At 32.9% G+C, this 142,030-nt stretch overlaps 16 protein-coding genes, 5 long non-coding RNA genes and 1 pseudogene across 41 annotated transcripts in view; 7 read left to right on the top strand and 15 right to left on the bottom strand.

Moving 5' to 3' along the window:
- LOC105204525 (receptor-type tyrosine-protein phosphatase alpha-like) overlaps positions 1 to 3,950 on the top strand; it is a 10,564-nt gene extending 6,614 nt beyond the window's left edge. For 8 of the 9 annotated variants that reach the window (XM_039454051.1, XM_039454055.1, XM_039454052.1 and 5 more), the window contains 8 exons: positions 1 to 158; positions 284 to 477; positions 566 to 633; positions 847 to 1,061; positions 1,761 to 1,889; positions 1,967 to 2,121; positions 2,877 to 3,012; positions 3,319 to 3,950. The exon at positions 1 to 158 is cut by the window's left edge and continues 37 nt beyond it. In XM_039454051.1, the coding sequence (XP_039309985.1) occupies positions 1 to 158; positions 284 to 477; positions 566 to 633; positions 847 to 1,061; positions 1,761 to 1,889; positions 1,967 to 2,121; positions 2,877 to 3,012; positions 3,319 to 3,363 (1,100 nt within the window). In that variant the 3' untranslated portion in view covers positions 3,364 to 3,950. The remainder of the gene's footprint in view (positions 159 to 283; positions 478 to 565; positions 634 to 846; positions 1,062 to 1,760; positions 1,890 to 1,966; positions 2,122 to 2,876; positions 3,013 to 3,318) is intronic. The other variant, XM_039454054.1, reaches the window with a different exon arrangement.
- A 14,298-nt stretch (positions 3,951 to 18,248) lies between these two features.
- Positions 18,249 to 19,015, bottom strand: LOC120358779. The gene is made up of 2 exons (XM_039454049.1): positions 18,965 to 19,015; positions 18,249 to 18,883 (listed from the first exon to the last, which is right to left on the bottom strand). The coding sequence occupies exons 1-2, from the start codon at positions 19,000 to 19,002 to the stop codon at positions 18,301 to 18,303; spliced, it is 621 nt and encodes a 206-aa protein (XP_039309983.1). The 5' UTR covers positions 19,003 to 19,015; the 3' UTR covers positions 18,249 to 18,300.
- A 12,338-nt stretch (positions 19,016 to 31,353) lies between these two features.
- LOC120358778 lies at positions 31,354 to 32,144 on the top strand. The gene is made up of 2 exons (XM_039454048.1): positions 31,354 to 31,428; positions 31,510 to 32,144. The coding sequence occupies exons 1-2, from the start codon at positions 31,391 to 31,393 to the stop codon at positions 32,090 to 32,092; spliced, it is 621 nt and encodes a 206-aa protein (XP_039309982.1). The 5' UTR covers positions 31,354 to 31,390; the 3' UTR covers positions 32,093 to 32,144.
- Positions 32,145 to 37,401: 5,257 nt separating this feature from the next.
- On the bottom strand, positions 37,402 to 38,637 carry LOC105204352 (protein ALP1-like). The gene is made up of 2 exons (XM_039454047.1): positions 38,628 to 38,637; positions 37,402 to 38,260 (listed from the first exon to the last, which is right to left on the bottom strand). Exon 2 carries the CDS (start codon positions 38,236 to 38,238, stop codon positions 37,486 to 37,488), a length of 753 nt encoding a protein of 250 aa, XP_039309981.1. The 5' UTR covers positions 38,239 to 38,260; positions 38,628 to 38,637; the 3' UTR covers positions 37,402 to 37,485.
- A 2,273-nt stretch (positions 38,638 to 40,910) lies between these two features.
- Positions 40,911 to 44,054, bottom strand: LOC105205071. The gene is made up of 2 exons (XM_011174368.3): positions 41,438 to 44,054; positions 40,911 to 41,071 (listed from the first exon to the last, which is right to left on the bottom strand). Exon 1 carries the CDS (start codon positions 43,162 to 43,164, stop codon positions 41,440 to 41,442), a length of 1,725 nt encoding a protein of 574 aa, XP_011172670.2. The 5' UTR covers positions 43,165 to 44,054; the 3' UTR covers positions 40,911 to 41,071; positions 41,438 to 41,439.
- A 3,193-nt stretch (positions 44,055 to 47,247) lies between these two features.
- On the bottom strand, positions 47,248 to 49,986 carry LOC113002952. Of its 2 annotated transcripts, none has more exons than XM_039454045.1 (3): positions 48,886 to 49,981; positions 48,023 to 48,158; positions 47,248 to 47,714 (listed from the first exon to the last, which is right to left on the bottom strand). In XM_039454045.1, exons 1-3 carry the CDS (start codon positions 48,993 to 48,995, stop codon positions 47,670 to 47,672), a joined length of 291 nt encoding a protein of 96 aa, XP_039309979.1. In that variant the 5' UTR covers positions 48,996 to 49,981; the 3' UTR covers positions 47,248 to 47,669. The 2 variants fall into 2 exon arrangements, with proteins under 2 accessions (XP_039309979.1, XP_039309978.1); XM_039454044.1 differs by lacking the exon at positions 47,248 to 47,714 and adding an exon at positions 47,721 to 47,892 and having other exon boundaries at positions 48,886 to 49,986.
- A 58-nt stretch (positions 49,987 to 50,044) lies between these two features.
- On the bottom strand, positions 50,045 to 51,609 carry LOC105201561. Its single transcript, XM_039454046.1, has 6 exons — positions 51,574 to 51,609; positions 51,319 to 51,453; positions 50,847 to 51,246; positions 50,525 to 50,718; positions 50,396 to 50,436; positions 50,045 to 50,154 (listed from the first exon to the last, which is right to left on the bottom strand). Exons 4-6 carry the CDS (start codon positions 50,665 to 50,667, stop codon positions 50,060 to 50,062), a joined length of 279 nt encoding a protein of 92 aa, XP_039309980.1. The 5' UTR covers positions 50,668 to 50,718; positions 50,847 to 51,246; positions 51,319 to 51,453; positions 51,574 to 51,609; the 3' UTR covers positions 50,045 to 50,059.
- A 2,052-nt stretch (positions 51,610 to 53,661) lies between these two features.
- Positions 53,662 to 58,422, top strand: LOC120356853. The gene is made up of 6 exons (XM_039454043.1): positions 53,662 to 53,848; positions 55,464 to 55,688; positions 56,385 to 57,089; positions 57,188 to 57,420; positions 57,840 to 58,011; positions 58,092 to 58,422. The coding sequence occupies exons 3-6, from the start codon at positions 56,795 to 56,797 to the stop codon at positions 58,241 to 58,243; spliced, it is 852 nt and encodes a 283-aa protein (XP_039309977.1). The 5' UTR covers positions 53,662 to 53,848; positions 55,464 to 55,688; positions 56,385 to 56,794; the 3' UTR covers positions 58,244 to 58,422.
- Positions 58,423 to 69,282: 10,860 nt separating this feature from the next.
- LOC120358764 lies at positions 69,283 to 72,310 on the top strand (annotated as a pseudogene).
- A 7,199-nt stretch (positions 72,311 to 79,509) lies between these two features.
- On the bottom strand, positions 79,510 to 79,783 carry LOC120358777. Its single transcript, XR_005575635.1, has 2 exons — positions 79,725 to 79,783; positions 79,510 to 79,650 (listed from the first exon to the last, which is right to left on the bottom strand). It is a non-coding gene; the product is annotated as an uncharacterized LOC120358777 (long non-coding RNA).
- An 873-nt stretch (positions 79,784 to 80,656) lies between these two features.
- On the bottom strand, positions 80,657 to 82,834 carry LOC120358774 (juvenile hormone acid O-methyltransferase-like). Its single transcript, XM_039454041.1, has 5 exons — positions 82,606 to 82,834; positions 82,167 to 82,338; positions 81,741 to 81,873; positions 81,434 to 81,581; positions 80,657 to 81,295 (listed from the first exon to the last, which is right to left on the bottom strand). Exons 1-5 carry the CDS (start codon positions 82,790 to 82,792, stop codon positions 81,114 to 81,116), a joined length of 822 nt encoding a protein of 273 aa, XP_039309975.1. The 5' UTR covers positions 82,793 to 82,834; the 3' UTR covers positions 80,657 to 81,113.
- A 1,708-nt stretch (positions 82,835 to 84,542) lies between these two features.
- On the bottom strand, positions 84,543 to 84,926 carry LOC120358776. The gene is made up of 2 exons (XR_005575634.1): positions 84,758 to 84,926; positions 84,543 to 84,683 (listed from the first exon to the last, which is right to left on the bottom strand). It is a non-coding gene; the product is annotated as an uncharacterized LOC120358776 (long non-coding RNA).
- Positions 84,927 to 85,689: 763 nt separating this feature from the next.
- Positions 85,690 to 87,868, bottom strand: LOC120358775 (juvenile hormone acid O-methyltransferase-like). The gene is made up of 5 exons (XM_039454042.1): positions 87,639 to 87,868; positions 87,200 to 87,371; positions 86,774 to 86,906; positions 86,467 to 86,614; positions 85,690 to 86,328 (listed from the first exon to the last, which is right to left on the bottom strand). Exons 1-5 carry the CDS (start codon positions 87,823 to 87,825, stop codon positions 86,147 to 86,149), a joined length of 822 nt encoding a protein of 273 aa, XP_039309976.1. The 5' UTR covers positions 87,826 to 87,868; the 3' UTR covers positions 85,690 to 86,146.
- A 1,707-nt stretch (positions 87,869 to 89,575) lies between these two features.
- LOC120358773 lies at positions 89,576 to 89,849 on the bottom strand. The gene is made up of 2 exons (XR_005575633.1): positions 89,791 to 89,849; positions 89,576 to 89,716 (listed from the first exon to the last, which is right to left on the bottom strand). It is a non-coding gene; the product is annotated as an uncharacterized LOC120358773 (long non-coding RNA).
- Positions 89,850 to 90,722: 873 nt separating this feature from the next.
- LOC105205338 (juvenile hormone acid O-methyltransferase) lies at positions 90,723 to 92,901 on the bottom strand. The gene is made up of 5 exons (XM_011174691.3): positions 92,672 to 92,901; positions 92,233 to 92,404; positions 91,807 to 91,939; positions 91,500 to 91,647; positions 90,723 to 91,361 (listed from the first exon to the last, which is right to left on the bottom strand). Exons 1-5 carry the CDS (start codon positions 92,856 to 92,858, stop codon positions 91,180 to 91,182), a joined length of 822 nt encoding a protein of 273 aa, XP_011172993.2. The 5' UTR covers positions 92,859 to 92,901; the 3' UTR covers positions 90,723 to 91,179.
- Positions 92,902 to 94,608: 1,707 nt separating this feature from the next.
- Positions 94,609 to 94,882, bottom strand: LOC120358772. Its single transcript, XR_005575632.1, has 2 exons — positions 94,824 to 94,882; positions 94,609 to 94,749 (listed from the first exon to the last, which is right to left on the bottom strand). It is a non-coding gene; the product is annotated as an uncharacterized LOC120358772 (long non-coding RNA).
- Positions 94,883 to 95,755: 873 nt separating this feature from the next.
- LOC120358771 (juvenile hormone acid O-methyltransferase-like) lies at positions 95,756 to 97,956 on the bottom strand. The gene is made up of 5 exons (XM_039454040.1): positions 97,708 to 97,956; positions 97,269 to 97,440; positions 96,842 to 96,974; positions 96,535 to 96,682; positions 95,756 to 96,396 (listed from the first exon to the last, which is right to left on the bottom strand). Exons 1-5 carry the CDS (start codon positions 97,892 to 97,894, stop codon positions 96,215 to 96,217), a joined length of 822 nt encoding a protein of 273 aa, XP_039309974.1. The 5' UTR covers positions 97,895 to 97,956; the 3' UTR covers positions 95,756 to 96,214.
- Positions 97,957 to 108,861: 10,905 nt separating this feature from the next.
- On the top strand, positions 108,862 to 110,109 carry LOC105207000. The gene is made up of 2 exons (XR_005575631.1): positions 108,862 to 109,106; positions 109,950 to 110,109. It is a non-coding gene; the product is annotated as an uncharacterized LOC105207000 (long non-coding RNA).
- A 149-nt stretch (positions 110,110 to 110,258) lies between these two features.
- LOC113006114 lies at positions 110,259 to 113,894 on the top strand. Its single transcript, XM_039454021.1, has 5 exons — positions 110,259 to 110,338; positions 111,319 to 111,648; positions 112,821 to 112,962; positions 113,029 to 113,204; positions 113,286 to 113,894. The coding sequence occupies exons 1-5, from the start codon at positions 110,259 to 110,261 to the stop codon at positions 113,617 to 113,619; spliced, it is 1,062 nt and encodes a 353-aa protein (XP_039309955.1). The 3' UTR covers positions 113,620 to 113,894.
- A 7,472-nt stretch (positions 113,895 to 121,366) lies between these two features.
- On the bottom strand, positions 121,367 to 128,825 carry LOC105197351 (3-hydroxy-3-methylglutaryl-coenzyme A reductase). The gene is made up of 5 exons (XM_039454190.1): positions 128,409 to 128,825; positions 124,510 to 124,594; positions 124,125 to 124,422; positions 123,480 to 123,628; positions 121,367 to 122,832 (listed from the first exon to the last, which is right to left on the bottom strand). Exons 1-5 carry the CDS (start codon positions 128,458 to 128,460, stop codon positions 121,521 to 121,523), a joined length of 1,896 nt encoding a protein of 631 aa, XP_039310124.1. The 5' UTR covers positions 128,461 to 128,825; the 3' UTR covers positions 121,367 to 121,520.
- An 874-nt stretch (positions 128,826 to 129,699) lies between these two features.
- On the bottom strand, positions 129,700 to 133,096 carry LOC120358797. Of its 2 annotated transcripts, XM_039454192.1 has the most exons (3): positions 132,598 to 133,096; positions 131,645 to 132,509; positions 129,700 to 129,830 (listed from the first exon to the last, which is right to left on the bottom strand). In XM_039454192.1, the coding sequence occupies exons 1-2, from the start codon at positions 132,887 to 132,889 to the stop codon at positions 131,656 to 131,658; spliced, it is 1,146 nt and encodes a 381-aa protein (XP_039310126.1). In that variant the 5' UTR covers positions 132,890 to 133,096; the 3' UTR covers positions 129,700 to 129,830; positions 131,645 to 131,655. The 2 variants fall into 2 exon arrangements, with proteins under 2 accessions (XP_039310126.1, XP_039310125.1); XM_039454191.1 differs by lacking the exon at positions 129,700 to 129,830 and having other exon boundaries at positions 131,602 to 132,509; positions 132,598 to 133,095.
- Positions 133,097 to 133,823: 727 nt separating this feature from the next.
- Positions 133,824 to 141,559, top strand: LOC105207131. Of its 11 annotated transcripts, none has more exons than XM_039454189.1 (12): positions 133,846 to 134,059; positions 134,140 to 134,446; positions 134,638 to 134,924; positions 135,008 to 135,174; positions 135,265 to 135,658; positions 135,731 to 135,929; positions 139,620 to 140,204; positions 140,306 to 140,443; positions 140,660 to 140,752; positions 140,825 to 140,999; positions 141,073 to 141,238; positions 141,317 to 141,559. In XM_039454189.1, the coding sequence occupies exons 7-12, from the start codon at positions 139,663 to 139,665 to the stop codon at positions 141,517 to 141,519; spliced, it is 1,317 nt and encodes a 438-aa protein (XP_039310123.1). In that variant the 5' UTR covers positions 133,846 to 134,059; positions 134,140 to 134,446; positions 134,638 to 134,924; positions 135,008 to 135,174; positions 135,265 to 135,658; positions 135,731 to 135,929; positions 139,620 to 139,662; the 3' UTR covers positions 141,520 to 141,559. The 11 variants fall into 11 exon arrangements, with proteins under 11 accessions (XP_039310121.1, XP_039310116.1, XP_039310113.1 ...); XM_039454188.1 differs by having other exon boundaries at positions 133,847 to 134,059; positions 135,731 to 135,916; XM_039454184.1 differs by lacking the exons at positions 139,620 to 140,204; positions 140,306 to 140,443; positions 140,660 to 140,752; ... (1 more) ...; positions 141,073 to 141,238; positions 141,317 to 141,559 and having other exon boundaries at positions 133,826 to 134,059; positions 134,140 to 134,216; positions 134,331 to 134,446; positions 135,731 to 139,613.
- Positions 141,560 to 142,030: the final 471 nt, after the last annotated feature.

Below are 142,030 nucleotides of genomic sequence, written 5' to 3'. Positions count from 1 at the left end.
ACGTGCCATTAAATACACATTCAGTTGTCACATATTTCAAGAAATTGTTAGCGTTATCACCAAGAGATGGATCCGTGGTAGTTCATTGTAGTGGCGTTGAAAAAACGGGGATTATTATTTTGTGCGACATTTGTCTCCGTCGAGCAAAGGCCGAAGAGGTAATAATGAAATTTCGTTTAATAATTTTTGTAGTAACGCTATTTCGATATAAACAAATCAAATATTCACTTTAATATACGGATTGTATTAATAGTCATAATTAAATTGCAAATAAAATTGTCAGGTAGTCGATGTTCTCGAAGTAACGGAATCCATTAGAAGCGAACGAGATAACATGATTAATATGCAGCAATATCTCTTTGCGCATGTGGTGTTAGTAGAATGTTTGTTTTCCACTTTAACTACAGTTCCTTGTAATGAGATGTTAATTACGCGAATCAAGGAATTGAAAGAACAATCGCCGGCTCTTCAGCAAAGGTATAGTTCATAAGTTCCATTTTAATCGTTATCTTCGAGCTGATAAGGCTAATGTTAAAAAAGGTGTTTATCATTCCATAATCTTTAGATTACACGACACTGCATGGCAAGATATAATACTGCGACAAGGTACGTATCCCTTATTCTTGTCGGAAGGTAATTGAGCCAAAAACAAGTTTTCAGATTTGATTTCAAGTTTGTCTGCGTACATTGAATTCTAATTTATAAACCTTTAAAATACTAAGTTTGACTATTTCTGTGATGTGCAGATCATAAAATTAAACTAGTATTTTGTGTAGTGATCAATCTTAGAGATAATATTGTAGAAACTTTGAACGTATTTCGAATGAATGAATCATCTTTTTACAGATAAAATCAGTACAGTATATTTGAAGAAATACCCGGCATCGGACAAGGACAGCGATTATCTATACATTGTTTATGTAGACGGAGTAAAACTTCAGAATCAGTACCTAGCTACACAACTTCCCATACAATCGACGATTAAAACATTCTGGCGAATGATTGCCGAATACAAAGTTGAACTTATTCTCATGCTACAACCGCCAGATTGGCAGGATCCTGTACGTGCATTTTCTACATATTAATAAAAAACAAGAAAAACAGACTACATTTGCAGAATGTACTCTCTAAATGTAAATCAATGAAATTTACTCTATTGCAGTGCTAAAATTATCATCAGTAACTAATTATAATAGTCATTTAGCGATTTCAATTAAGAACGGAGGGTTTTCACTAAATTATAGTGTTTTGTCACCAAAAGACGGTGCATATACCATTGATTGATGTAGTTATGAGTTTAAAAATCTATTCACTGTCTTTCAGTAGGTAATACACTGGTTCCGATTTAGAGAGTAAATTATATACTTATAACGAATATTATGGTCATTTTTTAATATTTTTGAATTTATGCGCATATTTAGATAAAAGAAATCAACTAGAAAATTTATGGAATATATCAAAGTCAAATACGTCAAAGTTATCATAAAAGAAAATTAATCAACGTAAATATTTTCATACGGACTGTCTAAATCGGAATGTATTATTCACTGAAAAACAGTCTAATTTTAATGCTATATTTATAACTATAACTATATCAGTCATAGATATATGCATTTCACGGATTTTGGTCAGTGAAAATATCCTCTTCTTAATCAGAATCATTGTAGTCACTTGCAGTTAGAAATACTGCAAATCAGTAAGATTTTACTGTTTTATATTTAGAGAGTAAATATAATTATTTATCTTTAAACTCTTTTTAGGCTTGCTGTGAAATCGCTCCTACAAGTGATGAGTTTAAACTAATCCCACATTTGCATATTACAGCGAAAGAAGTCGTGAAAGAAAAATATTATACATCACAAAAATTATTGCTCGTTGATAATTCCGAGGTACATCAAATCAATACCATAACTTTACAGTTTCTATTTACCATTACCTACTCTACGTGATGATTCTTTTGTCGCAGGAACCTCCAAGAAAACAATATGTGACTATAATGTGTTTAACGGAATGGAAACCCGGAAAAGATCAACCACTGCCCCCAGTTGGGTCGATGATAACGTTTTGGCAAGCAGCTGAAAATATCACGAGAGTTAGAGGACCCACTGTTACTCTTTGCCAGTAAATAATAACATATTATTTTATGTATATAATGTAGATGTAGATGCAAATTCAATTTGATATGAATAAAAATCAAAGTTTGTTCGGTTCAATTTCGTTTTCCGATTCGAATAAATCGATAATCTCGAATCGTCAACGAATCGATTTTAAATCTTTCTGTTTTTAAATGTTTAACATATTAGTTTATAAAATCTGCATTTTATATTCTGTGTCTGGTGTTTATTAATAGTTTATTAATTCATAAATTTTTTTTTTATTATATAGCATCCTTGTGTAACACAATTTCCTTGGTGAAACATTTTGTTAAAGTAATAATTTTCTCATTAAAGAAAAAGATTTGCAACAGTATTTATAACATATTATTATATTCAAAACAACACGTAATGTAAATTTGGGAAAATGTGACTTAAATTCGATTCACATTCAAATTTGAGAGATTATCAAGAGATTCATATATGGTTCAATATAAAAATTTCAATTCATTTCAAGCATATTATAAGAGATTTGATTCGATTCGATCACGAAGATGTTTGGTTGGCACATTATTAGTATAAAATTATTTAAATTTTGGGAAATTATTACACTTCATGTTTGCTTTAAGTAATATAAATTGTTTTATATTTTACTTGAATTTTAATTCTTTTATTTTTAAATAATCAATTCAGAAGTAAATTATTGTAACAATTTTTCCAATTACCTATTTGATTCGTGTTTTCAAATCAACGTTACTCAAAACTTTCAAAACGATCTTTCAGTGACGGAATAACTGGATGTGGTCTCTATCTAGCATTGAGTTTCTTGTTGGAACGAATGGTTGTCGAAAAAGAATGCGATGTTTATTTAGCGGTGCAATCTATCAAACGTTCAAGAATAGATTTTGTTTCTTCTCTGGTAATGTATCAATTTCATAACAGCAAACGGAAATATTGATAAGAACCTCATCGATACAAAATTGTAATCGATTCTCCTGATACAACAGATTATAGAGTTGGTATTTATAGTCAATTCTTATATTTAAGGCTGACCTAAAAACTAATATCTTAACATGTCATCAACCAATCACGGAGACAAACTATTATCTTCAGACATTACTTGAGGATTTTCAAAGAAAGTTTGATTATGAATACTACTCTATTAGGAAACATCAGAAACACATAAATGGTTAAAAATTATTTATAAATTTTATTTAATATTTAGGAACATCTGGAATATCTATATGATGCTGTGGAGGCTGTGTTTTAGGAGTTTTTCATAGGCTATGCAAATTTTTTGTAAAGCAAGAATAATCAAGCTATATTCTCGCATACACATACAGCAATGCTTCGACATAGCATCATGCACAAATCATGTGAATATTCATAATGAAATCTCTTGCACTACGAAGAGGGTGAAACAAAGATTGTCGAAGACTTTCTTCAATAACTACAAAGATGTAATCATACTACCGCGACATTGAAGATCATAGTGAAGAATCTTCCTGAGAAAAAAGTCCACCGTAAAAGAAAATAACAATGTTTTAGCTATATTTGAATTATTTTTTAAAGTTTAGCATTCTTTTTTCATTATATAATCATAATCATTTATTGATATCATCTATACTGATTGTATAATTTACTGAAATTAAGGAAAAGCAATTACATTTCTTAATATAATGTTTCACATAAGAATTGTTTGTGAAATTCTTAAACTTGGAGCAAAAATTTAATAAATAATTTATAGTTTTTACTAATCTTAAAAAATAATTTTAAGTCCATAAAAAAGTTATAAACGAACGAGACAAATATTGTATTTCACAAAAGCATATATGTATAAAGTGTATGTAAATTTTACAAACTCTTTTTATAAGCAAGCTTAATTGTCGATGCAATTTTGGCATCATTGGAAGGTCTGTGTTTGATACTTTTCCTCATGCCGAGAATGTTTTTGATTAATCAACTCTAGAACATTTTCGATTATTGCATTTCTCAATAGTATGCGACAAAATGAACGATCAATATTTGAATAACATCTAAACTATAAGAAGACTAGTCTTTATTAAAACCGCCACAAATTTTATAAAATTATAAAATCCCCACAAATTTTCCTTAAAATCGTCCTGCAATGAAAGGAATGACAGAGAATAATGACAGAAAAAATGACTCGCGTTAAATCTTGTTCAATCCAAAGGTAGTTGCAATCCTGGTTATGGGAGATAATTGAATAGAGTTAGATAGATAAAATAAGATGAAAAAAAATAATATTAATTATTTTTCTAACAATACAATTTTCTCGTTACATTATTAAGATTATATATGTGTCATATTTTAAAACTTTATTTTAAAAATTTAAGAATAAATGTGGATTTGGATATTGCCATCTTTAAAATAATAAATAATGTAGGATAATAAGGTTTTAAGAAGGATAAGATGGAAATAAATATAATGATTAAAGATAGTTGTTGTTTATAATGTCGCAATTTAATTAAGTACGCGATTTAAATACTTACATATAGAGCGAATCTTGTCGCTTCAGTCGAAATAATAATATCAATCTTTTATTGAAAAAGTTCACGTAAAAGGAAATAAACGAACTCGTGGCTAACTCTGAATTTCCGCACTCTGTCTCTGTTTATCTCTTACTCTGTTTTTATACACTCTGTCTCTGACACGGAGCACTGTCTTGGCTCGCGACTCACAGCGGACTCCCGCTCGCTCGCGCTCTCCCAAATTCCGACAACATATAAGGTCGTTACGATTGTCGACCGATAACAATCGATCTTCGATCTCTCGATCCTTGTCCGATATCTATTCTCCTACAGTAATGAATAAAAGGACCCCGCCCGGTTCTTCTGGAAAATGGGGTCCCGGTCAAATTGGCCCAACTTTTGATATGATGTAGATTTTGACTCACTGATTAAAAGTCTCAATGGTCATCAGGCCAAATAATGAATAGTTTTGGAGTTACAGCGGCTTTAATATCCAAAATTGACGCCGGACGACATCCGTCATCCGGCGGTATAACGCGATGGTAGGCACTTGATATTTCGTGTGTTTCATCCTTCTCAGAGTCTTCATTCATACTTATGTGTTGCACACTTACACACCTATATACACGAATATACATACACGCGCATACACACACACGCGCGCGCGCGCACTGTTTGGGTATTTTCATAATAGAGACAAGATTAGAGGACGACCCGGCCAATGAAGGCGAGATCGGAGGACGACCCGACCAATGAAGGCGAGATCGGAGAACGACTCGACCAATGAAGGCGAGATCGTGTATATGTGTAAATGTGCAACATATAAAAATATAAATGAAGACTCTGAGAAGGATGAAACACACGAAATATCAAGTGCCTACCATCGCGTTATACCGCCGGTATACGGATGTCGTCCGGCGTCAATTTTGGATATTAAAGCCGCTGTAACTCCAAAACTATTCATTATTTGGCCTGATGACCATTGAGACTTTTAATCAGTGAGTCAAAATCTACATCATATGAAAAGTTGGGCCAATTTGACCGGGACCCCATTTTCCAGAAGAACCGGGCGGGGTCCTTTAAGCAAAAAATTATAATTTGCTGTTTAAAGATATTTTTTAATAACATTAATGAAGATTGATTGTGAAAAACATGACAAAAGATTGTTAATAATGAGTTAAAAATGTAATAACAGTCGTTGTTGATGCATTTTCATTAGAATTGCGTTATATGTAGGTATGTATATTATGTCTCAAAACATTACCAAGAATACAAAAATTTCACAATGTTTTACAGTTATGCTAGAATATATTTGTAAAATTTGAGTATTATTTTCTTATTGTTTAAAAATTATTTAATTTTTTATTTAATCTTGACTCTTATGTAAAATCGCATTTTGTAGTATTTAATACAAAGATATGGAAATATCATTGCAAATTAAATCCAAATTTTTATATACTAATAAAACTGTAATAAATAAGTATTTCTGCAAACATTTATTTAGATCTATTTAAAAACTACTTTACTTGTTTAAAAATTATTTAAACCTATATAAAAATATGATCATTTTTATTACAAATATTGTTATAATCAAACTTAATTGTTTCTTATTTTCTTCTTTGCAGTTGGTTTAAGAACCAAAATTTCGGCACTTGCGACCAATTTTTTTATCGCTGATTAGGAAAAAAGAAATAATAAACATAAAAAGCTTTTAATTTTTAAATTTTGATAACTTTAACTCATATTGCATGTCCAAAATAATCTTAAATGTTTTAATAAGAAAACAAACGTATTAATACATTATTATAGATAAATTCTAGGTATTTAACTTTTTTATTCCACGAATTTTTCAGAATAATCGAAAGACACAGTCGCGCCAAATGATGCACAGGAAAGAGAGACCGCGTCTCTTTATCCGAGTCAGCGACTTCTGAGCAGCCGATAATTAGTTGACTTTATTTACTTTTCAAAAACATGTTTCACTCATTATGAAAGTCCCGTTATAATTATAGATTACTCTTTCAGAAATATAGCAAACGTATATCAGAATCTTCGCGCATAAGTTAAATTTTATTGCTAGCTGCAGAAAGAAATTGGTTCAGTGCATGACTTTTTCATTGGATCATTTGTAAATTGTTACGACAGTTGATACCCATACGTGAAACAAAAAAAAAAAAAACAATGAAGCAGTTTTTGATCATTGCTACTCGCAAACTATTTTAGAAGAAATATGAAAATGTAATTAGAAATGTTACAAGGTTATTGTGTTGGGTGTCCAATATTTATTGGCAAAACAAATAAGGAGGAATGCACCTCATAATTCTGATACACGCATTCAAGACGCAGCGCATTAGAACCATAGAGATATTACAAAAATATTTCTATGATTAGAACGCATGCTGCCGCTATGATACCTTCTTCCCTCTTGCACAGCCTCGCGCGATAGTCTTTTTCGAACTCAATCTCGATACAATCGATACGATCGATACATCGAGATCGCACACGTGACTTAAAGAATTTATACTATATTTTAAGAATCGTATCCTACAAAAAGATAATTCATTCAATGACAGATATTACTTTTTACCTACAAATATTTTTTTATGATCGAATGAAAAATTATGTAGAAGAATACAGTATAAATTTTAATAAGACGGGAAATCGTAATACAAATTAAAATAATGAATATGGCATTACTGGTCAAAAGCAGTTCTGAGTGCTCAATCCTGTCTATATAAATTTATAAAAATTTACAAAATTTTCTCAAACTGCACGCCATATTGCTAAATTTAAAACACAGTACCAAAGATATAGGCACCAAAAATAGTTCTATATTTTGAATGTTTTTCTCCAAACGTATTAAAGGTAGCAGAAGGGTTTGTACTAATGTTTTACACATAATTTTGTTAATAAAATGTAATCATTAAAAAATGTAAAAAAAAATTAGGAGATATCGCCTTTGGCATTAGGCATATTACAGCTGCTGTAATTGTTCGCGGTACCAGCTGTAGAATCAATGGTTCGAAAAACTATATTTTATTTTAAAAGTATTGATATAAAATAAGTTACATAATACTAACAAGGAAATATAATACTAACAAGGAAACACAGGGAAGTGTCCGCCTCAGATTAAAACGAGTTTTTAATATGTTGTAGTACAGATAAAAATAAGAGACACGTATTTTTTTATACGTGCCCATACGCACTTTAAGGGGGTGAAACACCCCTTTGAAGAAAATCGGTTTTTTTCTATCGAAGCGTATGCCGTCGAAACTATAAGAGATAGAAAAAAATGTTTTAAATAAAATTTGAATGGCTCGAAGAGTAATTTATAACAGCGAAAAAAAAATTTTTTTTTTAAATCCTTTTTAATACTTTCCCCCACCACTTACCTATTTCTTTCAAAATTTTTATTTTTTTTATAAGCAAAATAAAGCTTATTTTATTACGAATTCAACGGTATATGATAAAGTTACGATACAACATTCCCATTTTCCAAAAATAATTAAAAATCTCTTTATACACACGGTACGCGCACCCGTCCGCGCGTTCGTGCGCTACGGAAGTGACTCCCTTCGATTTCGACGTGCCTTTAATATGTTGTACAGATTAAAATAAGGGACACGTATTTTTTACACGTGTTCTAATACACTTTTAAGGGTAAAACACCTCTTTGAAGAAAATCGGGTTTTTTCTTTCGAAGCGTGTATCGTCGAAACTATAAGAGATAAAGAAAAATGTTCTCAATGAAAGTTGAATGCATGTTTTTCTCGCATAAGATGACAAAAACATTTCGAGGACAGTCTGTGTCTAACATGAAAACGCAGACATTGAGAAAAACATTTACTACAAAATAAAACGACACTACACTAAAGAATTACGGTGTTGTAAGACATTAATTTCTTGTTTAGAAAATAATATGTAATTAATATAAGTTAAACATTTATTTACTGGTCTACATGATTCAACTAGAATATTTGTTCTCTTCAACATTTTATAAATAAGGAGACTTGGATTACAAAAAATTATTACTCACACATTCCATACCTTCACTATCTAACGCCAGCTCATCAACTAACAACAAGAGAACTAAATGTTCAACAAGAGAACAAAATTTCCTATCTTGAAATAGAATGTTTACGTCTCGGCAGTATTGACATGTATAGATTCAAGAGTTACGTATGTAAGGAAATGACCCAAAGTGCACGCGCCAGTAGCATGGTTATGCATATTTCTACACTAATCGAATTTAATAAATACATTAATTGAATTGTATAAATGCAGTATAAAAAATGAAATTTCTAACTAATTTTTTAATTAGTTTTATGTTAGTTCTCTTGTTGTTAGTTGATGAGCTGGCGTTAGATAGTGAAGATATGGAATGTGTGAGTAATAATTTTTTGTAATCCAAGTCTCCTTATTTATAAAATGTTGAAGAGAACAAATATTCTAGTTGAATCATGTAGATCAGTAAATAAATGTTTAACTTATATTAATTACATATTATTTTCTAAACAAGAAATTAATGTCTTACAACACCGTAATTCTTTAGTGTAGTGTCGTTTTATTTTGTAGTAAATGTTTTTTTCAATGTCTGCGTTTTCATGTTAGACACAGACTGTCCTCTAAATGTTTTTGTCATCTTATGCGAAAAAAACATGCATTCAACTTTCATTGAGAACATTTTTCTTTATCTCTTATAGTTTCGACGATACACGCTTCAAAAGAAAAAACCCGATTTTCTTCAAAGGGGTGTTTCACCTTTAAAAGTGTATTAAACGGCTAAAAAAACGGCTTTAACAATTGAAGCATATATCGTTGAAATTATAAGAGATAGAAAAAATGTTCTAATTAAAAGTTAAATGGCTCGAGGAGTACTTTATAAAAATAATAAATATTTTTTTTAATTTTTTATACTTTTCCCCACCACTTACTTGTTTTATTCAAAATTTTTATTTCTCTTTATTAGTAAAATAAAGCTTATTTTATTACAAATTCAACGATGTATGGATAAAGTTCTGTTCCGACATTTTCCCAAAATAATTAAAAAACGTCTCTACAAGCTGATATGCGCACCCGTCCATGCGTTACGGAAGTATCCCTCTCCGATTTTGACAAGCATTTAATAAGTTATAGTACAGATCAAAATAAGGGATATATGTATTTTTTTTTATACGTGCCCAATCTCAATTTTAGGGGGTGTAACATCCTTTTGAAGAAAATCAGTTTTCTTTATTTAAAGAATATAGCGTCAAAACTTTAAAAAAAAGAAAAAAATGTTTTAACTAAAAAAGTTTGCTTATTAAAAAAAAAAATAAATAAAAATTTTGAAAAAAAGATAAGTAATGGAAAAAACATTAAAAAATTTTTTTTAAATGTTTTATCATTATTATAAAATATTCATCAAGACATTTAACTTTTAATCAGAACATTTTTTTCTGCCTCCTATAGTTTTGACAATATACTTCAAAAGAAAAAAACCGATTTTCTTCAAAGAGACGTTTCACCTCCTAAAAGTAAGATTGGGCACGTATAAAAAAAAAATACATGTCCTTTATTTTGATCTGTACTACAACGTATTAAACGCAAAATCGAAGGGGGACACTTCCATAGTACACGGACGGGTGCGCATAGCATGCGTTATGGAGTGGTTTTAAATTATTTTTGAAAAATGGAAATGTCGCAACATTATCATATTATGTTGCGACATTTCCATTTTCTTTATCATATATCATCGAATTCGTAATAAAATTAGCTTTATTTTGCTTATAAAAAAAAATAAAAATTTAAAAAAAATAGATATGTAGTAAGGGAAAGTATTTAAAAAAAATTTTTTTTAATTTTTTCATCACTGTTATAAAGTACTCTTGCAGCCATTCAACTTTCATTCAAAACATTTTTCTCTATCTCTTATAGTTTCGACGATATACGCTTCAAAACAAAAAAACCGATTTTCTTCAAAGGGAAGTTTCATCCTTAAAAGTGCATTAGGGCACGTATAAAGAAATACGTGTCCTTTATTTTGATCTGTACAACATATTAAAGGCACGTCGAAATCAGAGGGAGTCACTTCCGTAGCGCACGAATGCGCGGACGGGTGCGCGTATTATAGAGATTTTTAATTATTTTTGGAACATGGAAATGTCGGAACATAACTTCATCTTATATCATTAAATTTGTAATAAAATAAGCTTTATTTTTCGTATAAAAAGAAATAAAAATTTTGAAGAAAATAGGTAAGTGGTGGGGAAAAGTATAATCAGTACAAAATTACCTTTTCAAAAAAAGGTAAAAAAAGGTGCCAATTTATGTGTGTGCGCGCGCACCTTATCTATAATTTTTTTTTTTAAACTCAAGTGGTACTATTTTTTAATTCAACCTAAATGTATTTTTTCCAAAAAATGTATGAAATCTTTAAATTGCGCCAATTATAAAGAGAATATATTGTTGTTTGAAATAACTGTTGTACTACTTTTAACGAATAAAATGCAAGTGATAGTATATTTATTTTTTAAGTAAAACCCAAGTAGCGGTATCTTTAATTCTTTTTTAAATAAAATTCAAGTGATACTGTATCTGTGTATTTTTATTGCAACATTTTTCTGTTCTAACCTAAGTGGATGTACTTAATTTAAAAAAGTTTCAATGAAATATGTAACATTTAATCTCAAAGAATTAAACAGAAATGAGAATGTTTTATTAAAATAAAAAATTTTTAAACTACAAAAGTTGGCGCTGCTGTTTTACAACATTTTATTTAGATTATAGTTAGACATTTAGCAGCGCCAATTTTTTGTAGTTTAAAAATTTTTTATTTTAATAAAACATTCTCATTTATGTTTAATTCTTTGAGATTAAATGTTACATAATTCATTGAAACTTTTTTAAATTAAGTACATCCACTTAGGTTAGAACAGAAAAATGTTGCAATAAAAATACACAGACACAGTATCACTTGAATTTTATTTAAAAAAGAATTAAAGATACCGCTATTTGGGTTTTACTTAAAAAATAAATATACTATCATTTGCATTTTATTCGTTAAAAGTAGTACAACAGTTATTTCAAACAGCAATATATTCTTTTTATAATTGGCGCAATTTAAAGATTTCATACATTTTTTGGAAAAAATACATTTAGGTTGAATTAAAAAATAGTACTACTTGAGTTTTAAAAAAAAAATTATAGATAAGGTGCGCGCGCACACACATAAATTGGCACCTTTTTTTTACCTTTTTTTGAAAAGGTAATTTTGTACTGATTTCACGAGTTTTTGTAGTGTTAAGCAATATATTTATTTTTTGTGATGCCATGATTTCAACTTACAAGTAAGATTATAATGTGTGTGTGTGTGTGTGTGTGTGTGTACACACACACGCGCGCGCGCGCGCACGCACGCACGCACGCAATATACATATATATATATATATATATATATATATACTATATATATATATATATATATATATATATATATATATATATATATATATACCAAGCAAATCAAAAACTGCTTACGTGAATATAATTAACCTCAACTCCCATCCACAATAAATAATATATCTCTTGTATAGACAAGATTATATTTTATACACTTTTTTCAGCCGAATTTGTTTGTCTCGTACGAAAACGTGTTGAATAAGTGTAGTATTAATAAATATATGCAGTTAAAAATATATATTTTGCATTAACTAGAGTCAATATTATATTATACTCCTACGAATGCTACGTATCAAATTTTTCAAGTGTCATAAGATATGATTGACAAAGTGCATATGAATATGATAATGAAACATAGCTAATTAGATTGCATGAGCCTTATTAAATTTATTTTTATCTTTCTATCTTTCTCCAATGCATATTTTTTTCAGCAAAAATGTGGTTTGCTTTTTCTCAGGTCTACCTCTAAGTCATACTTTTTTAACTCTAGCATAATGTAAATGTATATTTTGAATGAATTAACGTTTGAAACAAGTGTCAAATGATTGAATAAAGATATAAAAATATGTGTAATTTTACAAGTTGACCTCTCAAAGGTCTCAACGCTGCGTATTCTCTCTGGTTTTAGAAATTTGTAACTAGATTAATTAATAAGTATGGTAAGTACATTTTGAATCCTGTTTATTAAAGTTAACAAAGTTAAGTGTAGCTCTTACAATATATATATAAATATATATATATATATATATATATATATACAGGGTGTCCGTCCATAAATGTCCGAGCAAATATCTCGTAACTGGTTGAAGTTAGAAGAAAGTTTAATAAGGAAAATTTACATGGTTTTTAGTCGGCTACAAAATGCACGTAAAGAAATTTTTTTTACTCGTCACCTTTTTGAGTTATGAAGGTCAATGTAGGTTTTTTAAATGGGTACCTATAATTTTTTTTGCATATTTACATAGTAGAGGTAATTTTCAATCAAAATTATATTAGGAAAAAAATTGCTACGACGCATTGTTTACGAGATAATCGGCATGCAAAGTATTAAAGTAATAATTTGGATCGAGTATTGTTGAACAAATTTGGAATATCAAATAGGTTGAGAAAGTAAACATTGTTTTTTCATGAAATATTTATTAACAAATTAATTAAGAAATGGTTCGAAATTGTTACCATCATGATCGATACAGCATTCAACGCGTTTTATAATGTTTCTTATTGTTAACTGCAGCATTTCTGTTGTAATACTTTCAACAGCTCTAGTGATTTTATGTCGTAAATCTTCTTCATTTTCAGGAATAGTTGCATAAACAATATCCTTAATATACCCCCAACTTCTGTTGTAATACCACATCTCGAGCATATCACACTTTTCCGTAATTGTAAACATTGTTCTCACGCGCTCGTATGAAGTCTGTTATATCGAACAGGATCGCTAACCTTCAACTTTTCAAAATACACGACTGTTTGATTTGTAAATAAAGTATTTGTATAGCACGTAATATGAATTACAGGGTAGTATGAGTCTGTTAGTCAATCGTCTACATACGAGCGCGTGAGAACAATGTTTACAATTACGGAAAAGTGTGATATGCTCGAGATCTGGTATTTAAGTATGCGTAATAAAAATGAAGCACGATTACTTTATCAACAAAAATATCCAGAACGAAGAATACCAAATAATCGTACATTTCGACGAATTGAAGATCAATTGCGTCAAACAGGATCGCTAACAAGACAACGACGTACAATCAAAACAGATGAAGAAAAAGAGACAAGTGTGCTATTAAGTTTTATTGAAAACAGACGTACATCCATAAGAAGAGTAGCACGTAATTTAGAATTATCGAAAAGTTACGTACACGCTGTACTAAAAAAATTCAAATTCAAACCGTTTCGTGATAATTTAGTACAAGCTTTACATGAAGGAGATGCAGATCGCCGATTAATGTTCTGCCACTGGCTTCGAGTTAATTATCGCACTGACTTTGGTTTTCTTAATAAAATATTATGGTCTGATGAATCTTGTTTTTCCAATTGTGGTATGGAAAATCGACATAACGTGCATACTTGGTCCGATGTGAATCCACATGCGAAAAGAGATAAAGGTTTCCAACGCAGATTTTCGGTGAACGTATGGTGCGGAATCATCGGAACAAAAATTATTGGACCTTTCTTTTTCCATGGTCATCTTAATGGTGACAAATACTTGGAATTCTTGCAAACAACTTTCTCAGATTATTTACGCGATCTTCCATTATCAGTTTTTCGAAATATTATTTTTCAACAAGATGGTGCTCCAGCACACAATACACGTGCTGTAATTAACTTTTTAAATAATAGATTTCCTAATTGTTGGATGGGTTCTAATGGTCCTGTACGATGGCCACCGAGATCTCCGGACTTGACACCTTGCGATTTTTTCTTTTGGGGGTATATTAAGGATATTGTTTATGCAACTATTCCTGAAAATGAAGAAGATTTACGACATAAAATCACTAGAGCTGTTGAAAGTATTACAACAGAAATGCTGCAGTTAACAATAAGAAACATTATAAAACGCGTTGAATGCTGTATCGATCATGATGGTAACAATTTCGAACCATTTCTTAATTAATTTCTTAATAAATATTTCATGAAAAAACAATGTTTACTTTCTCAACCTATTTGATATTCCAAATTTGTTCAACAATACTCGATCCAAATTATTACTTTAATACTTTGCATGCCGATTATCTCGTAAACGATGCGTCGTAGCAATTTTTTTCCTAATATAATTTTGATTGAAAATTACCTCTACTATGTAAATATGCAAAAAAAATTATAGGTACCCATTTAAAAAACCTACATTGACCTTCATAACTCAAAAAGGTGACGAGTAAAAAAAATTTCTTTACGTGCATTTTGTAACCGACTAAAAACCATGTAAATTTTCCTTATTAAACTTTTTTCTAACTTCAACCAGTTACGAGATATTTGCTCGGACATTTATGGACGGACACCCTGTATATCATATTTTATGAGAATTTTACGAATAAGATTGCGTATCCTATAATAAATGTTTAAACAAAATTTTATGCAATGCTATCCAAAATTTCTTTTGTTTTTAATATGGTCATTAATTGAATGAAAAATTGTATATTATTCTATCAAGTTCTATCTGCTCGTCCAATATACCTATCGTTTTCTATACAAACTTTCTTATTTTTTTCAATATAATCTTGTTCTGAATAAAAAAGAGTAAGCGATCCTATCATATGTTTATCGTATTCTATCTGTCCGTTCAAAATGTATACCTATTGTTTTCTATCCAAAATTTCTAATTTTTTCAATGTAAACCTTTTTTAACTGAAAAAGAGTAAACGCTCCTATTATATTTCATCGTATTCTATCTGTCCGTCCAAAATACGCAGCTATCGTTTTCTATCCGAATTTTATTTTTTCAATGTAAGATTCTTTTCTGAATGAAAAACAGCAAGCGATCTTATCATGTGCTTACCATATTCTATCTGTCTGTCTAAAATGGACCCCTATCGTTTTCTATCCAAAACTTCTAATTTTTTCAACGTAATCCTTTTCTAAGTGAAAAAGGGTTAGCGATCCTACCATGTGTCTATCATTTTCTATCTGTCCGTCCAAAATGTACCCTTATCGTTTTCTATCCATAAATATTTATTTTTTCAATGTAAACCTTTTCTGAATAAGAAAGAGTAAATAATCCTATGATATTCCATCGTATTCTATCTGTCCATCCAAAATGTACACCTATCGTTTTCTATTAAATTTTGTTCTTTTTTCAATGTAATCCTTTTCTGAACGACAAAAAGTTAGCGATCCTACCATATGTCTATCATATTTGATCCGAAATTTCGTTATTTTCCAGTATTGTTGCTGATCTATAAAGATCCATAGTAATTATTATATATAATTATATACAATTATGTATGGTTGTATAAAATTAAATATATTTATATATAGAAATCATGCAAAATAAAAACCTTTTTTTTAAAAAAAAAATATAGTAAAAAAAGTAAAAATCCAGATCTATTTTATTATTTTTCCAAATAATTTAAAATTTCATAAAATAAACTTAAAATGACTAAAATGACCGAGATCATATTATTTGATAAAATGTATAAGACATAATATTTAAAACAATCCGGTAATTTTAGACACTTCAAGATTATTTTATGAAGTTTAATTATTTGAAAAGATACAATTACGTAATTGGCATCTAAGATAACCTAATGATTAATTTACATCGTAACTCTTTTTATAGGAGCAATCAAGGAAGTTTTAAGGATAGTATCGAGTTAAAATTGATTACAACAGTAAAAAATAGACTTTATTTTTTACATGAAACAGTATCACAAAATATATTAATATATTTTCTTAATTTAATATTATACATGTTAGTATACAGAAAGTACTTACGTAATATGGACATTTTAAATGGAAAATACTACTTTTATATGACACAGCGGAAATAGCCTATACATAACGGACCACTCATCTGAATACTGAATTGCATGTAATAATCAATGTCATCAATGAATACTGAAAGTCATGGTTTTACAAAATAAAATGTCAGTATCTCAAACAAAACATCTTAAGCTAATTTTACTGTGTTTTAAATCCTAACAGACATTGCGAAAAGAAGAATAAATACTTAATGCTAAAGTATAAATAAAGTTAACACATTATCATTAAAAACGCTTGAGATGTGGCGTATTATCACAATCATGAATATGTTATTAGTAAGACTATGCCGATTCAAAGCCATGGGGCAATGAGGGGGGGTGAGGGGCGAGGGGGAATGTAGGCGCGGGGGTACCTGCGGTACGTACCGCGGAGTGGGTGATGATCCGCGAGGTCTGACATGGGAGGTGGGTGGTGACCCGCGAGACCTAACTTGGGAGGTGGGGGTCAGCCCGCTGAACTGACCCGCGCGTGGGAGTCAGCCCGCGGTCCTACCCAGGTGGGAGGGAATGATACAGGGAGTGGGTGGTGATCCTCGAGATGCAGTGGGTGGTGTCACCCACTGATCTAGAGGTGGGATTGAAAGGTGGGGGTAAGTCGCGCGGCAGAGCGGTATGTACCGCCGAGGATGATGTTGGGGAGAGAGGAATCCCATGGCTTCGAACCGGCGTGTATTTTTTAAAAAAATACCACGGCGGTTCTCCGCGGCGATATCCGCGGCGATTTCCGCGGCGTATTTTGCGGCGGTTTTCCGCGGCGATTTCCGCGGGGCCCGCCGCAGCCCGCGCGCAATTTCCGCGGGTCCCGCCGCCGCCCGCGGGCAATTTTCGCGAGGCCCGCCGCCGCCGCCGCCGTCGCCCGCGCCCGCCGCCCGCGCCCGCTGCCGCTAGCGCGCGAATTCGGCGGACAGAGAAAAAATAAAAATTTCTTTAAAAAGAAACTTACCGCTGCAGCCGCCGCCGCTGCCACCGTCGCCGCCGCTGCCACCGTCGCCGCCGCCACCGCCACCGCCACCGCCACCACCACCACCACCACCACCACCACCACCACCACCACCGCCACACTGTTAGTGTATTTGTTCAATATTCGTTCGGTACTATGCGTACCGAACGATGCCCCGTTGTGGTGTCCACCACAACAATGTAGTTTCTGTAAAAAACTACACGTTGTCCGCTTGTGGTGTCCACCACAACGATAAGCGGGACGAATTCCCGCTCTTCCTCCGCGCGACGATCCATTTTTTTTTTTTCGCGACACGACTGCGCGACGGTATAATTGCGACTGACGAAGGGCTCGCTCAGCGAGAGCATCCTCCGTCGCATCGCGTATTTTGACGGCGGCTAATCACAAAGGTATACGATTACATCGAAGACAAACGATATATGATTACATTGTAGGTGAAGCAAACGCCGCTACTCTATGCTTGCAATTATATTATATTAATTGTTTTATTTTTTTCTACCTAATTTTCGTTATTCTTCCTGCATCCACTTGGAAGACAGTATTCCACTACGTATAACTGTTCAAGTCTCGTAATTTTCTAGCCTTCCGTTCGAGAGATACAGAATATTCTTTATGCAAGTTATATTTGCCGATGCCCGATTCTTCCCCTGTGGAATGTTATCGTTCGCGTGATGCAATCAGTGTCAAGGTTATTCTATAAGAGACTAAACGCAACTTGTAACACTAATATACGTTATAACATGGGAAAGGTTTATGACGAGACAAACTCTGTTTTATACATTTCACATTTTTTTATTTGAGTATGTAATACAATGTGTACAATCATTCTATTAAGTAGTTAATGCGTCGTATATAATAGTATCAATAGCGTAGGCTATTAATTCGCACTCAATTTGCGAACTCTTATCGTAAGATTTGCGCAATAATTCTGTCGCGTCTGGTTTGTTCATGGCAAAGTTTTGACGCAAGAACGTTACAAAATATTTAAATTTCTCAGTCGCAGTTGCAATGCTCTGATGCAGCGTATAATATACATGCTCCACACAGTGCTCTAGTTCAAACATGAAGAGCATGGTTGTAGGCTTGAGGTAAATACATGCATCGAGTAAAGATAACTTAACAATACTTTCATCATGCAATTTCACGAGTTGTACGGTAAGGTCATGAATCGGTAACGATGGTGCTTCGGTTGACTGGACGAATCGCTCGAAATCCGCACGTTTATCTAACAGAGCTCTCCACGTTCTGTATGGTAGGACAATCCGGTTGCCACGTGTATCGCCGAGCGATATCTCCACGGAGCAGGAAACAGATCCCACGTTGATCGCTACATCAATCCATTTGTAGGAAGTTGATGTTAGCGCAAACCTTCTGCCCAGTATACGTGGCGTATATCGTATATTCGAAGACGCTCTGAAAAAAAGAAACGGATACGAGTGAAATAAATGAATAAAATGTCAAAGTCTTTATATCGTATAACAAAAGAATACTTACTTTTCACGCGCCTCGGTTGGAACGTAATAGTTTGCCATTGTATGTATTTCAAGAGCGATGTCAAAAACTGTTCAAACGAGCGACTGATGCAATACTGATCGCCAAATAGTGATGTTTGCAGTTATTAATGTTGTATTGGAAACGTATAGATGGAGAGGGGATAGTTTCCCCCACTCCAACAATTTCATCGGTAGCCTTGAACATGTCTCGACACGTTTATTCTTCTGAATCTTTTGTATAGGAGAGGGGATAGTTTCCCCACTCTTTCCAATAATTACATCATCATCGTCGGTATCACGTTTTCGCGACAACGTTGTACAAGAACAAAAATGTTATACATAACGTGCATGGTGTACGTGAAACGCTAAATGAAACATGAAAAAAAACGTTGAAGAAACGTCGATGTAATAGAGAAAAACGTCGATGTAATGGAGGGGAAAGGAATAAAAAAACGTATATTACATATGTTTATTCATGTAATTGTGTCCACCAATTGAATAGTTTGAATACATTTTGTAAAGCACAATGTCTATTCGTACGGTGTTGTCCACATTGAAAAGTATTAACATCATCTAGATTATTTAAATTATCCACGTCTTCGTAATCCACATCCAGGCTCTCGATGTATGCGTATTCTCGTCGACTGTCCAGAAGTAATTCTCCCAGCCATTCTCGTTTCTCGTGCCCTTTGACGTACACAATCTCCTTGTCGTCAGGATTTTCAGCACCCAGTACTGCAGTCGTAATCACTTGTCTCGCTTTCCGGTACGGAACCACTCCGTCGGTGCCCCATCTTAGTCCATGATGACAGGCAGTGAGCCAGGAAGCACAGGATCTTTCGGATTTCATCAACCAATCCCATGGCTGGGGACTGTCAAAGATATAATGCGCGAGAACGTTTCCCCCTCTTAACACCGCAAATTCTTTTACGATGAAACCCCTTAATCGTCCAAGGGGGAAACCTTGCAGATCCACGAACGTTGGCACGGACATGTCGCGGTCGAAAAGAAGACTGTGGTTCATGTCGATGTATCGTATAATATATATATGCGCAGAATTAGGTGATTTTGCGCACAATGTTTGTCAACGGGTTATATTGAATCACGCGATCGTGTATTATGAGTGCATACGCGCCGGTGTTCTCCGGTACGTTATCTTTAGTTTCGAATTCTATTCGCACGTCAACGGTTGCGCTCTTAATCGATTCAACTTGCCGACTGCAATCAATTATTACGAACGGACCTCTGTTTAGAAAGTTGGTGACGGTGAGATTCGGCTCGAGATACTCGTATCCGAGGTAGGTTTTGCAGAAACGCGCGTACATCTCGTATAGAATAGCCCATTTGTTTTTGGCAAAATCAAGATCCATTTCGATGTAGGGATAAGATTCAGAATTCAGATAAAGTTTCACGTTGGTCAAATTGCAATGGTCGAATCGGCTCGTGTCCTCAGACATGTTATTTTTTCGGCCGGTTTGCATAGCGAAAATGACGTATCGCGGCTTCTCGAGCTGAGTAGCGGTCTTGATAGCCCACGAATGCTTGGTGGTGCGTTGCAATAGTGGATACTCATAAAGATCCCACGAGCGAAAAGCCATGCTGAGATATCGTCCGCTCTCCAAAGTGCGCAGCATCGAAAGTTTATTTATATCACTCAAGAGCACATGCGGCATTCGCCACTGAATTTTAAACAACTCGAGAACGGGCTCCAACGCCGAATTACCCTTCAGACAATTGTTATCGTTGCGCGCTCGTATCAAGATCAACTCGTGACGAGCATTGATCACTATGCGTTTATAATCTTCGCAGAATCCTAACAGCACGTAGAGCGGGACACAGAAATTGAAATACCCGTCAGCGGTAGTCATCTGCGTTTCCCAGCCGGCATTTCGCAGAATCACGCTTTTGTCGGATGACAGCGTTACATAGTTTTTCAGCGTGCTGGTTATGCCCACGTTTCTATTACGATCAATTTCAACGCCGTTCAACTCGTATCTTATCTCGTCGAACATAAAAGCCACGCAATTGTTTCCCAATACCACGTCGCCGCTAACCCCTTCAGGTCTATTCTGTTTCGTAATTCTCCCCTCGACGTATAGGAAACTCTCGTACGGCAATGTATACAAATCTTGTTGTTGTATGGGTATTCTTATCTCATCGCTGTGCCCGTACGTTGTGTTTGCATACGGCGAATAAGCGTGGGTTTCAATCTTGACGATGCGATCGTCAAAGATCGGCTCGTCTCTGACGTTTAGAATATCAGTCATTTTTTAAGATTTTCGTACCGCGAATCCTAGTGATTGTAAAAATTTAACATTTGATGCGCTGAGCTTTTTCTTCTCAACTAATCTATTATTGACCGATAAAGTCGATTGCCCGGTAAATGATGCTCTCTGCGCTCGCTCGGCTCCGTTTATTACCAGCATCACACACGCCTTCGAACATGCAGCCTAACTGTGATTTCCTCCCCGCGAAAGTCCAGTAATCGTCCGTTTTGATCGACAACGCGTACGGTGATGTCACTAACGCTCCGTATGAGCACTGGCAAGTAAATGACTTGAGAAGGTCTTTCACTGACTTTATATCCCGGCGCGACGCTCGGTGAAAATTCGTGGATCGTGTGCACTCGCGCATCATTGCTGTAAGCTCCCGCGGTCAAGTTGCATTCTATGCGTATAATGTTCACATTCATGATGTTTATCGACACGTCCGATTCGTGCCATCTTCGCGGTCGCAGTATACGCATCGATGAGAATCCCAGCAGCGATCCAATGTTATTTGGTTTGCTGAAGTTTATTCTGTAGGCACATTTAATCTCGCACCGCATCGTGTTATGGTTTGCGCGAATCACTATCGGGAACGCTGCTTCCTCGTCCACATCGTCGTTGTTGCCGCGGACAGTGGCATCGGCAATCGTGCCATCCGCATTGGGTGCATCGCGTCGTGGACGTCTCTGCGAAATTGCACGTTTCAAATATTCGTTTATGGCCGGTATTTCATACGATCCTTCGGGTATCGTTAGTTCCGTGTCGTCCTTGCCGAAATAGAACTTATTGTTGGAGGCGTTCACGTTGGGTATCGTGTGATAAGTCTCGAAGAGCGTCAGACCGAGCTCATAGTCTCCATCGGTCAAATCTATTGGCGGTGAATAATTTGCAGCGAGAACGCTGCTCGTTCCGCTGAGCGTTAGTGTCAACGACATGACGGAGAAAGCGCTCGACTTACACTGAGAGTCTGCGGCACCACGTCGATCTTTTTAAAATTTTACTGTTTGAAGAAAACGCAAGCACATTTGCCCACAGAAGTTCTGAGCGTATGTCTGATAGGGCGTTCGGTTGTACTCAATCGTAACATTGTTTACGAAATAACGCACGAGATCTCGAGGTGGTCGCAGATTGCCAAAACTATCGAAATATTTGACGCGGTTGCTCCTCTTTGCAAACGCTACCCAATGAGTACCAGGCCCCGTGGTATTGTCTAGATTAACGATGGCGCTCTCGTTTAAACGCACGCCATTCGACGGTAAAGCATCGAGCATGAAAACACCTCTAAAATACGGTATGCGCATACGTCTCGCCAATTGTTTCAACTGCACGTCAGTAGTCACGCCTGTGGGCATTCTTATCGTCTTTTCGGCGTTTTTTTTTTCTTCTTCGCTGATAAACCTCGTCCACCGTTATATGGGCCCAGGTACAATCCTCGTCCGTCTTTATATGGAGCTAAATGTAGACCGCGACCCTGTTCCATCGCGCGATTGTGGCGTTGCAGCTCCTCGAGCTGGCGTCGCACGGCTTTGTTGGCGTTTATCGCTTTCGCTACACCGGCTGCTCCTCCGACTAATGATCCAATCGCGCCCAAGATTGGCAGGATCGGTAACATACCACCTCGCTTCGCCGACGGAAGTATTCGTTTTTTCTTTGTCGTTGTTTTCCTCTTTTTCGCCTTCATACCCATGCCGATCTTGGTCTTGGCCTTCATCGCTGTCCAAACGGCTGCAGCGGCGGCTTTTTCGCCGATAGTCGAATCTCCTGCGATGACGCGTCCCAGCGCTTTATCGGCGAGCACCTTATCCGCCGCGTGTCTATCGACGAGTTCGTTGCTAAGAGAGTATGCAATATCGTGTTCGCGGCACGCTGCGTCCAATGGATTTACGCCTCTGTCGCCTCTAGCTAATCGTTTCTTCAACCGAGTGCCCGGACCGCAAAACTGATAGCCGGGAATATGTAATTCGAAAGGAAGCGCGTTTATCGCTCGATTCAGCAGACCTCCGACGCAGCCTTTGCTCGACGCTGACATTCCTCGCAGTCCTTAATTCTCGGCGCGGGACCGTCAATGTGCGTCCGCTGCCACGGCTGATTGTGATGCTCGTTGCAGCGACGATACGTTCCAACCTCAGGGTCCGTCTGTATATGTTTCGGAAGTCTTGGCCAAAGATGATCGATGTAGTTGCCGCACACGCGTAAAAGTACAATCTTCGGTATATACTCCAACTGCTCAGTGCTTAGATCAAGAACATGGCAGGGAGATGACAACGCGAGAAACATTTTTTCGCTAATGAACGCTTCAAGGTTTCGCGCGTCTATATATAGGTGCTCGAGGTATCACGCGAGTTTAGTTGTAAACATGATATTCGTGCGGCAATCGCGTACGATACGCGTCACAAACTGTGACGAAAAATTGCGAATAATGGGGGAGAGCGCGCAGTTGCGGAAACATGGCGAAATGCTGCCGAGTACCATCCGCGCCATAATTGCGGGCCCATCTTCGTGCGGCAAGACTAACGTTCTTATAAGTCTGCTCGAGAGTCCGCACGGTGTACGTTTCGAGAATGTTTACGTATATTCAAAGTCGCTACAGCAGCCAAAATATCGATATCTCGAAAATCTGTTGACATCGATCGACGAAATTGGATACTTTACGTTCTCAAATAATAGCGATGTCGTTCCGCCAATCGAGGCTCGTCCGAACTCGATCTTCGTCTTCGACGACGTTGCGTGCGATAAGCAAGATGCGATCAGAGAATACTTTTCAATGGGTCGCCACTCTTCAGTCGACTGCTTTTACCTTTGTCAAACGTACGCGAGGATACCGAAACATCTGATTCGCGATAATGCCAATCTCCTAATCCTGTTTAAACAGGATGGTACCAACTTGAGACACGTTTACAATGACCACGTGAACACCGACATGTCGTACGACGAATTTTGCGCATTGTGCCGTGATTGTTGGCAGCGCGAATACGGATTTCTAGTGATAGACAAGGATAGCTCGCTCACTAATGGACGATACAGAAGAGGATTTAACGAGTTTGCGGTACCGCGAAACGATTAGTTGTTCTCGATACCTTGAACAGAGACGTTCATCATGGCTAATATACGTAATCGCGAGAAACTCGCGAAAGAAATTGAAAAGACGAGCCAGGCTATCCGCAAGAAGCATCGCGCACTAAAAACCGGTAAAATCGAGGAGGATATCGCGATGGAGAGACGTTTCAAGCCTATCGTCGAACCTCTGAAACAGATTGTCGAGGAATCCCAGCCGATTAAGAGAGAGGTTAAGGATATCAAGGAGGAAAAGTCGAAATATACTAAGAAAAAACACAGGGATAGCGACGAAGACGACGACGATGATGGAGCATCTCACAAATATTCAAAATTACCATCGGGAGAACGGAAACGTTCTAACGTCGCGTTGGATTCACCTGTGCTTCATTCTACAATGATAGAATCGCCAGGACCGTCGACGAAAACACCTACGATTGGAGCGGCAAAATCAACGAATAAGGTTCTCGAGGACGTCTTCGAAACCACAGACGATTCATTCGGAACAACTATTCACCATCAAATGCAAACGTTGGAAGGTCAAAAAACGTTGTCGCAACATTTGGGTCCGCTTGGTCAAAAGTACATCGGCGAGTTCCTCAGCGGTGGTGGATCCGAGAAAAGTATAGACACCATATATGGCGTTCGTCTCGACAGGGACGAAATGATGCTTGGTAATAAAAAGTTTGACGTAGACATCAATGATAACATTATTATCGATGGCGTGCGATACGTTGGCAGCCACCCGCTCTATATGAAGCTTCGAGTAATCGTAATCGATCCACTAGCTCGTTGGGATCGTCCCAGTGTACGTAATCGATCTTGTTATCGTTTAGTATCATAGCGCGAGGTATTCCCTTTCCGGATTTATTCTTTCTCTTTGGTGTAGATTCACTTGACATCAATGGCGCAATCACGTATTTATACTTGTATCCTCTGTTGCCCCGTATTCGACTCTGCGCGGTGAAATTTTTTCTATGTACGTTTGTAGCCAACAATATGCTCTTGTACTTTTGCAAATCGTCCTCCTTATAGAGAACATCATCGGGCAATCTCTTAAAAATCAACTCATAAAGACCGGGTGTGCCAACGTATCGCACGCCATCGATAATAATGTTATCATTGATGTCTACGTCAAACTTTTTATTACCAAGCATCATTTCGTCCCTGTCGAGACGAACGCCATATATGGTGTCTATACTTTTCTCGGATCCACCACCGCTGAGGAACTCGCCGATGTACTTTTGACCAAGCGGACCCAAATGTTGCGACAACGTTTTTTGACCTTCCAACGTTTGCATTTGATGGTGAATAGTTGTTCCGAATGAATCGTCTGTGGTTTCGAAGACGTCCTCGAGAACCTTATTCGTTGATTTTGCCGCTCCAATCGTAGGTGTTTTCGTCGACGGTCCTGGCGATTCTATCATTGTAGAATGAAGCACAGGTGAATCCAACGCGACGTTAGAACGTTTCCGTTCTCCCGATGGTAATTTTGAATATTTGTGAGATGCTCCATCATCGTCGTCGTCTTCGTCGCTATCCCTGTGTTTTTTCTTAGTATATTTCGACTTTTCCTCCTTGATATCCTTAACCTCTCTCTTAATCGGCTGGGATTCCTCGACAATCTGTTTCAGAGGTTCGACGATAGGCTTGAAACGTCTCTCCATCGCGATATCCTCCTCGATTTTACCGGTTTTTAGTGCGCGATGCTTCTTGCGGATAGCCTGGCTCGTCTTTTCAATTTCTTTCGCGAGTTTCTCGCGATTACGTATATTAGCCATGATGAACGTCTCTGTTCAAGGTATCGAGAACAACTAATCGTTTCGCGGTACCGCAAACTCGTTAAATCCTCTTCTGTATCGTCCATTAGTGAGCGAGCTATCCTTGTCTATCACTAGAAATCCGTATTCGCGCTGCCAACAATCACGGCACAATGCGCAAAATTCGTCGTACGACATGTCGGTGTTCACGTGGTCATTGTAAACGTGTCTCAAGTTGGTACCATCCTGTTTAAACAGGATTAGGAGATTGGCATTATCGCGAATCAGATGTTTCGGTATCCTCGCGTACGTTTGACAAAGGTAAAAGCAGTCGACTGAAGAGTGGCGACCCATTGAAAAGTATTCTCTGATCGCATCTTGCTTATCGCACGCAACGTCGTCGAAGACGAAGATCGAGTTCGGACGAGCCTCGATTGGCGGAACGACATCGCTATTATTTGAGAACGTAAAGTATCCAATTTCGTCGATCGATGTCAACAGATTTTCGAGATATCGATATTTTGGCTGCTGTAGCGACTTTGAATATACGTAAACATTCTCGAAACGTACACCGTGCGGACTCTCGAGCAGACTTATAAGAACGTTAGTCTTGCCGCACGAAGATGGGCCCGCAATTATGGCGCGGATGGTACTCGGCAGCATTTCGCCATGTTTCCGCAACTGCGCGCTCTCCCCCATTATTCGCAATTTTTCGTCACAGTTTGTGACGCGTATCGTACGCGATTGCCGCACGAATATCATGTTTACAACTAAACTCGCGTGATACCTCGAGCACCTATATATAGACGCGCGAAACCTTGAAGCGTTCATTAGCGAAAAAATGTTTCTCGCGTTGTCATCTCCCTGCCATGTTCTTGATCTAAGCACTGAGCAGTTGGAGTATATACCGAAGATTGTACTTTTACGCGTGTGCGGCAACTACATCGATCATCTTTGGCCAAGACTTCCGAAACATATACAGACGGACCCTGAGGTTGGAACGTATCGTCGCTGCAACGAGCATCACAATCAGCCGTGGCAGCGGACGCACATTGACGGTCCCGCGCCGAGAATTAAGGACTGCGAGGAATGTCAGCGTCGAGCAAAGGCTGCGTCGGAGGTCTGCTGAATCGAGCGATAAACGCGCTTCCTTTCGAATTACATATTCCCGGCTATCAGTTTTGCGGTCCGGGCACTCGGTTGAAGAAACGATTAGCTAGAGGCGACAGAGGCGTAAATCCATTGGACGCAGCGTGCCGCGAACACGATATTGCATACTCTCTTAGCAACGAACTCGTCGATAGACACGCGGCGGATAAGGTGCTCGCCGATAAAGCGCTGGGACGCGTCATCGCAGGAGATTCGACTATCGGCGAAAAAGCCGCCGCTGCAGCCGTTTGGACAGCGATGAAGGCCAAGACCAAGATCGGCATGGGTATGAAGGCGAAAAAGAGGAAAACAACGACAAAGAAAAAACGAATACTTCCGTCGGCGAAGCGAGGTGGTATGTTACCGATCCTGCCAATCTTGGGCGCGATTGGATCATTAGTCGGAGGAGCAGCCGGTGTAGCGAAAGCGATAAACGCCAACAAAGCCGTGCGACGCCAGCTCGAGGAGCTGCAACGCCACAATCGCGCGATGGAACAGGGTCGCGGTCTACATTTAGCTCCATATAAAGACGGACGAGGATTGTACCTGGGCCCATATAACGGTGGACGAGGTTTATCAGCGAAGAAGAAAAAAAAAACGCCGAAAAGACGATAAGAATGCCCACAGGCGTGACTACTGACGTGCAGTTGAAACAATTGGCGAGACGTATGCGCATACCGTATTTTAGAGGTGTTTTCATGCTCGATGCTTTACCGTCGAATGGCGTGCGTTTAAACGAGAGCGCCATCGTTAATCTAGACAATACCACGGGGCCTGGTACTCATTGGGTAGCGTTTGCAAAGAGGAGCAACCGCGTCAAATATTTCGATAGTTTTGGCAATCTGCGACCACCTCGAGATCTCGTGCGTTATTTCGTAAACAATGTTACGATTGAGTACAACCGAACGCCCTATCAGACATACGCTCAGAACTTCTGTGGGCAAATGTGCTTGCGTTTTCTTCAAACAGTAAAATTTTAAAAAGATCGACGTGGTGCCGCAGACTCTCAGTGTAAGTCGAGCGCTTTCTCCGTCATGTCGTTGACACTAACGCTCAGCGGAACGAGCAGCGTTCTCGCTGCAAATTATTCACCGCCAATAGATTTGACCGATGGAGACTATGAGCTCGGTCTGACGCTCTTCGAGACTTATCACACGATACCCAACGTGAACGCCTCCAACAATAAGTTCTATTTCGGCAAGGACGACACGGAACTAACGATACCCGAAGGATCGTATGAAATACCGGCCATAAACGAATATTTGAAACGTGCAATTTCGCAGAGACGTCCACGACGCGATGCACCCAATGCGGATGGCACGATTGCCGATGCCACTGTCCGCGGCAACAACGACGATGTGGACGAGGAAGCAGCGTTCCCGATAGTGATTCGCGCAAACCATAACACGATGCGGTGCGAGATTAAATGTGCCTACAGAATAAACTTCAGCAAACCAAATAACATTGGATCGCTGCTGGGATTCTCATCGATGCGTATACTGCGACCGCGAAGATGGCACGAATCGGACGTGTCGATAAACATCATGAATGTGAACATTATACGCATAGAATGCAACTTGACCGCGGGAGCTTACAGCAATGATGCGCGAGTGCACACGATCCACGAATTTTCACCGAGCGTCGCGCCGGGATATAAAGTCAGTGAAAGACCTTCTCAAGTCATTTACTTGCCAGTGCTCATACGGAGCGTTAGTGACATCACCGTACGCGTTGTCGATCAAAACGGACGATTACTGGACTTTCGCGGGGAGGAAATCACAGTTAGGCTGCATGTTCGAAGGCGTGTGTGATGCTGGTAATAAACGGAGCCGAGCGAGCGCAGAGAGCATCATTTACCGGGCAATCGACTTTATCGGTCAATAATAGATTAGTTGAGAAGAAAAAGCTCAGCGCATCAAATGTTAAATTTTTACAATCACTAGGATTCGCGGTACGAAAATCTTAAAAAATGACTGATATTCTAAACGTCAGAGACGAGCCGATCTTTGACGATCGCATCGTCAAGATTGAAACCCACGCTTATTCGCCGTATGCAAACACAACGTACGGGCACAGCGATGAGATAAGAATACCCATACAACAACAAGATTTGTATACATTGCCGTACGAGAGTTTCCTATACGTCGAGGGGAGAATTACGAAACAGAATAGACCTGAAGGGGTCAGCGGCGACGTGGTATTGGGAAACAATTGCGTGGCTTTTATGTTCGACGAGATAAGATACGAGTTGAACGGCGTTGAAATTGATCGTAATAGAAACGTGGGCATAACCAGCACGCTGAAAAACTATGTAACGCTGTCATCCGACAAAAGCGTGATTCTGCGAAATGCCGGCTGGGAAACGCAGATGACTACCGCTGACGGGTATTTCAATTTCTGTGTCCCGCTCTACGTGCTGTTAGGATTCTGCGAAGATTATAAACGCATAGTGATCAATGCTCGTCACGAGTTGATCTTGATACGAGCGCGCAACGATAACAATTGTCTGAAGGGTAATTCGGCGTTGGAGCCCGTTCTCGAGTTGTTTAAAATTCAGTGGCGAATGCCGCATGTGCTCTTGAGTGATATAAATAAACTTTCGATGCTGCGCACTTTGGAGAGCGGACGATATCTCAGCATGGCTTTTCGCTCGTGGGATCTTTATGAGTATCCACTATTGCAACGCACCACCAAGCATTCGTGGGCTATCAAGACCGCTACTCAGCTCGAGAAGCCGCGATACGTCATTTTCGCTATGCAAACCGGCCGAAAAAATAACATGTCTGAGGACACGAGCCGATTCGACCATTGCAATTTGACCAACGTGAAACTTTATCTGAATTCTGAATCTTATCCCTACATCGAAATGGATCTTGATTTTGCCAAAAACAAATGGGCTATTCTATACGAGATGTACGCGCGTTTCTGCAAAACCTACCTCGGATACGAGTATCTCGAGCCGAATCTCACCGTCACCAACTTTCTAAACAGAGGTCCGTTCGTAATAATTGATTGCAGTCGGCAAGTTGAATCGATTAAGAGCGCAACCGTTGACGTGCGAATAGAATTCGAAACTAAAGATAACGTACCGGAGAACACCGGCGCGTATGCACTCATAATACACGATCGCGTGATTCAATATAACCCGTTGACAAACATTGTGCGCAAAATCACCTAATTCTGCGCATATATATATTATACGATACATCGACATGAACCACAGTCTTCTTTTCGACCGCGACATGTCCGTGCCAACGTTCGTGGATCTGCAAGGTTTCCCCCTTGGACGATTAAGGGGTTTCATCGTAAAAGAATTTGCGGTGTTAAGAGGGGGAAACGTTCTCGCGCATTATATCTTTGACAGTCCCCAGCCATGGGATTGGTTGATGAAATCCGAAAGATCCTGTGCTTCCTGGCTCACTGCCTGTCATCATGGACTAAGATGGGGCACCGACGGAGTGGTTCCGTACCGGAAAGCGAGACAAGTGATTACGACTGCAGTACTGGGTGCTGAAAATCCTGACGACAAGGAGATTGTGTACGTCAAAGGGCACGAGAAACGAGAATGGCTGGGAGAATTACTTCTGGACAGTCGACGAGAATACGCATACATCGAGAGCCTGGATGTGGATTACGAAGACGTGGATAATTTAAATAATCTAGATGATGTTAATACTTTTCAATGTGGACAACACCGTACGAATAGACATTGTGCTTTACAAAATGTATTCAAACTATTCAATTGGTGGACACAATTACATGAATAAACATATGTAATATACGTTTTTTTATTCCTTTCCCCTCCATTACATCGACGTTTTTCTCTATTACATCGACGTTTCTTCAACGTTTTTTTTCATGTTTCATTTAGCGTTTCACGTACACCATGCACGTTATGTATAACATTTTTGTTCTTGTACAACGTTGTCGCGAAAACGTGATACCGACGATGATGATGTAATTATTGGAAAGAGTGGGGAAACTATCCCCTCTCCTATACAAAAGATTCAGAAGAATAAACGTGTCGAGACATGTTCAAGGCTACCGATGAAATTGTTGGAGTGGGGGAAACTATCCCCTCTCCATCTATACGTTTCCAATACAACATTAATAACTGCAAACATCACTATTTGGCGATCAGTATTGCATCAGTCGCTCGTTTGAACAGTTTTTGACATCGCTCTTGAAATACATACAATGGCAAACTATTACGTTCCAACCGAGGCGCGTGAAAAGTAAGTATTCTTTTGTTATACGATATAAAGACTTTGACATTTTATTCATTTATTTCACTCGTATCCGTTTCTTTTTTTCAGAGCGTCTTCGAATATACGATATACGCCACGTATACTGGGCAGAAGGTTTGCGCTAACATCAACTTCCTACAAATGGATTGATGTAGCGATCAACGTGGGATCTGTTTCCTGCTCCGTGGAGATATCGCTCGGCGATACACGTGGCAACCGGATTGTCCTACCATACAGAACGTGGAGAGCTCTGTTAGATAAACGTGCGGATTTCGAGCGATTCGTCCAGTCAACCGAAGCACCATCGTTACCGATTCATGACCTTACCGTACAACTCGTGAAATTGCATGATGAAAGTATTGTTAAGTTATCTTTACTCGATGCATGTATTTACCTCAAGCCTACAACCATGCTCTTCATGTTTGAACTAGAGCACTGTGTGGAGCATGTATATTATACGCTGCATCAGAGCATTGCAACTGCGACTGAGAAATTTAAATATTTTGTAACGTTCTTGCGTCAAAACTTTGCCATGAACAAACCAGACGCGACAGAATTATTGCGCAAATCTTACGATAAGAGTTCGCAAATTGAGTGCGAATTAATAGCCTACGCTATTGATACTATTATATACGACGCATTAACTACTTAATAGAATGATTGTACACATTGTATTACATACTCAAATAAAAAAATGTGAAATGTATAAAACAGAGTTTGTCTCGTCATAAACCTTTCCCATGTTATAACGTATATTAGTGTTACAAGTTGCGTTTAGTCTCTTATAGAATAACCTTGACACTGATTGCATCACGCGAACGATAACATTCCACAGGGGAAGAATCGGGCATCGGCAAATATAACTTGCATAAAGAATATTCTGTATCTCTCGAACGGAAGGCTAGAAAATTACGAGACTTGAACAGTTATACGTAGTGGAATACTGTCTTCCAAGTGGATGCAGGAAGAATAACGAAAATTAGGTAGAAAAAAATAAAACAATTAATATAATATAATTGCAAGCATAGAGTAGCGGCGTTTGCTTCACCTACAATGTAATCATATATCGTTTGTCTTCGATGTAATCGTATACCTTTGTGATTAGCCGCCGTCAAAATACGCGATGCGACGGAGGATGCTCTCGCTGAGCGAGCCCTTCGTCAGTCGCAATTATACCGTCGCGCAGTCGTGTCGCGAAAAAAAAAAAATGGATCGTCGCGCGGAGGAAGAGCGGGAATTCGTCCCGCTTATCGTTGTGGTGGACACCACAAGCGGACAACGTGTAGTTTTTTACAGAAACTACATTGTTGTGGTGGACACCACAACGGGGCATCGTTCGGTACGCATAGTACCGAACGAATATTGAACAAATACACTAACAGTGTGGCGGTGGTGGTGGTGGTGGTGGTGGTGGTGGTGGTGGTGGTGGCGGTGGCGGTGGCGGTGGCGGCGGCGACGGTGGCAGCGGCGGCGACGGTGGCAGCGGCGGCGGCGGCGAGCGGTAAGTTTCTTTTTAAAGAAATTTTTATTTTTTCTCTGTCCGCCGAATTCGCGCGCTAGCGGCAGCGGGCGCGGGCGGCGGGCGCGGGCGACGGCGGCGGCGGCGGCGGGCCCCGCGAAAATTGCCCGCGGGCGGCGGCGGGACCCGCGGAAATTGCGCGCGGGCTGCGGCGGGCCCCGCGGAAATCGCCGCGGAAAACCGCCGCAAAATACGCCGCGGAAATCGCCGCGGATATCGCCGCGGAGAACCGCCGTGGTATTTTTTAAAAAATACACGCCGGTTCGAAGCCATGGGATTCCTCTCTCCCCAACATCATCCTCGGTGGTACATACCGCTCTGCCGCGCGACTTACCCCCACCTTTCAATCCCACCTCTAGATCAGTGGGTGACACCACCCACTGCATCTCGAGGATCACCACCCACTCCCTGTATCATTCCCTCCCACCTGGGTAGGACCGCGGGCTGACTCCCACGCGCGGGTCAGTTCAGCGGGCTGACCCCCACCTCCCAAGTTAGGTCTCGCGGGTCACCACCCACCTCCCATGTCAGACCTCGCGGATCATCACCCACTCCGCGGTACGTACCGCAGGTACCCCCGCGCCTACATTCCCCTCGCCCCTCACCCCCCCTCATTGCCCCATGGCTTTGAATCGGCATAGTCTTACTACTTATGTTATTTGCATACCGTCAGGTATGCACAAAATAACTGTTAATTTATACCAACTTAACGGCTATGTACTTTTTTCCCTATTAAGACAGCACCGCATTCAGTAGTATTATGTTGCTTTACTAATTTTCATTGACTAAATAAGTCTTTACAATAAATTTCACACGTATCATTATTATCATTATGTACCGTTATATTTTGAAATTTACTTTTTTGCAAAGTTTTTGTAGCAATTTGAAACAATAGTTCATTAGGATTATGGATATTTTGTTTTAAATGGGAAATAAGATTTTCATAAGGAAATGCAGAAATATCCCATACTAGACCACTTGTGCGAACGCTTGGAGCAATGAGTTAATATCGAAAGTCATAGCGCTTTTACCATATAACATTCCACTTTCGCCAACAAAACGCACTAAAGCAATGATGATTTTCAGTAATCAGATAGAAAAACTAATAAACAATGACATATTGGATACTCATAATGAAAACGTTGCATTTTTTACGATTATTATACGCGTCAGTAAATTCAGTTACTCGTCTTGTAATGCAGAATCGATATCAATTTAACGGTTATTTTGGATGTAGCTAGTGCTATACAAATGGTGAGCACGTTTATGATTCTGTGCGATATCCTTTCACAAAAAACGATTCACTAATAGCGAATTCGGTTGCACGCACTAGTGCGCACTGGTACACATTAAAACCGCCGTACACTAATGGGCGAAAGATATGTATTTAATATTAATGTATTAACAGATTAAATTGTGAAATTTTTAATCGATATTATATTATGCTATTTGGTAAAATATATCTTTTTTTCATTCCATGTACTTATATTTTATTTTTAAATGTAATTAGATCATTGTACAGCTGCTTTAATGCGCACCCGTGCACTTGTGCAGTTTAACCGAATTCGCTATAAGAAACCATGTAAAATATTTAAAAAACGGACAAGAAGTTAAACGTATGCAAAGACCAATTAATGGTGTCAAAGGTCCTTCAATTTTGACAAAATTGAAATATTTTGATTGCGTATGGGGAGTCTCCGTTGAATACATGCACAGTGTATTGTTGGGAGGTGTACGCCAAATGTGGGCTGAGTGGAACTCTTCTAGTTCTCCATTTTATTTATCGCGAAAACAAAGAGATACTTTTGAGAAATGATTATTTAATATTAAGCCTCCGAAAGAAATACATCGTTTACCGCACTCGTTTAGAGATGGAAAACTTAAGGCGAGTGAATGGCGGTCATAGACATTATTTTATAATGTGTCATGTATCTCAGGTATTTTAGATGATAATGTATTTAATTCGTTTAAACTTTTAGTCCAAAGTATTAACCTCCTTCTTTCTCAAACTATTTCAGAACACGATTTAAAACAAAGTGAAATTGATTTATTGGGTTTTGTTGGCGGAACTGAAATGTTATACCGTAAAAGCGGTATGACTTTTAATATTCACTCATTGCTACATGTAACTCGAAGTGTTCGCATAAGTGGTCCACTATGGGCTACTTTTGCATTTCCGTATGAAAATGGTATTTTCAATTTAAAACAAAATATCCATAGACTATAGTTTCAAATTGCTGCAAAAACACTTTGCAAAGTACATTTCAAAATATAACGGTATTGTATATATACAAAATGATAATAATGATACGTGTGAAGTTTATTGTAAAGACATATTTAGTCCACGAAAATTAGTAATGCAACATAATACTACTGGACTGCGTTCACAAAGTTTACTCTTTAACTCAAAGTTGACTCTATAGCGTTCAGAAACTCGCATATGACCGGAAGTACGTTCAGAGTAAGTCGTTCATAAATTTGACAGAGTTAACTTTAGAGTTAACTAACTTAACTCATGTCAAAGAGGTGGGTAGAAATAACTCGACATGCGCAGTAATGAGTGTCTGGTTACCTTAACCTAAATAAGAGGTACCTTATAGGTAATGGTGCAAATAATACACACCCCATTACTACTGATTACCACTAAATACAATATAAAGATACTTTTAGGCGTATCTATTCTATTTTCAATTCTATTTTCAATTCCATCAAAAATGGAAAAATATGTGACAGACGAAATAGGAGGAAGAATTGTAAATGAAAATGGCCTTACATTGATACAAAATGTTGCAGGTAATTTATTTTCTATTTTTTAGTGAAGACATTTTTAATTAATTATTAGTTCTCTTTTCACGGCTTGCAAATTAATGAATAATATAAAACAGAGCTTTTCTCGCAAATAAAGGGGTTAAAATTTTTGAAGACAGGGTTAACATTTTTATAATTTATTTTTTTCTTTGTAATTTATCTTTTTACAATGTAAAGCGTAAATGTAACGTAAAATTGTATCACTAACATATTTCATTTAATTTTATTTTCAGACAAGAGTTTAATGTATGCTACAATTGCAACAGAAGAAATGTCGACCACTGATGAAAGCTGTCAAAGCTCTTCATTTGAACACAATAGCACCGATGAAAAAAGCAGTAAATGGACGCATGATGCAACAGTAGCATTAATATACGAATACAAATATAAAATGAGTATGTTTCAATCATCCACAATACGAAATGAAGCAGTATGGAAAATAATTTCGACGAATTTGGGCCAGAAAAATTTGTATTACACACCGAAGCAGTGCGAATTTAAATTTAAAAATTTGAAAAAGAAATATACTGCAAAAGTTGATAATATGAAAGCGACAGCAAGTGGTGCAGCTGTTATAAAATTCGAATATTTTGATTTATTCAACGAAATGTTAGGACGCAAACCCAATGTCGTTCCTCTCGCAACTGCATCATCTTCTAGAGGTTAGGGAATAACGTTAGATACCGATTTAAATGTAGAAAATATTTTACAGGCTGATGATATTGAAAATAACAAAGAGAATATCAAAATAAAAAAACGTTCCTCTGAAGAAGCACCAAAGAAAAACATTCCCAAAAAAACTAAATTTGAGCAAATGTTTGTGCAATTACACGATATTAATAACAAAAGAGAAGAGGCAAAATATATAAGGCACAAAAAACTTATTGCTATTCAAGAAAATGCGATAAAGGTTTTCAGTGAAAAAATGGACAAATTAATCGATAAGTTGTAATTTTTCTTTTATAAAGCCAGGGGTACACAAAAAAACTTAAGGCACTAAGACATAACAGTAAGCGAAACGGCCAATTACCTTACATTCTCTATAGTGATTGACTAATTCGCTTACTATAACGTCTTACTACTTTAAGTTTTTGTATGTGCCCCTGGTTTAACAGGCAGACTTTATCACATTTTCAATATTTTTACGTTGTATGAACATAGATGAAGTGTTCAACAATTTGAATATACATAAAGTTTTATATGCTAAGAATATTTATGTTATACTTAAGTGTTTCCACGATAATTATTATTAATTACTGAAAGAACGTTTTTCATTTACTTTAAGTATTAAGGCACAAAAAATGCAAAACTGTAATACTTACAGACTGCTCCACATCTATATATAATATTTGTTCTTAGTTAATAGTTTTTAATAGTTAACTTTGTCCATTTTGTAAGTTAATTTTTTTATTTGTTTTTCTATTCAGATTTTAATCAAACTGTCCAAAGTAAACAAGTATTATTTTTAGTTATTATAATAAACATATTTAAATATTCTGATAAATAAAATACAGATTCAAGCAATATAAAAATATAATAATATATAAAAGCAATATATAATATAAACATGATTTATTATTCCTATTCACTTAATATATTATTTTCAATTTATATGTATCAAATAATCAACAGCAATTATTACAAATTGATATAAAACTCATTTATTTACTAAAAGAATACAAAACAATATACTTTAGAAAATTGATATACTCGTACATTTACGCTCTGTAATAAAGGTATTCACAATTTTGAACTGGGCCTCTAATATTTTCATCCATATTGTCATCAACTTCTATTCCTTCGTTCATATATTCCTTAATATTTGTATCTTCATGATCTATGCACATGTTATGTATGACACATGCAGCCAAAATTGTCGCTGGTATTAAATTTGTGCTATTCATGTCTAAATATTTAAGTCTTCTAAATCGTCCTTTTAAGAGGGCAAATGCCCTTTCAATAATTTGTCTGCATTTTGATAAAGCTTCATTAAATCGCTTTTTAACGTTATCTAAATTTCCTCTATCGATATAAGGTGGAATTAGCCATTGTAATGCAGGATGAGCTTTATCTCCCAATAAAAATTGATTTCCAGGAAAGTAGCGATTTGTATTCGACATTATATTAGTATATATGTCTGAATTTCTAAAAATTCTTACATCGCTCACAGAACTTGGATATCCTACAAAGCAATCAATAAATTTCATTGATGCATCACATATTCCTTGCAATGTAATAGCATGAAAGCGTTTCCGATTTATGTAACTTTCTGCGTCAATTTTTAGAGCTTTGATTGGAATGTACGTTCCGTCAATTGCACCAATAACGTTCGGAATATTTGAGCTTTTTTCAAATTGATTTGCAATTGTGTCAATTTCTATTCCTTGTGGCCATTTTATTACTGCAGGTGCAATTATGCAAAGAGCATTAATTACTAGCATAAAATATATTGATAGCGATGACTTTGCCATGTCAAACCTTTCACCGACAGATCTAAAAAATTATTAAGACATTATTAAGACAACTTACGTACTTTAATATTTCATTTTGATTTGTAATAATAACTTTTAATTCTAAGAATTGATAAGAAAATTCCTTAAAAAATAAGCATTAGCCTTCACCCAATAAATTTATACCTTTGAACAATTTCAATAATCATTGGTAAATAAAACAATAATTTGAATATATGCTAAGAATATTTCGTAAATTATAAAATATTATGTTGTAGATGAACTCTCCAAAATCAGATAATATTTGAGATTCAATATTCTAATCCACGTTTGCTCATGTAAGCAAATCGTGTGCATAATTCTGATGATAGAACCTTATGAAATACAATTAAATCTTTGAAATCTATTACATATTTTTAATGTAGTAAAAATGTGAAAAATCCAATAACCAATCACTACATCAATTCAGCAAACTCGGAGGTAATAATTTTTATTGGATTGCTTATTTTTCACATTTTCATTACATATAAAAATACACACATATAAATTAAGATACATATAATAAAGACACATAATAGATCTTATTGCAAATATAAACGAATACCTGTACGAATCAGGAGTAGCTAATAGCCAGATAACTGAAAGTAATTGCTTTCGTGGGTCTATTTTCGGACGACCAGTTTGTTTATTTTCATTTTCAGACTTTAATAGCGGACCAACTTGTTCCAGTAAATACTCAAATGCTTCAAAGGATAATCTGAAATATTGAAACTCTATATTTCTAAAGTTTGCTACGTTTTCCATGTATCCAACAATACGATTAGACTTCTCTTTCAAATATGTCCCAATTAAAAACGTTTCAAAGTCTTCGTTATCCGATTCTTCCTAATAATACATATAATATAAAATATAAATGTATATAATACGTTAAGATATTTACGGAAAAACGTAAAAATTTTTTACAAAATGTTCTTGTTAATAGTAATTGTTTAAATTTTCTACTTATAAAAATTATATTTTCTACTTGTAAACAAAAAATGAATTATTATATTAAGCATACACAATAAAGCATTATATATAATACTTACTTCAATATGCAGTATTAAGTTTTTTGCAAAAGAAAATATAGTGAAAGAAATTACTCTCTTCACATTTTCTGCCATGATACAGGTATTAATGCTCTTTGCATAAATGTTTTATTAAATTTTAACTTTTTAGGTTATAATTACTAATAAAACATTTAGACAGCGGCCAATTACTATCAACTCAACACTCAACTGATACTCCGGTCGTTCACAAAGTCACACAAATTTCGAGTTAACTCTTACCTAACCCAACTCTACTCTAACTCTACTTGGAGTAAACTTTATGAACGCAGCCCTGAATGCGGTGCTGTCTTAATAGGGGAAAAAGTCGCTTTAGAAGATTTAAAAAGTTTTGTTAAAAAATCTCTTAGTTTTGAAAATGATCAAGATATCGTTCAAGTATTTGATAGATGTATATATAAAAATATGATTTTGCACAGCACTTTATATAAACGAGCAAAGAGAAGTAATGATACCATTATTCAATTACAAACATCTCGTACAGTTCAAATATCAAGTTTTATTTATTTCAAAAATAAATGTTACATTATAGTCACGGAATATGAAATAGAGCCGATTTTTAATGTTACTCATATTATGCGTATACGGAATACATTACGAAATGTGAAGAAAATTGTGCCTTTGAATACAATTAAATGTAAAGTAGTTTACATCGATGTAAAAGATAACATTTACGTGTGTATCCCTCCAAATATAATTGAAATTCAATAAACTTCATTCTCTCCTTTCCTCTTTCTTCTCTTTCCTCTTGTTTCTACGTGGATTAAATAAAAATAATAATTAATACTTCTTATTGATGTACTCAAGAACAGTGTCGACTTCGTACTTTCTGCATAAGAAACGATAGCATTTCTGTTCATCAGTGTACATAGACTCTGATTGAGCCAGGTACGCAGGTTTCCTATTCAGACGTTCGACATGTGTATGGTAAATCTCACATAAGATGTGATAGGTTCTATCGTGAAATGCCGAATGACATACATAAATGTCAATGTTCCGCTAAAGTTTGATAAAATATTATACATACTCTTTCTACAGTCTATTAACAGATTCAACTTCGCATTTTTTGGATAGATAAAGATAAAGCCCCATGGTACTATAAAACATTTAATATTATAAGTGTTGAAATTTAGTATATAGAATTATAGGTTTTCTATTATTTTATTTACATTAAAAAATTTTATTATAAGATTACATTTGTTATTATAAAGTTTCTTTAACGGAAAAAATGGACTCACATAGACCGCATAGAAATCCAATTTTTCCAAAATCTCTATGAACTTTATTCGTTTTCTATCTAACTTTTTAAGCAGGGATGGCCTTCTTCAGTCCCGCGTTATTTATTTTGATTGTAAGAGAAAATATATTTAATTTCGAACAATTATAATTATTGTTCGTCATTGGCCGTTTTGACACTGAAGTTTAAAAACTGATTTTCTTGAAAAGGATGTTACACCTCTTAAAATTGAGATTGGGCACGTATAAAAAAATACATGTATCCCTCATTTTAAGGGTCCATTCTCGTTTGTTGGGTCAAAAAATAGGCAATTTTCAGGAATTTTTTTTGGCAAAAGTAATAAACATAGGTTCTCGAAACTTTTTCAGGTATAATTATGGTACTTTGAAGAAGTTTATAAAAAATCTACAGATTATATAATGCATATCCTGGAGCAGAACGCGACACAACGTGAGCCAGTGCACAAAACACGAACCGCGCTGGCGACTCTTCCACAGGCCGTAAAAATCGTCTGAAACAAAAAATCCAAAAAGTTTCCTGTTTAGTAGGAGTGTGGTTATGGAATGGACCACTTTTATTGAAATTGAATAAAAAATAACAAAATGGCGGCGTTTGAAAAATTTTGTGTCGTTTTTACTGAATATTTTCGTCACTTTTTTGTCGATAAAAAATCCAATATGTAACCTATCGGTGTAATTATGGTCCATTCCATGGACAATTTAATTACGCGTATTTTAAAAAAAAAAAACATTAAGATTCGTTAAAAATTGACTGAGATATGACAGTCGCCAGCTCGAAAAATGTAGTTTTCCAGAAAACGCGTTTAAAGTTTTAAGTACAGTTTTTTCGATATAAATGTTTACATCTGGATACTTACAGCTAATCAGCTATTCCAGGACCATATAGCAGACCCTCGGCTTCCTCAAAATTGATTTGATCTTGCAATCTTTCGTTTTTTCGGGCAGTTCTTTCTTCCACTGACTGATATGTCGATCGCCGCTCCGCGTCTGTAATACGCTGTTGGTCGCGAGTGCAAGCAAAATTGTGGGCATTTGGGCCGATGGTGATTCCCATGATGCTCATAATTTTTAAAATAGGTTGAAAACCTTCATTAAAAATGCAGGTGGCAAGATATGCTGCAATCGTTATGATGTTGGAGGCGCAAAAAACGTGTTTTGGGGCGAACTGCCAAATAGTTTTGTTGAAGCACTCGTTGTTGTTCTGAGTGAATCCCCCGCAACAACGGTTCAACAAATCTTGCGATGACAAATCTTCGTAAATCGGTTGAATTAATTCCTGCACTTTCGAATCGAGAGGAGGAGGATGATTGTAGGACTGCAAAGTTCCAGCCGCTTCCGCTTGCCGCCACTTACACCATGAATTTGGTCCGCTTGGGCAACGCTCGTGCTGAGGCGTTTCGTTCGTCGACATTTTGTGATAAAATGTTGCCCACACGTCGTTCCTCATTTTCTCGACATCATGCGGATTCCTTCTAATTGCAAAGCCATAATAAATAGTTAATTCGTTAATTAACTTGTCTGTGAGCTTTCCAGGACCATGTCCACCGATTTTTTTGTTCTTTTTTTTCACGTTCCGTAATCTTGAGCCCATTCTTTTCTGCACATGATTGATGCACTCCTTTTTTTGGATTCCCTGATGTTCTTGTAATAAAGCTTTAAACGTTTTCGTGTCTCCGTCTCCAATGTAATTTTTATATTCCGCGGCGTGTAGACGTTGAGCTCTTTCAAACATGTCCAGCATTCCATGCACCTCCATATCTCCGGCACTTCCCTTGTGGTTGGCTTGACACATTTTCTCGTGCTCGCTGAACCATGTGTCAAACTCGGTTTCTGTCATGCTTTTTTTTTGTGTGATGCACATTTTACAAAAAGTAGATTTTACCAAAACATCTAGTACTTTACTTGAATAATGCCCAATCAATGTAACTACACCAAACATAGAAGAAAATCCTCGCTTGCTCCATGTTCCATCTCCTGACACTGTTAATTCATTCTCATTATTTCCATTGGCAGCATTTTTTTCTTTTTCCTCACAACCTGCTTTTCTGATGACTTCGTTGAACACAGAGCTTACAGCAGTGAATATATTTTCAACGGCAGCGTAGTACATCCTTATGCTCATTTTTTGTCCAAAATCCATCAATCCGAGAAATGTATTAATACCACTCAATCCAATGCCCAAAAGTCGCATAACAAATACAAATCGCCGATTTATTTCATAAGATTTATTGTTAACTTTTTCACATGAATAAATAAACTGCTCGTCACACTTGCATAAAACAGAAAGTTTAAATCCTAAGCCTCGTTCATCTTTTTTTCCAAATTTCACGTCTCCATTACATTTTTTACATTTCAAAATGTTGGAAAGAGTGGAAAAAACTAGCGTGAAATTCAATATCGCATATACGTTACTCGGAAAAACGGTCGTTTCGAAATCATTGGAACCGGCTAATTTCTTCGCCGACGTGCTAGTGAATTCTGTGTCATTCTCATTCGTGTATTGATTTGCACTAAATTTTCTCTTCGCTCGTTTTTTACCGGGACGTGTTGAGCTATTTTTACCGCACTTTTTATCTTGATACATTGTAAAAAACACTTCAATTTGATGCAGTGCAAGGCGAAAAGCGCGGGAGACACAGAAACGAACACGTGTTTTTCGTAGGTTATGAAACTGATTTCATCAGTGAAACTGTCTATAATTCAATGTAAATAGACTCCATCTAACATCAAAAATAGAAAACTTCGAGGAAAATCATATACCGATAGAAAGATCAGTCGGCTATGTACCTGCGCCGCTCGACCCGTTCGACGCTCTCTACCTGCTTTGAGTCGGTTGGCTCGGAGTCCAGAGTTGCCGCTGATGCGCCGATTTGCAGCACACCGCTGCCAGAAAGAACAGCACTCGCTAGCACCCGTTAGCACTTTCTCCCCACTTATCGGCCTGCGTCGAGCAGCCGAGGCGCCGAGTGGGGACTTCTTCTGTCTTTTTCTCTCTCGAGCGGTCTCTCTTCTTCTCGACCTATCCTCTTCTGACTCGAACGTTCTCTTTCTCTCGTATTACAGGCACAGCTCGGAGGCTCATAACTTTTAAACCATTACGTATTTCGATTTGCCCTTTTAGTATGATATTCTAGACACTTATAGCTATCGAAAAATGCAAAAAAAAAAATTTCGATTTTTTTGACCCAACAAACGAGAATGGACCCTTAATCTGTACTACAACGCATTAAAGGCTTGTCAAAATCGGAGAGAGATACTTCCGTAGCGCACGGACGAGTGCGCATACCAGCCTGTAGAGACGTTATTAATTATTTTGGGAAAATGTCGGAACAGAACTTTATCTATCCGTTGAATTTGCAATAAAATAAGCTTTATTTTACTCATAAAGAAAAATAAAAATTTTGAAAAAAAAAGTAAATGGTGGGGAAAAGTATAAAAAAATTAAAAAAAAATTTTTTAAATACTTTTATAAAGTACTCCTCAAGCCATTTAACTTTTAATCAGAATTTTTTTTTCTATCTCTTATAATTTCAACGATATATGCTTTGAAAGAAATAAATCGATTTTCTTCAAATGGGTGTTACACTCTCTAAAAGTCAGTTTGGGCACGTATAAAACAATACGTGTCCTTTATTTTGATCTGTACAACATATTAAAGGCACGTCGAAATCGGAGAGAGTCACTTCCGTAGCGCACAAACGCGCGGACGGGTGCGCGTACCATGTGTATAGAGAGGTTTTTAACCCTTAAACACACCGATCCTTTTTTTTGTAACGCAGGGGAAATGCATTACCGCATACCCCAGGCCTCGGGGGAGGCCTGGTGGTTATATGGGGCTCTCCCCCGTCAGCGACGTGCCGGCGAGGGCCTACCCACTAAAACCCTTCTGGGTGTCCAGCCCTAGTCCATGACTGGGGGGCTCCGGGAACGCGTGCAGCATACTTCCGGAGCCCTCCGGACCTAGTCAGCCTGGCTGACTCGTCTCGCCAGGGACGCCTTAGGCACCCCTGGCAGCGCTTTAAGGCTTTAGGTCGGGAGGGAGGGACACCGTCCCTCTCCCACCTCTTCCCCTGTTGGTGTTTGGGTGTACAGGCCCGGGGATCCGGCCCCCGCCGAATGGTTCCCGGGCCTAGCTGCGCCGTACGGCGCAAGATCCTAAAAATTGCTCTTATGGGGAGAGGGGGCATTTGCCCACTCCCCTCGCCCCGGCGAGGCTGAGAGAGCGATCCCTCCTAAAACGAGAGGGAAACCCTCCCCCCGATGTCACGGAGGGTCAACCCCGAAACACACCGATCCTGTAAAATACGGAAACACATTTTTGAGTCTGGGAGACTTTTTCAACTTTAAAAAGCTATATCTTTGATTACAATCAATACTTTTCTACGATTTTTTCTTTTAAACAAAAGTTCGAAATCTCAAGAGTATGATTGCACAATCGGCATTGCCAAAAAATAATTTGTTGTGAAGTTATAAAAGAAAATCCATTAAGCAAAAATGAGAAATTGGTCAAAAATCCACTTTTCCTTCAAAAAATCATATCTTTGCAACAAAAAATGTTTAAGGAGTTTCAAATTTTAAAGCGTTTTAAAGCTAAAGAGTCGTTTTAAAGCTAAAGAGTCACACTTTCAAAATAAAATTTGGCAAAATCGTTTCTTTTAAAAAGTATAATTATGTAACATAGAGAATATGAGGTATTTTTGGACATCTAAAAATCCACTTTAAAAAAAAAAATCATATCTTTGCAACAAGAAACTTTGAAGAACTTTACAATACGGCGATTTAAAGCTAAAGATTGATACTTTCAAGAAAAAAATTATATCATTGTAATTTCTATTAAAAAATGTATTTATGTAACAAAGCGAATATGAGGTATTTTTGATTAAATCTGAAATTGAAAATTGATGTGTTTTATTATATATTTCGGAAAAACTCTCTTTTCTACAGCATTTAATAGTATTTCAACTTTAGACAAAGTATATGCGAATAACATCCGCAAACCGACCTGTTCGAACATATTTTGTTCAGCTTTTTTACGTAAAATTCTCACAAAAATGTTTCACTTACACACTATATGGATCGCATTGACCCTAACAAAACTTTGCTGTCGTGCCGTTCGAATTTTAGTTGACCCAAAAAGTTGATCAACCATACAAATCGAAAGAGATTTCAAACTCTTTTTACTTGGTCCGAACCTATCTCATTCTGTCTTCACATAGCAAGCGTTCAAAACTTCATATGGGGTCTCTCAGACCCACTTACGTGTTTAAGGGTTAAACTACTACAAACTACTACAAACTACTACAAAATACTACAAAACGCGACTTTACATAAGAGTCAAGATTAAATAAAAAATTAAATAATTTTTAAACAATAAGAAAATAATACTCAAATTTTACACATATATTCTAGCATAACTGTAAAACATTGTGAAATTTTTATATTCTTGGTAATGTTTTGAGACATAATATACATACCTACATATAATGCAATTCTAATGAAAATGCATCAACAACGACTGTTATTACATTTTTAACTCATTATTAATAATCTTTTGTCAAGTTTTTCACAATCAATCTTCATTAATGTTATTAAAAAATATCTTTAAACAGCAAATTATAATTTTTTGCTTAAATTTTATTCATTATTGTAGGAGAATAGATATCGGACAAGGATCGAAGATCGATTGTTATCGGTCGACAATCGTAATGCCCATATATGTTGTCGGAATTTGGGTGAGCGCGAGCGAGCGGGAGTCCGCGGTGAGTCGCGAGCCGAGACAGTGCTCCGTGTCAGAGACAGAGTGTATAAAAACAGAGTAAGAGATAAACAGAGACAGAGTGCGGAAATTCAGAGTTAGCCACTAGTTCGTTTATTTCCTTTTACGTGAACTTTTCAAGAAACGATTGATATTATTATTTCGACTGAAACGACAAGATTCGCTCTATATTTAACTATTTAAATCGCGTACTTAATTAAATTGCGATAAACAATAACTATCTTTAATCATTATGTTTATTTCCATCTTATCCTTCTTAAAATCTTATTATCCTACATTATTTATTATTTTAAAGATGGCAATATCAAAATCCACTTTATTCTTAAATTTTTAAAATAAAGTTTTAAGATATGACACATATATAATCTTAACAATGTAACGAGAAAATTGTATTGTTAGAAAAATAATTAATTTTATTTTTTTTTCATCTTATTTTATCTATCTAACTCTATTCAATTATCTCCCATAACCAGGATTGCAACTACCTTTGGCTTGAACAAGATTTAACGCGAGTCATTTTTTCTGTCATTCTCTGTCATTCCTTTCACTGGAAGACGATTTTCAGGAAAGTTTATTTTGTCGCACGCTATTGAAATGTACTAATCGACAATGTTCTAGAGTTGATTAATCAAAAACATTCTCGGCATGAGGAAAAGTATCAAACACAGTCCTTCCAGTGATGCCAATATTGTATCGACAATTAAGCTTGCCAATAAAAAAAGTTTGTAAAATTTACATACATTTTATACATATATGCTTTTGTGAAATACAATACTTGTCTTGTTCGTTTATAACTTTTTTATGGACTTAAAATTATTTTTTAAGATTAGTAAAAACTATAAATTATTTATTAAATTTTTGCTCCAAGTTTAAGAATTTCACAAACAATTCTTGTGTGAAACATTATATTAAGAAATGTAATTGCTTTTTCTTAATTTCAGTAAATTATACAATCAGTATAGATGATATCAATAATTGATTATGATTATATAATAAAAAAAGAATGTTAAACTTTAAAAAATAATTCAAATATAGCTAAAACATTGTTATTTTCTTTAACGGTGGACTTTTTTCTCAGGAAGATTCTTCACTATGACCTTCAATGTCGCGGTACCACGATTACATCGTTGTAGTTATTGAAGAAAGTCTTCGACAACCTTTGTTTCACCCTCTTCGTAGTGCGAGAGATTTCATTATGAATATTCACATGATTTGTGCATGATGTTATGTCGAAGCATTGCTGTATGTGTATGCGAGAATATAGCTTGATTATTTTTGCTTTACAAAAAATTCGCATAGCTTATGAAAAACTCCTAAAACACAGCCTCTACAGCATCATATAAATATTCCAGATGTACCTAAATAATAAATAAAATTTATAAGTACTTTTTAACGATTTATGTGTTTCTGAAGTTTCCTAATAGACTAGTATTCATAATCAAACCTTAGTTGAAAATCGTCAAGTAATGTCTGAAGATAATAGTTTGTCTCTGTGATTGATTGATGACATATTAAGATATTAGTATTTAGGTCAGCCTTAAATATAAGAATTGACTATGAATACCAGCTCTATAATCTGTTATCTCATCGGGGAATCGATTATAATTTTGTATCGATGAAATTCTTATCAATATTTCCGTTTGCTATTATGAAATTGATACATTACCAGAGAAGAAACAAAATCTCTTTTTGACCGTTTGACAGATTGCACCGCTAAATAAACATCGCATTCTTTTTCGACAACCATTCGTTCCAACAAGAAACTCAATGCTAGATAGAGACCACATCCAGTTATTCCGTCACTGAAAGATCGTTTTACTCATGAAAGTTTTGAGTAACATTGATTTGAAAACACGATTCAAATAGGTAATTGGAAAAATTGTTACAATAATGTACTTCTGTATTGATTATTTAAAAATAAAAGAATTAAAATTCAAGTAAAATATAAAACAATTTATATTACTTAAAGCAAACATGAAGTGTAATAGTTTCCCAAAATTTAAATAATTTTATACTAATAATGTACCAATCAAACATCTTCTTGATCGATTCGAACCAAATCTTTTATATCGAACCATATATGAATCTCTTCACAATCTTTCCAATTCGAATGTGAATTGAATTTAAGTCACATTCTTCCAAATTTACATTACGTGTTGTTTTGAATATAATAATATGTTATAAATACTGTTGCAAATCTTTTTCTTTAATGAGAAAATTATTACTTTAACAAAATGTTTCACCAAGGAAATTGTGTTACACAAGGATGCTATATAAGAAAAAAAAAAAAAATGAATTAATAAACTATTAATAAACACCAGACACAGAATATAAAATGCAGATTTTATAAACTAATATGTTAAACATTTAAAAACAGAAAGATTTAAAATCGATTCGTTGACGATTCAAAATTATCGATTTATTCAAATCGGAAAACAAAATTGAACCGAACAAACTTTGATTTTGATTCGTATCAATTTGAATTTGCACATCTACATTATATACATAAAATAATATTTTATTATATACTGGCAAAGTGTAATAGTGGGTCCTCTAACTTTCGTGATATTTTCTTCTGCTTGCCAAAATGTTACCATCGATCCAACTGGGGCAGTGGTTGATCTTTTCCGTGTTTCCATTCCGTTAAACACATTATAGTCACGTATTGTTTTCTTGGATTTTCTTGTTACAAAGTTTCATCACGTAGAGTAGGTAATGGCAAATAGAAACGGTAAAGTTATGGTATTGATTTGATGTACCTTGGAATTATCAACGAGCAATAATTTTTGTGATGCATAATATTTCTCTTTCACGACTTCTTTCGCAGTAATATGCAACTATGGGATTAGTTTAAACCGCTTGTAGGAGCGATCTCACAGCAAGCCTAAAAAAAGTTTAAAGATAAATAATTATATTGACTCTCTAAATATAAAATAGTAAAATCTTACTGATTTGCAGTATTTATAACTGCAAGTGACTACAATGATTCTGATTAAGAAGAGGATATTCTCACTAACCAAAATCCGTGAAATGCATATATCTATGACTGATATAGTTATAGTTATAAATATAGCATTAAAATTAGACTGTTTTTCAGTGAATAATACATTCCGATTTAGACAGTCCGTATGAAAATATTTACGTTGATTAATTTTCTTTTATGATAACTTTGACGTACATGACTTTGATATATTCCATAAATTTTCTAGTTAAATTATTTTATTTAAATAATTGCGCATAAATTCAGAAATATTAAAAAATGACCATAATATTCGTTATAAGTATATAAATTACTTTAAATCGGAACCAGTGTATTACCTACTGAAAGACAGTGAATAGATTTTTAAACTCATAACTACATCAATCAATGGTATATGCACCGTTTTTTGGTGACAAAACACTATAATTTAGTGAGAAAACTCCGTTCTTAATTGAAATCGCTAAATGACTATTATAATTAGTTATTGATGATAATTTTATCACTGCAATAGAGTAAATTTCATTGATTTACATTTAGAGAGTACATTCGGCAAATGTAGTCTGTTTCTCTTGTTTTTTATTAATATGTAGAAAATGCACGTACAGGATCCTGCCAATCTGGCGGTTGTAGCATGATAATAAGTTTAACTTTGTATTCGTCAATCATTCGCCAGAATGTTTTAATCGTTGATTGTATGGGAAGTTGTGTAGCTAGGTACTGATTCTAAAGTTTTACTCCGTCTACATAAACAATGTATAGATAATCGCTGTCCTTGTCCGAAGCCGGGTATTTCTTCAAATATACTGTACTGATTTTATCTGTAAAAAGATGATTTATTCATTCGAAATACGTTCAAAGTTTCTACAATATTATCTCTAAGATTGATCACTACACAAAATACTAGTTTAATTTTATGATCTGCTCATCACAGAAATAGTCAAAACTTAGTATTTTAAAGGTTTATAAATTAGAATTTAATGTACGCAGACAAACTTGAAATCAAATCTGAAAACTTGTTTTTGGCTCAACTACCTTCCGACAAAAATGAGGGATACGTACCTTGTCGCAGTATTATATCTTGCCATGCAGTGTCGTGTAATCTAAAGATTATGGAATGATAAACAACTTTTTTAACATTAGCTTAATCAGCTCGAAGATAACGATTAAAACGGAACTTATGAACTATACCTTTGCTGAAGAGCCGGCGATTGTTCTTTCAATTCCTTTATTCGCGTAATTAACATCTCATTACAAGGAACTGCAGTTGGAATGGAAAGCAAACATTCTACTAACACCACATGCGCAAAGAGATATTGCTGCATATTAATCATGTTATCTCGTTCGCTTCTAATGGATTCCGTTACTTCGAGAACATCGACTACCTGACAAATTTATTTGCAATTTTATTATGAATATTAATACAATCCGTATATTAAAGTGAATATTTGGTTTTTTTAATCAATTTAAATGGCCTTACTTCAAAAATGATTAAACGAAATTTTATTATTACCTCTTCGGCCTTTGCTCGACAGAGACAAATGTCGCACAAAATAATAATTCCCGTTTTTTCAACGCCACTACAATGAACTACCACGGATCCATCTCTTGGTGATAACGCTAACAATTTCTTGAAATATGTGACAACTGAATGTGTATTTAATGGCACGTCATAGTCAGGCCAAGCCGTGTATTATAAATGTTCTATCTATATAATATGGATATATTGTTTAATAAAAGTTTTGTGTCCAGTTATTTTAAAAAATTGGTACTTTTCGTGTTTCCTCTTCATAAGTCACTTGGAATGTTCTAAAAGAGTAATAAGCAAAAATATTTTGCTTTTCGTTTAATACAGTAATGTCACTGTATTTCATCTTCTTGTCAATATCTGGCCAATATTGTTCGCAGTTTGTCTATAATAATTATTAAGCTTGATATTTATGCAAAAGAATAAGAATTTAATTTTATTTAAGCAAAAGAATTACCTTTCCATTGTTGACTACGTTTGTTAACATACAAATAATAAGAACGTTTTCCTGCCAAATCATATGCCAGAAATCGGTGACAGTATTTGATTCGGGTTCTTGTGTCGCTATGTAACGTATCTCTTCTTTATAACCCTTTTAGAATAATTAATTATCAATCAAATAAGAAAAATATTGTTTTAACATCAAATGGATGCAAACGTATATAATTGGTATTTCAATTTTATGATACTCTTACTAAGACTCAGAACTTACGGTGATGTATGTAGCGTTAATGTAATCGGAAGAAGTCCGTATATTTCTTTATCACCTGTTTTGTCGCCTATATTAATTTAATATTAGTACGTTACTACATAAGTATAAACCGTTCATGATCAAACTTCTTACGCGCAATAAGATTCTCGTGTCGATTTCTATATTTGTTGAGCGAAAATTTGCTGCTATTACATGGCTGGGTTAGTTTTTTTTTTTTTTAACGCCTTGAGAGAATATCGCAAAATTTTGTTATCATATTGTTACATAATTATAAACTAGCATAGCCATTTAAAGTAATGAAAATAATTTCATTCTGCTCAAAATTTTAAAATTCTATTTGTTGAAATTTGACGTCTTTTAAAATTAATTGTACAATTGTAAAATTTTCCGAATATCTTTGGAAGACAATTTAATTTAATACAACAATTAAAATGAAATTCAAGAACTTACTTTATGTCTATTAAGCTAGCCCCCCCACCAGTGCAAAATGAATTTTTACATATTCTAAAATTAAGTGCTAATTAGGTGCTAATTTGGTGCTGAGGTGCGAAATTAAGTGCTCGCACCGTTTGGCAGATTTTTTTAAATATATTGGGGGGGGCTAGCTTAACGTTAAGCTAGCCCCCCCCCAAAAAAAAAAATTTATATTTATAATGGAAATGAAGAAACAAATACACTAGAATTAAGTGCTAATTAGGTGCTCAAAAAAATAATAAAAATAATTTGAAAATATATAACAGAACTTCAAATGGTTGGTTCACAAGAGAAGTTATCTTAAAAAATTAGATGCTCGTACAAATATAGTACTAAAAAATTCCTTTTTCCATCACATTTAAAGATATCTAGTCGCCGAATTAGGTGCTTGTTCGGTTTGGCAGAAATTCGGACTTAAACATCGGTCGCGCCTATAGACTAACAAGAGAGAAGTCATGTTAAATAATTAGGTGCTCGTACATATATAGTACTAAAAAATTTCTTTTTCCATCACATGTAAAGATATCTAGTCGCCGAATTAGGTGCTCGTTCGGTTTGGCAGAAATTCGGACTTAAACATCGGTCGCGCCTATAGACTAACAAGAGAGAAGTCATGTTAAATAATTAGGTGCTCGTACATATATAGTACTAAAAAATTCCTTTTTCCATCACATTTAAAGATATCTAGTCGCCGAATTAGGTGCTCGTTCGGTTTGGCAGAAATTCAGACTTAAACATCGGTCGCGCCTATACACTCACAAGAGAGAAGTCATGTTAAATAATTAGGTGCTCGTACATATATAGTACTAAAAAATTCCTTTTTCCATCACATTTAAAGATATCTAGTCGTCGAATTAGGTGCTCGTTCGGTTTGGCAGAAATTCGGACTTAAACATCGGTCGCGCCTATACACTCACAAGAGAGAAGTCATGTTAAATGACTTATAAAAATAGACGTTTAGCATCGCCTTAATATCAACCATCAATGACATTGGCGTCGAATAGACGTCTTTTCAACTTATCATCTCTATTGTCGTCCAAATCATATTTCTTGCAAGACTTATTCATAAAATGCCCAAAACTTTTTAATTGCGATTTTCTCGAAAATGCTTGAAAGCAATGTTATTTGTATTTTTGTACATAATACTCAAAATAAGTAAAATTAATTACTGACTAATTTAATACTGCCAAAATTAAATTTCTGTAAAAGCATTCTTATAGAAATTCCATTATTGATCTTACTATTTCTGGTTAACTTAATTAATCGATCGATTAAATTCAAGAATTGTCAACTGTAAAACATAAAACTCATTAACTATTATATTTTATTTTTCTTGTTCACTTTCGATACATTATAAATTATTTATGTAAATACATATAATATTTTTATTTAATAATGAAGTTATACATTTAATTATAATTATATTAAGAAATTAAATAAGGGATCGATGATCAGTTTTCAATTTTGTAGTTTACAATTATTAAATTGGTGCAGCTATTCCATCAAATATATTTTTTAAAATGTGAGCGCGTTACACAACATCTCGAGGTCTGTTCTTTTCAATTGAACCTTTTACATGTGCAAAGCTAAAAGAACGGACTTCGAGACCGTTGAGCAAGCGCGCTGAGCCGGCCTACACGCGCGCTATCTCCCTATCATTTGTTTTCCGATGTTAGCGGAATTTTAGTGCAGATTGTTTTACGATACGTAAAGGTGTTGTTGGTGTTGCGTGTGTTGTGTTGCTTCCCATTGTTCCCATTTAGCAAGAACGGTTGTGGCGAAGATAAAGTTGGACAGTCATGTAAGTATTATATTTTTGGCTTTATCTATATGTATATACAATAAAGAAGTTTTTTATATTAACACTCTGTAAACACGACAAAAATGCCCAGTATATTTTTTCCTTTGAAATACTATGAACATCGTGATATGCAACAGTTTTTATAACCTTTTTTTTAAAAAGTTAGACTTTCGGTGATATCCTTAAAACGTTGAATTTAGATCGCGCTTGTTCTTTATCACTTTATCAAGCATGCATGCGTGCGTGTACAATACATGCGTACGTGTGCACGCATGCATGCTGCGTATGCGTACGTGTGCATGCGTATGCGTGCGTATGCATGAGTGCGTGAATGTCTGACTATATTCCGTTTCACGTATATGATGTGCATGATGTTCATTTTATTCTTGCAATGTCAAACAAGGATGAAATGATACATCATGCGCATCATACGTGAAACGGAACGTAATCTTATGTCTTGTAATGTATGTATGTGTGCGCGCGCGTGAATACATGTGTGAGTGTATGTGATAAAGGTCCCATGTAGGAATTGACAAACGGCCCAGTATTGGGTCAATATCGGCAAACAAGACTCGATATTGGCATGACACTTGTAGCCAATACTGAGCGAATATTCTGAGTGATCAGATCGGACCAACGCTGGCTCTAAAGCCTGGCACGATACTAACTATCGAGATTGGCCCGATATTGATTTCAAGTATTGGCACAATGTTGCAGTTCGATACTGGCCGAATATTTTTAGTAATTAGATCGGCCCGAAGTTGGAATTTAAGCTTGGTACGATACTGGCTTTGAGATTGGCACAGTATTGCCATTCAATAATTGGTTTCAGTTTTGAGAAAATCTTTTTAGATTGAAGGATGATCCTACTTGTGGCTAAACAATTTGATGGGTGAAATTTATATTAAAGTTGGCTTTTAATCGTATTGACTGTAGCAAATAATTTTTTTATTTAATTAAAAAAAATTAGTTAATTTTTTTATTTAATTAAAAAAAATTATTTAATTTTTTAATTTAATTAAAAATGGTTTTTGGTGGCAATCTAATTTTTTTCAAAAATATATGTGTAAAGATAATGTAAATAAACATTTCAATTTAAGGCAACTATATATCTAAAGAAAAAAGGCTTACATTTATAAATTAAATTTTGCAAAAAATCTTAAATTATTGCGAATTATTGTCAATATTTTTAAATATATTTGTATTACATAAAATTGTTGCAAAAATAAACAATACAGATGCGCGCTTGTCATTTATTTTCTGATAATATACATTTTTCAATTAAAAATTACTTCATATAAATGTCGTCATTTTATGTATAACCGTATACACATATATTTACTAATTTACTTTGCATTATAATCATCATATGACATAAAAGTTATTGATTATATAATGGAACATCTTATTTTCTTATAACAACTGTTTATTAAATATAATTATTCACATATTAGTAAACACATAATCAATAACTTGTTAAAAGTTTTATATTAAAACAATTAATGTAAAAGGAAATTATTAATAAGAGTTCCTTCAAATCTTTCCTGTTTTGAGATATTCCAAATTTTATTTTGTCTCTTAAACTTGATTATTACATACAACTGTATATTTTTAGATCTTTATCTCGACGCTAGAAGAGGTGCAAAAGGTTTCGAAGAAAATTCAGCTTATGAAACGGAACAAGAACTTGGGAAAGGGAAAAGAAAGCGATTTTCTAAAGTCATACAAAGTGATAGTGATTCAGATCCTGAAACTCGAAAGAAGAGCAAATTTCCTGCACCTCCGAAAGTTCCGTTTACATCTCAGATCACAAAAGTCAGTGTAAAAGATTTTGTTTTTGGTAAGATTTAATTCAATGAAATTTTATGCTTTTTCTTCTATTGCAATAATTTTTGTATGTATAATATAAATATATGATATTTTAATGAAATGTTCAATATACAGAATGTTCAGTAACATTCTAGACAAAATTTAAAAAGTAATTCTAAATAATAAAATATAAAAAATAAAATTGCAGTTAATAATTCGCTTCTATTATAGTTACAAATGTTTAAATATTCACGTGCTTTAAATATTTTTATGTAAATATTTAAATATTTATATTTAAAAATTGAAACCTTGATATCGCATTTTTGTTATTCTTAATTTTTTCTTTATCATTTAGAATTATTCTTTAAATTTTCTTCTACCTGTTGCCGAACATTTTATTCGTAATGCTTATTGCTACTTGTTAAACTTACGCATGAGAATTCAATTTATCAGAAATTCTTGTTATTTATTACATTTTTGACTGCAATAAATTCAATCGATCTGAGATCAAATAATAACGAAAATATTAACAAAATTGTGATGATATCGATTTAAAGCCGACATGAATGTAATCGAATGAAGAGAGCAAAGTATAGTATGTGATATTATACAATATCGATTAAAAATTGATTCAATCCATTGCAATCAAAAACGCTGTTAGATATTAACTTTTATTTTTATATTCTGAAACGGAAAACAAAAGTTCTATGAGATAGTTGTATTTTAGATTGTAATCGGAAGCCTGTTCCCGATTCTGATAATGTACACAAAAATCTAAGGGACCAACCTTTAATTAATAAAAAGAATCTGACGTCTTCTACTAATTTCATTGATGTGGATAAGATATCTACTCAACAAGACTTTTCTTCAAAGAACGTAATATCAACTGATAATGCTAAAGTTAAGAATTTAGCTGTATTTGAAAAAGTTAAATCTAAACTTGATACAAGAAAAGAAAGAAGTGATAACAAACAAAAAAAGTCTTCGTCTCATAGTAATTTTCAAGAGGTTTCAAATTATTTTGAAGAGACCAACGTGGGGCATTTTTCTTCTACAAATATTCCGAAACAAGTTTGCTCTTCTGAGAAATCTATTATAGCAGAGACTTCTCCTTTTAAAATATCAGTAGAAAAGGAAATGCAAGATACAAGAAAGAGGCAAAATAATGTTTCAATCATACAACAATCTTATTCTAGTAACTCATCTGAATTGGCAGATGAGTTTGATGCAGATTCAATACAAACGAAGAAATTCCAGCAAAGATTTGATTCAGAAGGAACTTCTGACATCCCTGATTCTCCCAAAAACTTAATGTCTACGGAGTCATCTAACACAGAATTAAACTCAGATTGTACTACAGAAGTTGTAAGAAAAAGAAAAGAGTACAAAAAAACTTCACTTCCATCTTTAGAAAGACATTCTGTGAATTTAGGTATTATTAACAAAAAAATAATCTTGATTAACTTTTATATCATAAATATTCGATCTATAATTAGTCTTCCTTTCTCTAAAAGTACATTATATTTACAGATTTTGACCAAGATATAAAAACAATTCTAAACAATATATATCTTAGAATGGACGAAATCAGCAGCAAGCTTGATGTATCAATAATAAATCAAACAAAATTAATGACTTTCCTTTTGCCTCATGAGAAAAAAATAAATAGACCCAATAATTTACCTGCCTTACCTCTACAATCTATAAATGATCTTCGAAAATTTGAGAAATACTTGAGAGAGCCAGAAAATATGTCAGCTACGGTAAATTATATTGACATATACATAATGATTATATATACACTCAGTATTTAAAAAAATTGTGTTCTCTTTTCTTATTATACGTTTTAAAATACTTTTAATTTCACAGTATATCCAGCGTCATCGATTCTGTCCCTCAGAAAATTTTCCAAACTGAGAAGTCACTATCTTAAATTTCTACATACAGTTTATGATTAACATAACGACCAATAAGCTATAGTCGTTACATTAATCATGAACTGCGAGTATGTAGAAAGATGGTGACTTCTCAGTTTGGAAAACTTCCCGAGCGACAGAATCGATGACCGTGGGTGTACCTTTTTTGTATTATTTATTCTATTTATGATTATGATCGTAGCTCTTTCTGTATTCTGTTTTTTTCTAAATTATATCCTTAGACCTTTATTCTTATATTTTTATAGATTAAATATATTAGTTTTTATGGAAGTGATCCAGATGAAACAAAAGCAACGATGAATGTGATGAAAAAATTAATGTACAACTGTTTGGCAAAAAACATAAATTTTAAAGGTCTTGATCCCAATTCATCAAAAATTCCTCTTGAACAATGTCATATGTGGGACCTAATTCAAGGTAAATTTTTATATTCTTCTGCACGTTGATTACAGATATTTTTAGAAATAATTCCACGATAATATAAATTTTCATTTCAGGTGCTGTGATGTGTAATAAAAAAGAAAATTGTGACATTAATAAACTGAAGAGAGCATGTCAAAATTGGTTGAAGCAAGCTCCACATCGGAAGCAAGAAATTGCATATATTCCTGTTAAGACTCCTGATGCCTCACCGAGAACTCCGTATTGACGGTAGTAACGTTTCGTCGCGGACAAAATTAGAGCTATAGTAGAAACGTGACAGATTGACGACGAAATGTTGTGTATGTCATTCCATTATTATATATTCCATTGTGAAAATTTGACTTATCTCATATTTACCAAATTTGTAAGAATGGACCGCAAGTAAAGTTTCTTTGAAGTAATACATAAAAGCATATTTCACTCCTTTCAATATCCATGTGTTTTCCTGTTTGAATAGGCATCACTTTACGTACTTTTAACGACTATTTACTGACAGGCGGAAAAAGGATAGTCAAGACCCATTTTTACAGTTTTAAAGCGATTTTGTTATTCTATTTTATTCAAATTCTATTTATAAATGCCACGTCGGAAATTTTAGTTCAACTGTGTGTTTTCTTGTCTGAATGGTTTCATTTTATGTGCTTTTTACGACTATTTACTGACTATTGGGCGGAAAAAGATTAGTCAAGATTCATTTTTACAAGTTTTTTAAAGCTGTATATTAATAGAAACGAATGTAAATAAACGTTATTAAAACTACGTTTATACGTCACCATTAATCGAGTTTAATAACATCGGTAGTTATAAAACTGGTTAATTACAAGTATTCATCTGAAGAATGGAATGACTGTAATTGGTCAGTTTCATAACTACGAGTGTTGCTAAACCCAATTAATGATGACGTGTAAACGTAGTAGACGTTTAAATACGCTTATAAGACGTTTCTAAGGCGTCTACATAAATGTCTAATAGTCGTTTAATAAACGTTTATTGAACGTCTTTAAGACGTCTACATAAATGTCAAATAGTTGTTTAATAAACGTTTATTGAACGTCTTTAAGACGTCTAATAGTGGTCTAATTTAGAAGACACAAAAACGTCTAATAGACCAAATTTTAGACGTCTATATCAACTGGTTTTTTAGACGTTGATTTGACGTTTTTTCAACCTGTCATTTCTCACTGAGGTTATCCTGAGAAAGATTCAAAATGTTATAATCCAGTATTATGCAAAGTAAATAAATTACATAATGTTTTTGCTGCTTAAAATTATTTAATTCTCAATTTAGTATTGTGAAAACGTTTTTTGAAGCATATATTAAATTTAAGAACAAATCAATTTAAAAACTTTTTAGACATTTTTTAACATCATTCTAATAGGAGAACATCATAGTGTTACCTTGCAATTTTAATAAGCATTGGGTATGTCAGAATATAAATAAAATTAAGATATACGTTTTTTTTATAAATATTGAGTCGCTCATTAAAGTATCGTCTAGTGCAGATGGCACTGAACTGCACACAGCGAGCGACAAGCGTCGAGCAGCAGACTTCATTGATTGGCTGCTGCTTGACGCTTACTGCTTGCTACGTGCAGTGTGCACTAGGCATAAGGCGATATTGGATCCGTACGCCAATTTACATATAAAATTCCCGAAGAATTTCTCTTGTATTAAAGCTTCTAAGCTCATTCTAAAAGCAAAGCATTGTTCTTTGTTGTAATTTCCAAAGTGCCAACTGCTTATTTTATACATATAAAATCTCAAATTTCTATGCGTAGCAAATGTTGACTAACATAACTATATTTTTATACACCCAGAGAAAAGTTTCTTTGAGTCAAAAAATATTTGTTTGACTCAAAGAAATTCGTGCATTGCTATACGGTTAAAGAAAAGTTTCTTTGGTCTGAAGAAATTTTTTGATTACTCTTTTTATTAAAATTAAAGAAACAGTTTCGTTATGCAACGCAATTTTTTTTTAAAGAAAAGAAATATATTTTTAAAACCAAAATAACTAAATTATTTTTTACATTTCTGTCAATATTTTCTTTAAATTAAATATTAATTAGTTGTTTGAATTAAACAAATAATTTATTTACTTTGATAAAGGCTAATAACGTCATTTCTTTAAATCAAATAAATTATTATTTTCCGCAAAGGTATTTTCATTTCAACTTAAAAAAATCATGTTAAAGAAACAATTTTATCAATTTAAACATAACTTTTCTTTAGGTGTAATTTTTTTTGTTCTTCATATCAAATTGTAGCCGTCACCCTTTGTTATTGTCTGTATTTTTATTCTGTAAAAGAATTTTTCAATCCGTGTCTTCAATAATAAAATTTGTCGATTCACGTATAGGGACGACACCAGAATCGCCTTAAGTTAACGGACCAAAAAGGATTACAAATTTGATTTGGATATTTCGGTTTGGAACAAACACAGATTTCGAAATGGCTCGGAAAAGTTTATATTAAATTCCTATCCAAAATTTTTATCAGGTTTGAACGTCTAAAAATTAGATGTTTAAAATTCAGACGTCTAAAATTTAAATATCAAAATTCAGACGCCTAAAAATTAGATGTTTGAAAATCAGATATCTAAACATTAGATATCTGAAATTTAAACGTATAAATTTCAAAAATCTAAAATTCAAACTTCTTTAACATTTTTTTATTAAAAAAAGAATTGAGGTTTTAACAATAATAATAAATTTTAAGACGACACAATTCTCATCATACCAGTTTGTTTAGCCATAAAATATATTCTACCAATCACTCTAAAAGTAGAAATTTATCGGGTATATGGAACGAACATAATTAAAAATTTACTGAAGAGAGAAAAGGTGATGAGATAACAGTAATGTCGTGAAATACTAAAACTAGTAACTAATACTAATAGCATACTGATAACTAATGTCAAAATAAACACTCCAAATTATAAAAATCACAAATTAATGATTCTTTGTATATTATACATACTAATAAGTGCCAAAAGGTTGCATAAACGGTTTATAAAATATATTTTATTTGAAAAAGTTTCCTTTAATAATTTTTTTGCTGCTAATACGCATTATGCAATGTTCATTAAGAGAATACAAAATGCAAGAACAGTCTTACGCTTGTAATGCAAATGGCTTATGATTATCTCACTTCTCTCTCTTTTTCTAAATGACAACTTTATTCAACGAAATTAGACACACATTACGCAACACACATCAAATTCAATTACACTATTTGAGAATCATATTCAAAGCTTTCAAGCTAGTTAAAATTAATGTCTAATATCTTTTTGAAAATTATATGTACAAAAAGTACACTTATAAAAATTACTATTACCTGCAAAATTAAAATTCAGTTTTTTTAGAAACACTGATGTACAGTAACGATCTGATGACATTGCGTAACTGTAAGGAAGCAATTTTAACAGAAGCTATTATAATTTAACACGAATTATACAAGATGTTAAGCTATACCTCTCACGTACCTCACAACCCTTTTCTCTACTATTTAAAAAAAATGTTTTTTTGTTTACGTTTGACGATACTCGCAGTTTTGATGATATTCGGTTAGAAAGAAGAAACTTATTTCTTCAAAGAAATATTTCATTATCTTATGTGCGACTAAGCACTTACAAAAAAATTTAGGTCTCTTGTTTTTATTTATAATCGAAAAGGAACACTTGGTTATGTTCTCTTGTGAACAGAAACTTTAAAAGTCAAAATCCGCAATAGTTGTTGCGAAATATTTATGCCCCCCCGCCCCGCATCTAAAATTATTGTATAATTAATACAGAACTCAGCGTTTGAACATAAATGGCAAATGTTTGTTATTACATGGAACTTTGACATGAAAAAAGTAATTCTTTATGATACTGATAAGATCATTTTGACATATAAAGACGAGAAAAGGCAATTATGTTCAGACAAAAATTAATACGTGTTCATGAGAAATGATATTTCGGAAATAGTAGAATTACGACTTCATATATGTAAGTACAAAGTATTTGATAAAAAGTTTCTTTTAATCAAAAGATGAATTTATATTAAATATTAAAAGCGTAAGAAAAAAATAATTTTATTCAAGAATATTTGTGTGTCTAGATGACTTTTTGCATACGAATGTTGAGAATGCAATTTTAACGAGTCCAGTTTTTCAAGTTTATAATGAAATGATATGTGTACAACTATTAGTTGGCCTTTGCATTGAATGCGATGCACAAATAATGTTGCGCGATTCTACGAACGATACAATATTAGTAATGGCAATAGTAAAAGGCTCAACAAAAGAAGCGGATCATGGCTTACCAATGTGGCAATCTGTCACTATCAAGAATAATTTGATCAACTATAGTAATTACAGGGTGATGATCCAATTAATTCCTAAACTTAGTAATCGTAACTTCAGTCCGCTATGGGCAATAGCAAATGTTCGCCAGTGTCCTTTAAATGGTACAAATTTTGTTTTGTTTTATTATGTTTAAAATCTTCTTAACAGAAGTTATAAATCAAGTACTTTAGACATGCATTCAATAATTATAATAATTATCCAATAAATTAATTTTTTTATATGTTTAATTATAGTACACGTGTATTGATTTTATTATTTTTAGTAACTTTGAGGAAAAATGTTATAACTTTTACTAATCACGAACCTAATAGGCAAAACTTGACATGTCATAAATTATTTTATAATGAACATGCTGTCGTGAGTCCTGTATCAAGCGTTAAATTAGCGTAAATCTTGGTAACTATAGATGCTTGTTACTTGTATTGCACAATAATCAAAGTTCATAATACCTCATATTTATTCAGTAAGTTAATTAAATAATTAGAAAAATGGATCTAGAAAAATTATTTTGAAATAGAAAATAATTTTCCCAGATGTGTCAAACTTCTCTAGAAAGAATTGGACCAAAGTGCTTAGTTTCCTGTAAATATGATCTGCATGGTATCTTTGATTGCAGAGGAATTCAAATTTGTTACGAAGATGGTTGCACGTGTGATGCAGGTTTTATGGGGAAAAAATGCATAAACTGTAATTCGTAATACCAATTATAATGTATAATACTTACTTACGAAATGTTTACCTGTAACTAATAAATTGAAATTTTAGCTTGTGGTTCAAATACATACAGTTATAATTGCAAAAAAACATGTGGCTCGTGTCTCTATAACAAAACATTATCTGGCGATCGGTGTAATACAAGAACTGGAAATTGCCATAACGGATGTAATAAAAATAATACAGAATTTTACATTCCACCTTTATGTCAAACAACTAACAATCTTTTATGTGACACATTACTGATGCTTTTTACCTTGTACTTTCTAAATATCTGTCATTGATTAAATACAAATAATAACTATGTCGATCATTTTACAGGCATCGCGAAGCCAAATGCACCGACACTTATCTCAATAAACGAAACAACTATTTGAGCCAACGTTTCAGTAACATGGAAAGGCGAATACGTAGAAATATCTATTCTTTACTCTTTTGTCATTCAAGTAACTCACACACGCGCTGGTGCGCGCGGGTGCGCGCGGGTGCGTGCGGTGCGCGCGGTGCGCGCGGGTGCGCGCTGGTGCGCGCGGGCGCGCGCGCGGTGTGCGCGAGGGCGCGCGCGGTTAACGCGGGGGTGTGCGCTGGTGCGCGCGCATTTTCGCGCTGGTGCGCGCGGTGCGCGGTGCGCGGTGCGCGGTGCGCGGTGCGCGGTGCGCGGTGCGCGGTGCGCGGTGCGCGGTGCGCGGTGCGCGGTGCTCGCAGTTCGCCCGAGTGCGCGCGGTTCGCGCAAGTGCGCGCGATTCGCGCAAGCGCGCGCGGTTCGCGCAAGCGCGCGTGGTTCGCGCAAGTGCGCGCGGTTCGCGCAAGTGCGCGCGGTTCGCGCAAGTGCGTGCGGATCGCGCGAGTGCGTGCGGATCGCGTGGGTGCGTGCAGATCGCGCGGATGCCCGCGGTTTGCGCGAGTGCGCGCGAGGAAAAAGCAGCAGGAACTTGAGGGCGTAGCTACTGCTGCTTTTCCGTCTTCACCGCACCAAGCCTACAGCCTACGTCTCGGCGACCGGCGGGCGGTCCTTGCGCGCGGTGATACGCGCTGATTCGCAGACTTTATTAATTTTTATCTCGTTAACTATGGCAAGTATCAAAAAATGGTAAAGTACTTTACTGCTCAGTTTTACTTGATCTATCAATCCACGAATCCACGGGCGGTAGTTACCTGACACCCTGTATATATACATACATATATCCCACATAGCACGTAATATTGCAGTGATATCATAGCAATATCATTTTTACATTGCAATATTACAAATGAAATATTGCAGAAATATCACGAAATATTACTGTGATATCACAGTAATATTAAAATGTCCGCGAAAACGCATCACAGTAATATTACTGTGATATTTTATAGTAATATTGCTGTGATATTTCACAATATTTCTGTGATGTTTATATGATATTTAAATAATATTGCAAGAAATTAAATAAATAAATTATTTCAACTTATTTTATTTTTATTGTTATTCTTAATATTATTTTCATATTGTTACATGTAATACATATTAAACATAAAAAAAATAATTATATTTATTAAAACAGAATACAATAATGTAAACGTAATAAACGTTTAATTTACAAAAAAGAATCTCTTGTATCCTTTTTCATTTTTGTTAAAAAAGATTCAATTTGAATTATAATTTTAATTTATGTTCAAGATTAAATAACAATACAAAATATTATTTACATGTAAAAATATAAAATTTTATATGGAACAGCGTTCCACGCGTACCCCTTGAAAAAAAATTGATAAACTTGTTTCAATAAACTGATTACTGATCAGTAACTGACAAAATATAATCAGTTACTGATCAGTAATCAGTTTATTGAAACAAGTTTATCAACTTTTTTTTCAAGGGACGTTACATTGGAAAAAAAATTAGAACAAGTATTCGTTTCCAAATTACAACAAGCAACGATTTTCTTTAAAATCTCACTGAAGTGTGAGCTAGTGAGTCATGGTGAGTCGGCCCGATCGGCCGTAGTGGCGTCTAGATATAACACCTGTGGCTGCACTTGACTCACGAGAAGGTCTCCAGCGGCGCGGCCACCTAGCGGTGGTGCCAGCACTCACTTGTTTGCGTGGAGTCTTATACACACGGCGGGACCGCATAGCGGCTGTGCACGCGCTCGCTTGTTTCGTCGTATGTTGTGACGGTCGGTGACCGAGCCGCAACATTATATACATACATATAATTAATGAACATTGTAAAATATCTAATTAATGATAGAATATATATAATCATATTTTTTAATAGAGTTAAAAAAAAAGTGAAATCTAAAGAAAAATTTGTTGGAAATTTAATATTTTAATTAACTTGAAAAACCTTTTACTGTGGTGTATAATAGTCTAATCAATATTAATGAATAAACTATTTCACAAAATAATGTACCAAACAGTAAATATTAAATGACGTGAAAATGTATATTTTTTTAAAAACTTCTAAATATACTTTGAAATATTTATTGCCAAGTGAATAATAAATGTGTATTAACAAAACTTTTTGTAAACATTTTTTTTTAAATTCCTCATGATAAACATTTTTAAAAATTAAAATCAATTTTGTGCTCCTGTAAAAATTATAAATGGCAATAAGACAAATACAAAGGTTTTTCTGTAATTTTTTAATAAAATCATTATTGATCGAGTTGTAAAGCAATAATTAAATTGATAGATTACATAGAAGAGCGTACATTATAGTTTATATATACAGTTTAAGGAATAAACTAAGTAAATATCTAAACTAATAATAAAAATTAATTAATTTTTTTTCTTAACATTTACTTTTATTCCACGAAAGGGCAAAAACATAATTATTTTATTTGTAAGTTGATTTCTTCTATAGGATACCGAAATTACCAAGAATATTAAGGATACTAAAAATATCAAAATTAATCAAAGAGATAGTGACGTTGCATTAATAAGACATAATAAAAACGTCATTTGACATTACCTTGTTCTTTGAAATTAAATATTGCAACAATATATTGCAATGATATCATTGGAATATTTTAATGTTATTATCACTGTGTAATATCACAATAATATTTCTGTGATATTTCTGTGATATCAGTGGAATATTTCAATGTCATTATCACTGTGTAATATCATAGTAATATTTCTGTAATATTTCACAGTAATATGTAATATTTCTGATTGCAATGATTCTGTGATATTGCAATGATTCTGTGATATCACAGAAATATTACGTGCTATGTGGGATATATATATATATATATATACAGTGGATCAAAAAAGTATTGGCACACTCACTTTTTTAAAAATATCTTTATTTATTGAAATGATATATTAATACAAAATATGTATTTTCGTGTCTTCTAACATACAGAAATAGTGTATTTTTCCCGAACTCGAAATAATGTGTTTATAGAAAATATATATATATATATATATGTATATATATATATATATATATATATATATATATGTATATATATATTATTACTGATTAATCTGGCCAATACATAATGTGTTATCAAAATATAAAAACATATAATTAAAGCATATTTATATTGACTTATATTTTAAAATTTGCATTGATTTTGAAATGCATGCTGAATACCATCTAGAGTAACGTTTTTGTTATTCTTTTGAATAACAAATCAGAAGAAAAAATTAATATAAAAACAAAAACAATTAGATTTTGTATGAAAAACTTTATTGATTTATTTAAAATCATTATTCTAAATAATCGTTATAAAATAAATGCCTAATAAGTTTTTTAAATTGCTATGTAAAAAAAATGATTAATTAACATTTTTTTAAAACTTTATTTCAAATAAATAATATTAATATAATGTTAATATTAAATAAACGTTAAATGCGTATTTTTTTTAATTATTATTTTAAATAAATAATTAATGTAAAATATTTGATTAATACAAAATAAATATTATTTCTATAATAAAGCTATATAACTTATAACTAATAAAAAAGCATTTAAGGTTGTTTGCTCATAAAGGAGAAATTTGTGTACTCAGGTAAATGAATATTCAATCGTGTATTCAAACATAAAATAATTAGAAATTTTATATTTTAACTTCAATAAGTTAAGATATAAAATTTCTAATTATTTTATGTTTATTAAAATGTGCGATATAATTTTTCAATGATATAAATGTATACATTATATTGTCAAAGATAGGATACGATAATTTTTCTATAAACTGTTATATTCAAACCTACATGTATGAACATTTTCGGATTAAATCATATAGATTTTTGCAATTTTCTTGTTCATTTTCTATTAAATTAAATAAAATGATAAAATCACATAAAGAAGCATATGTATTTAGAAGAATATTTTATCAATTTTCAAATGAGATAAGATACAAAACGATTGACATTCATAGTTTTTAATCTGACGTCATATTTGCTATCCGATAGATATGATAGGTTCAGATAATCATGTAGGTTTTCTATCAGTTTTTATCACATTTTTTAAGCAAAAAATTTATCCTTGTCTAATGTTTTTATCTTTAAACAAAAAAGGTGAAATAACACGTGAGAGACACTTAGGAGGGAATCTCAGGAGAAACATACCCCTGGAATCCAAGCAGCAATGTTTTTTAAATAATTTTTAAAGGTTTATTTTTATTAATATTTATTTCTTTCACTCACTTTGAAAAAGAAATTTATTTAACATTTACTCATTATTTTTTTAATTGAATATTTATTTACAATAATAATTTTTTAAAAACAATTTTTAAATATTTATCTAATATTATTTAAGTATTTATTTTTCATGAATTATTTATTTGAAGAAGTAATGTTAGAAAACATTTTTTTAACGTTTATTTATTGATATATAAACATTTCTTCGCTATTAATCAATTATTTGAGAAAATAATTTTAATAAATATTAATAAATTTTTTAATAAACATATATTTAACGTTTTTTAAGTATTTATTTTTCATGTGAGAAAATTATTTCAGTAAATATTTGTTAAATACTTATTTAATATTTCTTTAATGTTTATTTAATTTTTATATTTATTTCTCACCTGTAAAATTATACTTATTTAATGTTTATTTAACATTTAAACTATTTACTTTTTCATTTATTTATTTTAAAATCCATTTAAAAAAACGTTTTAAATTATATTACGTAATTATTTGGAACAATGATATAAAATTAAACGAAAAGAATTTTTTCATATTTAATTTTATTATTGTACCATATTGATATTTTTTCTAGTTGTACATTATTCTTATTTAAACGAATAATAGGAAAGTTATTTCAGATCCTATTTACTTGTGAAAATTTGTAATTAGTAAATATTAATTTTATATGTGTTTATGTAAATAATATGCTTCAATTATATATGTTTAGTGCTTTTGATAACATATTGACCTGATCTATCAGTGATATACATGTATTAATAACTAAGGCCCAGTTTTTCATTATCCGGTTAACTTATGATTAAACTTAACCTGTTGTTTTATCCAATGAGCTTTATTTATGGCATCATCACGGGTAGAGCTCACTGAATAAAACATCAGATTAAGTTTAACCACAAGTTAATCAGATAATGAAAAACCGAATCTAAGTGTCTACAGATCGCTAGGGATCAAGTTCATAGAAATCGTAGAAGGCCAGCAACGTTTGAGAGTCGTGTCTTGTTTTTAACAAGGCTAAGAGAAAATAGATAGAATTAAAATTATGACTCTCAAAATCGTATAATAATCAAACGTATAGATCATATAATAGAACTCGACTGCTTATTGGACTTGAAGAATAGCAAAATACTTCATGTGCAAAATTATTGTTTTGTTGCCAAAGAATCATTTCAGAAATGCTTCTTATAAAAGAACAGGAAAATTGATTAAATAACGATGCTAGATGATTGTTATTGGAATATTCTTGACACACTTACTGAGCAAAAATGTAAACAGATCATATATCTCATGTCTATACTTTTAAAATATATAAATTATAGAAATTATAGTAATTGTCATTGACTTAGAAGAAATGATAAAGAAAAGATCTCTGTCCGCACTATTCAATCACAGTCTTTGGCATTTTCAATTATATGTATGTCATCTTTTTATAATTTTATTAAGAGACAAAAATAACTTGACAAATTTGCTTTCACATTGGGTTCAAATATGCGTACATTGACAGTCATTTTATCACCTTGGACGTAATCATCTTAATCTCAAAAAAGTAACAAAAAAAATCAATTATGAACACAACACCGACATACTATATGTATACGTGTGTGATTATTGCAGTTAATTTGCTAATACTAGAAGTGAGTTATCGTGAGAACGAATTATCAGATAGTTCAGGAATTAGCAGAACAAGATCAGAAATGCTTAATGACGAATCTGATCAATACAGTGACGAGAGAGGTATTTTATGATTTTGTACTCCTCTGCACAATTGTTTAGTAAGATGTACTGAATTGTTTGTAGGTGATTTGAACGAAAGTAGTAGCAAGATTGCACGAAGCATATTTTTCTATCAAGTGGAAAATTATTCGGACGAAGAAATATCTCATTGCCTTAAAATACTCTTGAACAAAAAGTTGATAAATTTGTTTCAGTAAACTGATTACTGATCAGTAATCAGTTTATTAAAACAAGTTTATCAACTTTTTTTTCAAGGGTAGAGAAGCAGCCTCCTAATTGGAATAGTGTGCAGGAAGTGATAAATCGCCAAATTGGTAATAACTCATTATTCCACAGAAGATTCTACAGTTCTTCACTTGCAGTAAAGCGGCTCTCATTTAACCATAAGTTTACTGCGGTTAAGGTAAGTTATTCATCTTACATGAATAGTTTACAAATATCGAGCTACATGAAATTTATAACCGTATTATAATTATTTATCTGGTTCTGTATCATTATTTATTTGGAATTTTTTACATTTAACTAACATTTATAGGGTCATGAAGTAACTACCTTAAACTTTAATCAAAAAGGAAATTTATTAGCAAATGCTTGTGCTGATTCTTCGGAAATATTTATTTGGGATTGGGCTCTGTCAAAAAAACGTTGCTTTACAAGTGGTCACACAAATACTATTTGGGATGAATGTACTTATAATTATGATTAAAATAATGTTTATAGCAGAGTCATTTTAATATTACATTTTATTCCCCTAACGAAACTAGTACATCCTGAGAATATTTTAAGAATATCATAACAGCAGGTTACTAATATTCTTAGAACATTCGATATACATACTATGATATGCTCCGCATATTCTGCGCAAGTTCCTATTTGCGCCATACAGCGATTCGAGTATATGTTGAAACATCCTGCAGGATATTCTCCGCCGATAGTTTGAATAATTGCTACGAATAATTTCATAAGCAATTGTTAGAATTTGTCAACTAATAACGGAGATATTAGGGGTAGTCAACAGTAGTCACAATACCCCTCTTTCCTCTACTATAAAATCTCTGTCTTAAAATGTTAAAACTAATAACAAAACCGTATTATCATCTTAAGATATTACTTAATAAATAATAGTCAATTAATGACTAAATATAAGTAAGTATGGAACGCAACGGTGTCATATAAACAAGAGCGTTAACTTTAAGAGTATATTCATATTTACCATTGTATCCGTTAACCAGTATATTTATATTTTTTATTCCTTATATGTACATACACACAGCACATAACACTTATCCATACGTAATTAATATTATGTACATATATAATTAGATATAACATTAATTTTTGTGTAAAATATATAAGTAATCTTTATCCACAGGTTACTTACTGTATTCAAGAAAGGTACTGAATCAAAGATAGATCTATGCAATATACATTTTAACCCTTTAAACAGTAATGCATTTTGTGTCAGCGGCTATTGCAAGTATGTAAGAGTATACGATTGGCGAAAAGTTCGGCAGCCGCTTTATACATTGTGTCCCGATTATTTGGTACGTTGCATTGTATCTATTCAATTTCAGCCATTTTATAACTAAAAAAGTTCATCAATATTTAAAGCAGTAGTGTAATTTATTCTTTTTATATGTTTAATTTTACATACATATAATTTAAATGATTTAGACGAATCAACATGTGCATAGCGTAACATACTGTGTGTATAATCATGATGGAACAGAAATTGTTGCATCGTATGGACCATGCGAAAACATTTACCTATTTGATAAAATAAATTCGTCACCTGTAGAATATCTTCATAACTATCAGGGCACCATGGGTATGTAAAGACAAAATAAAATTGTATTATTACATTACGTACGAGAGATTGGAGCCAGATATCATTCGAGGTTGTCTAGATAATATTATTTCCAATTTATTTTAAATAATGAAGTTAAAGTACTTTCTTTAAAAATTATATATAAATTTACTATTTAGTACTATTTAAAAAAAAATTGTTGATTATCTTATTATATTTTTAACAACACTTCAAAGAGATTGCAGATTTTTTCAATAATCTTTAAACAACTTTTCTACAAGATTTCAAGTACAGGATTTGCGTACGTTTTGCTTTTCTAAAGTTGTCTTAAAAATGTTGGAGACATAATTTTTGTGAAATGTTTCATTTTTTGATAAAATACTTAGTATATTATACATTTATTTGTATCTCTTAATACGCGCAGAAAAATGGTAACTGGAATCGACGTCAAATAGACGTTGAATAGTGTCGAATTTATGATTTCAATGTCATTTCAATGTCAATTTGATTATCATTCCTTTTAAAATTTGTATAATCAGAAATTACCTTAAATATAGCTGATATTTATAGTAGATTCTCATTTTAAAACTCTTAAGGTGCTAATATGGCTCTGATTAGTTGATAACATATTAAGATAGATATGTACTTAAGACAGTCTTAAATATAAGAATCAACTACGAATATTGGCCTATGTATTAATATTTGGTATCACATTGTCATCTGCTAGATCCGGAAGTCATTTTCTTTGGACCTAAAAGCGAATATGTAATATCTGGATAACGCCTTGGTTATTTAATCATTTGGGACAAAAATACGACAGCTTATGTGCAGCAGTTGAATGTGAGGGTCGATTTGTGAGTTTCCCATTTCTTAAATCTGATAAACAAGTTTATCTTTCTTGCCATGTAGAAAAGAAAAGAGTGATCTTTTTTTATTTTACTTATTTAATTTATAGATAAGGTATTTAAAGGCACATCCGTTTTTATTTTTGCGATACAAATGGACGACGATATTGGGATATGAATGCCTTTGGATGAACAATTTCCGGGTAAGGAATCATTTGCTTCTATACGTACATACAAAGACAGATATAATTTTTTAAATACATTGTTCGTTTTTTGCGTTTTTCTTTTTTTCACAGTATTATTTAATAATATTTACAATATTTAATATCACGTTCCTAAAAGTGCAATGTGTAAGCAGTACAACACGTTACATATTATAAACTATACTGACATGTATATTGATAAATGTATGATTTATCTATTTCTTTTTTTACATAGACATCAAGTGGGGAATGAGAATGGAAAAAATAGTTAATGTAAGTAGTTATCTAATAATTACTTATTTAATTAGATTTTAAAGAGATTTTAGTCAGAGTAAAATGTATTAAAAAATGCATATCATGAGCACTTTTGTAATCGCAAATTGAATATTTAAACATCGTCGTGTTTTTCTAGTCTAGATTGTTTTATTCGAGTTTTGGTTATAGAATTGAAGATGAAAGCTTGGATAACTTTAACACATCATCTGAAGATAGTTCTAATTAATTCTAACAACACAATGTAAAAACACCATGTATCAGCATGTCTCTGAAACTTGCTCTTAAACGTTTTTTGCTTTTTTAAAATAATTAAAAAATTCTCTAAAAGTTTATGTTTCCGTTTAAACCAGACAAAGAAGGGATCAACGGTCGCTCCGGTTGCCTTCTACTCAAGGACCATAATATAAACATTTTCGATCATGCTCTTCGCGCCGAAAGCGGCCCTCTCTCCTTTTTTTCTCTACCAATTCCAATCATTCACCTGCGAATTCTACGAAAAGGGGGGACCAGGGTTTTCCGGCCGGTTGCCGCGCCTTTTCGCGAACGCTCAGATTCGTTTCTGACCGAGAAGCGATCACATTGTATTAGTATAATATTAAGTACATATTACTCAAAGAGATCAGAAGTGCTTTACTCATTTCCATTCCTCTCGACGCGAGCCTTTACTAAGGCTGTACTAGCCAACATAGCGAATTAACAAACAAATCAGGAGAAATTCGCGAATCCAACAGTTTAGGAATATACATTTAAGATTCTAGAACAAATGTGCTTTATTTTAGACAAAATAAATTGCAAAATTTAATTATTAAAGTTTAATTGCAAAATAAACAAGTTGTTTCTATAAAAAATAAAATCTTTTATAATAAATGTACATATAATAGAAATGAATCTAACAATAAGTTATTTTAGTTTAGATATGCTACTATGAAAAAGAAAATAGAAAATTTAAATTCTTCAAAAAATATAATTATTCGGACACATAAGAATGAGTGATATTCGAAAAATCGAGTGTAACAAAAAATAATCAGGAAAAATAAATAGTCAACCTCCGATTTCAATAAAATGTTGTAAAGCTTTATTTGGAGTTAAAGTAGAAGTTTGTAAAGGGATTTTTGGCGATTCCATGATAAAAACATTTTTTGAGATAAAATAAAAAAAAATTTAATGTTTATAAAAACAAAATATAAATAAATTACATTCAGATGCGGGCTAGTATCATTTATTATTAAATTGATTATTCAATTTAATAACGTGATACTACTAAACGTGTTCAACTTGAAACTGTGTTTCACCACCGAATAATTTATTCGGCGCGTAGTTTAGTGAACTGAAAAAGTTTATAAATCACACAATAATACATATAAGCACTAACAAGAAAAAAGACGTAAGCGTTCCATCCAATTTTGATGAGCCTTTAATATGTTGTAATACAGATCAAAATAAAAAACACGTATTTTTTATATGTGCCCGTTATCATTTTTAGAGGCTGAAACACCCCTTTGAAAGAAAGCGATTTTTTGCGTATATCATTGTAACAGATACAAAAAAGTACTTTGAATGAAAGCTGAATGATAGTTGAAGAGTACGTGATAAACAAATTGTTTGTAAATTTTTCTTAAAATTAAAAAAAATTTTTTTTAATTTTTGGTTTAAAAACGTTACATATTATTAAATATCATTGTAATAATATGGTAGTAATAAATATTTGCTTGATGAGCATTACTTATAATATGTACTATTTTCTTAGAATTTATACAGTATACGTCTATTGATGGAAATTCTACATAAATGCTCAAAGTTCTAGAATTTTAAATATACTGCATGTAACTTCTTGAGGTATTCTTATTGTATTCTTTTTCAAATTCCTAAAGAATTATAATTCAAGAAATTGAAAACTCTTGAAGAATACTTTGCGTATTTATTGTGCGATGTCTAGCTCAATTATTGCTACTTTTCGGTGTAAGAACGGAGTGAGAGAAAAAAAAAACGAGCGAGATATTAAGAGAGCAACACAGACAGAGAGAATAAGGGTGGGCGGGTTCACGCGGTTCGCGCGTGTACGCGGGTGCGCGCGGTGGTTTGCGCGGGTGGTCGCGGTTCGCGCAGGTGCGCGCGGTTTGCGCGGGTGCACATAGACGCGCGCGTTCCGTGCGGGTGCGCGCTGCGCGCGTTGTTCGCACGGGCGCGCGCAGTACGCGCGGGTGCGCGGTGCGCGGGTGCGCGCGATTCGCGCGTGTACGCGGGTGGGCGCGGATCGCGCGTGTACGCGGGTGCGCGCGGTTCGCGCGGGTGCGCGGGTGCGCGCGATTCGCGCGTGTACGCGGGTGGGCGCGGTTCGCGCGTGTACGCGGGTGCGCGCGGGTGCGCGCAGGCGCACGGGGCGCGGTGCGCGGGTGCGTGTAGTGCGCGCGGGTGCGTGGGTGCGCGCGGTGCGCGGAGTTCGCGCGTGTACGCGAGTGCGCGTGGTTCGCGCGGATGCTCGCAGTTCGCGCGGGTGCGCGAGGTTGGCGCGTGTACGCGGGTGCGCGCGGTTCGCGCGGATGCGTGTGGTTTGCGCGGGTGCGCGAGGTTCGCGCGTGTCCGCGGGTGCGCGAGGTTCGCGCGTGTCCGCGGGTGCGCGCGGTTCATGCGTGTACGCGAGTGCGCGCGGTTTGCGTGGGTGCGCGTGGACGCGCGCGGTTTGCGCGCGGTTCGCGCGGGTGCGCGGCTGCGCGCGGTTCGCGCATGTACGCGGGTGCACGAGGTTTGTGTGGGTGCGCGTGGACGCGCGCGTTTTACGCGGTGCGCGGGTGCGCGCCGTTTACGTTGATGCGAGTGGACGCGCGCGTTTTTCGCGGGTACGAGCGGGTGCGCGCGGTTCGCGCGGTCGCGCGCTGTTCGCGCGGGTGCGCGTGGTTCGCGCGGGTGCGCGCCGTGCGCGCGGGTGCGCGGGTGCGCGCGGTTGCGCGCGGTTTCCTCAAGTGCGCGCGTTTCGCACTTTCGATGAGTAATTGAGTCAAAAACAAATTTCCAGATTTGATTTCAAGTTTGTTTGCTTATATTGAATTCTAATTTATAAACTTTTAAATACTAAGTTTTGACTATTATTTGTATGATTAGTATATTATGAAATTGAACTATTATTTTGTGTAGTAATTAATCTTGTACATAATAGAAGAACGTATTTACAATAAATTAATCGTTTTTTGCAGATAAAGTCAGTAGAGTATATTTGAAAAATACCCGATATTGCACGAGGACAGTGATTATCTATCCGCCGTTTATGTAGATGGAGTAAAACTTCAGAATCAGTATCTAGCTATACAGCTTCCCATACAATCAACGATTAAAATTCTGGCAAATGATTGCTGAATACAAAGTTGAACTTATTCTCATGTTGCAGCTGCCAGATTTGCAGAATCCTGTACGTGCACTTTTTACATATTAATAAAAACCGAGAAAAATAGACTGCATTTATAGAATATACTCTCTAAATCTAAATCAATAAAATATTACTAAATTGCAGTGCTATGATTGCCATCAGTGATTATTCTTTGTCTTTTAGTGATTCCAATTAAATAGAAAATCCTCTCATTGAATTGTAGTGTATTGTCACCATAAAACAGTGCATTCATCACTAATTAATATAGTTATGAGTATCAAAATTAGAATATTCACTATATTTCAGTGAATAATACTCTGATTTAGAAAGTAAATTATACAATTATAACGAATATTTTGTTCATTTCTTAATATTTTTCATACACAATTCATACATAATTAATTGACTAAAATAAATCAGTCAGATAATTGAGACAATTTATAGTATATATCAAACAATGGTTCGTCAAAGCCGTCATAAAAAAGATTAATTAACATAAATATTTATGTAGGTACTTTTTTAATCGGAGTTAATGTAATATTTACTGCAGACAGTCTGATTTCAGTGCTGTTTTTGTAACTATATCAGTCAGTGTTATACACTTCAACGATAATACACCGATAATACTCCGTTCAGTGACAGTTATCTTTTTCTTAATTGGTATTATTGAAAGACACTGAATAGTTATTGATGATTACACTTATAAGTATAACACTGCAAATCAATAAAATTTTACTGATTTATATTTAGAAAGTAAATATAATTGTCTATTCTTGAACTGTTTTAGACTTGTTGTGAGATCGCTCCTACAAGCGGTAAGTTTGAATCAACCCCATATTTGCATATTACTGCGAAAGAAGTCGTGAAGGAGATATATTATACGTCACAAAAGTTGTTGCTCGTTGATAATTTCGAGGTACATCAAATTACTACCATCACTTTACAGTTTTTATTTGCTGTTACCTACGTGATTATCCATTGTCGCAGAAACCTTCAAGAGAACAATATGTGACTATAATGTGTTTAACGGAATAGAAACCCGGAAAAGATCAACCACTGCCCCCAGTTGAATCGATAGTGACGTTTTGGAAAGCAGCTGAAAATATCACGAGAGGCAATGGACCCACTGTCACTCTTTGCCAGTAAATAATAACATATTATTATATGTGTATAATGTAAAGATGTGCAAATTGTTCAAATCCAAATCACTACAAATCGAAATCAAACACTGTTGGTTCGATTTAAATTTATTTTCCGATTCAAATAAATCGACAATTTTGAATCGTCGACGAATCTATTTAACATCTTTCGGCTGTTAAATGTTTAATATATTAGTTTATAAAATCTGCATTTTATATTCTTTGTCTGATGTTCATTACTAGTTCATTAATTTATAAATTTTTCAGTATTTAACATAGCATCTTTGCGTAACGCTATTTTCTTGGTAAAACATTTGTAACGCTGGTGGTTTTCGTGCGGGTGCGGGAGGTGTCGGAACACGGTGGCGGATAAGCTCGCCGGATTGGTCGGGTTCGGTAGAATAATCGCACTCGGTATTTAGCTGACAAACATATGAGATCTTTATTTGAATATAGTATTTACAAGTAGCCTCAATCGCAGATTGGGTCTAACGCCTCGCGACAAGTGGACCCAGCCTTAGCGGGGGCGCGATTGGCTCGTGGTGGTCGCGGCGACCAATTGCCGCTGCGCGGTCGGAATCGCGAGTGGTGGTAACGATGAGCGCGCGGTGACGCGTGGGCTAACGAGCGCGCTAGGCGAGAGCCAAGACGGAAGTTCGAAACAAAAAATCAATAACCGCGAGAGTACAGCTGAGTCGGTACAGTGTCAAAAGATAACTCTAACTTAGAATGATACATAATAAGAGCTGGAGTACTAGAGCTATGAAATTATAAGGATACAAAAATAACTCTAACTTAAATTAAATCGCGTGGTTTGAAACGGACTCGGTGTCCGGGGAGATCGGGGAGCCGCGGAACGCGGGATCGGAGCGACGGTGACGATTCCGCGTCTCGCCCGAGCCGCCTCGTGCCAAATGAGGCGAAGTTCTCGCCAGGACGCGGATGCCCTGACGAGGCTTTAGGTTACACGAGATTCTTCCCTGAGGGAGAGGACGGAAGGGATTGGCTAGGGATACCCAGCCTGCGGACTCGACGAGGATGCTCGTCGTGATCGGTGATTCGCCGAGGATACTCGGCTACGGAGCACGGTGAGGATGCTCGCCGTGATTGGCTGTGGACAGTATTCGGTAAGATCGGATTTGCCGAGGATGCTCGGCTTAGTCGGGACGACGAGGATGCTCGTCGAGGGGAGTCAGGATGAGGCGAGTACGCTCGTCCTCTCGGGAGTCGGAGTGCGGTCGAGGATACTCGACCTGTCGGATTCGGCGGACCGGGAAGATCTGTCTTCGGCGTTCCCACTGCCGGCTTATATATCCGAACGCACGGTTGGGCGGACCAATCCGTGCGTTCGGTCGGCTGGCCCGGAGTGGGAGCGTTGCCGAACGCCACGGGCGGCGCGCGTGCTGCCGCGTGATCGCGACGGCAGGTTAGCTCGGTGCGCGCACGTGGCGTTCTGCCGGTGTATTGCTCGGGTGGACGGAGCGGAGTGGCAGTGCGCGCGAGGTGGAGGGGCGTTTTGTTACACATTTTTCCAAAATAATTTCTGTGTGATTAAAGAAAAAAATTTGCAACGTTATTTAGAATACCTTATTATTATATTTAAAGCCACACGTAATATAAATTCAGGAAAATGTGACTTGACTTTGATTCACATTCGAATTGAAGAGATTCATATACGGTTCGATGTTTAATGTTTTCGCCATGTTTTTGTACATCAAAAATTTTTTATTTCAATAAAATTTTCTCATTTTATACCGTTTCCTCTTTAATCTTTTAAATTAAATGTTACATATTCATTGAAACTTATTAAAATTAAATACAACCACTTGGGTTAAAATTGAAAGATTTTTTGGAAAAATGCATTTAGGTTGAATTAAATTACACAATATTTAAGGAAATACTACTTGGGTTAGAATAAAATTTTTCAATGAGAATTAAAAATGCTATCACTTGAATTTTTAAATTACAAAGATTTTTCAATGACAATACAGAGATAGTACCACGTGGGTTTTGTATAAAAGTTGAAGATACTACCAGTTGGGTTAGAATAGAAGTTTTTCAAAATACAAATACTACTACTTTAATTTTGTAGAAAAAGTATATTCTCTTTATAATAGGCGCACTTTAAAAGATTTCACACATTTTTTTTTTTAATAAACGTATGATCATTTTTATTAGATTACACAATTTCAAGATAAGTTGCGCGCAACACACATAGGCGCGCAATTTTTTCTACCTTTCTTTTAAAAGAAGGTAATATATACATATACGTTTAAATTATGTATCTGACCTTGCTTTGGAATAATGAGTATTATGCATATGAGCATCTACCGTATCGTTTTTATATAATTCACATGACGTGTACTCTTCCATATCTTTCATGAAAAACGGATTGTTCAAAGTTGACAACTGTTATATTATATTTTGTTCAATATTGGCATCGTGTTCTTGTAATGATATTTTATTATCTATTTGCAGCTCAACGTCTGTCTCCTCCACTGACGGACTATTTAAATATTTCTGATCATAATTTATTTTGTAGCTCAATGTTCAATGCAATCCTTATGTCTACAGTAAATTATAATAAAATCTATAAATTCACAATAAAAAAGATTAAAACAAAGCTAGTCAGAGACTCTTACCAAGATTATTGTTAATGACTGACGAATAAAGATCAGGTTAAAGAACCTGTCACGACGGATATGATGATGATGACAAGATGACAAGAAGTACTACACCACATACACCACAAGTACACCACAAGTCGCATACGGCTGACTGATGTATGCCAGCGCCACTCGTGTCGAAAATATGAAAGGGAGAATTCCTGAGGGTGACGACGACGTTTCTTAAAGATTAAAGATGAATATTTAGATTTGCGTCGCGATAACTCCGCTCGTAGGGCACGGAGAAAAAAAATAAAAACACTTTTATTATACAAGTTGGGGCTAAGCTATCGTTTAGACTACTCAGAACTTGATCGGTTCAGCCGTTACTGAGATCTGATAATCCCGCTTGCATGGAACTCGCTGACTGGCGCAAAAGAGAGTCGGTCTGCGATTTTCATAATAAAAAATTTTTTTTACATTAGGCTCGAGTCGCGACCGCGCCTCTAGATAGTTTAAGTCGTTCATTGTTATTGTACATTTTTTTGCATGTTTGATTATATTCTCTAAAATTTATTTAATTTTACTTCTATACATTTATATTATAAACGTTTTGTAATACTCTATCAAATTTTAATTAAAATTAATAAAGTGAAACAGTAGTTGTGGTTCCCAAAATAAATTAAAATACAAAATCAATTGCCAATGTAAGCTTTCACGATTGTTAGGAGATACGATATTAAGGATAAACAAATCTTCCAAATTAATTTACGTACAGAAATAATAATCAGTTTACAAACGTTTTGATCCTGGGTCTGAATTCTCTTCAGCGTGTACTAATTGTAATTATTAGTCAATGAACCAAATAAGGATTTGAAATAATTACTATTTTTCTTCCTTCAAAATTTACTTGTGTTCAAACTTGGATTAAAAATATAAATAAATAATTTAAACACACACACTGGAAGTATTGTTTAAAGTTATATATTTTAAAATTTGACTTGATACACGTATATCAGTACAGATAAAGATGTATGTTAAGAAATTATTATTGACTATTAATTATTTTATATTATAGTATATCTATATAGTATGGTATTTATTATTATTATTATAAACAATTGTTAATATAAGTGTTAGTTCTGTCTACCAAATGTATTACTATGTTTCTATGATTGTATACACGTTTATGCAATTGTTATATCTTCTGCGCATAAACTATTAACACTTTATATAGATCTAATGTAAGTTCTAGAGAAGTTGATTCGGAACGAAGTGAAGTCTCTCGTTACCCGTATCTTCTGTTATCGCCGCTATGCTATCCTCTGTCCCACAATATTATAAACATTTGTTAATATTAGTGTTAGTGCTGTCTACCAAATGTGTTACTATGTTTCTATGATTGTATACATGTTTATACAATTGTTACACAATCTTCTGCGCATGAACCACTAACGCTGTATATAGATCTAATGTAAATTCCTCATTATCTATTGATTTATAGTTAATTTTTCTCTTCAAGTATTCATATATTAATACTTTTTTGAACTTTTCTATTACATCATTTGGCATGTCTTCAAAAAATGGCAAAATGGATAATATTGATTCTGTAAAAAAAAATTATTTAATTTTTTTTATTAAATTATAATTTAAATAGATAAAATAGGACAAAGAAAATTTTTTAATGTTTCTTCCTAATAATTCTACAAATTAAATTTAAGTTTGTTATTTTTAAAATCACTTACTCAAAAACAGTTCTGATTTTTTCTCGGAATGGCTCCTCTCCCGAAGGCTACAATGGTGAACTGTAAATCCGACGCTTTGAAGTAATTCTTTCAACTCTTTGCGAGCATTATTTGAATTATGATACGGCCCAAAGTTTTTTATCTTATCCTGTATGTAAAGTAATAATTAACAATTTATGATTCAAATGTTATAAAGTAATAATAAAACGTGTAATAAAAATATAATAAAAATAATGAAAAATAAATTGTGTAATACATTAATAATTGTAAATGAATAATATATTATGATAATTAATAATATATTTACTGGTATATATTGTTCAAAGCGAACGTCTTGCGCTAAAATTCTAAGAACTTCAAACAAATCATCAGAGGCTACTATATATAAAAGTGCAGTTCCATTGGGTCGTAATATTTGATAAATATTCTTAAAGGCTTGTCTGTTAAATAAAGTAAATTAATGTAATTAATTCTAAAACAATATTATGCTTATAAAAATATTTTTTGAACAAGACGTTTTTTAATTTAATATAAAACATTTGATAAACATGTAATGAATAAGTATATAATATGTGCATAAATTTATTTGGAATGTTTGTTTTATTCTAAAGTTAATGCATATACACGCACAATATGTTTAAAAAGTAAAACACAGATTAATTTACACTTGTTTTAAATCGTTTACTAATAAAGGTTGGATTCTATTTTAAAGTATATTTATTACCCAGCTTACCTAATATCATAGCAATAATGCAAAGCGTGAAACGAAAATACATGCTTAAATTCAGTAATATATTTTTTAGGTAAATTTTTAGTTTCAATATCCAGTACTTCGAATTGGACACGTTTTTCATCACTGGATGTTACATTTGCATATTTAATCATTTTCTCCGAAATATCCGTACCTTCAAAAAATGTAATCTTTAAATAGACAGATGAACAATGAAGTAGCGAGCAAAAAAAGGAAAGTACAGTTAAAACATGTTTGTTTAATTTAAAACAGAACAAAATAATTTACATAATTATCTCCTTATGTTCAATATTTGGTTATATATCTCTCTTTTGTTGCTTTGCGTGTAACGAACTTGTCCTTTATTTGTTATTATGCAATCATTGAATTAAATAATTATTTAACGTTTGTTTTTTGTTATTTTTAAAATGTATGTTTTTACCAATTATTTGTGCATCTGAGCCAAGAGCCGGTAACAATAAGTTCTTTGTTATATCTCCAGGACCGCAACCAACGTCCATACACTTTCCACATATATTTGTTAGATTCTCGGCAAATTCTTCGAGTATATACTCTACATTATGTTTCATTACGTTGTCATTTGCACTGTAAACTTCTGGACTAGTCATGATTTCCTGAACTTTTGCACTGTGGTTTTGAAAACTTTGTGCTGCGGTATTATCTTAGCAGCGCCTTATATACTCTACGATATTGTATAATGCAAGAAACTTATTAATATTTATTATTTAAATTGTTCTCTAGTTTTTCACATATACTTCAAACTATAAAAAATTATTCATTAAAGTATTAGGAAAACAAACTTAGTGCCGTCAACAAAACTATTTAGTTTTGTTGTTAGTTAGCACAAAATGCAATTGCTGAATAAAAAGATAAACAACCAAATAAGAAGCAAAAAGATGTTTTATGTAAATTATTTTGATCTTCTTTTAATTAAACAAACATGTTTCGGCTGTATTTAGTCCTCCTCAGTATTATGTACAGATTTAATCTATATATATATATATGCATATGTAACAGTCTGTCAGAAACAGTCACAAGAATAATGAGTTTTAACAATAAAACGTTATTTATATTCGATGAATTTCTATACAATCTGTTGCAACCGAATATGAAGCCTAAAGAATTATTTGACAGTTTTTCTACATCATCAATGTGTATCATCATTTTTTTATCGTTATAATGGAATTGATTCACGAGACTTTTACATGCACAGAGATCCACAGAATAATTTCATTAAAAAATACATTTTCACAATCAGATTCCAAACTCCAAAAGAAGGAAAATAACGTTTTCAATTAATTAATGCAAGACATTTGATGTGATCTCTTATTTACTCTTGTTTTTAATATATAAATTATTTTGTGCATTTGACGGTTAAGAATATAAGTCAAGAATTTAAACACACACACTGTAACTATTGTTTAAAGTTGTATATTTTAAAATTTGACTTGATACACGTATATCAGTGCAGATAAAGATGGTTGTTAAGAAATTATTATTATCTATTAATTAAATATTTTATATAATAGTATATCTATATAGTATGGTATTTATTTTATCTTATTAATATTGTGGGATTAAGAGAAGAAAACACAAAAATTGTTTATTTCAATAAAATTTTCTCATTTTGTACCGTTTCCTTTTTAATCTTTTAAATTAAATGTTACATATTCCATTGAAACTTATTAAAATTAAATACAACCACTTGGGTTAAAATTGAAAGATTTTTCAATGGAAATACAAAAATAGTACACTTTGATTGTTTAAAAGATTTTTTGGAAAAATGCATTTAGGTTGAATTAAATTACACAATATTTAAGGAAATACTACTTGGGTTAGAATAAAATTTTTCAATGAGAATTAAAAATGCTATCACTTGAATTTTTAAATTACAAAGATTTTTCAATGACAATACAGAGATAGTACCACGTGGGTTTTGTATAAAAGTTGAAGATACTACCAGTTGGGTTAGAATAGAAGTTTTTCAAAATACAAATATTACTACTTTAATTTTGTAGAAAAAGTATACGAGTATTCTCTTTATAATAGGCGCACTTTAAAAGATTTCACACATTTTTTTTTTAATAAACGTATGATCATTTTTATTAGATTACACAATTTCAAGATAAGTTGCGCGCAACACACATAGGCGCGCAATTTTTTCTACCTTTCTTTTAAAAGAAGGTAATATATACATATACGTTTAAATTATGTATCTGACCTTGCTTTGGAATAATGAGTATTATGCATATGAGCATCTACCGTATCGTTTTTATATAATTCACATGACGTGTACTCTTCCATATCTTTCATGAAAAACGGATTGTTCAAAGTTGACAACTGTTATATTATATTTTGTTCAATATTGGCATCGTGTTCTTGTAATGATATTTTATTATCTATTTGCAGCTCAACGTCTGTCTCCTCCACTGACGGACTATTTAAATATTTCTGATCATAATTTATTTTGTAGCTCAATGTTCAATGCAATCCTTATGTCTACAGTAAATTATAATAAAATATATAAATTCACAATAAAAAAGATTAAAACAAAGCTAGTCAGAGACTCTTACCAAGATTATTGTTAATGACTGACGAATAAAGATCAGGTTAAAGAATCTGTCACGACGGATATGATGATGATGACAAGATGACAAGAAGTACTACACCACATACACCACAAGTACACCACAAGTCGCATACGGCTGACTGATGTATGCCAGCGCCACTCGTGTCGAAAATATGAAAGGGAGAATTCCTGAGGGTGACGACGACGTTTCTTAAAGATTAAAGATGAATATTTAGATTTGCGTCGCGATAACTCCGCTCGTAGGGCACGGAGAAAAAAAATAAAAACACTTTTATTATACAAGTTGGGGCTAAGCTATCGTTTAGACTACTCAGAACTTGATCGGTTCAGCCGTTACTGAGATCTGATAATCCCGCTTGCATGGAACTCGCTGACTGGCGTAAAAGAGAGTCGGTCTGCGATTTTCATAATAAAAAATTTTTTTTACATTAGGCTCGAGTCGCGACCGCGCCTCTAGATAGTTTAAGTCGTTCATTGTTATTGTACATTTTTTTGCATGTTTGATTATATTCTCTAAAATTTATTTAATTTTACTTCTATACATTTATATTATAAACGTTTTGTAATACTCTATCAAATTTTAATTAAAATTAATAAAGTGAAACAGTAGTTGTGGTTCCCAAAATAAATTAAAATACAAAATCAATTGCCAATGTAAGCTTTCACGATTGTTAGGAGATACGATATTAAGGATAAACAAATCTTCCAAATTAATTTACGTACAGAAATAATAATCAGTTTACAAACGTTTTGATCCTGGGTCTGAATTCTCTTCAGCGTGTACTAATTGTAATTATTAGTCAATGAACCAAATAAGGATTTGAAATAATTACTATTTTTCTTCCTTCAAAATTTACTTGTGTTCAAACTTGGATTAAAAATATAAATAAATAATTTAAACACACACACTGGAAGTATTGTTTAAAGTTATATATTTTAAAATTTGACTTGATACACGTATATCAGTACAGATAAAGATGTATGTTAAGAAATTATTATTGACTATTAATTATTTTATATTATAGTATATCTATATAGTATGGTATTTATTATTATTATTATAAACAATTGTTAATACAAGTGTTAGTTCTGTCTACCAAATGTATTACTATGTTTCTATGATTGTATACACGTTTATGCAATTGTTATATCTTCTGCGCATAAACTATTAACACTTTATATAGATCTAATGTAAGTTCTAGAGAAGTTGATTCGGAACGAAGTGAAGTCTCTCGTTACCCGTATCTTCTGTTATCGCCGCTATGCTATCCTCTGTCCCACAATATTATAAACATTTGTTAATATTAGTGTTAGTGCTGTCTACCAAATGTGTTACTATGTTTCTATGATTGTATACATGTTTATACAATTGTTACACAATCTTCTGCGCATGAACCACTAACGCTGTATATAGATCTAATGTAAATTCCTCATTATCTATTGATTTATAGTTAATTTTTCTCTTCAAGTATTCATATATTAATACTTTTTTGAACTTTTCTATTACATCATTTGGCATGTCTTCAAAAAATGGCAAAATGGATAATATTGATTCTGTAAAAAAAAATTATTTAATTTTTTTTATTAAATTATAATTTAAATAGATAAAATAGGACAAAGAAAATTTTTTAATGTTTCTTCCTAATAATTCTACAAATTAAATTTAAGTTTGTTATTTTTAAAATCACTTACTCAAAAACAGTTCTGATTTTTTCTCGGAATGGCTCCTCTCCCGAAGGCTACAATGGTGAACTGTAAATCCGACGCTTTGAAGTAATTCTTTCAACTCTTTGCGAGCATTATTTGAATTATGATACGGCCCAATGTTTTTTATCTTATCCTGTATGTAAAGTAATAATTAACAATTTATGATTCAAATGTCATAAAGTAATAATAAAACGTGTAATAAAAATATAATAAAAATAATGAAAAATAAATTGTGTAATACATTAATAATTGTAAATGAATAATATATTATGATAATTAATAATATATTTACCGGTATATATTGTTCAAAGCGAACGTCTTGCGCTAAAATTCTAAGAACTTCAAACAAATCATCAGAGGCTACTATATATAAAAGTGCAGTTCCATTGGGTCGTAATATTTGATAAATATTCTTAAAGGCTTGTCTGTTAAATAAAGTAAATTAATGTAATTAATTCTAAAACAATATTATGCTTATAAAAATATTTTTTGAACAAGACGTTTTTTAATTTAATATAAAACATTTGATAAACATGTAATGAATAAGTATATAATATGTGCATAAATTTATTTGGAATGTTTGTTTTATTCTAAAGTTAATGCATATACACGCACAATATGTTTAAAAAGTAAAACACAGATTAATTTACACTTGTTTTAAATCGTTTACTAATAAAGGTTGGATTCTATTTTAAAGTATATTTATTACCCAGCTTACCTAATATCATAGCAATAATGCAAAGCGTGAAACGAAAATACATGCTTAAATTCAGTAATATATTTTTTAGGTAAATTTTTAGTTTCAATATCCAGTACTTCGAATTGGACACGTTTTTCATCACTGGATGTTACATTTGCATATTTAATCATTTTCTCCGAAATATCCGTACCTTCAAAAAATGTAATCTTTAAATAGACAGATGAACAATGAAGTAGCGAGCAAAAAAAGGAAAGTACAGTTAAAACATGTTTGTTTAATTTAAAACAGAACAAAATAATTTACATAATTATCTCTTTATGTTCAATATTTGGTTATATATCTCTCTTTTGTTGCTTTGCGTGTAACGAACTTGTCCTTTATTTGTTATTATGCAATCATTGAATTAAATAATTATTTAACGTTTGTTTTTTGTTATTTTTAAAATGTATGTTTTTACCAATTATTTGTGCATCTGAGCCAAGAGCCGGTAACAATAAGTTCTTTGTTATATCTCCAGGACCGCAACCAACGTCCATACACTTTCCACATATATTTGTTAGATTCTCGGCAAATTCTTCGAGTATATACTCTACATTATGTTTCATTACGTTGTCATTTGCACTGTAAACTTCTGGACTAGTCATGATTTCCTGAACTTTTGCACTGTGGTTTTGAAAACTTTGTGCTGCGGTATTATCTTAGCAGCGCCTTATATACTCTACGATATTGTATAATGCAAGAAACTTATTAATATTTATTATTTAAATTGTTCTCTAGTTTTTCACATATACTTCAAACTATAAAAAATTATTCATTAAAGTATTAGGAAAACAAACTTAGTGCCGTCAACAAAACTATTTAGTTTTGTTGTTAGTTAGCACAAAATGCAATTGCTGAATAAAAAGATAAACAACCAAATAAGAAGCAAAAAGATGTTTTATGTAAATTATTTTGATCTTCTTTTAATTAAACAAACATGTTTCGGCTGTATTTAGTCCTCCTCAGTATTATGTACAGATTTAATCTATATATATATATATGCATATGTAACAGTCTGTCAGAAACAGTCACAAGAATAATGAGTTTTAACAATAAAACGTTATTTATATTCGATGAATTTCTATACAATCTGTTGCAACCGAATATGAAGCCTAAAGAATTATTTGACAGTTTTTCTACATCATCAATGTGTATCATCATTTTTTTATCGTTATAATGGAATTGATTCACGAGACTTTTACATGCACAGAGATCCACAGAATAATTTCATTAAAAAATACATTTTCACAATCAGATTCCAAACTCCAAAAGAAGGAAAATAACGTTTTCAATTAATTAATGCAAGACATTTGATGTGATCTCTTATTTACTCTTGTTTTTAATATATAAATTATTTTGTGCATTTGACGGTTAAGAATATAAGTCAAGAATTTAAACACACACACTGTAACTATTGTTTAAAGTTGTATATTTTAAAATTTGACTTGATACACGTATATCAGTGCAGATAAAGATGGTTGTTAAGAAATTATTATTATCTATTAATTAAATATTTTATATAATAGTATATCTATATAGTATGGTATTTATTTTATCTTATTAATATTGTGGGATTAAGAGAAGAAAACACAAAAATTGTTTATTTCAATAAAATTTTCTCATTTTGTACCGTTTCCTTTTTAATCTTTTAAATTAAATGTTACATATTCCATTGAAACTTATTAAAATTAAATACAACCACTTGGGTTAAAATTGAAAGATTTTTCAATGGAAATACAAAAATAGTACACTTTGATTGTTTAAAAGATTTTTTGGAAAAATGCATTTAGGTTGAATTAAATTACACAATATTTAAGGAAATACTACTTGGGTTAGAATAAAATTTTTCAATGAGAATTAAAAATGCTATCACTTGAATTTTTAAATTACAAAGATTTTTCAATGACAATACAGAGATAGTACCACGTGGGTTTTGTATAAAAGTTGAAGATACTACCAGTTGGGTTAGAATAGAAGTTTTTCAAAATACAAATATTACTACTTTAATTTTGTAGAAAAAGTATACGAGTATTCTCTTTATAATAGGCGCACTTTAAAAGATTTCACACATTTTTTTTTTAATAAACGTATGATCATTTTTATTAGATTACACAATTTCAAGATAAGTTGCGCGCAACACACATAGGCGCGCAATTTTTTCTACCTTTCTTTTAAAAGAAGGTAATATATACATATACGTTTAAATTATGTATCTGACCTTGCTTTGGAATAATGAGTATTATGCATATGAGCATCTACCGTATCGTTTTTATATAATTCACATGACGTGTACTCTTCCATATCTTTCATGAAAAACGGATTGTTCAAAGTTGACAACTGTTATATTATATTTTGTTCAATATTGGCATCGTGTTCTTGTAATGATATTTTATTATCTATTTGCAGCTCAACGTCTGTCTCCTCCACTGACGGACTATTTAAATATTTCTGATCATAATTTATTTTGTAGCTCAATGTTCAATGCAATCCTTATGTCTACAGTAAATTATAATAAAATATATAAATTCACAATAAAAAAGATTAAAACAAAGCTAGTCAGAGACTCTTACCAAGATTATTGTTAATGACTGACGAATAAAGATCAGGTTAAAGAACCTGTCACGACGGATATGATGATGATGACAAGATGACAAGAAGTACTACACCACATACACCACAAGTACACCACAAGTCGCATACGGCTGACTGATGTATGCCAGCGCCACTCGTGTCGAAAATATGAAAGGGAGAATTCCTGAGGGTGACGACGACGTTTCTTAAAGATTAAAGATGAATATTTAGATTTGCGTCGCGATAACTCCGCTCGTAGGGCACGGAGAAAAAAAATAAAAACACTTTTATTATACAAGTTGGGGCTAAGCTATCGTTTAGACTACTCAGAACTTGATCGGTTCAGCCGTTACTGAGATCTGATAATCCCGCTTGCATGGAACTCGCTGACTGGCGTAAAAGAGAGTCGGTCTGCGATTTTCATAATAAAAAATTTTTTTTACATTAGGCTCGAGTCGCGACCGCGCCTCTAGATAGTTTAAGTCGTTCATTGTTATTGTACATTTTTTTGCATGTTTGATTATATTCTCTAAAATTTATTTAATTTTACTTCTATACATTTATATTATAAACGTTTTGTAATACTCTATCAAATTTTAATTAAAATTAATAAAGTGAAACAGTAGTTGTGGTTCCCAAAATAAATTAAAATACAAAATCAATTGCCAATGTAAGCTTTCACGATTGTTAGGAGATACGATATTAAGGATAAACAAATCTTCCAAATTAATTTACGTACAGAAATAATAATCAGTTTACAAACGTTTTGATCCTGGGTCTGAATTCTCTTCAGCGTGTACTAATTGTAATTATTAGTCAATGAACCAAATAAGGATTTGAAATAATTACTATTTTTCTTCCTTCAAAATTTACTTGTGTTCAAACTTGGATTAAAAATATAAATAAATAATTTAAACACACACACTGGAAGTATTGTTTAAAGTTATATATTTTAAAATTTGACTTGATACACGTATATCAGTACAGATAAAGATGTATGTTAAGAAATTATTATTGACTATTAATTATTTTATATTATAGTATATCTATATAGTATGGTATTTATTATTATTATTATAAACAATTGTTAATACAAGTGTTAGTTCTGTCTACCAAATGTATTACTATGTTTCTATGATTGTATACACGTTTATGCAATTGTTATATCTTCTGCGCATAAACTATTAACACTTTATATAGATCTAATGTAAGTTCTAGAGAAGTTGATTCGGAACGAAGTGAAGTCTCTCGTTACTCGTATCTTCTGTTATCGCCGCTATGCTATCCTCTGTCCCACAATATTATAAACATTTGTTAATATTAGTGTTAGTGCTGTCTACCAAATGTGTTACTATGTTTCTATGATTGTATACATGTTTATACAATTGTTACACAATCTTCTGCGCATGAACCACTAACGCTGTATATAGATCTAATGTAAATTCCTCATTATCTATTGATTTATAGTTAATTTTTCTCTTCAAGTATTCATATATTAATACTTTTTTGAACTTTTCTATTACATCATTTGGCATGTCTTCAAAAAATGGCAAAATGGATAATATTGATTCTGTAAAAAAAAATTATTTAATTTTTTTTATTAAATTATAATTTAAATAGATAAAATAGGACAAAGAAAATTTTTTAATGTTTCTTCCTAATAATTCTACAAATTAAATTTAAGTTTGTTATTTTTAAAATCACTTACTCAAAAACAGTTCTGATTTTTTCTCGGAATGGCTCCTCTCCCGAAGGCTACAATGGTGAACTGTAAATCCGACGCTTTGAAGTAATTCTTTCAACTCTTTGCGAGCATTATTTGAATTATGATACGGCCCAATGTTTTTTATCTTATCCTGTATGTAAAGTAATAATTAACAATTTATGATTCAAATGTCATAAAGTAATAATAAAACGTGTAATAAAAATATAATAAAAATAATGAAAAATAAATTGTGTAATACATTAATAATTGTAAATGAATAATATATTATGATAATTAATAATATATTTACCGGTATATATTGTTCAAAGCGAACGTCTTGCGCTAAAATTCTAAGAACTTCAAACAAATCATCAGAGGCTACTATATATAAAAGTGCAGTTCCATTGGGTCGTAATATTTGATAAATATTCTTAAAGGCTTGTCTGTTAAATAAAGTAAATTAATGTAATTAATTCTAAAACAATATTATGCTTATAAAAATATTTTTTGAACAAGACGTTTTTTAATTTAATATAAAACATTTGATAAACATGTAATGAATAAGTATATAATATGTGCATAAATTTATTTGGAATGTTTGTTTTATTCTAAAGTTAATGCATATACACGCACAATATGTTTAAAAAGTAAAACACAGATTAATTTACACTTGTTTTAAATCGTTTACTAATAAAGGTTGGATTCTATTTTAAAGTATATTTATTACCCAGCTTACCTAATATCATAGCAATAATGCAAAGCGTGAAACGAAAATACATGCTTAAATTCAGTAATATATTTTTTAGGTAAATTTTTAGTTTCAATATCCAGTACTTCGAATTGGACACGTTTTTCATCACTGGATGTTACATTTGCATATTTAATCATTTTCTCCGAAATATCCGTACCTTCAAAAAATGTAATCTTTAAATAGACAGATGAACAATGAAGTAGCGAGCAAAAAAAGGAAAGTACAGTTAAAACATGTTTGTTTAATTTAAAACAGAACAAAATAATTTACATAATTATCTCTTTATGTTCAATATTTGGTTATATATCTCTCTTTTGTTGCTTTGCGTGTAACGAACTTGTCCTTTATTTGTTATTATGCAATCATTGAATTAAATAATTATTTAACGTTTGTTTTTTGTTATTTTTAAAATGTATGTTTTTACCAATTATTTGTGCATCTGAGCCAAGAGCCGGTAACAATAAGTTCTTTGTTATATCTCCAGGACCGCAACCAACGTCCATACACTTTCCACATATATTTGTTAGATTCTCGGCAAATTCTTCGAGTATATACTCTACATTATGTTTCATTACGTTGTCATTTGCACTGTAAACTTCTGGACTAGTCATGATTTCCTGAACTTTTGCACTGTGGTTTTGAAAACTTTGTGCTGCGGTATTATCTTAGCAGCGCCTTATATACTCTACGATATTGTATAATGCAAGAAACTTATTAATATTTATTATTTAAATTGTTCTCTAGTTTTTCACATATACTTCAAACTATAAAAAATTATTCATTAAAGTATTAGGAAAACAAACTTAGTGCCGTCAACAAAACTATTTAGTTTTGTTGTTAGTTAGCACAAAATGCAATTGCTGAATAAAAAGATAAACAACCAAATAAGAAGCAAAAAGATGTTTTATGTAAATTATTTTGATCTTCTTTTAATTAAACAAACATGTTTCGGCTGTATTTAGTCCTCCTCAGTATTATGTACAGATTTAATCTATATATATATATATGCATATGTAACAGTCTGTCAGAAACAGTCACAAGAATAATGAGTTTTAACAATAAAACGTTATTTATATTCGATGAATTTCTATACAATCTGTTGCAACCGAATATGAAGCCTAAAGAATTATTTGACAGTTTTTCTACATCATCAATGTGTATCATCATTTTTTTATCGTTATAATGGAATTGATTCACGAGACTTTTACATGCACAGAGATCCACAGAATAATTTCATTAAAAAATACATTTTCACAATCAGATTCCAAACTCCAAAAGAAGGAAAATAACGTTTTCAATTAATTAATGCAAGACATTTGATGTGATCTCTTATTTACTCTTGTTTTTAATATATAAATTATTTTGTGCATTTGACGGTTAAGAATATAAGTCAAGAATTTAAACACACACACTGTAACTATTGTTTAAAGTTGTATATTTTAAAATTTGACTTGATACACGTATATCAGTGCAGATAAAGATGGTTGTTAAGAAATTATTATTATCTATTAATTAAATATTTTATATAATAGTATATCTATATAGTATGGTATTTATTTTATCTTATTAATATTGTGGGATTAAGAGAAGAAAACACAAAAATTGTTTATTTCAATAAAATTTTCTCATTTTGTACCGTTTCCTTTTTAATCTTTTAAATTAAATGTTACATATTCCATTGAAACTTATTAAAATTAAATACAACCACTTGGGTTAAAATTGAAAGATTTTTCAATGGAAATACAAAAATAGTACACTTTGATTGTTTAAAAGATTTTTTGGAAAAATGCATTTAGGTTGAATTAAATTACACAATATTTAAGGAAATACTACTTGGGTTAGAATAAAATTTTTCAATGAGAATTAAAAATGCTATCACTTGAATTTTTAAATTACAAAGATTTTTCAATGACAATACAGAGATAGTACCACGTGGGTTTTGTATAAAAGTTGAAGATACTACCAGTTGGGTTAGAATAGAAGTTTTTCAAAATACAAATATTACTACTTTAATTTTGTAGAAAAAGTATACGAGTATTCTCTTTATAATAGGCGCACTTTAAAAGATTTCACACATTTTTTTTTTAATAAACGTATGATCATTTTTATTAGATTACACAATTTCAAGATAAGTTGCGCGCAACACACATAGGCGCGCAATTTTTTCTACCTTTCTTTTAAAAGAAGGTAATATATACATATACGTTTAAATTATGTATCTGACCTTGCTTTGGAATAATGAGTATTATGCATATGAGCATCTACCGTATCGTTTTTATATAATTCACATGACGTGTACTCTTCCATATCTTTCATGAAAAACGGATTGTTCAAAGTTGACAACTGTTATATTATATTTTGTTCAATATTGGCATCGTGTTCTTGTAATGATATTTTATTATCTATTTGCAGCTCAACGTCTGTCTCCTCCACTGACGGACTATTTAAATATTTCTGATCATAATTTATTTTGTAGCTCAATGTTCAATGCAATCCTTATGTCTACAGTAAATTATAATAAAATATATAAATTCACAATAAAAAAGATTAAAACAAAGCTAGTCAGAGACTCTTACCAAGATTATTGTTAATGACTGACGAATAAAGATCAGGTTAAAGAACCTGTCACGACGGATATGATGATGATGACAAGATGACAAGAAGTACTACACCACATACACCACAAGTACACCACAAGTCGCATACGGCTGACTGATGTATGCCAGCGCCACTCGTGTCGAAAATATGAAAGGGAGAATTCCTGAGGGTGACGACGACGTTTCTTAAAGATTAAAGATGAATATTTAGATTTGCGTCGCGATAACTCCGCTCGTAGGGCACGGAGAAAAAAAATAAAAACACTTTTATTATACAAGTTGGGGCTAAGCTATCGTTTAGACTACTCAGAACTTGATCGGTTCAGCCGTTACTGAGATCTGATAATCCCGCTTGCATGGAACTCGCTGACTGGCGTAAAAGAGAGTCGGTCTGCGATTTTCATAATAAAAAATTTTTTTTACATTAGGCTCGAGTCGCGACCGCGCCTCTAGATAGTTTAAGTCGTTCATTGTTATTGTACATTTTTTTGCATGTTTGATTATATTCTCTAAAATTTATTTAATTTTACTTCTATACATTTATATTATAAACGTTTTGTAATACTCTATCAAATTTTAATTAAAATTAATAAAGTGAAACAGTAGTTGTGGTTCCCAAAATAAATTAAAATACAAAATCAATTGCCAATGTAAGCTTTCACGATTGTTAGGAGATACGATATTAAGGATAAACAAATCTTCCAAATTAATTTACGTACAGAAATAATAATCAGTTTACAAACGTTTTGATCCTGGGTCTGAATTCTCTTCAGCGTGTACTAATTGTAATTATTAGTCAATGAACCAAATAAGGATTTGAAATAATTACTATTTTTCTTCCTTCAAAATTTACTTGTGTTCAAACTTGGATTAAAAATATAAATAAATAATTTAAACACACACACTGGAAGTATTGTTTAAAGTTATATATTTTAAAATTTGACTTGATACACGTATATCAGTACAGATAAAGATGTATGTTAAGAAATTATTATTGACTATTAATTATTTTATATTATAGTATATCTATATAGTATGGTATTTATTATTATTATTATAAACAATTGTTAATATAAGTGTTAGTTCTGTCTACCAAATGTATTACTATGTTTCTATGATTGTATACACGTTTATGCAATTGTTATATCTTCTGCGCATAAACTATTAACACTTTATATAGATCTAATGTAAGTTCTAGAGAAGTTGATTCGGAACGAAGTGAAGTCTCTCGTTACTCGTATCTTCTGTTATCGCCGCTATGCTATCCTCTGTCCCACAATATTATAAACATTTGTTAATATTAGTGATAGTGCTATCTAATTCAAATGTGTTACTATGTTTCTATGATTGTATACATGTTTATACAATTGTTACACAATCTTCTGCGCATGAACCACTAACGCTGTATATAGATCTAATGTAAATTCCTCATTATCTATTGATTTATAGTTAATTTTTCTCTTCAAGTATTCATATATTAATACTTTTTTGAACTTTTCTATTACATCATTTGGCATGTCTTCAAAAAATGGCAAAATGGATAATATTGATTCTGTAAAAAAAAATTATTTTATTTTTTTTATTAAATTATAATTTAAATAGATAAAATAGGACAAAGAAAATTTTTTAATGTTTCTTCCTAATAATTCTACAAATTAAATTTAAGTTTGTTATTTTTAAAATCACTTACTCAAAAACAGTTCTGATTTTTTCTCGGAATGGCTCCTCTCCCGAAGGCTACAATGGTGAACTGTAAATCCGACGCTTTGAAGTAATTCTTTCAACTCTTTGCGAGCATTATTTGAATTATGATACGGCCCAATGTTTTTTATCTTATCCTGTATGTAAAGTAATAATTAACAATTTATGATTCAAATGTCATAAAGTAATAATAAAACGTGTAATAAAAATATAATAAAAATAATGAAAAATAAATTGTGTAATACATTAATAATTGTAAATGAATAATATATTATGATAATTAATAATATATTTACTGGTATATATTGTTCAAAGCGAACGTCTTGCGCTAAAATTCTAAGAACTTCAAACAAATCATCAGAGGCTACTATATATAAAAGTGCAGTTCCATTGGGTCGTAATATTTGATAAATATTCTTAAAGGCTTGTCTGTTAAATAAAGTAAATTAATGTAATTAATTCTAAAACAATATTATGCTTATAAAAATATTTTTTGAACAAGACGTTTTTTTAATTTAATATAAAACATTTGATAAACATGTAATGAATAAGTATATAATATGTGCATAAATTTATTTGGAATGTTTGTTTTATTCTAAAGTTAATGCATATACACGCACAATATGTTTAAAAAGTAAAACACAGATTAATTTACACTTGTTTTAAATCGTTTACTAATAAAGGTTGGATTCTATTTTAAAGTATATTTATTACCCAGCTTACCTAATATCATAGCAATAATGCAAAGCGTGAAACGAAAATACATGCTTAAATTCAGTAATATATTTTTTAGGTAAATTTTTAGTTTCAATATCCAGTACTTCGAATTGGACACGTTTTTCATCACTGGATGTTACATTTGCATATTTAATCATTTTCTCCGAAATATCCGTACCTTCAAAAAATGTAATCTTTAAATAGAGAGATGAACAATGAAGTAGCGAGCAAAAAAAGGAAAGTACAGTTAAAACATGTTTGTTTAATTTAAAACAGAACAAAATAATTTACATAATTATCTCCTTATGTTCAATATTTGGTTATATATCTCTCTTTTGTTGCTTTGCGTGTAACGAACTTGTCCTTTATTTGTTATTATGCAATCATTGAATTAAATAATTATTTAACGTTTGTTTTTTGTTATTTTTAAAATGTATGTTTTTACCAATTATTTGTGCATCTGAGCCAAGAGCCGGTAACAATAAGTTCTTTGTTATATCTCCAGGACCGCAACCAACGTCCATACACTTTCCACATATATTTGTTAGATTCTCGGCAAATTCTTCGAGTATATACTCTACATTATGTTTCATTACGTTGTCATTTGCACTGTAAACTTCTGGACTAGTCATGATTTCCTGGACTTTTGCACTGTGGTTTTGAAAACTTTGTGCTGCGGTATTATCTTAGCAGCGCCTTATATACTCTACGATATTATATAATGCAAGAAACTTATTAATATTTATTATTTAAATTGTTCTCTGGTTTTTCACATATACTTCAAACTATAAAAAATTATTCATTAAAATATTAGGAAAACAAACTTACAAGAACGTTTGGCAACCCGAAAATTCAAAAAATTCTGAAATTTGGTGTACACATAGAGGAGTTCATCCGTAACACAAAAATATTTTCTGTTGGTGCCCAATTTCAGTTTAAGGGGGTGAAACATCCCTTTGAAAAAAATTGGATTTTTTCTTTCCAAGCAAATATCGTCGAAACTATAAGAGATAGAGAAAAATGTTCTGAATAAAAGTTGAATGGCTGCAAGAGTACTTTATAACAGTGGTGAAGAAAAATTTTTTTTTTATTTTTTTTAATACTTTCCCCCACCACCTACCTATTTTTTTTCAAAATTTTTATTTTTTTTATAAGCAAAATAAAGCTTATTTTATTACGAATTCAACGGTATATGACAAAGCTATGTTGCAACATTTCCATTTTTTTTAAATAATTAAAAACCACTCCATAATGCATGGTACGCGCACCCGTCCGTGCACTATGAAAGTGTTCCCCTTCGATTTTGACGAGTCTTTAATACGTTGTCGTACAGATCAAAATAAGGGACACGTATTTTTTTATACGTGCCCACTCTCACTTTTAGGGGTGAAACACCCCTTTGAAAAAAATCGGTTTTGTTTTTTCGAAGCGTGTATCGTCGAAACTGTAAGAGATAGAGAAAAATGTTCGGAATAAAAGTTGAATGGTTCGAAGAGTACTTTACAACAATAATTTAAAATAATTTTTTTTGTTTTTGTGAGATATTTAATTATTATTAACATACATTTCACATAGCTTTCAATTATTTGAGCACGACAATATTACATGTATACTCACGATGACATAAAAGATGAAACTAATTAAAAGAAATCATTGACGTATATGAAGAAATATGTATTATATTTTGTTTCGCTCGTATAAAATTTTAGCCGGGCCAAGAACGAATGATAATCAAGTTATTCTAAATTACATATATTTTTATTATGTACAAGTAGGAGCAAGCATTATACATTAGCGAGCAATGTACATTATTATAATAACGCGGAACCAATTTCTGCCTCACTAGGCCTTCATCAGCCGCTATCATAAATATCTTAATATTAACAAAATATTGTTAAACAACTAAACTTGAGTAAACGACTCTCTCGTAAAAAATAGTTACATATTCTAATTGTCGTGGAAAGTCAAAATTAAAAATTATACAAAATTATAAATTAACGATTTTCACGAGCCTCCCGCCTCTCCCGTAGTATTTGAATTATTGCTCCTCTTCCGCCACCGCGCCGCATGATTTCTTCAGCTGTAAAAGGAGGAGCTGTAGAAGAATTTGTTTCATCAATGAGTGGTCGTACTATATTCACCGGGACACTTGCTTTACAAGTGTCGCATTTTGAAGGCGGAAACTATAATAGATAACAAAATAAAAACAATAATAATAGAAAGTACAAATAATTAATGTTATTCATGTAACTAATAAAAGAACTTACTGGAAGATTAGGTTGATAAGATTTGCCACAGCTTGAACAGGATTTCATTTTTCACAATAAAAAATGTTGCAAATATACTAAACTGACGCAAATCGATAGCACTATATTACTGTTTCATTTATACTATTGTTTTACGTATTTATACTACTGTTCTAATATAGGTATGCTTACATTATTTATTAACTTTACTTTGAACATTATACATTCAAATGTTACGTAAATATTTCTCTAGATGTGCGCGATTTTATAATTAATATTTACGCAGACTGTCCTCGAAATGTTTTCGTCATCTCCTATTAGAAAATAGAGTTCCAGGAAAAATCTTATTTATCGTGCATAATAATGTAATAAAATAGCATAATAGTGTAATAAAATAGCATTGAAGTAATGTAATACGTTGCTATTTTTCGAAGTAAAGTTTAATAACATAAAGTCACCTTGATGTCTAGACTAAAAAGAAACTCGGTCTTCGCTTCGCATGTCACTTGGCGCGAGACGCGACCGCGCCTCTTAATTTTGCATACCAGACGATAAATAAGATTAAATAAAAGATTTCTTGGAAATCAATTTTCTAACGTTTAAGCTATTTGCGCAAAATCTATTCGCGCAGTAAATAAATTCATGTAATTGCGTCTTTTGAGTCATATAAATATATCCGAGGAAGTATTATTTCCAGTTTCATTTGCGACGTCAATCAGTTACCATTCTGTCGTTAGTAATCAGTGCTTGACAGAAATTTCTGTAAAATGACGCCGTTTAATGTAGCAAACGTAATAAACATGTTAGCTACTACGTTTCAAATTGCGAGTATAACACAGACACCTATAACACCAGTGGAAATTGAAGTACATAACGAAATTAAAAATATTTTACAAAAAGCTCAGGACACACGTTCAGTGATATTGATAGATCATGATTACGTGCTTGATTTTGAAGATCCGTCGGAGCCACATTCCACGCAAGTTGTAGAACATATTACGCCTGCAGAAAAAGAAGAAGATGAAGGCAGTTTCGAACCTGAAGAATGCGTTGTTGATGATGAAGGAGGCATAGTCGACTTCAGTTATAAGAGAAAAGCTGTGGAGTTTTGGAAAAGTGGAAAAAAGGCCTGTAGAACTTTAAGTGCAGTACAACACAAATTCCGCAAGGTTAAATCTTATCATCAACTATACAGGTGGGAGACAAGTTTAGAAAAAGGTGGAACAAATGCAGATAAATTTGCATTTATTGCGGAATATGTACTGCACAAGTTTCAAGAAGCTTGTGATAGAAAATCAATCATTCATGATATGAATTTAAGATTATGGGCCTTGGAGGCAAAGGATCAAGTGGATCTACCCGAATTCAGGGCAAGTAAATGGTGGATTTGGAAGTTTAAAAAAGTACACGGAATTGTTTCTCGAAAAATAACCGCATTCCGAAAGCAATTTACATTTAAAGATCAAGAAAATATACAAAATGTCGCAAAAGAATTTGTTTCAAATGTAAAGTCCAAGATCCCAGCTATAGGACTAGAAGAAGTTTATAATGCAGACGAGAGTGGCTTCAACCTTGAAATACATTCTGGGCGAACATTAGCGAAATCAGGAGTGAAAATAATTGAGGCAGCAGTTCAAAGTATATCTTCAACAACACATAGTTATACTATAATGCCTCTTATTTCGGCAAGTGGAAATCTTCTTTCACCACTGTACATCGTTTTGAAGGTGTCTACAGGAACATTTGGACCGAGGGTGGAAGAAACTCTATTTCGTCCAGTTAACATATACATCCAGGCTTCAAAATCAGGAAAATTCACTGCAGAACATTTCAAAACTTGGTTCACCGAAGTATATCTACCGAATACTGGCAGTAAAAGTATGCTTCTACTTGACTCATGGACGGGACACTGCCCGAGCCAGCTAGAGCAACATGTACCACAAGGTAAAGAAGTTACATTTTTAACCATTCCAAAGAAGACGACGGGTATCATTCAGCCTCTAGATGTCTTTGGATTCCGAATTTGGAAAAATTTTGTGCGAACATTTTCAGATAATGTCATTCTTCAAGAGGAAGATATTAATTTGCACTCCCGTAATGAAATAATTAAATTACAATCATTAACTCACAATCAACTATCTTCACCTAGATTTAAAAACCTTTTTAAATATTCGTGGTTTAAAAGCGGATATGTAGAAACGCGTCCCGACCACTTTCAAAACCCTGTAGAATATTGTTATTTTAAAACTGAAAAGCATGTGCCAAAATGTAGTATCTGTGGAAAGGCCGCATTTATGCGTTGTGCATGGTGTGGCGAATATTTTTGTTTCAAACATTTTTACGAAGACTATCATTACTGTAGCACATATAATCCGTAATTTTCATGTAAATATATGTAAATATATATAAAAACTATGTGATAGTTATATATAATAATTGCACACAACTTTCTGTAATCATTATATAATTGTTAAAAATGTAAAAGGTAAAATATTTATAAAGTGTGTAGAGATGTATATAGGTAGAGAATAGGAAGATGAAGAATAGGTAGCAAGCGCGTAGAATTGTGTGAATGGATGCATGAATTTTAGAGTAATATTGTAAACCAAGACTCCTTCTTGACAATCTTTTGTAAGCTGAAGAGAAATATTGTATATCTATCTATACATATATCACTGTAAACAATTATGTATGGTTATATAAAAATACGTAAAATTATATATATAAATCATGCCTAATTGTATGTAATTATTATATATATATTTTAACGTTAAAAAATAGAGTTTCATCTTTTTTTATGGTGCGGTATACATAACAGTGTAATAAAATAGCATTGAAGTAATGTAAGTTGCTATCAATGATTATGCATCAATGATTTCTTTTAATTAGTTTTATCTTTTATGTCATCGTGAGTATACATGTAATATTGTCGTGCTCAAATAATTGAAAGCTATGTGAAATGTATGTTAATAATAATTAAATATCTCACAAAAACAAAAAAAAAATTATTTTAAATTATTGTTGTAAAGTACTCTTCGAACCATTCAACTTTTATTCAGAACATTTTTCTCTATCTCTTACAGTTTCGACGATACACGCTTCGAAAAAACAAAACCGATTTTTTTCAAAGGGGTGTTTCACCCCTAAAAGTGAGAGTGGGCACGTATAAAAAAATACGTGTCCCTTATTTTGATCTGTACGACAACGTATTAAAGACTCGTCAAAATCGAAGGGGAACACTTTCATAGTGCACGGACGGGTGCGCGTACCATGCATTATGGAGTGGTTTTTAATTATTTAAAAAAAATGGAAATGTTGCAACATAGCTTTGTCATATACCGTTGAATTCGTAATAAAATAAGCTTTATTTTGCTTATAAAAAAAATAAAAATTTTGAAAAAAAATAGGTAGGTGGTGGGGGAAAGTATTAAAAAAAATAAAAAAAAAATTTTTCTTTATCACTGTTATAAAGTACTCTTGCAGCCATTCAACTTTTATTCAGAACATTTTTCTCTATCTCTTATAGTTTCGACGATATTTGCTTGGAAAGAAAAAATCCGATTTTTTTCAAAGGGATGTTTCACCCCCTTAAACTGAAATTGGGCACCAACAAAAAATATTTTTGTGTTACGGATGAACTCCTCTATGTGTACACCAAATTTCAGAATTTTTTGAATTTTCGAGTTGCCAAACGTTCCTTGTGAGTTTGCTAAACGCAGCCACTGTTGCTCAATGCAGTGACAATTCTATGTCCTATGCTTCTGTGATCCGAGAGAAATGTGATCCGGTAAATATTTGAATTGGGAGTCGTTGGTTGTCCGCGTACCAGTAAGCGTGTTTGTAATAGAGTGAAAAAGCGCGGTTAGGATTGCTGATGCAATCCTCCTTAGATTTTGCCTAATTATATTTTGTATTCCCATTTATTGTTTTGTATTCCAATTCCACATAATCTACCAGTGATAACCTTGTTTAATGGCCGAATCGTCCCCACTCTGACTATTTCCAGGAGACGGGTGCCAAATTAAAGAAAGAAGAAGAAGAAGATGATGTGATCCAAGAAAGTTCTGTCTAGAAAGGTACACGTGACAGTGAACGGTTACAAGTTATTTACATGTAAATACACGATTGTATGTACACGCACCGGCATAAATGGTGTCTCTCCGCGCTGACGCTCGGCTGCCGCACACACGCGAGCTACGCGAGACGCGCACGTATGTGTTTCGTGGCAGCGCGGCGGAGGTCGGGGTGCCGGCAGAAAGTAGTGGGGGGCGTTTCGATACCGCGTCTTCCTCGCTCGACGCTGGATCGAGAGAGAAGACACGGAATCGCGGCGCTCGAGAACCTGACAGAAATGGTATCCCTTGCGCCTATACGGCTGGTATACGGGATACCGCGGTTCGTCGCGCGCTGTTGTAATTTTTAATTGTATAAAGAAATTTACTCGGATACAAATATTTGTTTGAAAAATAATGTAAATAGAATTACGATTTTTAATAATAAATTAAAATTATGTCATCACAGCAATACAGCATTTACACAAAGAGAACAATTTTCTTCATCTAAGCAAATGATGTCTGTTTAATATCATAAATTCTTCCAAGAAGATTTTATATTGTTGTTTATATATGAAACAATGAATTGTTGAGTTGACATTTAATTTTTTTTTGTACTGTAATTACTATAATTGACGTAAAACAATACTCTGAGAGAAGAACCGAATGAACGTCTGATTTTTCTTAAATTTTGTACAGTAATTTGTAACGTCAAAATATGAAGAAGTCTGTCACTTCTCCGAGTATTGTTTTACCTCAATTACAATCTCCTTAGAAGAATTTATGATCTTAAACAGACATAATTTGCTTAGATGAAAAAAATTGTTCTCTTTGTGTAAATGCTGTATTGCTGTGATGACATAATTTTAATTTATTATTAAAAATCGTAATTGTATTTACATTATTTTTCAAACAAATATTTGTATCCGAGTAAATTTCTTTATACAATTAAAAATTACAACAGCGCGCGACAAACCGCGGTATCCCGTATACCAGCCGTATAGGCGCAAGGGATACCATTTCTGTCAGGTTCTCGAGCGCCGCGATTCCGTGTCTTCTCTCTCGATCCAGCGTCGAGCGAGGAAGATGCGGTATCGAAACGCCCCCCTCTACTTTCTGCCAGCACCCCGACCTCCGCCGCGCTGCCAAGAAACACGTACGTGCGCGCCTTGCGTAGCTCGCGTGTGTGCGGCAGCCGAGCGTCAGCGTAGAGAGACACCATTTATGCCGGTGCGTCAGAGCCGTAGCTAGAACAAATTTTGTGAGGGTGCCTGGGGAAAAGTAGAGGGTGCTTGCAATTTAATCAAAATAACATTTTAGGATATCAATTTAATGCCTTTTTAACAAACTAAAAAGTAAAATATATTAATATAAAGATTACAAACACAAAATAATAATGTATTATATCTTTGTAGATATTATGTCTATGTATAAACAAAAAAGGAACGTTTTTCATTGCATTTATGCATACAACTAAAATATTAAACTCTTAACATTAAAAAATAATAGTAATATAATTAGAATAACTGCAGTCTTCTTTCTTTGGCATTATGAAATTCTCTTAAAAAAGAATTCATATTTATATTTGTAGTTTTTTTCTTTTCAAAGGCTAAAAATATAAGATTAGCCATTCTTTGGTGAGTCATAGACATTCTTTGTGATCGGTTAATTTTAGTTAGAACCGAAAATGTAGATTCACACAACGCAGTGCTACATGCAAACGTTCTACATGCTGCTAAGTAATTGTAGGTATCATTGAATGCTACTCTTTGGTTATACAGCTTTGAAAACGTGTCTCCTTCTTCGTTACTTTTCTCAAGATAACTTTTAACTACCATTATTTCATGTTTTTGAGGAATCTTTATACCTAGTTTTTGCAGACATTCAGATTTTTGGAAATTTAGATCTTCTGCATTGATAACAGCATCCAAAATATCACTGTTTTGGGAAAAACGTCTCTTTAATTCAATAAGAATAATATCTAAAATTTCGAAAAATAGTGGTCTAAGTTTATCTTGGTCGTCCTCCTCATTAATGTGATGCATTATTAAAAAACCGTCTATATTTTTACTGCGTTTCCTTTGTCTTTGTGCTCTTTCTTCGTCTATATTTTCATTATTTGAAAATTCTTTCATTAAGTTTTTTATTTTTTCATATTCTTCACTAGTTCTTATCTTTTCAATTTGACTAATCACAGCCGTAATTATTACCATTGCATCCTTCAGGCTAGATTCTCTTGCTTGTAGAATTTTATCTGCAGGATGAAGAATTTCCAAAATAATTTTAAATATTATCATGCAAAATAAAAATTCTGGTTTCTTCATTACTTTTAATAAACCTATACTTTCAACAATATATTCGCCCTTAATCTGTTTGTTATTTTTAATAAATGCAAGAGCCTCAATAATTTTTGCGTAATTATTGTTAATAATTTGAGTAACGCACAAGTGTCCTGACCAACGTTGCTCTAACAAGCGTGCAAGTGGCTGTCCTTTATAAAAGTTAGATATTGATCCTCTTTTCAAGAAATTGTATAACATTGAGCACTGTTCAAAAAATTGTGTGGCAATTGGTATATCATTAATTGCCTTTATAATGACGAGATGTAGTCGATGATTTGAACAGTGTATGTATGGAATTTCTCGATTTAATTTTTTTTGGATTAAGGCTTGTACTCCTCCTTTGTGACCACTCATGACTGAAGCACCATCGTAGCATTGACTTAATATATTGAAGTGATCCAGTCCACATTCTTGGAGAAAATCGAGTGTCAAATTAGCAAAAGTTTCAGCATCCAATTTCTCAACGGACTTGATTCCCAAAATTGATTCATGTGCTTTCCCGTTTTTTATGTATCTAACACCAATAGCTATATTTTCTCTATTGTTTTTGTCACGCGTGCCATCTTCTAAAATCGTGTACCATGGAATATCAGCTGCTTTCACGTCCTGTACTATATCTAATCTAACCATCTTAGCCATAATTTCAATAATATCATTTTGAATTTGGGGTGATAAATATGTTGCATTAGCAGGTATTAATTTGGCACACTCCGCTAATTTGCTGTCTTTTTGCATGGTATATTTAAATAAATTATTGAATAAACTGTTTTCCTCTTCTGTTGTGATGTCATAAGTCCCTCGTGAAGCAAGTTCATTAACTGCCAAAAACTGAATAACTTCTGCTACAGATTTTACATAATATCTGTGGCGTTCAAGAACATCATTATTCAACACAGTACATACTTCTTTGTTTAAATTTATTCTATTTTGTTTATCACACCACATTGACATGGCAGCAATGTGTACTTTAGACGTTTCGTGCCTCGGAATACCTTTATTTTTGCACAATGCGGTTTTCCAATTCGAAAATCCAGTTGAGATGAATGCATTTTCTTTAGATTGGTGCGCTTGAAACTGTCTACAGGGATAGCAAAAGATTGCATTCATTGATAATGAATATTCTAACCATTTATATTTATTGAACCAATCTGCTTGAAAACTTCTTTTATATTTGTCTTTGGGATACTGGTCACATTTTATTTGTACTATATTACCACCTATTTTGGATATATCATCGACAGATTGTATGACAAATACTTTAGTTTTTGATGTAGAAGTAGAACTGGAAGCAGAATAAGATGATAATTGCGACGATATCAATATTTCTGAATCACATGCGGCAGTGGATGTGGAAGGTTTTTGTTGTTTTATGATATATTTATCCATCTGCAATGTAAAGAAAAGATCTGCTTACGTTATTGAATAAGATGTATTGTGATGGTTTTTTTTTTTAGTAAAAATCCTATATTTGGATATTTTTTTCAAAGACATTACCATAACTTTTATAGAATTCTTACCACTCTTAGGTCATATACATACCTTAATTTATAGTTTTCAAATTTTATTAATCTGCTTAGTTGCTCACTTTTGCTACACTTTTGTAATTTATAATTTTAAGTAATCTCGAAATGCACTGTTACAAAATATCAATAAGTCAAGAACGGAAGTGCAATGAAAATAATAATCGAGCTAGAGCAATAATGCCAGAAACTGCCCGGTATGCAGTAGCATGGGAGGAGATAAACAAACAAGCGCGAATCGTTTATGCGATTCGCGCTTGTCGTCCCCTCCGCTTGTTATAGGATAGAATGATGTCTGGGTGCACCCGGGTGGGAAATCTGAACGCAGCCCTTGAGGGGCCCTCCATATGCTATTGCATGCTATCGGATTCAGTTTCGGGCATGGTGGAAGGGATAGCTGTTATACTTCTACCATGGTTTCGGGCATCACTCTAGATCTAAAGGATGAGACGTATTGTATATTGCGTAGACGAATCGTGTGCGATTGTGTAAAGATACATTAATCGTTACTTGTTCTGTTTAGAGGGTGCCAAAAAAATGTTTGAGGGTGCCGGGCACCCTCTGGCACCCCCTTGGCTACGGCCCTGCCGGTGCGTGTACGTGTAGGGCCCGGATATTCATTCAAGTACAATTCCGGGATTGTCCGGGATGCTCGCGGAGAATCACTGCGTGTTGTGTGATCGTCTGGCTGGTCTATCGTGTGATAATCACCAATTCTCTGCTGACTGATTATCACACGTACACGATAGACCAGCCAGACGATCACACAACACGCAGTGATTCTCCGCGAGCATCCCGGAATCGTAGTTGAATATCCAGGCCCTACACGTACATACAATCGTGTATCTACGTGTAAATAACTTATAACCTGTAACTACTGTAGTGATTCCTGTAGTGTTACTAGTGTTGCGTTATTGAGAAGATCATTCTGTTCGAAGTACTTTTGCTTTATTTATATAAGAATCAGGGTAAGTTAATATATATTTTTTTAACTAAATTAATTTAAAGTTAATAACATTAATTTTTAATTACATTAATATTGACATAAACCAAATATTAAACTAGTTAAACATTGTATTACAATTAAATTAATTTAATTTCAATTAAAAGTTAGTTTATAAAGCATTAATATTAAATTATATATAAAAATTCATAATTTTTTAAAGTCAAAATATTTAAAAAATAACAAGGCAATTATGGATCATTAAATAAATTTATCATTTTATAAATTAAGTTTATATAAAATAACAAAAAATATTTTTTATTTGAAAATGATCGAATTTTTTGAATATTGCTTTACTTTTACATAAATGAATTTTTAACTCAAAAAAAAAAAAAAAAAATAAATTCAACTTTATGTTTTAAAAATAATTAGCTAATGTTAAAAATGACCTAAGTTAAAAATTATTAATTGTTTCATTTCTAATTTTTTAATTGGTTTCTACTTCTAATAATGGACGAAATAACGGCTGAGAATACATCAGAACTGAGACTGCAAACAGACCCACAGTCTTCGAAAGAGACTAAAGAGAAAATACCATGGCCAGCATATGCAGAGGCATTCGAAGTGCAGGAAGAATTGGAAAATGAGAAAAATTTAGCACTTTTGTGTAAAATTTGTATTGGAAAAAAAATTATACATGCTAGCAGAACTTCAACAGCAAACTTAAGAAAATATTTAACTGTAAGTTAATTTTATTATTATCTTATTTTTGTTTTTTGCGTAAAATTAAGATTATTTTTGCGTATATTATCACATAAACTCGGTCTAAAGTTAGAATACTAGATAGTGCTATGGAAAAGGGGGCTTTTGAATAGGGTCCGAAATATATCACGAAACACATCAATTTTCAATTTTAGACACCTTGAATTAATAAAAAATACCTCATATTTGCTTTGTTACATAAGTATATTTTGTAATAGGAATTATAATGACGTAATTTTTTATAAGTATAATGTTTTGCTTTAAAACGCCATAGGAAAGTTAATAATTTATAAGTTCCTTATTTTTGCATAGAAAATATATACTGTAAGTTATATATAGTAATAATAAACTGATACTACACATATATAGTAATAGTTATATATAGTAATAATAAACTGATAATATTTTTAATAAAACTGATATTTAAATAAATATTTATGTTTTAAAATAGATATAAAATTAAATGATACTAAAAAGAGATTATATTTAAAAAAAAATTTTTTTAAATTAAAATTTTATATTTTTATGGAATTTTAAATTTTTATGGAATCTACACAATTAAATAAAACATTCAACCTTAAGTTATATATAAAAAAATAGGTACAAAAAGTGACTGCTTAAAAAAAATTAAATTTTTTTTTTAAGCAGTTTTTAAAATTTATACAATTTTTTATTATATATTTCTAATTACATATGTGTGTGTGTGTGTGTGTGTGTGTGTGTGTGTGTGTGTGTGTGTGTGTATATATATATATATGTGTGTGTGTGTATATATGTGTGTGTGTGTGTGTGTGTGTGTGTGTGTGTGTGTTTAATTAATAGGCAAAACATCAACATATATTGAAAAGAATAGTTGAGACAAAAGTTAATTTGAAACGTCCAAATAAAGATGAAAATGCCAATATTCCAAATAAGTGTCATGTATTGGAAAGGTGGGGCTCTGGAAGCTCAATGATTACTCAAAATAAATTTGATAAAGCTGTATTACAGTTTATTATCGAAGACATTCAACCCTTTTTCACTATTGATAGTCCAGCATTCATTAATTTGCTAAGAATTGGAGTTCCTTCACATATTTGTATAATGTGCAGAAAAACATTAAAAGAAAAACTTTGTCAAACATATCTTAAAATGAAGAGTACTCTAGAAAAAAAATTAACAGAAATAGAAATAGTTGCAACAACGGCAGATTTATGGAGCAAGGCTAAAAAGTGTGTATAACTAGTGTATATAATTTATTATATTAATTTATATTGTAATTATATTATTTTGTTAAATAATTAAAATAAAAATTTATAGAAGTTACTTAGGAATAACAATCCATTGGATTAATCCTGATACTCTCTCTCGACAATCAGCTGCATTAGCTTGTCGAAGGCTGAAAGGACGACATACATATGACATATTAGCTGATGATATGACATATTAGCATATTAGCAATTTATTCGATTTTTTTGGAGTATCATATTCAAAATAAAATATGTTGCACGACAACGGACAACGGATCAAATTTTGTCAAAGCCTTTCAGTAAGCTTTTAAATATATTTTTTGTATACCTTAAAAAATTGTTACCATTTAAAAAAATGTATTAATATAAAAGGTAAGGAGGAATCGTGGAATACTATTTTGTTTTTTGACAATAACTTAACAAAACACTAATAACCAATAATCATCCTACAATGTTTGAATAGACAATAACGAAGTAATTTTAACGAACTTTTAGAATTCAAGGTAAATTATCATGAATTTACCTCACGAAATATCATGATATTTCACCACTTCGTATATTTCACGACTGCCGTCCTTTCTCTACTTTTATATATATTTAAAATTTTTTATATGTAATTAATACTTTTTATGTATTTATATTATATTAATACAGTATATATGTACTAATATAATATAAATACACAAAAAAATTTGATTAACATTAATATGAAATCTCTTTGACAAAAAAAGATATAAACATGTCTAGACTGTTTCTTTTTAAACTATTATAATTTTGTGAAAAGAAATCATACAACAATCTTGTTAAAATCATTTTAAAGTAAAAACTCCTACTTTAAAGCATAAAAAAGAGTATAATTACTATAAATAAAATATAATTAAGTAACATATAATTATTAATATGTAATTAACAGATAAAATGTTTTAATATAATTTATAAATGCAAACTTTAATTCGTTTCAGATATTTTAAGAAAAGTGAAGATGATAAGGACTTTAAGGAAGTGTTTCATAGTTTAAGTGATCTTTTAAATGTGGACGATGTAGAAAATGTAGATGCAGAAAATTTATTGACACTTCCACCACATCATAGATGTGTCAGCTACACTTTGAACCTTGTCGCAGTGAAAGATTCTGAGAAAGCTTTAGACAGCGATGCTGTATACAAGAAAAAACATAGAGTGACATTTGCCAAATTAGTAAAATTGTGGAATAAACAAAACCAATCTACACAAACAGCAGATAAAATAAACGAAATTTGTAGTGTATACTTAAAAACTCCAGTTATTACCAGGTAAAAAGCTTGCTTATTATGAAATATAAAAAATATGAAACTTATTCTGTTTTAGAACTTGTTTAGATATGTTTTCTTATTATATCAAAAGGAAAAAACATTAGATCTTTTTTCATTAGCTGTTAAACTGAATAAGTTTTATTTTGATTTTCTTTTTCTTTTTTCTCGATATTAATCACATTTATTGATATTTTTATTTCTCAATGCGTTGTTATTAATCACTAAATAGAAATATATTTTGCCTCGAAATAATAAAAGCAATTAGAGAAGATGATATTATATAGATATAATAGCCACTCGTATTATCTTCATTAATCGGACGAGTTCTAGTAATTACTTAATGAAATTATTTATTTAGAAGACTGTAGTTATGTAATGATGTTAATATTTCAATACACAATTGACATTTGTTATAAGGCATTTTTACTTTTAAGCAGTTTAAAACTTTCAAGATTTAATTACGTATACTTTCTTTTCAAACTCGAGCGTATTATCACGAATTATGTAAACTCAAGTATTTGTTTTGTTATTTAATTTTTTATTTAGCTTTATACATTGCAAATTACGCAATTTTAAACAATAGCGTAGTATTTTGTTAATACCATCATATGTATAAGCATGGTAGATAGTAATATGGCTATCATCGAGATTGTCATATTGAAATAATTATTCAATAAATCGATTGTTACAGCTACAGAGCTACGTTCAGAAACATTAGAAATATCATTTTATCCTTGTTGTTTAATGTTATACAAGAATAAAATGACTAATATTTCTGAATGCAAGAAAATTCTAATTTAGGAAAATAAAAAATATATAATTTTGTAACAAAAAACTATTTTTTTAAACCAATTTTTAAACTTATTTTCAAGGTGGCTCATATTACTTCTTTTTCGACATGCTGTGTTTTATATAAATCATATTTATATAAAACTATATTTTTAATAAATCATATTTAATGTAATAAATATTTCATAACTTTGAGTTTAGAATCTATTAAACAACGCTTTGATAAATGTAATCTTAACTTAAGATTCAATATAAAATAATGATTAACAAATTATATTATTTGTCATTGCTTAAAATGTACATGTGGGGATAATACCTTCTTTTCTATCTCTTGTTTGTTGATTAAATGATTTTATCTTATTTTCAAATCTTTATTTTGCTAGGTGGAACTCTACCTTCGATTGCTTAACGCAACTAATAAAGTTATTAAAAAATAATTCTGAAAAAGTCAATCAATGTTTTGATCATTGCGATTTGCAAAGATTAACAGAAGATGAAATTAAATTCATAGAAGAGTACTGTCATGTATATTAAATAATAATATGTAAATTTAGTGGAATATATATTTCCTTATTTTTTTCCTTAACTTAGATTATGGATCCTTTGGCACGGGCCATAGACATATTACAGAAAGAATCGGGAATGTATATGGGATACTTATTGCCCGTCTTGCAAACATTACAAGAAAGATTAGAAAAATTTGATAAAAGCGGATTTATACATTGTCAATCACTAATCACAGCTATTCAAGAAGGTTTAAATAAAAGGTAACTTAATACATAAATTAATTTTATTAACAATTATTTTCAAAAAAAAATTTTTTTATTTCATTATATTTTAAATTTTAGATTTTCCACATTATTCGAAAAAAAAGAATTGATCGTCGCAAGTTGCCTACACCCAAAATTTAAATTAAACTGGTTACATGGAGAGAGAAAAAAAATGGCTAAAGGTTATTTAGAAGACTTGTTAGGAGTTAATAGTTCTGATGACAGTTCCCCAAATATTACTGAAGATAATGACGACTTTTTCGATTTCAATAAACAAGTTAAGGAAGTTGAATCCTTACAAGAGGAATTGTACCGTTTCCTAAAATCAAACGCTTTGCATGTAAATATGTTGAACGATTATCCCAGAATAAAAAAATTTTTTATTAAATATAACACGGCACTGCATCAGTAGTGCATCGGTTGGACGAATGTTCAGCGTTAGTGGTTCTGTAGTAACACCACAGAGAGGAAAACTTAATGATAACACAATGGAATACCAAACTCTTTTAAAAATAAACAAAAATTTTTATTAAAGATTCAGAATTGTTTTCCTGCGTACTGTATTTTTCCTATTTTTTAATAAAATTGTGTAATGGGTAAAAATAAACTAATCTTTCTTTTTTTTTTGATATAGGAAGTAACTAAGAATTCCTTTGAGTCTAAATTCTATACTTAGTCTTAAAGTTAGTTTATAATAGCCGTTAAGAAATTGACTAATCATAATCGATTATTCTTTTATAAATCAACTATGATTGATCAATTTTTTACGATTACGGCTATTATAAACCAACCTTTATCCTCGAAAAATTTAGAACATAATTCACATAGCTTTCATGTGTACATATAAGTAATTAATATTTAATATATGTAAACATGTCACATGCATCTTATGCGTCGTCAATAAAGACTACAATAAAGACTTAAGCCTTTAGCATTAAGAAATTGGCCAAACACAATCGATTATTCTTCTATAAATCAATTATTATTGGTCAATTTCTTAAGGTTAAAGACTTAAGTCAATTGTAGACGACGCTTTACACAATTAAAGATAGAAAAGACTTTACGTGGATACTCTTCAGTAAAAGTCTCATATTTAAATTATCAATGTTTTATAATTACCAAAAAAAAAAAACAGAAAAGTAACTGAAAAGTAACTTTAAGTTACTTTTTTAATAACTGTAACTGTAACGAGTTATTTTTTAAAGTCAGTAACTTGTAACGGTAACTAGTTATTTTTTGGAAGACAGAAACTGTAACTGTAATTAATTATTTTTACAAAGTAACTTTCCCAAGCCTGCGTATAATATACTGATTGTGAAAATTGTAAAATAAGTTGATTAACAACATCTTTTCTTAATCTAAAATGCTTTACAAATTCTATTTTGCTATATTCAAAAATAACAGTTTGATAATTTTCTGTGCAATGTCTATTATTGTCTTCATTTTCAAAAGATACAGAATCAAAAAATATTTCCTGGCCAATAGATGATATTTCCGATGAATCAGATGATGATGATAATGACAAAGAACTCATGATTAACTTATAAACAAAATATACGTCAAAAAATAAAATAAAATCAAGAAATGTCACATAATAGGATACACAACCCTGCAAATGAAAATTTTTCTCATAATTTTTATACGAATTGGAACATTTTTCAGAAATACTCAGAAAATTTACATCTTTTAGAATTCTTTATACATGTAAATTTTAAAATTTCTTATCTTATAATTTAAAAAAAATACTTTTAACTTTGAGATTTTATAACACTTTGTCAAAAATTATAGAACAAAAAATTTTTAGAAAAATCTTAGGATATTTTATAATTAGTATATATAAAAAATTCTGAAAAAAATATAAACTTTCTAGTATTTCTAAAAAGTGTTCTAATTTGTATAAAAAATTTGAGTAAGTTATAAAATTATACAAATAATCTGAAAAAATTATATGAAAAAATCTGGGAAAAATTTTCACCATAGAGATTATATTCTTTCAAATTAGATTATATTATCGTGTTTTCTTTACAGACATCAGAGTAGATCCGAGTTTACTTCAGAGTCGTTCAGAGTAATATCAGTATTCACTTCCTGTTCTACGATTCACTTCCGGAATTTCTCTATCTTAACCCAAAGTACCCAGGTCTGCTTAGGTCTGCTCTGAAATAGACCCAGGACAGACAAAACAAACAAATCTAATATATAATATTAGGACGGGATCCGATAGCGCACGGTGCAATAGCCCACCAACTAATCATTTTGACTTATCTAACTCAACCAACTGAAAAACTCTAAGCATCGGCCGCTGTGAGTGGTGGTGTGCTATCGGTTCAGTGTGCTATCGGGATCCGCCGATAATATTATATTTATATTTTTTTTTTAATATTAGACTAATATTCCCATACAGCACAGAAAATTGCAACAACATTGCAGCAATGTTGCAATGTTGCAGATTGCAATGTAATATTACGGAGACATTGCAGAAATATAAATTAACAATATGACTGCAACGTCTCATGGCATATGCCAATAATATTCCGGAAAGATTGCAATATCATAATTTTTTAATATTTATATCAATAAACGAAATAGGTCCATATATGAAAAAACCTCGATCTACAACCCATTGAACAAACAATATTTTTTAATTGTATTTTTAATAAAAATTTGTTCATATTTAATTTAATTATTGTATTATATTGACATATATTTTCTAATTACATTCTGATTTAAACAAATAACAGAAAAGTTATTCCAAATGCTATTCTGTATTTGCAAAATTAGTAAAAAAAGACTATAATTTTATATTTGTTTATATAAATACTGAGTTTTAATTATACATATTTCATTTTTTAGATAACGTATATTGATCTGATCTACCAGTTATATACACATATCAGCATAAAGTGTTTACAGGTCATCATGAGGTACCAATTTGCAGCGATCACGAAAGTCAAGCAACGTTCACCAGAGTCACAACTTGGATGGGTGACCGCTTGGAAATTTCCGAAAAAAATTCCCAAGACTTTTTTTGCAAAAAATGTTTTTTAAAATGTTACACAAATATTGTTTTGTTCATTGGAATTATGTGGTGTAATAATATTTATGTGAATATTTTGGAAAAATGGGATGTTTTAATGCAATATTTCAAAAAGTGAACATCTTAATGTTGCTGCAATCTTCCAACAATGTTGCAACAATGTTTCGCAATCAAAATGCAATATTACAATGTTTCAATGAAATCATTCTGCAATGTTCTTGGAATCTCTCTGTGCTGTATGGGTTGCAACTCCAATATTAGTTAAATAAGGGTCGATATCATACTTTGCAATATTGGACCAATATTGAAAATCAATTTACACCCAATATAAAGTATTAGGTTTACATTACATTGTTTCCCAATATTGGACCAATATTTTGTGCTACTAGGGTATATTTTATTATGCCATAACATTTTAAATCCGCCAACGACACAATGTCGTTGCACGAATTTCGATATTATGATCCATTGACAGCACAATTCCGTTGCGGAATAAAAATATTAATAAATAAATGTAAAAATTAGAATTTTATCTAAAAACGAAACAAACTATTTTGATTTTAATAGACATCAAAATATTTTTAGTAAGGCATATATCAAAATAAAACATATATCAAGAGTCTATCAAAGTCTTATCAGAAAGTATCATAGAGCGCGGCTGTAAGCGTCGCATTACAATTGTTACAAAATTTTTTAGAAAATGATAAATGTATGTTTAGACATGTATTAGAAAAAAACATAAAAGTAATGGCGATGATGGCTTGTCTTAACAAAAAATTTGTCAAATTAGATTTTGCATTGTGATCTTTATTTATCTTTATTTACAAGGCATAATTATCTTTATCGTAATTTCTAAAGAATAAAATCAACGACGCTTTTGTCATATAAAACTCAAACTATCGATTAAACTTAATAAGAACTTGTTTGGTCCAGCCATTTCTGAAATCCGATAATGTCGGATACTCGCAACTAACTGGCTTGTATTATATTATTGTATATTAGAGGAGAAGAAGGTATTATGGCTACTGCCGACAATATAGCTACCCCTATTATTTCGGTTATTAGGTGGCGTATTCTAACAATTGCTTATGGAATTATTCGTTTAATAGCCCGCCGTTTTTTAGTAATGCTAATATGCCAATACATAATAACTGACAATTGTTATAAGGCATTTTTACTTTTGAGCACTTTTAAACTTTTTCAAAGTATACTTTTAACCTTTAATACATTTTCTCATTATTCTTAACCTTGAGTGTATTATCACAAGAAGGTACATACACTCGAGTGTTCTTTGTTATTTAACTTTTTATTCGGCTATATACATTTTGAGTTATACAAAGTTAAAACAATAACATGGAATTTTATGGTTTAATATGGTTTTTTAAGCGAAATTTTTATATCAAAATATTTCTTTGATAAATCGATTGTGATTCTAAAGAGCAGTGTTTAGAAACATTAAAGACATCATTTTCTGTTTGTTGTTTAATGTTAAACAGGGATAAAATAATATTTTTAATGAAATTTCTTTCTGGTTGTTCTAAAAAGTTTTCTAATGATTTTCTGAACGCAGAAAAATTCTAAACAAAAATTTAAAATATATAATTTTGTAACAAGGTACTATCTTTCTTTTGAACTAAATTCATTTTGTAAATTATTTTTATGGATAGCCATATTACAACAACTTTTTTTTCCCACCAATTATGCAGTACATTAGATTTTTATAAATCACTTTCTAAATAATAAATATTTCATTACTTTGAGTCTAGAATTTGTCAAACAACACTCTGACAAATGTAATCGTTTAAATTACAATAAAAAATATTAATTATAAAGAAAGTTATTTAATAAAATGTGTACCATATTACCTTCTTTTGCTCTATTGGGTGTGAATCGATTTTCAATTGATCCAATATTGAAAAGTGGGTATCGACTCTTGTTTAACCAATATTGGAGATGCAATATTGGTCCAATATTAAAAGGTGAATATCGACTCTTGTTTAACCAATATTGGAGTTGCAACATTGGTCCAATATTTAAAAAAATATATAAATACAATATTATATATTGATTGTGCATTGGGTTTTCAACATTGGTCCAATATTAAAAGATTAAAACTTTGTCTTATTTAACCAATATTGGAGTTTCAATATTGGTCGAATTTTTTTTCGGAGCCAAACCGTCATCCATCCAAGTCGCGACTCCGGTGAACGTTGCTTAACCTGTGTGATCGCTGCAAACTAGTCTTTTGTGATGACCTGTGAACTGATACATGTATATAACTGGTAAATTAAGTCAATATACGTTATTGAAAAAATGAAATATGTATAATTAAAACACATTATTTATATAAACAAATATAAAATTATAGTATTTTACAAATGCAGAATAGTATTTGGAATAACTTTTCTGTTATTTCTTTAAATAAGAATGCAATTAGAAGGTATATGTCAATATAATAAAATAATTAAATTAAATATGAAAAAATTTTTATTAAAAAAAATTTTTTTAAACAATTGAAAAATATTGTTTGCTCATTGGGATGTAGAAAGTTTTTTCATTTATGGACCTACTTCGTGTATCAATAATATTTACAATACAATTATTGACTCATAACATTGGCAGCACATTAATGTTTCTTTTATAACCAATATTCGCTTTAGATTTGGAAATATTGGTTAATGCATTTCCAACATAACCAATGACTTACCGATTGCAATTTTAATTTACTAAACGCTCCTTAGATGACTGCTTCGATTGTGTTTACGCCGGCAGAGCCGAGTGACACGTATATATACAGGCTCCCAAATATTTTTCTCAGATTCTTTTTGTATAATTTTAATATATGTATAATTTTATAATTTGTTTTATAAGTTTAACTATAATTAGATGAGAAACCTATGAGGGCCTAATTGTATTTTTGTTACATGTAACAAGTTACTTCCAATTTCCTGTCAATTAATATTTAATTATTTATATTAAAATTAATAATATTCTGTTTTTAATTAATTTTAGTTAAAATGTTATTATGTAAATGTTGTAAATTGATCTTGCGCACGACGGATGAAAACGTAGAAAGAAATCAGAAATGATAGCAAAAAAACCTACAACTGAAAATGTTCCTACTGTACATGTTTTTAATGAATTTCCAATAACAAATCTGGATGATTTAAAAAGAGTTGAGCGCAAACTAAAGAAAGACATAACTTTTTATTTTACCGTAATAATAATATAATTTTTTTCTCAAACTACATACAGTGTAGACTATAATTTTATACAATTTATAGTTTGACACTTTACATTTCGAAATTAAGAGAGCATCTATTAAAAAAGCGTTAAATTCCGTGCTCCTTATTTTGGACGATAAACAGGCAAGTCTTTTTAATTAAAAAGGTCAAAGAGGAACTAAATTGAAATTATCAAAACCCTGAATAAGAAAAATAATGAGTCTATATTATTTTACAGTTAATTTTTTTTATTACAGTTAAAACGTTTGTGTACCATTTCATAACATGGGATACTAAATCGCAATACATTTTGCCACAAAGAAAGTCTAATTTACAAATTTTAATCTCTGTCATGTTTACTTTACTTATCTTTTACTAGTTTTAAATTTTTTCTTACAGAAGCGTAAGAAATTTCCGACAATAAATGAGACGATATTTGGAAAGCAGACCTTGGTTGACCCAAGTTACCTTTTGCATAAAAAAGTAAGTATATATTTTAGTGTCATACAAAATTGTTTAGCACAAATTTGGCTGCTAATACGCATGAGTCAAAGATTCATTACATTGTAAATTACATTTTAACTAAAATTAATTAAAAACAGAATATTATTAATTTTAATATAAATAATTAAATATTAATTGACAGGAAATTGGAAGTAACTTGTTACATGTAACAAAAATACAATTAGGCCTTCATAGGTTTCTCATTATCTAATTATAGTTAAACTTATAAAACAATTATTATATTTGTTTATTAATTTTAATGTTTATTGTACAGAAAAATACATAAAATATTAATGTACAGAAAGATACATAGAATACGTAATAAACGTTTATTTTAAATATAAAAATATAAATATTCAATATAAAATATATATGTATAAAATATATACAGGGTGACTATTAATGATTCCAAACTACATAAGAAGTGTGTTCTACACATTTTTGTATATTACATTTAAAATATTTTTGTATTTAACATACATATGTTAAATATAAATATATTTTTAATGTGATATAGAGAAATGTGTAGAACACATTTCCCCTTCTTTAAATAGTAGGCTATTAGCTATCCTTATTAGCTGCAATTAGACAATCTACAAATAGAAAGAGAAACGTACAAATCAAATATTTGGTTATTAACAGTCATTTATAATTGTATTTATAATTTGTTTGTTTATTATCACACTGTTTAACCCTAGAGAGCTATTCATATTTTTTTGACGTTAATATTATTCTCTGGATGAAACTTTATCTACGTAATTAATTACATTTTGACACTTAAAAGTTCTTTTATATTAAGATTTTTTTCTATTTTATAGATTGCAAGAACTGCTACATTCATCAAATTAATTTAATGTAAAAGATCTTAATTATTTAAATGTTATTTCAAATTAATATTACTTTACTATCAAAGTTTTAATAACAAAAACTATATTGAACTTGAATTAATACCTGAAAAGTCACCCATATTAGTACTAGTACAGTTAAATTTGCATTACGTAATTTAAATCTTGCACAATTCTTTTAGGTTTGTCTCATAAAGAAATTGACTGAAACCGAGTGAAACTTTAATACGTTACAATATAATTAGTGACTCACTAATCAAAAAAAGTCTTCATAAATACAAAACTTGAAAATAGCTAGTTTTTTTATTACTGCGGTTTGAACTGTGGTATTTTATTATTTTAGTAAAATATTCCAAATTAGTTTTTTTGTAATAAATCGTGAAATTTTAGATGATATTATAATATATGATTTTAATCAATTTCATCAAAAACCAAAATTCAAAAATTATACGTTATAAAAAGACTTTTTTCATAACGTTATATAAATTTAAGATAATTTGGAAATAAGCTTTTTTATAATATATATGTACGTATATGTATGCTCTTCCATTACTTTAATAATTACTATTTGTATATTAAAAGAAAATTATTCTAAAAATATATTTTTAGCGATTATATAGATGGAAATTTAAAATAATACTGCATTTAATTTCTCGATTGAGTCATTTAAATTGTTAAACATATAAATACAAATTTATGATATCTAATTCATGACATCTGACACGTGCCTGTTATGTCTCAAATGGCTCTTTATCAAGTCCTCGGAGGCCAACTCAGCCATTAAGGATAGCTCCCCAGCGAGTACAGTGGCGCAAACAATTCGCGCGAATTTTTGGGCATTCTGACCCGGTTCTATGGGATGTCTACCTTTGATTCCCAGCATCCTTAGACACGCTCTGTGTGCTGGTAGAACAGTATCACCGCCAATTGTACCGATTTCGATGCTGGGCATCGTGCAGGTCATGTGTAAATCTACACCCCACGATTCCATTAACGTTAAACAATTGCTGCTGCCAATGTTTTGTGCTGGATCCTGTCCAGTGGCGATGAAAATTGCGGTCACAATACTGGCGGCGTGAGCGTTGAAGCCGCCTATACTGCCTGTCAAAGCTGAACCGATCAAATTCCTTTTATTGTTAAGCTTGATAAGTTCAGGCACCGAGGTCTTCAATACGCGCGCCACAAGATCCGCGGGTATGATCGCTTCGCACACCACGCTTTTACCTCTTCCCTCGATCCAGTTAACGGTCGCAGGTTTCTTGTCGGTGCAGAGGTTTCCACTGAGGGAGATTATCTCCATATCCGGAAAATATGTTTGCAACGTCTGTAGAGACTTTTCCGTTCCCTGTAATAGCATGTTCGTACCCATGGCGTCGCCAGTCGTGGCAACAAAGCATAGATGCAGATCTCGTCCGGATATTCTTGAATAAATTTTTTTCAAACTAGCAAAATGACTAGTCTGATCGAAGCTGTTCTTCAACTCTTGAAAGTTCTGCGGCTGTTCTATCCACAATATCGCCTCACACGCGCGCACAATGTCCGGAAATTGCACTACGGGTTCTCGAGTCATCCCGTCAGCCGTTACGCGAGTGGTTACGCCGTATTTTAGAAGCGCACGGCTACCGCGATTGGTTGACGCTATTAAACAGCCCTCCGTCGTTGCTATCGGCACGTGATAGAGCTGACCATCGATTAGCAACGGTCCAACGATGCCAATAGGTACCGGCATGTAACCGATCACATTCTTACAGCAGGCGCCAAGTACCATGTTGTAATCATACAACCTCAGCTGTCTGGCAACCACATCGTTTCTATCATCGAAAAAGATGAATTTTACGGCGACAGCTAACACCAGTATCAATACTATTATTTTGTCTGCGTTGGTCGATAGCCAAGTCATCAGGTACTTTTCTAACTCGGAGTTTTCGATATGATCAGAATCGCTTGTCGCGTTCGAGTTCGAGCATGTCGTTGCCATTTTCGTATACTCGTCTTCATTCTTAAAGAACCAGCGACTGTAATAAACATATTTAATATAAATCAAAATTACATCTTCTTTCGGCGGAAAGCTTCATTAAATATGCATACTTTATTGAATAGAAGTCTGTATGCAAATATTAATGTCTCTACAGACCCGACCTGGCCTTAAAATTAAGCGTCATAAATTGCGTAACAAAGGCAACGCAAAACATAAAAAAGTAATGGGAGTAAAAAAACGCAATAGCTTCTTCGGCCACGGTTTCTTGCTTAGCCGCATATATACATTGTCGTATGTATTTTAATTTTATAATTTGTATCAAAAAAGAAGAGGTCCTTTTCTATGGGAGAGGACAGCTACAACATTGTAGCAACATTGCAGCAATGTTGCAATGTTGCTAATTGCAATGCAATATTGTGGAGATATTGTAGAAACATTGCAATGTTGAATGTTGAAGTGTGAATGTTTTTTCAATATTTAATCGAACTTTTTTCAAACTTTTAAAATTATAGACATTACTGCAATGTCTCATCTATATTGTATCAATATTTCGCAATGTTGCTACAATATTTGCAATCATGCAATTTAATGTTGCTGACAATGACATGTTTTGATACTATATTAGTGTGTTGTATGGGTCTTTCAGTGTACAATATCATTATAAAAGTCAATAAAAGTGTTTACCTGTTGGCATGTACTACCAATAGGCCAACGATCATAATTTTTTTAATTTGTTCCACAATTGGATTCGGTGTTTGATTCTCCTCGTTAAACGGCTGCCTTATGGATCTGTCCACGCTCAATTGAACCATATTAATGTTTTCGCGAGAAAGCTGCAATATAATAATGTCCATTACACCAATGCAATACATGTGACGTATGATAATATAACTTTCATCACATACATAATATTGGACAATTAAATTTTTCAATCTTTTTGAAACTTTTCTGATTTTAGAATTTCTGAGTTGGCCAATAATATTTCTGAGCCATTGATAAAATATTTTTGAAAAAAATTGTACGTTTATTTTTATGTATGTGGCATTTGTATGATACCGTTTGATATATTTTATCAAATTTTTCTAACACGATAGTGTAGACCCAGGTAACAAGCTGATATTATTTGATGTTATTTTGACGTCAAAATGACGACAAATTACGTCAGCTTGTTACCTGGGGACGTCCTTTAAATCTGTGCCTTTTAATTTCGTCGCGTTACATTTTCTGTGTTTAAAATAAACTGAGTGCGTACTCGAGACGATTTGGTGGAGAGTTGTAAAAGTGCTTGAAAGAAGTGCATTCCAATGAAAGCGTCAAATTAAGCTGTACCTCGAGTATAAGTGACAAGCAGGCAGGATAGAACGTCATGAAGACGACGTAGTTGACAATCATTCCAAGGCACGCAAAGGTGCAGAGAGTCTCCAGCCTTCTGATGCCCGATAAGGATCCTGTGCTGATTAGGAGAGTCCTCACGAGGGTGTCCATAGTGATGGCCGGTCCCAGGAGAGACATGCCGCGTGCGATGTTTGCCTTGACTTCTTCTTGATTCCGCGAACTCAAAGCGTATTGGGCTAATGTTGTGGTTTTTGACAGATCGATGAGAAGGAAAAAGAAAAATAAGGCGTTCCTGAAAAAGTAATAACGTTGCGTTACAATCACGGGAAGAGGTGCTTTATTTTTTCTTTTATGAAGCGATGTAACGGTGCATGCTTACTTCAAGTTTGTAATGTCGTTGTGGTCGAAATTTATCACACTGAAGGTGAACATCATTTTAGTAACAGTAAATAGACTAACGATACCTGAAACAAGTAATAATCAAAGTTAAGTCGCTAAGCGTACTAAATCGAGAATCGGGACATGACTTTGGTGTGAAATATATCTATGCGTGAAGAAAATACAATTGTCTTGTTTCATTCATTCGTAAACGAATGCATTATTCTTATGCGAGCAAAATGCAACACAGTGTAGTACGAGGTGTGTTCAAAAAGTATCGCGAATTTTGAATTTTCGCGGGTTACGTATATTCGAATTTCGATCTTTTTGTGGCGTTATGTTGGTACTCATGTCTCTCACTTATGCCGACAAGCTCGGCCATTTTGAATGTTCACTTAATTGTTGACAGCTGCTTTGCTTGCACGTGTTTTGGATCGTCTTCGATTTTTACCTATTCAAAAAAATGGATCAAAGAACCTGTATCAAATTTTGTGTGAAAAACGAAATTAAGTACGCGGATGCATTCCGAATGTTGACTGTGGCATACGGAGAAGCTACCTTGGACCGAAGCAACGTTTATCGGTGGTACAAAATGTTCTCAGAAGGCCGAGAAGATGTGAACGACGAAGAGCGTGCCGGACGCCCGAGCACTTCAACAACAGACGAAAAAATTAATGAAGTGGAGAAAATGGTATTGGCCAATCGTCGAATCACCGTTAGAGAAGTTGCTGAGGACCTAAACATATCGATTGGCTCGTGCCATTCGATTTTTATCAATGATTTGGGCATGAGACGGGTCGCCGCGAAATTCGTACCAAAATTGCTCAATTGCGACCAAAAACAGCATCGCATGAACATTGCTAATGAGATGTTGGACTCTGTCCGCGACGACCCAAATTTGCTCCAGAGGGTCATAACTGGTGACGAATCGTGGGTTTATGGTTATGACGTGGAAACCAAAGCTCAATCATCTCAATGGAAGCTGCCGCACGAACCAAGACCGAAAAAAGCGCGCCAAGTTCGGTCGAATGTGAAAGTTTTGCTGACAGTTTTCTTCGATTGCAGGGGCGTGGTGCATCATGAGTTCTTGCCACAGGGTAGAACGGTCAATAAGGAATATTACCTGCAAGTTATGCGCAATTTGCGCGAAGCAATCCGCCAGAAACGCCCGGATTTGTGGAAGAACAAAAATTGGCTTTTGCACCACGATAACGCCCCTGCTCACACATCGTTGCTTGTGCGCGACTTTTTGGCCAAAAACAACACACTAATGATGCCGCAGCCACCGTATTCCCCAGATCTGGCCCCCTGTGACTTTTTCTTGTTCCCTAAACTGAAGAGGCCCATGAAAGGACGACGTTACGCTACGCTTGACGAGATAAAGACGGCATCGAAGGAGGAGCTGAACAAGATAAAAAAAAATGATTTTTTGAAGTGCTTCGAAGATTGGAAAAACCGTTGGCACAAGTGTATAATATCTCATGGGGATTACTTTGAAGGGGACAAAATAGATATTCATGAATAAATAAATAATTTTTGAAAAAACACAAAATTCGCGATACTTTTTGAACACACCTCGTATTGTGCTGCTGACTGATTAATAACATAAGACCGCAATGCACAAAAAATGAAAGTAATTAATTTTGCTTACAATCTCAATTACATTTTACTTTAGTTACGACTGTTACGGCTTTTGTAAAGTTGTTGTAAACACCCGTCGCGAAAAAATAGATGATTTTACAATTAAAAATACTATTGAAAAAATCACTGGAAATCAATGACATGTTTAGTAGTATTTTCAATGGCAAACTGAATGAGTTTTTGCCAATAGTAATATTTTACCACTAAAAATTTTACCATTGGACAGATAAAAATCTACATTGGTAAAATATTACCATTGACAAAACACCATTGAAAGTACCACTAGAATATAAATGAGTGGCATTTTCAATGGCATTTGTAACGATGAAATCAGAATTAAATACATAAATACACTTTGAAATATAAATATAATAATTTAATATATACTTATTAATATGTTATACGAGTTATTTGGAAAGTAAAGTTCGAAAACAAATATGGAAACTATGTAGAAAACTAGAGAAACATGTAAGGAGTTAAATAAACAAAGTTTTTTAAAAAAGTCTGTGATGCTTTATGTTTTATAAGAAATCGGACCTTACTTTCCGAATAACTCTCATATATTGTTGTTTTTATATATATATATATATAAACAATTTATACATGTACTTAAATAATATATGTAACAATATTTCAACAATATATATAACATATATAATATATTTTATATATATATATATATATATATATATATATATATATATTTAGTTTTATTGGAAAATAATTATCCTTTAAATTTTATTTTCTCCATGATAATGTTCAGACTCAAATACCATTTTTATAAAGATGACACCTGCGTTGAGGATAAACGTGTGAGAAGATTTTTTACGATCCCTTACATTGAGTCAGTATCAGAGAAATTTTCGTTTTTCTCATGTAAGTTTGACTGCAGTGTTGCGTTCACGATCCCTTCTAAACTGAATAAATTTATAATTACTGGCAAAAACCATATAGAGCGTCTTTCTTGTAATGACGTGGTCTATAAAATTAATTGTAAGGACTGCGATTCTTTTTACGTGGAACAGACGAAACGCCAATTAAAAACAAGAGTCAGCAAACTTAAAGCAGATATTAGGAAAGCCAGTTCTCCTTCAGTTATTTCGTTACATCGCATCGAAGAAAATCACAAATTTGATTAGGAGAACTTGGAAATTTTAGACAAGAAGCCATATCTTATGTTAAAAGATCTATATCCGAGATGTTACACATCAAAAATCAAATGCATAGATTCAATAAACAAAGCGATACCGAACTTCTCTCGGATGTCTATCCTTGATTGTATTCCCCCTTCTTAGGTTTATCACCCCTTCTCCTTCTGTTCCTTTCGTTTAGGCCACCGAGACTATCTCGATTCGGTCCTTATTATTTGTATCTATTCTTACCGAGATGTAACGTCCCATCTCAAGGCTGTGACACAAGTTTTTTTTTCTTTTTTTTTTAAATTTGCATAATTTTTATAATGCGTTTTTTTTACAATTTTATATCTAACTTGTACAGCTTTCATATTTATTTTTATTTATTTATTTATTTTTCCGTTTATCCCTTTTTTTAATTATTTAATTTGTATTGTTGTCTGTCACAAGTTTTAAAGTCATCATTTTAATATCATTTTCTTATTTTTTTATTTATTTGTTAGCAACCAATCTATGTGGTTTTACGAAACTCTTGTGTCTGCACACGCTCTGTGAGGTCGTTCACAATATTATTATGCTAAGATGTTGAAATAAGATGTACACTGCAGTTTTGCACAATTTTTATCTATTTGGTAACTTGTTTTCATTTTTTATTTTTGATCTTTATTTGTTTATTTCGATAAATTCATATCTTAATTAGTGCCATTAATTTGTTGTTTTATAGACTTGTAATATCACTGAAAAAGACCGTCATTAAGGTCGAAACGTTTGCCTGACATTAGAGTTATGCGTTGATTTATTTATTTGCGTCCGACATCCTGCGTGGCTCTTGAGCTCATTATTCTCTAATTTAACAAAATTATATATTTTTAATTTTCCATTGTTTAGAATTTTCCTGATTTAGAATTTTTCTACGTTCAAAAGCTTTAGAAATACCATTAGAAATTTAATTAAAAATATCATTTTATCCCTGTTTAACATTAAACAACAAGCATAAAACGATGTCTCTAATGTTTCTAAACACCGTTCTTTAGAATGACAATTGATTTATCAAAGAAATATTTCGATATGAAAATTTTGCTTAAAAAACCATATTAACAAAATTAATAAGTTGAACGAACCTTACCTAAGTGAAGTTCGACTGTAATTATGCTGTCTCGTCCGGATGGATAACTCATGTAGTGCGCTCCCCTGCGCAAGCATTAACAGGCGATTTTAAAAGACTGAGAAAGCGCGCGCGTGTCGCGCCACCGCCGCGCGCTCGGGTCCCCGCCGCGCGTGTGCTTCATATTTTTAAAGCTACAAATCTGAAAGAGGGGTTGGGAGGGGAGGGAGTTATCCATCCGGACGAGACAGCATAATTACAGTCGAACTTCACTTAGGTAAGTTCGTTCAACTTATTAATTATGCAACGTCTCGTCCGGATGGATAACTCATGTAGATATTTAAAGCCTCAGATTTGTCTAGTTAAGGTTTAATGATATAGAAAGAGTGTGTTATAATTTGAACTTCTTTAGGCTTACAATATTTTTAATAAAATTTCTTATGTAGGATTAAGAATAGATGCTTGAAAAGCCGGTTCGCTAATTATCGGGCGCTTATAGAAGCGCGCAAAGACTTCGGAGGAACTGCTCCAGCCAGCAGTCCTACGGATTTCCTGTAAGCTAATGCCTTTGCTGGCCGCTCGAGAGGTCGAAGCATGGCGAGTTGAGTAGGCCGAGAAAATGGAAGTATCTATGCCCGCAGCTGCTAGTTCGGTCTTAATCCACCGACCCAGGGACTGAGAAGTGACTGGTTTATGCGGTGGGCGAGTAGAGATAAAAAGAGAATCTACTTCTCCCCGTCTGAGACTCTGCGTGCGGTCCAGATAAGATTTAACTATGGAAAAAAGGCATAGCTCCGGTTTGTCCAGAAAGGGTTTAAAAACAAGCAAGGGTTGATATTTTCCGACTCCGGAAGTTTTGATCCTTGCTGGGATCTTAATAACCAAAGAATCCGCAAAGGAGATATTCGAAATTTGTATTGCTGCCAATGTCTGCAACCTTTGAGCAGTTGTGAGTGCGAGCAAGGTTGCAAGCTTTCTTGAGAGTAATTCCAGTGAGAGATTGTCGTGGGGATATAGAGAGGCCAAGCGGGTAACTACCGGGGCCGTATCCCAGATAAAGTCGTAGCGTGGACGTTGCGGCTTTAGTGCCGCAATCCCCTTGAAGAATCTCCTTACAAGCGGGTGAGAACCTATCTCGTTCATCGAAATTAAGGAAACGGCCGAACGAACCGTATTTAGGCTGGAGTAGGATCGACTACTGGCAGCTGATATTGATAAGAATTCTAGGACTGCCGAAGGCGATGGACAGAAGCAGTCAATTTGATTTTGCTTGCAATAAAGCCACCAAAGTTTAATCGGCTTGGAGTATTGAGTCTTCGTGGCTTGCGTGATGGACGCAAGTGTTACCTCCATTGCCGATGTCGGTGTACCTTTGGCTATGAAGGCCTGGCGGATAATCTCGCAGCTGCCAGGGTAATCCTGTCCCAAGCCGGATGAATCTCTCTGAAAGGAGATGTTAACATATTAATGTTCGGCTCGAGATAGACTGGTTGATCGATAATAAGACGGATAAACAGTGGGAACCAAGGTTGAGCGGGCCACCAGGGAACCACTATGACTCCTTCCGCTCTGTCCGAAATGATCTTTCGAAGAACTCGCAGAATTAAAGCGAAAGGGGGAAATGCAAAGAAGCGAAACTCACTCCAATTTAGTGAGAATGCATCCACTGTAAAGGCTAGCGGGTCTGGAAACCAGGACACAAATCGTGGGCATTTCGCATTTATTGATGAAGCGAATAAATCGATGTCGAAAGGACCTAGAGAGGACTCGATCTTATCGAAAGAATCTCGGCTCAAGGACCATTCCGTCTCTTCTGAGACAACGCGTGATTCCGCATCTGCTTCAAAATTCTGGGCCGATGGAATATACGAGGCATAAATATATAGATTGCGCTCTGCGCACCATTCCCAAATTTTGCGAGCAAGCTCTGATAGATGGGGAAACTTAATTGACCCCATTCGATTTATGTATGAAAGAGCGGTGGAGTTATCTAGTCTTATTAGAAGATTACAATTTCTTAGGTGAGATGCGAAACATCTCAAAGCGTGAAAGACGGCAAGGAGTTCTAAGAAATTGATGTGATTTTGTCTGTCCTCTGCAGACCAAAACCCATGGGTGCGAGATTCACCCGAAACGGCTCCCCAGCCCGTTAGGGAGGCGTCTGTAAAAATTTCTAAGCTGAAGTGACCTGAGCGAATGAAGTTACACTGGGAAGGGTCTTCGAAAATTGCTTGCCACCACCATAGATCTTCTTTAATTGATTCCGGCAGGATCATACGGGCCTCAAAATTTTCCTCTGCAGCTGCAAGGGCTAAAAATTTTGCTCTCTCCAATCTCTTGGTATGTAGAATTCCATATTGCACCGCTGGACAGACTGAAATCAGAGATCCAATGTAGCTAGCAAAACGACGAATCCTGCAAGAGTTAATATTTAAAAAATAAAGAGTTAATTGTAAAAGATTGTTTCTTTTGTCCAACGGTATAGAAATGGAGAGCTGCTCTGAATTGAATATGAGGCCTAAAAACCGACAGGATTTCGATGGAGAAAGAACACTTTTCTGTTTGTTAATTAAAAATCCCAAAGAAGCTAGAAGATCTATGGTTGCAGAAATATTTTGTATACATGCCGCGTGAGACGGTGCAAGAAGAAGAAAGTCGTCCAGATAGACGACTGACAGGAAGCCCTTCTCTCTCAAGGATGATATTACAGGCTTTAAAATTTTTGTAAAAATATAAGGAGCCGAAGCGAGGCCAAAAGGCAGAACCCTGAATTGGAAAAGTTGACCCTGAAATTTAAATCGGAGAAATTTCCTATGCTCCGGACAGACCGGTACAAGATGGTAGGCATCCTGCAGATCGACCGAGGCGAGGAAGTCACCTGGAGAAAGAAGACGAATGACTGTCTTCCAATTCTCCATTTTGAAATGTGGAGCAATAATAAATTTATTCAAGCCCTTTAAATTAAGGATAAACCTCCACCCTCCGGAAGGTTTCCTGACTACAAAAAAGGATGACAGAAATTGGCCTTTACAGCCTGATACTGGCTCTATCGCACCTTTGCTACAGAGCCTAGCGATTTCCTGACGGCATATTGAGACTTCTGTCTCTGAAAGGTGGATTGACGGCTCGGATGCCTGGAGAGGGGGATGGTGCCTAAAAGGCAGCTTGTAACCGCAGATTCCTTGCAAGATTACTGGATCGGTCGTAATTTCCATCCATTTTGAAATGAAAGAGCTTAGTCTGCCAGCAATGTTTACCTGGCTGTCAACTAACGCCTCCTCGACCTCGATCTCTGATAGACCGACGATCGGCGACTGCTGCTCGACGCCCCTGTTCTCCTTGTCGCCGACGGTTTCGTTTTCGAAGCAGGGGCTCGGGAGTTTCCCGACGTGGATGGAGCCGTCTGTGCCGGTAATTTAATTGGTTGCTGCACCCTCTTGGAGATCGTCAAGGATGTGCTAACAATATCCCTGGCCGATTTCTCCATTGATGTTGCCTTTTTTATTTCTTCACCAAAGGAAGAGCCAAACAGAAAGTTGTCCGCAGGAATGGCGTCTGCAGTGGACTTGGCCAAGGTATTAAAGGCCGGTTTTATCAGGGCTCTTCGTGACAAAGAGAGGCGATAGAAAAGATCCGCCAAGAGCTGAGCGCCGTCAGCGATTTTACTAATTGCCATTCGAACGTCCGGGTTGAGAAATTGCTGTATTTCTGGTCTGAGGAGGTCAGATATTGCTTCTCCTAAGGCGAACAGGGCGGTACCTACCTGATTTTGATTTAAACAGCTGTACTCGTCCCTTTTAACTATGACATTGTTTTTTAATGCCGATTTACACTCAAGGTTGAGTTTGGGAGCCCTGAGGAAAGCGAAATCTTCGGGGGGAGAATACTTTTTGAGTAAGACCTCCCGCTGACTCGTAGGCAAACCCTTACGGGTAAGGTCAGTCCATTTCTGGCTAACCATATTGTTCCAAGGTCGAAGGTCCGTTGCCTCTGAATCGGGTCCGAACAGATCCTTGGAAAGATCCACCGAAACCTCGTCAGGCCCCGTGGAAGCCGGGGCCGCAGCGTTTGCCGGAGGAGGCGAAGAAGGTGATTCTTCCGTTGACGGGTTAATCACCGTTGCTGCAAAACCGAGGGGGTATTCCGATTAGTCGGAAAAGGTTGTGTCAACTCCTCTGTCCGGTATACGGAACTGGGATGTCATACACACCTGAGACGTGTGGATCTTTCAACCTCTCTCGAACTATCGAGATGGATTCCGGATCATTATCGCTTTCATCCTTCAAGCTGACCCTTGAAGTTTCCTCGTCGCTTACCTCCCGAACCTCCTGGGACGTCTGTTCCGACTGCGAAAATGACAAAGAGGAAGAGCCGCGGGGGACCCTAACCTCACTCCTGGATAAAATCTCGATAAGATGCGATAACTTATCTTCCAATCCTGCAAAACGGTCTCTAGACTCGGACCTCTTTCTCTTCCTTGATTTACGATCGGATTTACCCATCTGGCTAGAGTAAATTATTCTTAACAAGGATCAAAAACTAAACGCACTGTTAACGCTGTGCACAACAGGAAAACAATGAAGCACACGCGCGGCGGGGACCCGAGCGCGCGGCGGTGGCGCGACACGCGCGCGCTTTCTCAGTCTTTTAAAATCGCCTGTTAATGCTTGCGCAGGGGAGCGCACTACATGAGTTATCCATCCGGACGAGACGTTGCATAATTCCATGTTATTGTTTTAACTTGGTATAACTCAAAATGTATACGGCCGAATAAAAATTAAGTTAAATAACAAAAAATCACTCGAATGTATATATCTTCATCCCAGATAGACAAGCATGCTGGACATAAGAATGCAAACATTTCATGTATCCTTTATGATGCCATTATGACAGCATATAATTACAAACAATTAAATGTTGCGATTATGCTGTCATATTGCTGTTATATAATTTATATGTTTCACAATATAGCAATATGTTGCCATTTTACTACAAACGCATAACTGCAATTATATATGAAATATTTCTAGTAGAAAATTATGTTTTATTTGTATTATTTGTGAGAACAATAATTGAGCAATCTATTCGATGTATGTTAATTTAGCATTATGTAGTTGTAATGTATATATGAGATAGTTGCATTTTTATGCTGTATTAAATATGCATATTATCAGTCAAAGTACACAACATTTTGTTGAAATAAAATATTGCATATTACAATTCAATTATAACTATAGGTATCTAAACCATATTTTTGAATACATAAAATCTTGGTATTATGCCATCATTTTACTGTTTCTCATTACTTTTAGAGAAATAGCAATTATAATATAAACAATCGGTTATTGATTTGATACTAAATTTTTTTCTTTATATCTCCTCTTCTAAATAAAAAAAGTTTTGGTTAAAATCCGTAAAGTGCGTTTTTGGTTGCATTATTATTACGCGGTGTATTAAAAGCCCACAGAACATATATAATAATTGTTAAAATTGTTGACCGCTTCCCGCGATGTCGATTGGCTGCGATTGAGATCGCGCGCGCGCGACAGCCGACAGCTCGCGTTTTGACGAGCGGTGAACGGTGAGGTTAAGTGCGTGGTGGCCGTTGGTGAGGTTGTGTGTGTAGTGTGTTCAACCGCTTGAGGCAAAGAGCCTGGTTGTTCCACCTTTTGGTAAGTATCAAGTAAATTTAACTGTCCGCAGATCGCAAGGGTTTACTTATCAGTTAAATTAACTTGATACTTACCAAAAGGTGGAACAACCGGGCCAAAGTCAAACCTGCAAAACGTAGAACAACTGCGGGCCAAGGTCTGCAAAAGGTGGCAAAAGGTTCGATCACAAACAAATGCCTCTGCCAATCAGTGAGAAATATTATCAAATTATGCAAAGTAATGCAGATAAGTTGAATTCTGCAATAATATATGATAGAGATTTTAATTATAGTTATGTTAATCTTTAAAATGATGGAAAGAATGATCACTTGTTAAAAGTGAATGGAAAAATTGTTGAGAGAGCACATGTTAATGCAAGTTGCTGTAAATATTCACAGCAAAGATTAGGTAAGATTATTGAAACATATATTTTATGTCGATGCAATATTTCGTACATGCTATACAGACAATAAATACTGCATATGCCGTTACACATGAAATAGCTAGGTGATTTTATCTTTATTGCTAACATGCAAATTTATTATATTAAGTGTTAGTAAGTTATAATATGTTACTCAATAAATAATGTTTTTTTACAGTTTATTTTTATTGACAAAAAATGTTCGGTGACAGCATTGATGCAATATTGAATACATAGGAATGATTTGCTATTCTCTATCATCATGATGGCGAAGTAGGTTTCGTGCATTGAATTCGGGCAAAGATATGCCTATAAGAGGCACAGAGAGTGTGTCGGATGGATTGGTACCTATGTTAAAAGTGTATAATACAGCTATTGAGACTGTCTCCAAAATAGGTAAAAATGAAGGACCGATTACTGTATATTTATGCTGATATCTTTGAATTCTTGGATCTCAAAAGAAGTGTTAGTTATTATCTTTTATTGTTATTTCTTTTGCACGATTGTTAAATACATAGAAATATATATTTAAAACAATTATTTTGTAGGCGAGGAGCAGTTTTGAGAACATATGTTATAGGTTGTGGACTCCACATTTCAATGAAGTTTTCATCATGAAACGCGTTTGTGATGATGTATCTAACCTAATTTGTCCGCATGAGTGCCCTGTATTAATTGAAACTTGGGGTGATGAATTTGAAGCTTTGTGTACCAGGTAATTGATATGTATTTTGAATATTATTGAAAATTACACTACTGGAGGTAATATAATTTACGAAAAAATATATTTCTTTGTCATATTTAGATATAAAAAAAAGGATAGGTTCTCGAAGACAAGTTAAAGCCAAGGAATTGATGAGGTTTCTCATCATTCAAATACAATTTGAAACAGGAGTACCATATATGCAGTTTTTAAAGTTGTAATCGCAAATTAAATTGTCAGAATCTGGGTACAATTGAATACAATAGTTTCTCTACTGAAGAACTTCCAATGAAGTTGTCATGTGTAACATATGGCTTCAATCGCTGTCAACATGTTTATGAATTTTACTTTCTAAAGTTCTCATAAAAAACTTTCAATTTTTATAAACTTAACAAAGTAGCGAAAATTGTCACCTACAATTGGGATAAAATGATTGGTATTAATTTTTATTTTCTGCCAGAGGTGAAATTGTTATGTGATACACACAGGTCTATCGGTAAGCTATTTATGCATAATTAACGTATTATATATGTATATTGCTGTCTTAAAAATTCATTTTTTAAACTAGGTATTATTGTACAAGGATTAGCAGATGCATTGATTTCAATGAGATACTCATTTGAAAGTAACAAAGCTAAGGAACTCAACGTCCATATTTTTGAGACTTTATTATGGCGCTCTAGAAACAAGTTGTGAAATGGTTACTGAAAAGGTCCTGATGAGTCATATGAAGGGCAATCCAGTCAGTAAATGTGTATGTATTTAAAGTAAATATTATTCTATTATCTCTTACAATAGTGAATTTACTAAATTAAAGTATCTGTGATTTTATTTGAATCTAGTAAATTTGTTCACTTGTGAAAGTGAACAAGGTTATTACATTTTGACGAATAAAATTGCAGATATCTGCAGCGAATTTCCTCATTCGGAATTTTAATAAGTGGTACGTGAGAAATAATGTTTAAAATAACTTTTTTGATATTAAAATGAATATATTGTCCTAGTTCTAAAGTCATTATATCAACAGGAATACGAGGTGTGTGAATAAAAGTTTTGCAACTTTGTGGTACATTTGATAAACATTCATGTGTTGTTCAAACTTTAAGTATTTCATCATTCTGTTTAAGAGAATTATTATTAGTTATTATTAGCAAAACATAGCGCCAATTTTTTCTTAAATATTTCTCTCTCATAATGATCAATGTACATTCGATGAATTATTATCATACTTATAACTCTTTTGATTTATATTGATGTATCCTTATCACTATTTTAATCTGTTAGTATATTTTCAAATAAAACATGTCACTATATTAAAAGATATTATTACTATATATATATATAATAAATCCTCGCTAAATTTAAGCGGTTAGAAACTAATAATTGTTATAAAGATTCGAATTACTAAATTGTTTTATTCATTATTGATTGCCTTAAATTTGGCAATTCCTGCTTTCATCGCAAAAGGACTCTAATATCACGTCGAATTGGTATTTTATTCCTGCGAAAAAGCATTAGGTCTGTTCTTTTCAGCTGAGCTTCTTGCACCATTTAGCTTTCCTCTCTTTTAATCCAACAAGTAAAGAAAAAAAGGAAAGATGCACGGAGCAAGAAGTTCACAAAAGAACAAACCTAACCATTATTTCAGAAAGGTGTGCGTTCGATGTATTTTGATGTCCGACTTCTCTCAGCACTTTACGCCAACATTTTTTTTTAGTTTTAACATTAATTGTTGATTGGACTTTTCCCATTTGAAATTTTGTATTAACATAACGTAGCTAGACTTTGTAGGTATCGTAAGTATGGATACATTGAAGTGTAAAATACAATTGGGTCGTTGTTACGGTCGAAAACCTTATCAAAAATTGTCTACAAGACAAAAACAAAGAATAATTTCTAGAATAGAGATTAATAATATATCAAGTGAGAAAACTTCTGCAGTTAATGAAAACTCTTATAACCAAGACGTATCTGATGAAGTAATAAATAATTCTTTTAATAATGACATATTATTTGAAAATATTTCAATAGATGAAAATAGTGACAAAGACATTTCGATAGACGAAAATAATGAAAAAGATACATCAATAGATCAAAATTGTGATAACTATGATAATAATTTGGATGTACATGATCATTATAATAATAGAGAAATATTTAAGAAAAAATTAGCGCAATGTTTTGTTACAAATAATATTTCTCTTAAACAGGGTGATGAAATACTTAAAGTTTTAAGAACGCATGAATGTTTAACAAATCTACCACGAAGTTGCAAAACTCTTATTCATACACCTCGTAGTCCTGTTGATATAAAGACTTTAGAACCAGGACAATATGTTCATTTTAATATCAAAAAAGTTATTTTAGAAATTATTTCTCACATACCACATAGTAAAATTCCTAATGTTTTATTATTAGATTTTAGTACAGATGGAGTAAGTTTATACAAAGCATCAAATGTGGTACTTTGGCCAATACATATTCGAATTATTAACATCCCTTTTAGTAAACCTGCACTTGTTGGTCTTTACAAAGGTTACAAGAAGCCTAATAATGCTACAGCTTTTTTTCTACCATTTATTTCTGACATTAAAAAATTATTAAGACATAGATTGAAATTTAATGAAATGGTTATATCCATTCAATTGCGGTGTTTCGTAGCAGATGCACCTGCTCGAGCATTTATTTTAAATCATGTTGGCCATAATGCATTTTCACCTTGTTCAAAATGTACTGTACAAGGACAAAATATCGGACATCGCATGGTTTTCCTTATTAGTAAATGTACTTTTAGATCAGATGACAAATATCGTATGCTTGCTTATAAAAAGCACAATTTAGGCGAAACTCCGTTATCGCAACTTCTAAATGATTTAATAAATCAGGTACCATTTGAAAGTATGCACTTAGTATATCTTGGAGTTGCAAAAAAAATATTAGTGGCACTTATTACAGGTGAATACAATAAGAAAATTAAACTAAAGTCATCAGAAACAAAGTTATTATCCAGTCATTTAGAATTAATACAAAAATATTGTCCTACTGAATTTTCACGTCGACAAAGAAATCTTACCGAATATGTTCGCTATAAAGCTACTGAATATAGACAATTTTTGTTATATACCGGCCCAGTTATCTTTTATAACTTATTAGATAAATCAATCTACTTACATTTTCTGATGTTAACTACTGCTATTCGAATTCTGAATTTACCCATACTTAGTGAACAGTTATTAACATTTGCCGACATTGCATTAAAAAAATTCGTAGAAAGATGTCCTTACATTTATGGAGTAAAATTTATGTCATACAATGTTCATGGCTTATTACACATAACTGAAGATGTACGACGTTTTGGACCATTAGATAGTTTTTCTGCTTTTGCATATGAAAATGAAATGTCGAAGTATAGAAAATTATGCAGAAAACCTGATTTACTTTTGGAACAAATTTTTAATCGAATGGATGAACAAAAGAAAAACGATGCGAATCATCATTTAAATGACCCTGAAATTCTAATTGCACGTAAAAAACATTTCAACGGTCCGACATATTCATCCGAATTTGAGCAATATAAAACTATTGAAGTAAAAAATACAGTTTTTAGTACTTCATTGAGAAATAATTGTTGCATGTTACACGATTTGTCAATATGTATAATTATTAATATTTTAAAAAAAAACGATACCATAATGTTTGCAATAAAAAAATTTAAAAATACAACTAGTTTTTTTAATATTGAAATACCTTCATCAGAAATTGGTTTTTTTCAATGTAGTAATTTAACTGATGAAATATTTTTTGTGTCACTCCAAGAGGTTAAATCTAAGTGTTTTCGAATGCCTTTGCAACTAGTAAATACTGAAACAAACAGTAATATTGCCATTTTTCCTAATAATATAAATCATAACGATGACATTCTCCTTCAATCAAAGCAATATGTTGTATGTACAATGCAACATTTTTTCTGATGGATAAAATTTATTAAATTCAAAATTTTTAAATATATTTTGTCTTTATATTGTTAGACATGGTCGCGACTCACTTTTCTTATTTTTTTAAAAACAAGTAACTTTGTCTCACTTTAGAAAAAAAAGGTTCCATATATTATGTTTCTTACTTGTTTTCCGAAATTTTTTATTGACTTTTACTTTGTGATTAATATTTTCAATCTCATAAATTTATTATAAGACAGTACATAATATAATTAGTACATAATAGGTTATTTCATTTTTAACATACAATTTTCCAAGAAAACTTACTTTTTTTACTCATTTTTTTTTAGATAAACTTACTATTCTCATTTATTTTTGAACCATAAAACTCACTTTTCTCACAATTTTTGAGCAACTGACTTGCGCCCATGTCTGTATTTTGATTAATTTGTATGTTTATTTTCAATTTATTTGTAATATTTTTAATTCTGATCTATTGGCCTTTTATTACTCTAAATCTAGGAATTGCTATTCCTAAATTCTTAGGAATAGCATTACATTAGCAATGAAACCACCAAAAAGAGGAATAACAAAACCTGCGAGATATCAAACTACAGAATCCTCAGATGATGGTGAAAATGTAACTATAGAGAAATACGATTTAACCAAAGACGAAGTTCACAATGAGGTGGAAAGTGATGTACTAGCACTAAGTCAAGTTTTCGTTGAGACACAGCATGTACTGAATAAAAAAGATGATGAAAATAACTCACTTCTTTTAAATCGTAATCAATTACCAAACAATAAATCATCTATTCGATCTCACGTGATATTAGATTTTCCACTCAAAAATTTAAAAGCTTCATCATCTAGTTATCACAATGAACCAACAATCTCAAAGCAACATGATATGTCTCATTTCAATGTATTGTACAATGATCCTGTGGCCTCAACGTCTTCAACGGTAATTTCTAATGCTCAATATGAACCAACAAACTCAAGCTTGGTATCTTATCAATCAGAAACATACAAAGAAGATGAACTTTGTACTAAAAAAAGTGTGAAAAATATTGATAACCAACACTATGATTACTTGAGCAATAAACGGTAAATATTTTTTTATTTACGAATTGTATTTAATATAATTTATTTATATAATTTATTTATATATTGTATTTAATTTAATGTAATGATTTATTTTTATTCAGGCCAGAAACCACATTAAAAACTTATGAACGAAATAATACATCAAAGTTACATTTGTACAATAAATTACAAACAGACAATGAAAATGTACCTGAAAAAATATATTACAATTTGGATGCCAAAAAACTTGTGGACAAACGGTAAATATATTTTAAAATTCAAAAATTTGCCATTATATATAGGTTGCGTTCGAAATTTCTAATCGTAAGTTAGAGTAACTTTGAGTGACCAATCAGAATGAAGAAATCTTGAGATTTCTTAACATTTCTTCATCCTGATTGGTCACTCAAAGGTAATCTATCCGACGAGTAGAATTTTTGAACATATAAGTCATTACATGTACATATTTTTTTTAGAACAAAAACAGAAGTTAAGGTTCATTCTCTAGTATATACTCCAGCAGAAAAAAAAGATATTGAATTTACCTCATCTATAGCTGAAGATTTTCGGTAAAAATTCGAATGTTTCTTTATTAAAATTTTATTCAGTAGATTATTACAAAGCATGCATTTTTTTTATAGTCGGTTATATAAATGGATAGATACAAGATTTGCAAATATCGAAGAAATTATACAAAATTCTTTAAAATCACAAAAGAAGAAAAAATGTTGGTCCAAACCTTCATTTCTTCCCTTTACAAGTGAAGAAGAAGTTTTGCAATTTGATAATGTAAAAGAGTCAATTTATAACGAAGTTGTAAGTATTAAATGAAAAGAGAGAAAAACATTCTAAATTGTTAATTTCAAATTTTATTTTTTATACGTATTAGGTTTGTTATTTACAATATATTGGAGGATTTTCATTAAAAGAAGCATTAAATTTATGCTTAAAAGAAACGGTCGAAGACGAAGTTATGTCTTCTTTTACTTTCTATGGCAATAAAGAAGAGGGAATTTATTCATTTTTTAAAACAAAACTTTGCTCAGCCATTCAAGGTTAATTTTATTTCTACTACTTATAAATGACAAATGTATTTAAAATGTCATGTGATAAATAATTTTTTAATTTTTCAGAAGCACTCTCCGAGAATAAACATTTTCAGATACAAAGTGGTACGGAGTTCCGTCACGATATGATTGAAGCCATTTGTAACGCTAAACAACGTAAAAGATATACAATCAATAAAAAGGAAAATAGAGGGAAACGTTATATCAGAGAAGAAGAAATGCAAAGAATTTTTATGCAGCGTCAACAAAAGCATTTGCGAAAAGAGTAATAATATAGAAAAGTCAAGAGAAATGATATAGAAAAAAGGAGAAAGAGAATTAAATTATCGAAGAAAGTTTAAATTTTGTTACACAAAGTATTATTTTAAAAATTTATTTTATTTGTTTATGTAATTTTTATATTTATATTAATTTTTATATCTTAAGAATTTTATTTCTTTTCAATTTAAGTATAACTTAAGTGTGTTTCAATAATAATTTCAATAATTTTAACAATATCAAAAGATTTTTCGTATAGCATTTATAATGGAAACATTTTTTCTTGCCTCGTCTAGTATTTTTTTATTATACACTAAGTATATTACAAATTTGTCTATTATATATTTTATCGAATATTTGTTAGATTTTCATGCAATGAAATATTAAACCTTATTGTAAAATTCAATAAATTATCTTAATAAAAAAACGTGTATAAATTTTATTGTCACTATTTATAATCACACTATTTCTGAATAAATAAGCAGCATATTGCCGCAATTTTTGCAACATTAGATGCACTCT

Source organism: Solenopsis invicta, chromosome 10, assembly GCF_016802725.1.
Source record: "Solenopsis invicta isolate M01_SB chromosome 10, UNIL_Sinv_3.0, whole genome shotgun sequence".
NCBI classification, from domain to species: Eukaryota; Metazoa; Arthropoda; class Insecta; order Hymenoptera; family Formicidae; genus Solenopsis; species Solenopsis invicta.
Note: the sequence above shows the minus strand (reverse complement) of the source record. Positions and strands in the feature narration are given on the sequence as shown.

Excerpts from the sequence above, each read along its gene's own strand:
- LOC105205338 (XM_011174691.3), bottom strand. The coding sequence starts at position 92,858 with ATGACTAGTCCAGAAGTTTACAGTGCAAATGACAACGTAATGAAACAT. Across the intron at positions 91,648-91,806 it reads GCTTTGAACAATATATACCG|GATAAGATAAAAAACATTGG; the intron begins GTAAATATATTA and ends CTTTACATACAG. Across the intron at positions 91,362-91,499 it reads AAAATCAGAACTGTTTTTGA|AATCAATATTATCCATTTTG; the intron begins GTAAGTGATTTT and ends TTTTTTTTACAG.
- LOC113006114 (XM_039454021.1), top strand. The coding sequence starts at position 110,259 with ATGAAGAGTACTCTAGAAAAAAAATTAACAGAAATAGAAATAGTTGCA. Across the intron at positions 112,963-113,028 it reads TCATAGAAGAGTACTGTCAT|ATTATGGATCCTTTGGCACG; the intron begins GTATATTAAATA and ends TCCTTAACTTAG. Across the intron at positions 113,205-113,285 it reads CAAGAAGGTTTAAATAAAAG|ATTTTCCACATTATTCGAAA; the intron begins GTAACTTAATAC and ends TTTAAATTTTAG.
- LOC120356853 (XM_039454043.1), top strand. The coding sequence starts at position 56,795 with ATGCAAGATACAAGAAAGAGGCAAAATAATGTTTCAATCATACAACAA. Across the intron at positions 57,421-57,839 it reads CAGAAAATATGTCAGCTACG|ATTAAATATATTAGTTTTTA; the intron begins GTAAATTATATT and ends ATATTTTTATAG. Across the intron at positions 58,012-58,091 it reads TATGTGGGACCTAATTCAAG|GTGCTGTGATGTGTAATAAA; the intron begins GTAAATTTTTAT and ends TTTTCATTTCAG.
- LOC113002952 (XM_039454044.1), bottom strand. The coding sequence starts at position 48,995 with ATGGAAACACGGAAAAGATCAACCACTGCCCCAGTTGGATCGATGGTA. Across the intron at positions 48,159-48,885 it reads CCCACTATTACACTTTGCCA|TGACGGAATAACTGGATGTG; the intron begins GTATATAATAAA and ends ACGATCTTTCAG. Across the intron at positions 47,893-48,022 it reads GAGATTTTGTTTCTTCTCTG|GCTGACCTAAATACTAATAT; the intron begins GTAATGTATCAA and ends CTTATATTTAAG.
- LOC120358774 (XM_039454041.1), bottom strand. The coding sequence starts at position 82,792 with ATGACTAGTCCAGAAGTTTACAGTGCAAATGACAACGTAATGAAACAT. Across the intron at positions 81,874-82,166 it reads CATTATTGCTATGATATTAG|ACAAGCCTTTAAGAATATTT; the intron begins GTAAGCTGGGTA and ends TTTATTTAACAG. Across the intron at positions 81,296-81,433 it reads AAAATCAGAACTGTTTTTGA|AATCAATATTATCCATTTTG; the intron begins GTAAGTGATTTT and ends TTTTTTTTACAG.
- LOC120358771 (XM_039454040.1), bottom strand. The coding sequence starts at position 97,894 with ATGACTAGTCCAGAAGTTTACAGTGCAAATGACAACGTAATGAAACAT. Across the intron at positions 97,441-97,707 it reads CTCAGATGCACAAATAATTG|GTACGGATATTTCGGAGAAA; the intron begins GTAAAAACATAC and ends CATTTTTTGAAG. Across the intron at positions 96,975-97,268 it reads CATTATTGCTATGATATTAG|ACAAGCCTTTAAGAATATTT; the intron begins GTAAGCTGGGTA and ends TTTATTTAACAG.
- LOC120358775 (XM_039454042.1), bottom strand. The coding sequence starts at position 87,825 with ATGACTAGTCCAGAAGTTTACAGTGCAAATGACAACGTAATGAAACAT. Across the intron at positions 87,372-87,638 it reads CTCAGATGCACAAATAATTG|GTACGGATATTTCGGAGAAA; the intron begins GTAAAAACATAC and ends CATTTTTTGAAG. Across the intron at positions 86,907-87,199 it reads CATTATTGCTATGATATTAG|ACAAGCCTTTAAGAATATTT; the intron begins GTAAGCTGGGTA and ends TTTATTTAACAG.
- LOC105204352 (XM_039454047.1), bottom strand. The coding sequence starts at position 38,238 with ATGGCAAAGTCATCGCTATCAATATATTTTATGCTAGTAATTAATGCT.
- LOC105205071 (XM_011174368.3), bottom strand. The coding sequence starts at position 43,164 with ATGTATCAAGATAAAAAGTGCGGTAAAAATAGCTCAACACGTCCCGGT.
- LOC120358778 (XM_039454048.1), top strand. The coding sequence starts at position 31,391 with ATGGCAAACTATTACGTTCCAACCGAGGCGCGTGAAAA. Across the intron at positions 31,429-31,509 it reads CCAACCGAGGCGCGTGAAAA|AGCGTCTTCGAATATACGAT; the intron begins GTAAGTATTCTT and ends TCTTTTTTTCAG.
- LOC105197351 (XM_039454190.1), bottom strand. The coding sequence starts at position 128,460 with ATGAGTTATCCATCCGGACGAGACAGCATAATTACAGTCGAACTTCAC. Across the intron at positions 124,595-128,408 it reads TACAGTCGAACTTCACTTAG|GTATCGTTAGTCTATTTACT; the intron begins GTAAGGTTCGTT and ends TACTTGTTTCAG. Across the intron at positions 123,629-124,124 it reads GCTTGTCACTTATACTCGAG|CTTTCTCGCGAAAACATTAA; the intron begins GTACAGCTTAAT and ends ATTATATTGCAG.
- LOC105201561 (XM_039454046.1), bottom strand. The coding sequence starts at position 50,667 with ATGATTAATATGCAGCAATATCTCTTTGCGCATGTGGTGTTAGTAGAA. Across the intron at positions 50,437-50,524 it reads TCGCCGGCTCTTCAGCAAAG|ATTACACGACACTGCATGGC; the intron begins GTATAGTTCATA and ends CATAATCTTTAG. Across the intron at positions 50,155-50,395 it reads AGATATAATACTGCGACAAG|ATAAAATCAGTACAGTATAT; the intron begins GTACGTATCCCT and ends ATCTTTTTACAG.
- LOC120358779 (XM_039454049.1), bottom strand. The coding sequence starts at position 19,002 with ATGGCAAACTATTACGTTCCAACCGAGGCGCGTGAAAA. Across the intron at positions 18,884-18,964 it reads CCAACCGAGGCGCGTGAAAA|AGCGTCTTCGAATATACGAT; the intron begins GTAAGTATTCTT and ends TCTTTTTTTCAG.
- LOC105207131 (XM_039454187.1), top strand. The coding sequence starts at position 136,965 with ATGGATACATTGAAGTGTAAAATACAATTGGGTCGTTGTTACGGTCGA.
- LOC120358797 (XM_039454192.1), bottom strand. The coding sequence starts at position 132,889 with ATGGGTAAATCCGATCGTAAATCAAGGAAGAGAAAGAGGTCCGAGTCT. Across the intron at positions 132,510-132,597 it reads GAAAGATCCACACGTCTCAG|CAACGGTGATTAACCCGTCA; the intron begins GTGTGTATGACA and ends TCGGTTTTGCAG.